General features: G+C 48.2%; 3 protein-coding genes, 1 long non-coding RNA gene and 1 pseudogene across 5 annotated transcripts; 3 read left to right on the forward strand and 2 right to left on the reverse strand.

Moving 5' to 3' along the window:
• Nucleotides 1-19,806: 19,806 nt before the first annotated feature.
• On the reverse strand, nt 19,807-20,598 carry LOC140377273 (MORN repeat-containing protein 3 pseudogene; annotated as a pseudogene).
• A 21,663-nt stretch (nt 20,599-42,261) lies between these two features.
• Nucleotides 42,262-43,432, forward strand: LOC140378152 (uncharacterized). The gene is made up of 3 exons (XR_011930150.1): nt 42,262-42,351; nt 42,427-42,485; nt 43,373-43,432. It is a non-coding gene; the product is annotated as an uncharacterized lncRNA (long non-coding RNA).
• Nucleotides 43,433-49,310: 5,878 nt separating this feature from the next.
• Nucleotides 49,311-75,190, forward strand: LOC140378150 (uncharacterized). The gene is made up of 3 exons (XM_072463856.1): nt 49,311-49,405; nt 70,264-74,545; nt 74,619-75,190. Exon 2 carries the CDS (start codon nt 70,305-70,307, stop codon nt 74,523-74,525), a length of 4,221 nt encoding a protein of 1,406 aa, XP_072319957.1. The 5' UTR covers nt 49,311-49,405; nt 70,264-70,304; the 3' UTR covers nt 74,526-74,545; nt 74,619-75,190.
• Nucleotides 75,191-77,109: 1,919 nt separating this feature from the next.
• gpank1 (G patch domain and ankyrin repeats 1) lies at nt 77,110-80,350 on the forward strand. Of its 2 annotated transcripts, XM_072463857.1 has the most exons (5): nt 77,110-77,173; nt 78,085-78,718; nt 78,808-78,949; nt 79,206-79,278; nt 79,897-80,350. In XM_072463857.1, exons 2-5 carry the CDS (start codon nt 78,170-78,172, stop codon nt 80,348-80,350), a joined length of 1,218 nt encoding a protein of 405 aa, XP_072319958.1. In that variant the 5' UTR covers nt 77,110-77,173; nt 78,085-78,169. The 2 variants fall into 2 exon arrangements, with proteins under 2 accessions (XP_072319958.1, XP_072319959.1); XM_072463858.1 differs by lacking the exon at nt 77,110-77,173 and having other exon boundaries at nt 77,422-78,718.
• Nucleotides 80,351-82,473: 2,123 nt separating this feature from the next.
• LOC140378031 (cytochrome P450 3A56-like) lies at nt 82,474-101,657 on the reverse strand. The gene is made up of 11 exons (XM_072463661.1): nt 101,482-101,657; nt 101,324-101,423; nt 93,837-93,862; nt 92,960-93,161; nt 92,803-92,878; nt 88,963-89,123; nt 85,760-85,798; nt 85,020-85,051; nt 83,881-84,039; nt 83,323-83,485; nt 82,474-82,591 (listed from the first exon to the last, which is right to left on the reverse strand). Exons 1-11 carry the CDS (start codon nt 101,655-101,657, stop codon nt 82,508-82,510), a joined length of 1,218 nt encoding a protein of 405 aa, XP_072319762.1. The 3' UTR covers nt 82,474-82,507.
• Nucleotides 101,658-112,409: the final 10,752 nt, after the last annotated feature.

Below are 112,409 nucleotides of genomic sequence, written 5' to 3' on the forward strand. Positions count from 1 at the left end.
TAAAAATGCACCTCGCTCAAGCAAATACAGTCAAAAAGGACTTTAAATTTGATGTTAAATGTACACTTATTTAACTTCTTTTCACTCAACTAAAGAAGTCCATGAGATAAAGCTCCGAGCGCGTCTGTCACGGCCGCGCCCCCGAGAACACGCTGCTTTTTACACGGGCCTGAAAATCCCATTAGGATTATGGACGGTTAATTGAAACCCTTTTCAGATGATTTATAATTGCTCCATTTGATCCTCTCACATTATATTCATTATGATTATCTCCTCCTGCGCCCTCTATAACGAGTCGTTCCACTGACCCTTTTCACTCACACTTATCTGCCGCAAAAGGACTTCATTCGTCTTATCTAACGGGTCATTTAGGCTGAAACTGGAGCGGCTCTTTCATGAGAACGCCGTTGTGAAAAAGTGTGCTGCATTATTTCAATATCGTCATTCAGATACGTGTGTGTGATGTTCGGAGTCTGGGCTTTTGCTGCGTCCTGCAGATGAACGTGAAGCGGACGTGAAGCGGACGTGAAGTGGAATCAGTCCCAAAAACTCATCTGAGAACGTCATGCGCAGACACGGACACTCGGGACACTGTGACTTTCTGAATTCTGATTTGTTTGTCTTTTTCGCTGCAGATTTTCTGAATCTGAATTCAGAACGATATCTACACTTGATTATTCACATGCCATTTTAGAAGGAGATGGAGTTGTTTTTTAAATGTAATAAAGTAAAAGAAAAGAGAATGAGCCCAGATCCTGTGGGATTTTCAGATACAGACTCACAGAATGGTAATGGCGAGCCAACCAGGGACTGTGGTGATGATTAAAAAGCAGAGGAAAGAGAATGTGGTTGACATGGCGACAGCAAGTGACGGCAACATCAGGAAAAAGCTGCACGAGAAACTGGAGGAACACCAAGGACTCTGACTCTCACCCAAGAGTCATGGGGGGGTCTGTGATAGTGAGGGGGGTCTGTGATAGTGAGGGGGGGTCTGTTATTGTAAGGGGGGTCTGTGATAGTGAGGGGGGTCTGTGATAGTGTGATAAAATGTAAATATATGATTATATTTGTGTGTTAAAAGTCATCTGCATCATTAGCCTGAGTGGAGGGAAAGGCATGTATTGCTAATGACAGGTGTGAAGATGTTGTAAGAGCAGCTGTGAGGAATGTTCCTCCCATATGGTCCCTGGGGACCAGATGGGTAGAACATTCACCAAGGCTTTTATCTCTAAAGACAATACCAAAGACAGTCGTAAAAGACAAGTGCCTTGATGTGAAGCTGACCAATGAGAAATGTGACCCGCCTTTTTATGTGTGATTTTAATAAAATGACTTGTAAGAGGGAGGAACGCTGAGAGTGAATTTGGAAAGTGGTTCAGGTTGCTTACAACAGCTTGACTCGGCTAAGCCTTCCTCTTCCTTGCAAGCCACACAAAAGACTGATGTTTCTGTGTCGTTTAATATTCTAAGTTGAATTATGTTCTCTGACTGTAAAGGAATAGCATTGATTCATGTGTAATTTCTTGACAGATAGTGAGGGGGGGTCTGTGATAGTGAGGGGGTCTGTGATAGTGAGGGGGTCTGTGATAGTGAGGGGGTCTGTGATAGTGAGGGGGGTCTGTGATAGTGAGGGGGGTCTGTGATAGTGAGGGTGAAGTCTGCGATAGTGAGGGGGGTCTGCGATAGTGAGGGGGGGTCTGTGATAGTGAGGGGGGGTCTGTGATAGTGAGGGGGTCTGTGATAGTGAGGGGGTCTGTGATAGTGAGGGGGGTCTGTGATAGTGAGGGGGAAGTCTGCGATAGTGAGGGGGAAGTCTGCGATAGTGAGGGGGGGTCTGTGATAGTGAGGGGGGGTCTGTGATAGTGAGGGGGGGTCTGTGATAGTGAGGGGGTCTGTGATAGTGAGGGGGGTCTGTGATAGTGAGGGGGTCTGTGATAGTGAGGGGGGGTCTGTGATAGTGAGGGGGAGTCTGTGATAGTGAGGGGGGTCTGTGATAGTGAGGGGGGGTCTGTGATAGTGAGGGGGGCTGTGATAGTGAGGGGGGGTCTGTGATAGTGAGGGGGAGTCTGTGATAGTGAGGGGGGTCTGTGATAGTGAGGGGGGCTGTGATAGTGAGGGGGGTCTGTGATAGTGAGGGGGGGTCTGTGATAGTGAGGGGGTGTCTGTGATAGTGAGGGGGGGTCTGTGATAGTGAGGGGGGGTCTGTGATAGTGAGGGGGGGTCTGTGATAGTGAGGGGGTCTGTGATAGTGAGGGGGGTCTGTGATAGTGAGGGGGTCTGTGATAGTGAGGGGGGGTCTGTGATAGTGAGGGGGAGTCTGTGATAGTGAGGGGGGTCTGTGATAGTGAGGGGGGGTCTGTGATAGTGAGGGGGGCTGTGATAGTGAGGGGGGGTCTGTGATAGTGAGGGGGAGTCTGTGATAGTGAGGGGGGTCTGTGATAGTGAGGGGGGCTGTGATAGTGAGGGGGGTCTGTGATAGTGAGGGGGGGTCTGTGATAGTGAGGGGGTGTCTGTGATAGTGAGGGGGGGTCTGTGATAGTGAGGGGGGGTCTGTGATAGTGAGGGGGGGTCTGTGATAGTGAGGGGGGTCTGTGATAGTGAGGGGGTCTGTGATAGTGAGGGGGGTCTGTGATAGTGAGGGGGGTCTGTGATAGTGAGGGGGGTCTGTGATAGTGAGGGGGGTCTGTGATAGTGAGGGGGTGTCTGTGATAGTGAGGGGGGTCTGTGATAGTGAGGGGGTGTCTGTGATAGTGAGGGGGGTCTGTGATAGTGAGGGGGTCTGTGATAGTGAGGGGGGCTGTGATAGTGAGGGGGGGTCTGTGATAGTGAGGGGGGTCTGTGATAGTGAGGGGGGTCTGTGATAGTGAGGGGGGTCTGTGATAGTGAGGGGGGGTCTGTGATAGTGAGGGGGGGTCTTGGGGGGCGTGGCTTCCCTGAAGTCCACTGTCCTCTGGGCGTTGAGCTCCAGCTTGTTTCCGCTGTGAACACTTCATCCAATTAAAATTCACATTTACACTGTAATTATTGCACAGCGACAATAATGACTTTCCTTTCTTGCTGTTTACGCCGGCGTCTGTCTCGTACGTTTAGTTCTCTCCAGTTCAAACTATGCCCAGAGTCAACGTCTCCGACTGGATCTACATTAATTTAGCCATAAAGAAATCCGACGACTTGTTTCCTTCCCCCACGTTATCGTTGAACCGCAGGCGGCGGCGGCTCCGGGACCGCCTTTAATTACGTTCCATTGTGTGGTTTAGTCTTCATTGTCCAGGTTCAGAGAGATAGAATTGCATTACGATGACAAGACGGCGGGGGCCCCGCGGAGCCCGCGGCGGGGACGATTCACACGCCGCTGGGGCGAAGGCGATCCATCGACCAACTGTTTCCGACGCTACGCGGGAAGATCGGACCCGGTACGAGGGCTCGGGACGTCGCCGCGGCAACAGGGGAAACTCTGACAGGACAGAAACGTGATGGAACGACAGAGGAGGAGAGTTGGGTTTTTTAAGTCGTTTGTGCCCGAGTCAAGAGCAACACGACTTCAGAACAATATTGTGAAGTAGAAGCACAGAAAAGGCCAAGAAATTAGACTTAAAATAACTTAAAATAACATTATTTTGTTGTATTTTTCCTTCAAAACATATTCATTATCTGTTCTTGTGTTATAAATGTGGATTCATTCTTTAAAATACTTCTTCTTACATGTTGCTTAAGCGTTTTATTCTTTAGTCAGTGAGGTAAAAATGGTAATTACTTTGTCCTGTCGAGTCTTTTTTTTTATATATATATTGTTTCGAACACGCCTTGTATATTGTTTCTGTTTTCTTCAAATACTCTATACTCTTCTTGTTTCAGCAGTATAACAGTTATTCCAACACGTTTTACACTTGTTTTCAGCTTCTTGCTTCACTCAAATCCGTTGAGTCTTTATGTTTCTTGCCATGTGCATTTCCACAGTTTTCCACAGTTTTTACCGTATTTTCCGGAAAATTATAATAAACCAAATAATAGAGAAGAAAAAACATGTTTAAGTCACACTGGAGAATGAGTCGCATTTTTTGGGGAAATGTATTTGACGAAATCCACAGACATTTCCTCTTGAAATGCAATTTAAAATAATAACAGATGAGAGAACATGGTGAATAGGTGTACGTATGCTAACGCTAACACCTTCAGCTACATGACGTATGCTAACGCTAACACCTTCAGCTACATGACGTATGCTAACATAATGTAATAATGTTCAGATTTAACCGACTCAGTGTCAGAGAAAACGATTGTCTGGGTCTATTTTCTGTTCAAAGTCTTGATTGGTGATTGAGTAAACCGTGTTGGTCGTGTTTCTCCAGCGTTATCATCGTCGCCTCCTCTGGGAATCCTCTTTTTTATTCATTTTTTTTATTTGTATTCATTTATGTCAGGACGATGTGGTCGTACAGTTCCGCTCGGAGCCAGAGCGCGCAGCTGGTTTGGCTTTTCCCGAGACACGAAGCGCTCAAAACATTATAACAGCGCGACCTTTAAACTCACAAGTACAATCTTTCACATTTTAGGCATTTCCTCATTCAATAAGTTGTGCTGTGAGTATTGTTTGAGTCGTCTTTATTCCCCTCCGTCGCCATGGCCACCACGCCGCTGCCTCTACTGAGCTCTGCCATTTCATTTTGTCAAACTGTGACAGACACGTGGGACTCGGCGGCGTAAAAGAATCTGCCGCTGGTGAAGTGCGGCTCTTTGTTGTGATGTTGTGATGTTTACTGTGACACAGAAGTCACTCTTTTTACATCAACATCGCCATTTAAAAGGTCCAAAATACAACACAATGACCCACGGATTCTTAATAAAGAAGACAAAAGTGAAGGAGGCGAGTCACAGACAAAACCAGAATACATACAGGCACTATTAGCATAAAAGATAAAACAAGAATCAAAGCTGATTCGGCTCTTTGGATCTCAGCTCTCGTTTCTTTAAGTTCATTAATATCAACTCAGTGTCACTCCACTCACCAGGGGGCGCTGCAGTCACCAGGGGGCGCTGCAGTCACCAGGGGGGGCTGCAGTCACCAGGGGGGGCTGCAGCAATGAGTGCACATGCTCTATTAACTGTCATTGAATGTCTCTCTCTCTCTCTCTCTGCCTCTCTCTCTCTCTCTGCCTCTCTCTCTCTCTCTCTCTCTCTCTCTCTCACTGCCTCTCTCTCTCTCTCTGCCTCTCTCTCTCTCTCTGCCTCTCTCTCTCTCTCTCTCTCTCTCACTGCCTCTCTCTCTCTCTCTGCCTCTCTCTCTCTGCTTCTCTCTCTCTCTCCCTGTGGCAGGTGAAGTGTTCACTGCACTTAATAAAACGTTTCAATTCCCTGAGCGTAAAGTGGGAAATCCTAAAGATCACGTCAAGCGCTGATGTAAACTCCTCAGTAAAGACGGAACAGCAGCTGCAGAGCAGAGGGAGGGAAAAGAAAGACACAAGGATCTGTCTGCATGAACAGCAAGAGAAAAGAGAGACACAAGGATCTGTCTGTATGAACAGCAAGAGAAAAGAGAGACAAGGATCTGTCTGCATGAACAGCAAGAGAAAAGAGAGACACAAGGATCTGTCTGTATGAACAGCAAGAGAAAAGAGAGACACAAGGATCTGTCTGCATGAACAGCAAGAGAAAAGAGAGACACAAGGATCTGTCTGCATGAACAGCAAGAGAAAAGAGAGACACAAGGATCTGTCTGCATGAACAGCAAGAGAAAAGAGAGACACAAGGATCTGTCTGCATGAACAGCAAGAGAAAAGAGAGACACAAGGATCTGTCTGCATGAACAGCAAGAGAAAAGAGACACAGGATCTGTCTGTATGAACAGCAAGAGAAAAGAGAGACAAGGATCTGTCTGCATGAACAGCAAGAGAAAAGAGAGACACAAGGATCTGTCTGTATGAACAGCAAGAGAAAAGAGAGACAAGGATCTGTCTGTATGAACAGCAAGAGAAAAGAGAGACAAGGATCTGTCTGCATGAACAGCAAGAGAAAAGAGAGACACAAGGATCTGTCTGCATGAACAGCAAGAGAAAAGAGAGACACAAGGATCTGTCTGCATGAACAGCAAGAGAAAAGAGAGACACAAGGATCTGTCTGCATGAACAGCAAGAGAAAAGAGAGACACAAGGATCTGTCTGCATGAACAGCAAGAGAAAAGAGAGACACAAGGATCTGTCTGTATGAACAGCAAGAGAAAAGAGAGACACAAGGATCTGTCTGCATGAACAGCAAGAGAAAAGAGACACAGGATCTGTCTGTATGAACAGCAAGAGAAAAGAGAGACACAAGGATCTGTCTGCATGAACAGCAAGAGAAAAGAGACACAAGGATCTGTCTGTATGAACAGCAAGAGAAAAGAGAGACACAAGGATCTGTCTGCATGAACAGCAAGAGAAAAGAGACACACAAGGATCTGTCTGTATGAACAGCAAGAGAAAAGAGACACAAGGATCTGTCTGCATGAACAGCAAGAGAAAAGAGACACAAACCTGTTGTTGTTTTCATATGAGGAAATAAATATGTCTCACTCGTCCTCGTGTTTACTTCAGTTATTGACACTTTTAAATTGATGAAAAACAATAAAACAGTTTTTTAAACGTCTCCAGAAGCTTCATGTTTAGGGCGCCCCCTGCTGCTCATGCTGCTGCTGGTGCTGGTGCTGCTGCTGCTGCTGCTGCTGCTGCTGTGCAAAGTGGTGTAAAAGACCCAAAACATTTATATAGACCAGACTTGGCCCTCGGCCTGTTTTAATCTGCCCCCCTCAAGTTTTAAAAATAATTGTTAATATTTCCATCATTTTTATTGTTTTAGTGTTTGCACGTGTCCTTAAATATTATTAGATGAAACGAATGAAATAATAGGTCAAATAGTTTATATTTCACAGAAAAGTGCTTCTAAAGATCAGAATGTGCTACATTGAGGGGCCCTTGGCCACGTGCCTGGATTCGAATATGGCCCTTGGGGAAAAATAATTACCCGCCCCTGAAAAAGGCCTTATAAAAAGTATATTGGGCAAGTTTATCTGTAGAGCACAATTCATACACAAGGTAATAAAAAGTGCTTCACAACAAGAAAACAAATGCATTAAAACCACAAAGACATGAGAGAAATGACAAAACAGTTAAAGACATAAAAGAGAAGAGTGCAAAGACGATACTTTCAGTCACATGTTCTGACTCTGGCAATATGTCCTGGTTCTGGTCAGGACCCGAGCAGCAGCGTTCTGGATGTTCTGCAGCTGTTTTACAGCTCGAGTCTTATTACCCCAGAGTTCTAACTTGGTTTGTAGGTTTTAGAGCGAGACTCTGGAGGTGACGCTGACACTTTCTCTTTGTTTCTGTGACAAAGACCATGATTTCAGTCTCGTCTGAGTTCAGCTGGAGAAAGTTGTTTTGCCTCCACACACTGACTCTGGCACCAGCAGGAGGCCCTCTGGCACCAGCAGGAGGCCCTCTGGCACCAGCAGGAGGCCCTCTGGCACCAGCAGGAGGCCCTCTGGCACCAGCAGGAGGCCCTCTTGCACCAGCATGAGGCCCTCTGGCACCAGCAGGAGGCCTTCTGGCACCAGCAGGAGGCCCTCTGGCACCAGCAGGAGGCCCTCTTGCACCAGCATGAGGCCCTCTGGCACCAGCGAGAGGCCCTCTAGCACCAGCAGGAGGCCTTCTGGCACCAGCAGGAGGCCCTCTGACACCAGCAGGAGGCCCTCTGGCACCAGCAGGAGGCCCAGAGGCCCTCTGGCACCAGCAGGAGGTCCTCTGGCACCAGCAGGAGGCCCTCTGGCACCAGCAGGAGGCCGGTCCACACACTGATCTGTTGGATGCAGTGACAGAGTGAATCCACTGGTCCAGATTCACCTGCGACAGTGAAACATAGCTCTGACTTGTCTGATAGGACACATTTTCACTGTGTGTCATGTGACCTAACGGCAGCATGTGGAGGTGGAACAGAAGGGGTCCCAGGACTGACCCTTGGGGCACGCCACAGGTCAGGGGCATGTGGTCTGATTATAGTAAGTACATTGCAAGTTTGTATTACTGTTCAAAACAAGTTGTTATGGTATATATCCTCAAACCGAACAGTGACAAAACAGAGCTCCTCCTCATTGGCACCAAATCCACTCTCAATAAAACTGGTCCCTTTTCACTCAGCATCGACACCTCGACCATCACCCCCTCTACCCTGGTACGCAATCTCGGTGTCATCATGGACCCCACCCTCTCCTTCACTCCCCATGTCAGCCACATTGTCAAGACCTCATACTTCCACCTCCGCCGCATCGCCAAAATCCGACACTGCCTCACCCTCCCCGCTGCTGAATCCCTCATCCATGCCTTCATCTCCTCCCGCCTCGACTACTGCAACTCCCTCCTCACTGGCATCTCCTCCCATTCCCTCCACAGACTCCAAATGGTCCAAAACTCCGCTGCCCGCCTCCTCACCCACACCCGGTCCCGTGATCACATCACTCCCGTTCTCCGCTCTCTCCACTGGCTCCCCATCAAGCAGCGCATAAACTTTAAAATACTCCTCCTCACCTTCAAAGCTCTTCACCACCTTGCCCCCCCCTACCTGTCTGACCTCCTCATCCCCCACCGCCCCTCCTGAGCTCTCCGATCCTCCTCCTCTCTCACCCTGACTGCACCAACATCCCGACTCAAAACTTTTGGCGACAGAGCATTCTCCCGAACAGCACCCCGACTCTGGAACTCCCTCCCCCAACCTGTCCGCCACTCTCCCTCACTCACAACATTCAAATCCCGCCTCAAAACATACCTCTTCACCCAAGCCTATGACCTCCCCTACCCCTAGCCTCCTCTACCCCATTGCCTACTCTTCTACCCCCTGTTACAGCTCCATCTTTTTCTCTCTACTTCTTCTGTCTTGTTCATTTTATCTGTATATTAATGTGTACTGTACGTGTTGTCCCCCCTGTCTGTAAATAACCCCCCCCCCTTTTTTATTATGTTCAGCGTCTTTGGGTCGCTGAAAAGCGCTATATAAATAAAAGTTATTATTATTCTTATTATATTTTAAATTACCTTATTTTTTCTCAATATTCTTGTTTTGATTATCTCAAAAACAACTATTTTGATATTACCCATTTTTTCAAGATCTACTTGTTTACACTCAACTCTTTTGAGCACAGAACTTGTCAGTCTGACTGAGAGAGAAGCTCAAAGCATGTTAAGATTCTACAGAGAGAAGTTTGGAGGGGGACGGGGGGGGGCGAGTGGGACGGGGGGACGGGGGGGGCGAGGGGGACGGGGGGAACGGGGGGGAGGGGGACGGGGGGGCGAGGGGGACGGGGGGGGCGAGGGGGAGGAAAGTGTTTTTGGAATAACAATATCACATCAACAACTCCAGGCTACAAAGCTTCATTAAGCACAGGGGGAAACAGACGCTAAAATTGTGCATTAAATGTTGTGCTGTGACTGGCAGATGAGACGAGGAGATGTGTGTTTCTCTGCCAGCACAAAGTATGAGACATATTTCATATATTAGTGAATATTGATGGTGTTGTACAATTACTACATGACATTGTGCAGTGACAAAAACAACACTTTTAAAGCGCAGGTTAAAAAAGACCTGGTCATTAACCTAATAAACATAAAACAACAATAATTTACCTTTTAAATATACTTGTTCATTTATAAAGACAAAATATTAGATCATTTTATTCCAGACAGAGCGGTCACTCTGGCCACGCCCCCTTTCGCCCAGTGGTCTCTAGAGAATGTTGTGTAATAATATGTAAAAGAGACTTTGAATAAAATAATGATGAGGGAACACCATCATTACATGGTTAGAGTTATCATTTAATCTGACGCTCGACCCCCTACCCCCTGTCCCCGCCCACCACTCTGTACTTGTGATTATTAATAAACGTACATATAGGGATAAAAAATGTCACGTAGCTCTCTGTCAACAATAAAAACACATGGATATAGAGGCGGAGCTATGGGCTGAGACGCCACTTTGAAGAGGCGGGGCTATGGGCTGAGATGTCACTTTGAAGAGGCGGGGCTATGGGCTGAGACGCCACTTTGAAGAGGCGGGGCTATGGGTTGAGACGTCACTTTGAAGAGGCGGGGCTATGGGCTGAGACGTCACTTTGAAGAGGCGGGGCTATGGGCTGAGATGTCACTTTGAAGAGGCGGGGCTATGGGCTGAGACGCCACTTTGAAGAGGCGGGGCTATGGGTTGAGACGCCACTTTGAAGAGGCGGGGCTATGGGCTGAGACGTCACTTTGAAGAGGCGGGGCTATGGGCTGAGACGCCACTTTGAAGAGGCGGGGCTATGGGCTGAGACGTCACTTTGAAGAGGCGGGGCTATGGGCTGAGACGCCACTTTGAAGAGGCGGGGCTATGGGCTGAGACGTCACTTTGAAGAGGCGGGGCTATGGGCTGAGACGCCACTTTGAAGAGGCGGGGCTATGGGCTGAGACGTCACTTTGAAGAGGCGGGGCTATGGGCTGAGACGTCACTTTGAAGAGGCGGGGCTATGGGCTGAGACGTCACTTTGAAGAGGCGGGGCTATGGGCTGAGACGTCACTTTGAAGAGGCGGGGCTATGGGCTGAGACGTCACTTTGAAGAGGCGGGGCTATGGGCTGAGACGTCACTTTGAAGAGGCGGGGCTATGGGCTGAGACGTCACTTTGAAGAGGCGGGGCTATGGGCTGAGACGTCACTTTGAAGAGGCGGGGCTATGGGCTGAGAGGTCACTTTGAAGAGGCGGGGCTATGGGCTGAGACGCCACTTTGAAGAGGCGGGGCTATGGGCTGAGACGTCACTTTGAAGAGGCGGGGCTATGGGTTGAGACGCCACTTTGAAGAGGCGGGGCTATGGGCTGAGACGTCACTTTGAAGAGGCGGGGCTATGGGCTGAGACGCCACTTTGAAGAGGCGGGGCTATGGGCTGAGACGTCACTTTGAAGAGGCGGGGCTATGGGCTGAGACGCCACTTTGAAGAGGCGGGGCTATGGGCTGAGACGTCACTTTGAAGAGGCGGGGCTATGGGCTGAGACGCCACTTTGAAGAGGCGGGGCTATGGGCTGAGACGTCACTTTGAAGAGGCGGGGCTATGGGCTGAGACGTCACTTTGAAGAGGCGGGGCTATGGGCTGAGACGTCACTTTGAAGAGGCGGGGCTATGGGCTGAGACGTCACTTTGAAGAGGCGGGGCTATGGGCTGAGACGTCACTTTGAAGAGGCGGGGCTATGGGCTGAGACGTCACTTTGAAGAGGCGGGGCTATGGGCTGAGACGTCACTTTGAAGAGGCGGGGCTATGGGCTGAGACGTCACTTTGAAGAGGCGGGGCTATGGGCTGAGAGGTCACTTTGAAGAGGCGGGGCTATGGGCTGAGACGTCACTTTGAAGAGGCGGGGCTATGGGCTGAGACGCCACTTTGAAGAGGCGGGGCTATGGGCTGAGACGTCACTTTGAAGAGGCGGGGCTATGGGCTGAGACGCCACTTTGAAGAGGCGGGGCTATGGGCTGAGACGCCACTTTGAAGAGGCGGGGCTATGGGCTGAGACGTCACTTTGAAGAGGCGGGGCTATGGGCTGAGACGTCACTTTGAAGAGGCGGGGCTATGGGCTGAGACGCCACTTTGAAGAGGCGGGGCTATGGGCTGAGACGCCACTTTGAAGAGGCGGGGCTATGGGCTGAGACGTCACTTTGAAGAGGCGGGGCTATGGGCTGAGACGCCACTTTGAAGAGGCGGGGCTATGGGCTGAGACGCCACTTTGAAGAGGCGGGGCTATGGGCTGAGACGCCACTTTGAAGAGGCGGGGCTATGGGCTGAGACGCCACTTTGAAGAGGCGGGGCTATGGGCTGAGACGCCACTTTGAAGAGGCGGGGCTATGGGCTGAGACGTCACTTTGAAGAGGCGGGGCTATGGGCTGAGACGCCACTTTGAAGAGGCGGGGCGATGGGCTGAGACGTCACTTTGAAGAGGCGGGGCTATGGGCTGAGACGCCACTTTGAAGAGGCGGGGCTATGGGCTGAGACGCCACTTTGAAGAGGCGGGGCTATGGGCTGAGACGTCACTTTGAAGAGGCGGGGCTATGGGCTGAGACGTCACTTTGAAGAGGCGGGGCTATGGGCTGAGACGCCACTTTGAAGAGGCGGGGCTATGGGCTGAGACGTCACTTTGAAGAGGCGGGGCTATGGGCTGAGACGCCACTTTGAAGAGGCGGGGCTATGGGCTGAGACGTCACTTTGAAGAGGCGGGGCTATGGGCTGAGACGTCACTTTGAAGAGGCGGGGCTATGGGCTGAGACGTCACTTTGAAGAGGCGGGGCTATGGGCTGAGACGTCACTTTGAAGAGGCGGGGCTATGGGCTGAGACGTCACTTTGAAGAGGCGGGGCTATGGGCTGAGACGCCACTTTGAAGAGGCGGGGCTATGGGCTGAGACGTCACTTTGAAGAGGCGGGGCTATGGGCTGAGACGTCACTTTGAAGAGGCGGGGCTATGGGCTGAGACGTCACTTTGAAGAGGCGGGGCTATGGGCTGAGACGTCACTTTCAAGAGGCGGGGCTATGGGCTGAGACGTCACTTTGAAGAGGCGGGGCTATGGGCTGAGACGTCACTTTGAAGAGGCGGGGCTATGGGCTGAGACGTCACTTTGAAGAGGCGGGGCTATGGGCTGAGACGCCACTTTGAAGAGGCGGGGCTATGGGCTGAGACGTCACTTTGAAGAGGCGGGGCTATGGGCTGAGACGTCACTTTGAAGAGGCGGGGCTATGGGCTGAGACGTCACTTTGAAGAGGCGGGGCTATGGGCTGAGACGCCACTTTGAAGAGGCGGGGCTATGGGCTGAGACGCCACTTTGAAGAGGCGGGGCAAACTCCAGATTTATTCACAAAGAGTCAGCCTCGCATGCAGAATTATCCCACAGTAATGATCATTTATTCACCCTCAAATGAGTGGAAATAATTCATCTTTTATTTATTAAATGTAGAGTTTTGCATGTGTAAGTTTGGATTTGCGTTTATTGATCTTTTTGACATTCTGCACTCTCAAAACTCATTCGCAGGACAGCGCAGTGACCTGACTTGCGCTGCTCGCGACCCGCCGTTAGCGACACGCCGCTCACTTCTGCCGCTCACAACTCGCCGCTCACAATACGCCACAAGCGCTCACATCTGCTTTTTTCAAGAACAAATCAAAAATATCACGATCCTGCCGTGGACAGCAGCTGGATTATCACCGAGAGCAGCTCATCGCTGAACGTCCTCTGCAAACATGCGGGAGTTAATGATGATTCAACCGAGCGGCAGCATTTAAACGAAGAATACGACTGGTCCAAAGATGGATCCTTGTGGGACACCTGAGAAAATGGGGGCTTGTTTGGGGGTCATTTGAGATAGAACCACTTTTGGGAGTGCACCTCAGAGGCCACCGCAGTGTTCCACTGTCAAAGGTCGCGGTGAGGTCAAATAACACAGAGACTGCAGCGTTCTAAGTGTCGCGGGTGGAGAAGGTGTCATTTGTTGATCGGGCTTGTGGTCAGCATGGGCTCTCTGATTGGATCACGCAAATGCCGCACCCTGAGCTACAGTGTGTGACGTTAGCTCTAGCTCTGCAGCAAAATTGCCATCCACGATATGACCTTTTTATAAAGAGGCAATAAGTCATTCATATCTTCACTTTGGAACTAAAACATCTCATGAAAGAGATTATATTTTGAATATTTCACTATAAGGGCAGATGAAGAGTGAGACTTTGATGTTGAAACAAAAGCTGAGCTGAACGCCCTTTGCAGAGAGTGAAATGGGTGTGGTCCAAAGGGGAAGCACAGCGGGCGCTCGAGCATCTCAGAGGTGGGCGGAGTAACCTACAGAAGTGGGCGGAGCAACCAAAGTGCCTTTGTAAAGAACCAAGTGTGTATTTTTCTTTTTGATAAAACCTGTAAATGTAATTTATTTCATATTGTGTCCGTTTATACGAAGTAACAACAATCTTCCTGTTTGAGAGAGTACACTTTTATTTTGAAGAGCTGCTTCCTGTTTATCGTGAATTAGCTTGAATTAGCATGTTTTTTGTATCCGCTGCCCCGCTGAAGAGCACAAGGTCCGGTTTAAGTTCCAAGTGCAGCCGGCCGCAGCGTCGCGAGTTCGATTCCTGACTTTGACCATTTGCCGCATGTCGCCCCGCCTCTCTCAACCCCCATTTCACTCCGTACTTTCCTGTCAACAAAGCCTACGGGCACGACATCTTTAAAAAGACTGTGTCCAGACGATACAAGTGAATCTTTTAATGCATAATAGAAGAAAAAGTCAACTATGCGCTGCAAAAATCAGGGTAAGGCAAGGCAAGGCAAGGCAAGTTTATTTGTAGAGCACATTTCATACACAAGGCAATTCAAAGTGCTTCACAGCAGGAAAAATGCATTCAAATCACAAAGAAATTACAGAAACAGAAATACAATAAAATTAACTAAATTAAAAATTATCAATCCAACTGATTTTCTAAATTAATAAAATCACAAACAAAAGAGAAGAGTGCAAAGAAAAAATCCCTTCAGTCATATGCGCAGCTAAACAAAACTGTTTTTAGCTTAGATTTGAACATTGTCAGAGTTGAAGCCTGTCTCACATCTTCAGGAAGACTGTTCCAGATTTTAGCTGCATAAAACTGAAACGCAGATTCCCCATGTTTTGTCCTGACTCTGGGCACCAGCAGGAGGCCGGTCCCTGAGGTCCTCAGAGTCCGAGATGGTTCATATGGCACTAACATATCCAAGATGTACTTTGGTGCTAGGCCATGGAGAGACTTGTACACAAGCAGAGCTGCTTTAAAGTCTCTTCTCTGAGCCACAGGGGGCAGTGCAGAGACCTGAGAACAGGACTAATGTGATCATACTTCCTGGTTCTAGTCAGGACCCGAGCAGCAGCGTTCTGGATGTACTGCAGCTGTTTTACAACTCGTTTGGAGAGGCCAGTGAGCGGCCGTTACAGTAGTCTAATCTACTGGAGACAAACGCATGGATAAGTCTCTCTAAATCTGGTTTTGACACTATATTTTTGATTTTGGCAATGTTTTTTAGATGGTAAAAAGCTGCTGATGTTATTGATTTGACGTGGCTATTAAAGTTCAAGTCTGAGTCCATTATTACCCCCAGATTTCTAATTTGGTTTGTAGGTTTTAGAGCGAGACTCTGGAGGTGACCGCTAACACTTTCTCTTTGTTTCTGTGGGCCAAAAACGATTATTTCAGTCTTGTCTGAGTTCAGCTGGAGAAAGTTGTTTTGCATCCACAAACTGATCTGTTGGATGCAGTGACAGAGTGAATCTACTGGTCCATAGTCTGCATAATTGTGATAGGACACATTTTCACTGCGTATCAACTGACCTAACGGCAGCATGTAGAGGTTGAACAGAAGGGGACCCAGGACTGACCCTTGGGGCACTCCACAGGTCAGGGTCATGTGGTCTGAGACACAGCTACCAATTTCAACAAAGTACTTCCTGTCTTCCAGATAGGACCTTAACCAGTTTAGGGCAGTGCCAGTGAAGCCCACCCAGTCCTCTAGTCTCTGTAAAAGATCCCATGATCGACAGTGTCAAAAGCAGCACTCAGATCTAACAGAATTAAGACTGAGGCTTTGCCTGTGTCAGTGTTCAGGCGGATGTCATTTGTCACCTTGACAAGAGCAGTCTCAGTGCTGTGATGAGGTCTAAAACCTGACTGAAAAACATCAAATGAGTTGTTTATTAAGAGGAAATCTGTGAGCTGTTGGTAAACAACCTTTTCAAGGACTTTGCCCAAAAATGGCAGATTAGAGATGGGCCGGTAATGACTCAGTACTGCGGCATCAAGACTGCTCTTCTTTAGGAGAGGCTTTATGACCGCAGTTTTCAAAGACATTGGGAATGTTCCAGATTGAAGCGACATGTTAACTATGTGAGTGAATGGTGCTAACAAACTGATCAGCACAGACTTTAGAAATCTGGTGGGTAACACATCAAGGCAGCATGTAGATGAAGTCAGACTGGTGATGATCTCATGGACAGTTTTGTCAGTTACTGGTGCAAAGTGAGTTAGCTCTAAGTGTCTTGGTGGTTTTAGGGTAATTTTTTGCATTGTGGGATTTATAGCATTTTTAATGCCCTGAACTTTGTCATTAAAGAATAATGCAAACTCATTACACTTGGATGTGGAAATGAGTTCTAACGGCAGCTGAGCTGGAGGGTTTGTTAATCTGTTTACTGTGGCAAACAGGACACGCGAGTTGTTACTGCAGCTTCCAATTATTTCAGAAAAATATCTTTCCCTAGTTCTACATAAGATTAGGTTGTACATGTTCAGCTTTTCTTTGTAAATCTCTTTTTGAACCTGGAGCTTTGACTTGCGCCATTTCCGTTCGGCCCTGGGGCACTCCCTTTTCTGTGCCCTGACCGAATCATCATTTCTCCACGGCGCCTTCTGCTTATTTTTAACCATTTTAGCCTTTATAGGGGCGATGGTGTCCAGAACATTCAAAAAACTAGATGTAACAGAGTTCAACAAATCATTTACATTAGAACATGAGACATTTTCAAAGTTTATCATTTCCATAAACAGTGCACCTGTGCCATCACTTATGTGTCTCCTCTGAACAACTGCAGGACCAACCGGAGGTTGGGGAGAAACAGACAGGTCAAAGAAGACACAGAAATGATCAGACAGAGCAACATCGATCACATTAACATTTGAAATATTTACCCCCTTTGTAATTATGAGATCTAGAGTGTGTCCTTTGCTGTGGGTGGGGCCTCTCACATGCTGAGTAAGACTGAAGGTTTCAAGGACAGCATCAAGCTCTTTAGCGTTTCTGTCACAAACATTATCAACATGCACGTTGAAATCACCTGTAATGACCAAACCATCAAAGTCTGTGCATATGACTGAAAGCATCTCAGTAAAATCATCAATAAAACTTTGGCAGTGCTGGGGAGGCTTGTATAAAACAATGAAGAGAATAGATGGAGACCGTTTTAGCTCCATTTTAAAGGATACATAGAGATGCACAGTGCTGACCTCTGCTGGCAGCTTTGTGAATACTATCACTCTGTAGTATGACACACGTACTCCAGTGTACTGCGGTGTACCCACTAATTACTCCGGCCTTCACAGAGCTGTAAACAACCCGTCATAAAACCACTCCTCCTCCTCCGTCCTTGTCCTTTATTTGCGCAGCTGCAAATCCCACACTTACCTCTCTCTGCTCTGCCACAAATTCAATTTATTCCGCTCATATTTCTCGATCATCTGGTCTCGTACGCGGCTCTCTTTCCGTTCGGAGCTCTCTGGAGGAGCAGGATGTGACGGCGCTGTATTTTAACATGTCCGCTCCCTGTAGCGCGTGTGACAAACCCGTAATTAAACTGATCTTAATTGTTACTCAGCAAAGCGAGACGCACGCTTGAGCTTTGTAAATTCCTGTAATTTCAAACAGCATTAACTTAACGTACAGTTCTGGGGGTTGGTAAAGCTGTCTCGGTAGTTTTGAATGTGGTTTAATGGCTTTTTGTCCATTGCAGGACTTTTTTGTTGATTTTGTGGATTCCATTTGACTCCTTTTTGTCACAAAATGAGATATTATATGAAGTAAATGTCCACGAGGTCCAGTTTGAGAACATTTCCACAAGTCGAGGTCACGATTCTGCCACATTCACATTTATATGATGAAATACATTATTATATTTCACCATAAAGAGTATAATAATAGGAATAGTTATTTTTCCAATTAATCAGTTAAGTATATTCTATATCAATTAGTCTAACAGGTCATTTTCAGTGTTTTATTGCTCTTGCGACTCTGACTTTCCTCTGCACGACGCAGCGATGTGATTGGCCGATTAGCAGAACATTAGCCAAAAAGAGCGTTGCCAAGACAACTCTCTGATCGGTGCTGCTCTTCTTTCTCGCACCGCGCTGTGATCCGACGCACGGCGATGCGCGGGCGGCGGTCTTGTGTTTCCGCGGTTCATTTGAACTTCTGAATTCAGGCGCGTCTTAATTCACTTCCTCTCCAGGCTCGTTTCTACATGAACATGAGTCCGATTGTAGTAACATTTTCATCTTATTGATCCATCTTTGTCCCTGTGAAGGTTGAATAATGTGTGAAGTGTCTATCGTCGCCCCCTACTGTCCCTGGACGGAAAACCATCCTTTCAATACATCGACCCAAAGATAACTCTCCTGAGAAACCCTGGACCTGTTTTATATTTGGCAAAGTAAAATGTAAAGAATCCTCACTCCCGCACCGCGACATCTGCACACTTAACGAACGAACGAGCAGTTGACATTTTTTGACCGTTTAAATGATCATTGGACAAAGTCGAGAGTGTTATTTACTCTCAAGTCAAATCTAATCCAACTTTATTTCTATAGCACATTTTACCAACAGTCTCCAAAGTAAAATATGTTAAAAATAAATAAAAAATAATACATTTAAACAAGACTTAAAAGCATTAACTGAAGGTGCAGTCGACTGCGGTTTTGAGTCTCTCAATTTGACGTCAGAAATGCTCAGAACGCGTCTGTTGAAGACTTAAAACAGAATATCACTCGAACTCTGACATCGCAAATGTGGGAAGGTTTAAACCGGGTGTTTTTGTGAGGCTTCGAGTCAAAGGAGAAAGGTTTTCTTCTGTTATCAGGCCTGTCATTTCATCAGATTTAACGCTCGACAGGTTCAGTTCTCTGAACACATTATAAGAGTCTAAGATACAATTAAGAATCATGTCCTCTTAAGACTGTAATCCATCCTGAGAACTGTCTTTATTCTTTCAGTTCAGTTCAACTCTACAAAAACTGCAGAAAGCTAATGGTACTTCCATGTACTTCTTCTTCTTCTTTGGTGTTTTATGGCGGTTAGTGTTACATTACCGTCACCTACTGTAGTTGTACGTCTCAGACTTTAGACTTTATCCTTCAGAAGCACAGGTACTTCGACTGTGACTGTGGTAAAACCACTCTGTTCTCCGGAGCCTTTTGCCTGGAGCCAGTAATGCTGATGCCTCCATGTGTGTTACGGTTATTTTTGGTGTTATTGTCTCTTCAGCTGATGGTTGTGCTGCTCACTTCAGACATGTTCTATGGAGCTGACTCTGGCTGGGACCAGGTCAGGGCAAATCTGACGAGACGTTTGTTTCTCCTTTGTGATTTTGGAGGAACTCATAGGAACACCGAGTATCATAAAGAGAGATTGGGAATTGGATGAGTCGCAGCAGAAGTCTTAGCTAAGATATCTTTTTCGTGGATCGTTTTATGTTGAACTTCGCAGTCAGCTGTACTTGCTCCAGAAGCACATTGTCCTTCTCAGTCTGCTCCTTCCTTTGCTCCAACCTCTTCATTTCCTCCTCATGATGCAACTGTTTGCCAGTGGACCATCGTGTCCTTGTAGGAGAAAGCTTTTATCTTGTTTATTCTGTCCTTGTTCCTGCTGCTTTTCCCGTTTCAGCTTTTGTTCAGCTCTTGTCACGCTCCTGTCTCTCTCTCTGACTCTTGTTCTCTAATCTGAGCTAGTTTGTGTGCAGCTTTGTCTTTAGGCATTTGCAAACACTGAAACCTTTCTTTTTTTGGCACAATGTGTGATATAAAGTATTTAAACACCCTTTTTTCCCAAATAGTGGTATGAAATCTTCACTGTAGCTGCGTTTCCACCGTGAGAGACGGAATCAAACAAAACAATCATCCAAAGCGATTTACAGATTGTTATTATTGTCAGATTCTGTCTCTGGCGGTGGAAACGCACCTACGATGAAGACTACAGACCCTCACTTATATATCATATTTAGTCTTCAAATCTGACACGCATGTTTCTCTCTTCCATCTGATCGTCCATCTCTTCCTGCAGATCAGAATCTTCCATTTTAATCCCCTCTGTCCAGACTTTGTGCATATCCACGAGCTGAGCCTGAGGAATCTGGTATTTCGGAGGTTGCGGCGCATCGTTTCGGCCATAATCGATTATTGTCCCGCACATCACGTTTCCGTCCAGCCAGTACCCCTCGTAAAGCTGCCCTTTGGCGGAGTAGAACAACTTCCCGTAGCCGTTCTTCTTCCCAGCCGTCCACAAACCTTCGAACCAGTTTCCGTTTTCACATCGAAACACGCCTTTGCCGTCGCACTTCCCCTCCCACCACTCGCCCTCGTAGACGTCGCCGTTGGAATAGGACATCTTCCCCCAACCCCAGCGCTTATCGTCCCTCCACTCTCCCTCGTAAACCGACGAACAATAGTAAAAGAAAGTACCAAAGCCGTTCTTCATTCCCTTTTTCCAACTCCCACAGTATTTTTTGGAATACTGATTGGTTTGTGGATTTAGAATGCTGAAGGTGCCGTGTCCGTCCCGCCGTCCCCATTTCCATTCTCCTTCGTACATGCCTCCAGACTTCCTGCAGACGTACGTTCCCCAGCCGTGCTTCTTGTTGTCTTTCCATTCCCCTTTATATTCCAATCCAGTGGGGAAATAAATCGTGTGCCTCGGTCCACATTTTTGGGATATTTTCTCCCGTATTGACGACACGGTCTGTTTTTTGACGGCGTGTCGTAAATATTTCTTGTATCTGTCCATCCATGGAGTGAAACTTTCCTCCAGCTGGTACGCCAGGCTGTTTTGAGTTAACTTTTGTGCCATGTTTATCTCTGTAAAGCTTCTTCTTCTTCTTCTTTGGTGTTTTAGGGCGGTCGGTATCCAAGTGTTACATTACTGCCAGACTTTGGTCCTTAGACTTTATCCAATAGACTCCATTCTTCAGTTCTTCTTCTCTGAATGTGGTGGTGGTGGTTGTTGTTGTTGTTGTTGTTGTTGTTGTTGTTGTTTTATGGCGGTTGGCATCCAATTGTTGCATTACCGCCAGACTTTATTCCTCAGACTTCTCACGACACACATATATTTACACAGCTTGATGATGTCACAATTCAAAAACTGTTATGTCATAGCCATGCTGTGATGTCATAGCCATGGTAACTATGGTAACCATGTCTTGTACGTCTTCAAAGCTCCACACCACACCATCAAAAAGAAAGAAAGAAAGAGAGAGAGAAAGAGAGAGAGATCAGCGGTCTGGTAACCATGTCATAGCCATGGTAACTATGGTAACCATGTCATAGCCATGGTAACTATGGTAACCATGTCATAGCCATGGTAACTATGGTAACCATGTCATAGCCATGGTACCCTAGCCAAAGCGAAGTGAGAGAAGCCAGCGTTGCTCACAGCCAAGGTGAAGCTCCCAAGGGTGAAGCCTCCAAGGGTGAAGCAGGATCATCACTAAAGCTACAAAAAGGCCCTGAGTGGGCTGGGATAGAAAACGCAAAAAGAATAAAGTCTTCTCTTCTTCTTCTTTGGTGTTTTATGGCGGCTGGTATCCAAGTGTTACATTACCGCCAGACTTTCTTCTTTGTACGTCTTAGACTTTAGACTTTGTTCTTTAGACTTTATTCCAGAGCTGACTCTTCTTCTTATCCAAGTGTTATATTACCACCACATACTGTAGTTCTACATCTTATTCTTTAGACTCCCCCCTGCCCCCAACCATTGTTCCTCACACAGATCTTCAATGTGTCATTGTTCCTCACACAGATCTTCAATGTGTCATTGTTCCGCACACAGATCTTCAGCGTGTCATTGTTCCTCACACAGATCTTCAGTGTGTCATTGTTCCTCACACAGATCTTCAATGTGTCATTGTTCCTCACACAGATCTTCAATGTGTCATTGTTCCTCACACAGATCTTCAGTGTGTCATTGTTCCTCACACAGATCTTCAATGTGTCATTGTTCCTCACACAGATCTTCAATGTGTCATTGTTCCTCACACAGATCTTCAGTGTGTCATTGTTCCTCACACAGATCTTCAGTGTGTCATTGTTCCTCACACAGATCTTCAGTGTGTCATTGTTCCTCACACAGATCTTCAGTGTGTCATTGTTCCTCACACAGATCTTCAGTGTGTCATTGTTCCTCACACAGATCTTCAGTGTGTCATTGTTCCTCACACAGATCTTCAGCGTGTCATTGTTCCTCACACAGATCTTCAGTGTGTCATTGTTCCTCACACAGATCTTCAGCGTGTCATTGTTCCTCACACAGATCTTGACCCTTCTCAAACACACGGACATCTCCTCCATGACCATGGGATTCGTCTTTCACCCGTGCAGGAAATAGGAGGCTCTATCGACCAAGCCTCGTGCAAATCAAGAGTTTAAAAAGTACACATGATGTATTGTGTTTCTATGCATTAAAAGTGCTTTATATGTAAAGTGTATAATGTTTAAGAGCGTCATAGCAACCAACGAGAAACGTGTGAAAAAGCATTATTCAGCAGTACAAGTACACAACACATACATGCCTGATTATGGGGGGTTTGGGGTCCATTAAGGAGACTTATAGATGTTATTTGATGTCATCTGGTGCATTTTAGAATACGATGAATACATAATTAACACAACACTATCCAAAAGTTCAAACTGTAGACAAAGCTGAGCAAAGAGCAACTTCTCCATGGCAACCGAAGTGTTTCTGCTTCAAAGAATGTGCAGCGTAACATTCGGCTTTATAATAATCATATATGGGCCTCAGGGACAAACCGCTGCTTTTACGTCCCACGACCAGCAGGTGGCACTAAACAAAAAAATAATCACCAAGCAGTATTTCTCATGCTTATTATGGTGTTAAAGTGACAATAAGAATGTCATACTCTTCTTTGTTCAGACCTGAATGTCGGCTTTGAACAAACCAAACCACAAATTCTTGAATATGTGGGACAAATTCAGGAATAAATCAAACGAACTGAACAAAATCAATACGTTTATTTTTCTGAAAGACAAAAGTTTGTATTGTAGAAACACTATTTTGATGGATTTGTCCGCATTTTTACCAATCTTTTCCAATTGAACAGTAAACAACATTCAATTCATGAACACAACATAAATCTGATAAACACGAGACAAATGCCACAGTTCAAACTATATTAACTAAACTGTAAGCATTATTAGTTGTTTGTTTACGTGTTTGTTTGCTTCGCACTTTGAGCTTTTTGCACATCTCTTTCCAATGTAAAATGAACTAAACTAACTCCAGCGACGCGACCGACGAGGGGGAAACAACACCGGGTTCACAGGTGAGTGGACAGGAAGTCGGCGCCGGCAAACAGGAAGTGGCTGTAACGAGGCGATTGGGCGCAGCCGGTGATTCAATGGAGTCTTGGCTGCAGCATGGTAAACTTCACTTTCCTCTGTCCAAACGGGAAGTCACGTCTCTTTGGTGTTTTGTCGTGTTCGTTTAGTCGACTTGGTGCAGAAAGTAATCGATGATGACTGAGAAGTGTGAGAGCGAGGTGAGATTTTAGTGGAATGATCCAAACTAGATGGAAATAGCGACGATGAAGTAAAAAAAGGCGTTCAGGGCCAGATTTACTAAGCATGTGCCATTATTATTTTATTTTTATCTTTTATTGTTCGTGGTGGTGCTACACTTTATTTATCATCAGAATTCATATTATTTACCATGGGGTTTGTCGTTAGCGCTTCCCTGATGTGAATGAGTTTACAGCGTGAGCAGAGGCTGTGCAAATGTGCCATAAATGAAAAATATCATTTTTTTAATATTTGTTAAATATTTTTTTGTGTATTTATTTTTTAGTTCGTCTCACTAAAAAGCAAAATGTATATGAGAAAACAAAAAACTGAACTGATGTATTGAAGATGAATAAAGTTGTTCACGAGTGGCAGCAGAGGTCATCGTCAGGACAACAACTTTATTTAAAAATGTACAAACACACGACAATGCGGTTATTTAAGCGTCGCAGGGACAAGTATGTTTAACTCCTTCAGATGGTGTGTGTTTCCCTCCGGCTCAGTGGATCTGCTGTGCGGGAGATCTGCTGACCGTGGAGTCGTGTCTTCTGTGTTTTGTGTTTGACCTGGACGGTCTTGGCTTGTCTTTGACCTGGACGGTCTGGACTCGTCTTTGACCTGGACGGTCTTGACTCGTCTTTTGACCTGGACGGTCTTGACTCGTCTTTGACCTGGACGGTCTTGACTCGTCTTTTGACCTGGACGGTCTTGACTCGTCTTTGACCTGGACGGTCTGGACTCGTCTTTGACCTGGACGGTCTGGACTCGTCTTTGACCTGGACGGTCTTGGCTCGTCTTTGACCTGGACGGTCTTGACTCGTCTTTGACCTGGACGGTCTGGACTCGTCTTTGACCTGGACGGTCTGGACTCGTCTTTGACCTGGACGGTCTTGACTCGTCTTTGACCTGGACGGTCTGGACTCGTCTTTGACCTGGACGGTCTGGACTCGTCTTTGACCTGGACGGTCTGGACTCGTCTTTGACCTGGACGGTCTGGGCTCGTCTTTGACCTGGACGGTCTGGGCTCGTCTTTGACCTGGACGGTCTGGGCTCGTCTTTGACCTGGACGGTCTGGACTCGTCTTTGACCTGGACGGTCTGGACTCGTCTTTGACCTGGACGGTCTGGACTCGTCTTTGACCTGGACGGTCTTGGCTCGTCTTTGACCTGGACGATCTTGGCTCGTCTTTGACCTGGACGGTCTTGGCTCGTCTTTGACCTGGACGGTCTTGACTCGTCTTTGACCTGGACGGTCTTGACTCGTCTTTGACCTGGACGGTCTTGACTCGTCTTTGACCTGGACGGTCTGGACTCGTCTTTGACCTGGACGGTCTGGACTCGTCTTTGACCTGGACGGTCTGGACTCGTCTTTGACCTGGACGGTCTGGACTCGTCTTTGACCTGGACGGTCTGGGCTCGTCTTTGACCTGGACGGTCTGGGCTCGTCTTTGACCTGGACGGTCTGGGCTCGTCTTTGACCTGGACGGTCTGGGCTCGTTTTTGACCTGGACGGTCTGGGCTCGTCTTTGACCTGGACGGTCTGGGCTCGTTTTTGACCTGGACGGTCTGGGCTCGTCTTTGACCTGGACGGTCTGGGCTCGTCTTTGACCTGGACGGTCTGGGCTCGTCTTTGACCTGGACGGTCTTGGCCGCCGTCGTGGACAGAACAGTGTGTTTTGTGTTTGCAGTTCAGGCTGAAGGTGTTGATGTTCATGGAGAAGAGGGACAGATTGGGGCTGGTGTCCATGCTCCAGGGGGAAGGTCTGGGACACGGGACCCTGACGCTCCTGCACCAGCTGGTCACCACGGTAACGATGTGGGGTGGGGGGCCTCACGCCTGCTGTACGCCGGCTCGGAATACTTTTTTTTTATAGTTTGTGTGAAAAGCGATCCAGACGCGACCGAACGTGACGATCTGATTTATGTCGTGACACTGGCCTTAGAATGTACGAATCAGAAAAGATTATTCTCACTGTCAATGAACAAAATTCAAAAACAAAAGAACTTGTCCTGGTGATTCTGTGCAACACAAACAATAAAACAATAAGTCATAACAATAAGCTATCAGATAAAAAAAATAGAATAACATACAGGTCCTGCAGAGATGGAGGTCTGCAGCCGATCACCTTCCAGCAGAGGGCGCTGTAGTCTGTTTGAGATGAGATACTCCCGTCCCTAATGCAAATAATGTACTGTACATTTAGAAAGAGATACAAATAACACTAAACCAAAATAAAAGTTCAAGAATATTTGCATTTAGCAGGACTTTTTTCTTTCAGTCAATATTTCTATTTTCCAGTGTATTTCATGTGCAAATCTCTATAGATCTCTATAGATCTCTATAGATCTCTCAAAGGCCCTGACATGGTTGTCCTGGTTACAGGAGCTGTCTTCAGACCGGTTTTCCCGTGTCCAGCTGGTGGTCAGAACTTTGGAGAAACTCTGTGAGAATGACAAAGATCTGCAGACGCTGCTGCACTCAGGACTCGCCTCCAAAGTAACAATTACACAACATAATTATAGTACTATAGTACTCGAAACAAATATCTCCACTTGAGCCAAAACGACATGTTCCTCACCATTGGCCGTGATAAGAACTGTCCAATAGGACACTGAGTTATATGAAGGAGGCACTTTTACTGCTTCAGACTTTGGACAACCCACAAACTAAAGCTTTTATTTAATCTCTTTAGTTTGACTGTGGGAGTGTCAGTGTGGACTCTGGGGAGCGATGAACAGATCACTCTGAATACAACTGTTTAATGACAAGGGAAAAATGCTTAAAAGCTCCTTTTGATAAACCACAATAAAGACACAGACTTCTGTTAAGGCTTTTCAAAGTCTTTGTTTTTGAAATTAGATTTTAAAAATCTGTTTAATAAATAAGCCTATGTTAGTTAATGTATCAAATATTCATTCTTTTCATAAACGTTTATCACATTTAGCGAGTCTGTCGGGCTCGTAGCTCTGGGACAATCACAGCAGAACTAGATCTATAACTTTGCTCTTCTCATGTCTCAGTATTTTGTCCTTCGTAGGTCCACGATGTTCCTCCTGTTTTTACTGTCCTCTGTCTCAGACGATGTTGAACAAAAACACATTCTGCCCTGATCTCCGTGGGGCCTGCACCGTGGGGCCTGCACCGTGGGGCCTGCACCGTGGGGCCTGCACCGTGGGGCCTGCACCGTGGGGCCTGCACCGTGGGGCCTGCACCGTGGGGCCTGCACCGACGGAACACGATCCGTCAATCTTTACTTTTCCATTTTGAAACGAACACTTTATTTTATGGCTCAAAAATAAAGGTGAACTAAATAAACCAGGCGCTGAGGCTGTATTTCAGTACTTGTTTTTTTCCAATTAACAAATTGAAAAAAAGAACATCGGGGGAAAAAAAGTTTTTAATTTATCTTGTGAATCAATAGTTTTTTTTTTTTGCTGTTTTTATTTTGAAATATAAAATCCATTGAACGAATTGCATACAAATTCACGTTTTCTTGCATCGCCGCTGTCTTTGCCTGCGTGGACATGAGGCCATAGCTGCGTTTGAGTTTAGCCACGTCGTGACAACCAATCGGGTTAAACCGGGAGCTCCACCGTCAATCGACACCAATCGGATCTGCGCAGGTCTGACTCATCCCGAACGCGCCCAGTGACCGCAAACGTCATCCACACAGTCACTGGATCAAAGACGGTCACCACATATGGACCGGCACCATCCCACTCCTGCCTCCAGTGCCCAAGCCCCGCCTCTTTACGCTAGCGTCGTGAAGGTAGCAGAGTCCCGACCTGGAACCACCCCACGGCCGTGGCTCCTGTCACCGCCAAGATTGGGGTCAAAATAGCCTTTGCTGACCTGGCGAGAGTCATGCGAGTCAGTCACTTCTGTTACGGTTCAACACTTGTATCTGGGGGAAAACGCCACACTATACGAGCGTTTTCAAAGTGTGACCATCTTGTGTCCCGCAGCTCCTCTGGTGGTACGAGTCGGTGTTTGAGAAGTTGACCTGTGACCTCTCCCACAGCCCCGCCCTCAGGAACTTGATTATGGCCTTCTTTGACTACTTCCTGGTGAGGAGTATTCCAATAATTACTTATACTTTGGAAATTATGTCTGACATTTTGTGGTTTGAGTTCTTGACATTTCTTTTTTTTGTAACACAAACTGTGTCCGACGTCTGTGCTGCTGTCGTTGTTCAGACCCTTGTGTGATTGTCGTTTCAGGAGCTGGCCAAACCCTCCGTCCCAGGTGAGAACTTGTCTGTCGCCAAGTTTGGTTCACATTGGAGCGGATTGGAATGCTCTTACTAAGTGAACCACAGACACTTGACTTTTGCATGTTCTGCATGTGTTTAGCTGCACAAAGGATTTGACCCATAAGTGACCGTCACAGCGGCCACTTTATTATACAGTGTTTTAAACGCCTCGTAACACAAATGATGCTCCAGCGTGAAACACTCTCTGATCTTAGATTGTTTGTGTTGAGCTGAAACGTTGGTCACCTAGAGACGTCCAGAGCTCGTTCACCCTGTGTCCGGCTCCTGAAGGATCCAGACTCTAAAGCAGGGGTGTCAAACTCATTTGGACGCTCAAGCTGGGTCGCGGGCCGAACATAACGTAAATCATAAAACTATTAAAATTATGAGAAATAAAGGGCTTTATATAGCCTACGCTGTTTTGAAGCAATTACTGGATCGATAAAAAAAAATGACAAAACGTTTGTTCTCATAAACTGAAATGTATTTAGAAAAACAATAAATAAATTTGAAATGTTCGGCGGGCCGGATTAAAACGTCTGGCGGGCCAGAGTTTGACACTTATGCTCTAAAGCTTCTGTTTGTTATTTCAAACAAGTCTTAAGAAGCTGAGCTTCACGACTACTGCCCAGAGCAACTGTAACTGGGACAGCACTGAGGCCCCTGAGAGCCCTGCCGGTGTCTGAGGGACTCGGAGCCTGAATGTGTCTGATACTTCACAGCGTCGCTGAAAACAAGTACTTTAAGAATAACTTGGAGTCCATAAAGATGTTCTAAAAAGCTTTAAGTTATTCTTTTTTGACACTCTGCCTCATATATGCGTGGATAGAGGGGTTATCATTTATGATTTACAAACAGACGCTCCGCTCTGAGATAACCCCCCCCGCTCTGAGATAACCCCCCCCGCTCTGAGATAACCCCCCCCCCGCTCTGAGATGCCCCCCTGCACTGAGATGCCACCCCACTTATGGGCTTTACATGTAAAGCCCATAAGTGTAGGCTATATTGGGGCATTTGGATGAATCAAATTAAAATCCACCAGATTAAAGAAATTATCTGATTTGTGCAAATTTTCAAGAGGTGCATTACTTCAATTTATTCCTACATTTGTCGTTAAAGTCTGAAGGGGCCTGTGCCCCAGTCCAGCTGGATGTCAGGTGACGTCCCTGCTCTGGATCTGGGGCCCAGGGCCAGTCCAAATGTGGCTCGAGTGCTGTTTTTGTAATAGTGATAATGTGGACGTCCTTGGTCTGAATTGGTGTTGTTTTCAGTGAGCCAGCTGCGTGTGATCCTCATGTATCTGTGCCGCACGGCTCTGGACCCCACAGTCGGCTTCAGCCTCCGCCTAGAGGTAAGTTCATGACTTTATTGCTCCATAGCAACCATACAAACTGCACATCATCAGAAACCTGTCACTCACTGCACTTTCACCCACACAAAAGGCACGTATTTCTAAAAAAAAAAAAAAAGTGCATAACCAACGCAAGTTAAGCTTTTCACAATAAATTGTTTGCACGCATGACTTGCTGTTGTCTGTCGGCATTTATCCTGCAGAGGGCGCACTATACGCAGGTTGTGCAGTTTGATGTGTTTCTCTTAGTATTTGTCGAAATGTTAGCAGGTTGTTTAAACTGTAGATATGTTTTAAGACCAACAGAAGGTGCCGTGAATCATAGTTTGCCAATTTGCATAAGAATTGGGTGTAAACTGTTAAGTCCAGGTTAAATCCTTCATAAGTAGGTTTACTTTAAGTAAAGGAAGAACATGAGCGCTGCCCTGCTGTGCAAGCTTGATAGCATTTATGCTAGTCTGGGCGCTAATCGCTAACGGTAATCTACACAAAACACACTCTGGTGTTTCCCATGTCGGGTTGAGTGATGGTCAGTTGCCCTTGAATATGCAGTAACTCCTGGAATGTCCCGCGCTTATGGAACACGGTGGAAGGGTCTTTAGGCCGTAACTCAAGTAGTTTCTAACACACAATATTGGAAAAAAGTTTTGAGCAAATACACTTTGATAAAAGGGCAAAGAGCAGGTAATATCTCGTACATGAGGACGTCCCTGAAGAGGTCTGAGGACTGGGATTGGCCCAACTTCATCTGAACCTTTTCAAGCGCAGCCCTTTTGTTCCAGGCCATGCGCACGTTCAACAGCAGCCTGGAGTACTGCAGCCCCGAGCAGAGGAGAGCGCTGCAGGCGCATCACGACATCAAGTGTATTCTGTAAGTCTGGACGGCGGGTGGCAGAAGACGCAGCTCACTTCATGAATTTAACACTGACCCCAGGTTTTTTAAACCTATAATTATAATAATAATAATTTGAGTGCACTATGTGGTGTCTTTAAATGCAAAATCAATTTGAATTTTTTTTATTTTTTTTTTTAAACATAATTAACAAAAACCTGAAAATGAAGATCCCGCGCTTGGTGTTAAATGGTGTGGTGCAGATTCTGAAACAGTTTTAGATCAATATTGCTGTTTATAGCAACCAAATGTTTATAGTAACAAAATGTAAAATAAATTAAATTCTATGTCACTTTACCAGAAGTACAAGAAAAAAAACCTAATGTCTCAAGACCACACATTTAAGAGGCTATAACTCCAGATCTTTTCTCCCCCATCCATTTATTTTCATTCATTTTCTACCTCTTGCACACCCTGGACAGGGGCTCGTCGCCGGGTTACCATAGAGACAGAGACTCACAGACGAACATTCACTCTCATTCATTCACTCGGGTCGATTTACCTAAAACATACGTGTCTTTGGACGGTGGGAGGAAGCCCGGGGTACCCGCGGTAACACGGGTAGAACATGCAGACTCCACCCAGAGAGATGTGACGCTGGTCTGGCCCGGGAATCCAACCCGTGACCTCATTGGGAGGCGAGAGTGCTAACCAAGCTCAGTATTTATAGATGCGAGCCATAAACCAGGGCAACAAATCTGCAAACGATCTTAAACGGCAAAATTCCATCGTAGAATTCCGATCCGTCTCAGCTCGATTTTAAACTCTTTAGATTGTGGCGTAAGAAGCGGCATATTAAAATGAGATGATAAAGATCAGCACACGCTCCTCAGACAATGGACCACTCCAGTTTTTGCTCCTGTGAGAGAGGAACACTTGCCAAAAACAGAGCGCTAAATGAGTGGACGGAGACAAAAGGGAAGACTACGGGCAAATGGGAAAGCACTTTTCTTGAACCTGATGGCGGGGCCTCATTCCTCATCACTGACACTAACGTTTCAGTTCGTTCTAAAACCTTTCCTTTTGACCTTTTTGTTTTGGGCAGGTCTGAGATGGCCGCGGCCCTCTTCACAGCTGGAGGCAAGTTTTCTTCTCCGTTCATTCCTCAACTTGATGCGCCAAAGGATTTTATACCAAATTGACTCGTTTGATCTTTGAACATTGTTCCCTCATCAAAAACATACCTGGAGTTTTATTTGTGCGTCGTTCAGGCTTGTTTGATGTTTGGTGTACATATAGAAGTCTCTCCCCTCTGAGCCGCAAAAAACACTCCTTAGATCTTCTGAGTTGTTCATAAATAAGAAAAAGACCCTCGTTCTGAGCGTTTCTGCTGTTCGTTTAACTCGCGTTCGTTACAAAGTTTCTGCATGAACAAGCTAGGTTTATCTCTCCTGTGTAAGTCCTTCTGCAGCCAGTAGAGGGAGCTCCAACTGAATTACAGACATGGGAAACGCCTGACGGATGAATGTGGGTTTTTAGTCAACTCATTTTTAAAGCTACTAAAACGGATAAGTCTAAACTATGGCCTGGGGGCCAAATGCGGCCCTCTGTTCAATTCTTGTTGAACTTCAGGCCGCCTCAGGGTAAAAATGACCATAAATACCACTGTATACCTTTTTTTTATTTTATTTTTTTTAACCAAAACCACAAAGCAGAACCGGGCTAGACCAGAGGGAACACAAGATAAGTAAAGAACAAATGTATAAAATAAGGGAGCGGCGTCAAAGAAAAAAAGCTCTATGCGTGCTTTTTAGAGATGCATTTGAATTCAGTTGTAAAGATCATGATTTGACGGTAGTAAAGCTCAGAACGAGTCCGCCAATGATTTATGGATCGAGAAAATGGCACACACCGGAAAATGTTGTGTTTTTGTCACTCTGAGGGAGATTCATCAATCCAGGAGCCACTAAACGAGTGTGAATGAAGCTAAATGCCACTCCAGGCGCGTTTATGACGAGGGAACAATGTTAGAAGCTGTAGTTTCCACGTAACCTTGAAGCTGTGTGCAGACTATGAGCTGCAGGCCTCCCTCACAGAGACCCTGTGCCGCCTCACGCTCAAAGGGGACCGTCCCACCAGAGCCAGGCAGTGGTTCGTCGAAGAGCTCAGCCACTCCTTCACAGCCATTCGCAACTCCTGCTTCGAGGCGGTGAGTGCGGGGAGGACTCGAGTATACGGTATATCTGTACTTTCTGCGCAGTACCGGGTCTGAAATCGGATCATATGGGGGCGTCAATAAAACTCTCCTGACTTCGCTGAATTGTATCCGAACTTATTTTACCTCAGATTCACAGACCTCAGAGCTTCAGTTACTGACGCTGAAGAAGGCCACGCCGTTTCTCAATCCCTCTTTTTGTTCCTCTTAAGCCGCCGTGTTTGTTTGGACACGAGCCGACCGTGTGTTTCTCCGAGTGGTTAATCCGCCTGTCAATCACGCACTTTTGAAATTGTGAGAAAGGATACGATTACGGACCCCAGTCAATGTTTTGAACTGCGACCGGACGGGGCTGTTCGGACCATGATCGGGGGCTGTTCGGACCATGATCGGGGGCTGTTCGGACCATGATCGGGGGCTGTTCGGACCATGATCGGGGGCTGTTCGGACCATGATCGGGGGCTGTTCGGACCATGATCGGGGGCTGTTCGGACCATGATCGGGGGCTGTTCGGACCATGATCGGGGGCTGTTCGGACCATGATCGGGGGCTGTTCGGACCATGATCGGGGGCTGTTCGGACCATGATCGGGGGCTGTTCGGACCATGATCGGGGGCTGTTCGGACCATGATCGGGGGCTGTTCGGACCATGATCGGGGGCTGTTCGGACCATGATCGGGGGCTTTTCGGACTATGATCGGGGGCTGTTCGGACCATGATCGGGGGCCGTTCGGACATGCGGGGCCAGAGGGAGTTACGGGCCGACCACAGAAAGGGCCCTAACCTCGGAGACCACAGTTTTATACAGTTGGATGAGGTCCGCGAGGCAACGTGGGGTCAGTCCATTCAAACCTTTAAAATCAACTTTGTTTTGCTTCCAGTAAAGAGGCTGTAGAATGTTGGACAGTTCCTCTTACAATTCATTTGTAGCTTCCTCAAATACTTTACTTGAGTGACTTCATGCACTACTTTGTACATCTGCTTGAGCATCCGTTTGAAGTGACCGTACTCTTCCCACCCGTGTACGTTTGTCTCACGTCATGTTTCCCTACTCCAGGACTGCAGGCGCTTCCTGAACGTCCTCAACTGTAGCCATGACGACAAGCGGAGGTCAGGAGAGGGCCGTAATGGGCGCGGTGTCCACGGCGGATGTGTAATGAGCCTGTGTTCTCTTTGACAGGGTTCACTCGTTTCCCTGTCTGGAGGCCTTCCTCGACTTCACACAGGTAACACGCCTTCTCTGTCTGTGCAGCCCGAGTGCTTAGCAACCGGAACACTGAGCACCAACATTAGAATGTATTTTGTAACATATTCCCCGATGTGATCCAATCAGAGTACTGTATTCTGAGTGCTTTGAATACTTTCATGTGGATTTGCTTCATATTTTAGTTTGAAAATGTTTGTTGCACCGTTTTGGTCCGTGTACGAAGTATCATTTTTGCTTGATGAAATTGAGGATGGAAATACCTGTCGGGTAGTCATTAATCAACTTGGAGATTCAAACTTTGATAAAGGAAGCTGCCTGACATAAACAAAGATCACTTACCTTTGAAATCAATCGTGTGTCTTTAAGGCCTTAACACACATGCCCGTTGTATGTGATGTGGTAAGATCACGTTTACAGCGCAGCCCCGTAACTGTGCCAGTCCTCCAGAGACGGACGTAACCCTGCGTCACTGGCATTGAGAGGTTTCGCACGTCTTTCGTTCTGCCACTGGTCAGACTTTATAACAAACACTGCTAGCCCTGAACACGTGCAATACTGACTTAACGGATAAGTCTAAACTATGGCCATGTGCAATACTGTCATATTCATGTGCAATTACTGTCGTACTCGCATGCAATAATGTCATTCATGTGCATATAACTGATGAAAATAGTGTTTATTTTACCATTATTATCTTGTCTTGCGCTGTTTTTATTTTCTTATTTTCTTTATTTTTCCCCTCCATTCCTTATTAAGAAATGAGAGGTTTTGTCTCTAGTTTTTGTTTATAAGAGTTTTGTTTTTAAGAGTTCTTCTATTAAGAGAGTCATAAGTTATCTGTCCTTTTCCTCTGTATCTACTGTATCTATCTGAATGGTTATTACAATTCAGCACGGCCGCAGTGGACGCAGACTCTTGTAGGTCTTCTGCAGAGAGACCTGAAGACACTGGATGGATAAGATAAGATAAGATATTCCTTTATTGTCCCACATGGGGAAATTTCATTGGTGCAACGCAGGTAGATACAGAGGTAGATACAGAAGAACAGATCACTTATAGGAAGTCTGAAAAACACTTTCAGTAGAAGATATAAATAAATAAAAACTCCCATAGACAAATAAATGAATAAATACCATTGCATGCGATCACGACGGTAATTGCACATGAATATGTGTCACGACAGCACATAGACTGCACATGAATCTCAAAGTAATTGGACATGAATTGGATGGATAACTGTTGGAGACAATAAGTCTGTAGGCTGTGTGTGTAAGCGAAGTCACAGGGCTCTTTTAATAAGACTTTTCTGCCTGAAAGGTTACTGACAAAAGTTTTAACGATCCCCTTTTACAAACTAAAATCCAAGGAAAGAAAATTGGGACATAACACTTTCAACTTTGTTTTTTAGTTGAATCGGCCTCAAGACGACGATCTGGGCGAGTTCTGGATTGACTTCAACTTGGGTTCAGAATGTGTCAGCTTCTTTCTGGACGATCCCAACAAAGAGACGGTTTGATCGCTTTCAGTTGTTTTCAGTCATTTTCCTTCCTGATAAAGGACACGCCTGCAGGTATTTGAAGTGTGCATGTGTTCTTTGACCCAGAGTTCTCTGTGGGAGTCCATCCATGTGCTGAGAACTGAAGTCAACCGCTACAGTCTCACAGGTCCGAACTATGACACGCCTTCAGACACGTGCAGCTCTGTTTAGTCCTGCTTTAGCTGAGTGTGACCCATCTTTGCGAAGCTTAGAAACTGCACTATGTTTTTTTTTTTGTCAACTCATTACACTTTGGATGTTATTGATCAGAAAAATGGCGCCGCGCTAAAGCTGAGGAGCGAGTTGGGGTCAGAAATGAATGAGAATGGGTTCATCTTGAAGAGAAGGAATCCAGTGCTCTATCGTGGGAAAATTGTTGCTCTTGAAAAAAATTGTAACCCAACCGAGCAATACATACTTTTAAAACAGCATTACCCTGACTGCATACTTTATGCAAAGAAAAGAAAGCTTTCCAACAGTATAAAGCATGTTGTAGCTTAAAAAACATTTCCATTAAATGGAATGGGAACAGAACCTCAAAGTGGGCCTTAACAGGTTTTAAAGTGCAAATGGAAGATATGTTTTTCTTATCAGAATTACTTTTATTCATCCCAAAGAGATATTTTTGTTACATCTTGGCAGACGGAGAGGACCCTTGAAACAACCTGGTGCAGTTCACTTGAAGGCGTAATGGAAGATTTTTTGCCGATTTGAGAACTCAAGCGGAAGTGCGCATGTGCACTCCCCCCGCGCACTCTCCCCGTGTGGACGCACAAAAAAGCCTTGGTGCTACACGTGCGTTTATTAGCGCGACGGATCGCATCGCATCTCTCGTCTCCATAGATTTCCGTCTCTTCTGAGCTTGAACTGACTTTCTCTGTTTCAATTTTGTCCCGTACACTGAGGAAACTATATTATGACAGATCCATGCACTTAGACACAGGGAAACATGCTGCTCTCCTGGGGACGAGCCGACGAGGCTGCAGGTGAGCGAGAGGCTCTGCAGGTGAGCGAGAGGCTCTGCAGGTGAGCGAGAGGCTCTGCAGGTGAGCGAGAGGTCCGTTCTATGATTGATACGTGGCAGAACTAATTGGCCGTCCACGCCACGAGGAAATGAGACTCAGATTTGGCACTAAAAAAATAATCCATTACGCCGTTAAGACCACTTCAGGCTGTATCGAAACAAGTCCTAGGATAGGGACAAGTAAGGTACACTAAAATGATTAAACAAATTAGCTGCATTTCTGTTCTATAAATAGTCACCAGAAGTAAACCAGGACTAACAGTGTTCACTTTGACGACAGCGCTATTTTCCGAGGAGGACGCAATAACATCAGACGCCCTTAAAGTACAAGAAGTGCATCTGAATCTATTTAGAAATGGTGTTTTTGTCGCAGAAATGAGCGGCGTGTCAGTACTGACCATGGACCTCATAAAGCCCCTTCTGCAGGAGAACTTCCAAGGTCAAAGGTTGAAGATCAAGTTTGAGGCGGAGCTCCACTCGGAACTCGGCCGCATCGTTTGTGGAGTCTTTAAGGTGAGCGCGTTCCCCCGATACTGTTACTCACTCAAAGGTTTTGACGTGTTTATTTCACCGAACGACTTCTTCTCCGGCAGAAGCCCTTGGTGCCGGTGTCCTCTATGCGAACATACCACAAAAAGAGACTTCCGAAGAAATTAAAAGGTTTGTCCATCGTATACATTCATCTTAACGCAGAACAGAGCCGCTCATTAGTTACAGTACAGCTTCTTTAAACATTCTCTCCTCGATAACCTTCTTTTCCAGTCCTGCCACTGTCCTCTCCCAGCAGCGGGGAAGATTGTGTGGTCAAGGTAGTGATTTACGACTTTGAGCCAAGAACATTTAGTGACGTTTGTTTTGATGATTTGTGTTGTGTAGATGCCGGAGAGAAGTCGAGCGGAAATCTTGTTTGATCAGATCCAACACGCCACCCCAGTTCACAAGCACGGTGAGGCCAAAGGGTGGTGAGGCCAAAGGGTGGTGAGGCCAAAGGGTGGTGAGGCCAAAGGGTGGTGAGGCCAAAGGGTGGTGAGGCCAAAGGCCGGTGAGGCCAAAGGGTGGTGAGGCCAAAGGGTGGTGAGGCCAAAGGCCGGTGAGGCCAAAGGCCGGTGAGGCCGAGCGCTCCACCGTATTCAGTCCGACACGCAACAATTTAGTATTTGCTCCCATTTGTCTTTTTTTTAAATATTTGAAAAAAAATTCTAAAAGAGACTTCCAAATGTGTCCATCCTTAAAATGAAGTACAAATGTGATTATTTTCTATTTGTTCATTATTATGTCAGTCCACGTGTTGAATTTTTGCTCCCATTTTTCATGAGCTGAACTCAAAGATAACTTCCATAAACACAACACCTTTTGTCCACACATTCATCAAAATCTGTTTCACTGAGCAATTCATATTCATAATCCATCCCTCTTCACAGGTGTGGCATATTAAGATGCTGATAAGATGCATGAATATTGCACATCTGTGCCTTAGGCTGGCTACAAGAAAAGGACACTGAAATGTTGGTTTTTGCTTTATTGGGCGGGTCAGAAGGGGTCTGTCTGGTGTGACCTCTGAACTTACTGGATATTGGTAGGAACGGGAACACGTCGACCCAGAGCGTCTCAAACCTGCTCAATGGGCGACATGTCTGGTGCTGCCCATGTAAGAACTGTGATGTCTTCATCCTCCAGGACTTGTGGACAGATCTTTGGGCCTGTGCATTATCATGCAGGAACATGAGGTGATGGTTGTGGACGACTGGCACAATAGACATGTGACCCATGTGACCCATCGAGCCTGTTTGTGATGCTCTGGATCGACGTAAACGACGGCGTGTTCCAACTCCTGCAAATATCCAGATACTGACTGAAATGAGCTCATTAGCATCTTGATATGAAACACCCGCGAGGTGGGATGGATTATTAACATTTCTCAGTGAGACTTGGAGAGATTTGTGAACAGTATTGGAAAAAAATGGTCTTGTGTTTATAGAGAAGTTTAATATATTTTAGTTCAGTGTTTAAATAGTGTCTCCTTTAGGGTCCCTTTGGGAGGAGGGGCAGAGCTGCAGTTCTACATCCACTGTAATACAACCATCTTTATTGATTTTACATTTCAGCAAATAATTGCCTTTAATTTACATATTTTATCTTTAAAACAGGGAGTAACAGGGAGTATCCGAAAAAGGTCTTTCCGTGATTCTGGTAGGTTATTTTGATAATACTAATACTATGAATACTAAAAAAGCAGTTTTTACTGTTTTGTGCATTCTCCCCATTTTCTTTCTTTGTTTTTTGTACAGGTTACGTGTCAGACCACAAACGTGCCACTCCCAAGAGGGTGCACCCCTCCATAGAGGCTGTGAGGTCACCTGTTCAGCAGAAAGAAGAGGGGATTGTGGAGAAAAGAGTAGAGCTCGATGCCAGTGACGGTTCTGTTTTTGGAGAGCCTAATGCAGAGGAGGAAGTGGCTGAATCAAAGCGAGCTGAGTCTTTTTCAGAGGAAGAGCCATCACCGGGGGCAGATGTCGTGATGGAGGAAAATGTAGCAGTGGGGGCGGGGTCTATGGCAGAAGGGGCGGGGCCTGTGGAGGAGGGGGCAGAATCTCATGACGAGTCTATTGCCGAGGAGTCGTACCTTGCAGGAGAGGAGTCTGTGGCCAATGTGAATTTGGGTAAATAGGGTTCCCTTTAATTGCATGTTTAAGTCCAGTCTAATAAGCTGTCCACATTTCAGAGTGGTCTTCTGAAGGGGCGTCGCATTTGCCGGAACGGGTGGATCTACAGGTGACTAAGTGCGCCGAAACGTTAGTCTTTGAACAATCAGAGGAGCTGAGCGCGAACACTGACTTCATAGCCAGCCTTAAAAGTCAATTTGAGCAGCAGCTAAGAGTTAGTAAACTCATCCAAGTTCATACGCTGTCTTTCTGCTCCACAAACCTGACTCGTGATCGTTTCAGAGCCAGTGGCAGCGCGTCGAGGATCAATGGGCCGAAACCCACAAATGCATGTCGGAGTTGCTGGCGGCGTTTAAGGAGCACAGGTATGAGTGGAGCTACACGGACACCGACATTTACTTGGTCCATAGAAATGAAAAGACAGACAAAGCACCGGATTATTAAGCGCACCATCAGCTTTCTGTGTACCATGTGTACTGGTCCATACATAAAGCGCATAAGACAAACAGACGGATAAGTCAGAGTCAGTTGAACTTTATGAAACGCGTTCAACTCATTCAGATCAACATTGGTCAACATCAAAACACACTCTGCTATCGCTAACCAACACGTTAGCATATCCAAATCAATTCTCAGTCAAGATCACCTGAAACACGTAAAATACAAACACAGAACACACTCTGCTACCGCTAAAAGACACCTTAGCGTATTCAAAACAACTCCCAGCCTCGTTCAGTTGCAACACGTAAAATACAACACAATACACTCACTTTTTCAGTTCATTCCTCGTCCTCAAATCCTTCAAATGCCGTCAAAAAGTACATCCCGCACAGCTATGACCAGACGTCCCGATTTACTTGGAACAGCCCAGATTTTTTACGCGTGTGTGAGTCTGCTGGGGCGCATAATGGTAAAAGAAGCCAAAACGCCGATTGTGCTCCGTGCTAAAATCTCTTTGGTCATGTGATCCCGCATTTCGGATCCACGCGGCGGTTTCAGGCTTTTGAGAATGTTAGACTTTTTACGTGCCCCTTATAGTGCGGAAAACACGGTACATCATTCTCTTTGGACGCAAGTGAGGCCACGTACTAGAAAGGTGGTCACAACACTAATTGTTAGGTCAGTTCAAGCAGTGGTGTGGAGTCCAAACAAAGCTCCCTCTACTGGAAGAGCCAATCCTACAGAGCAAGATGCTACCATGAGCGCACAAGACATTGTTATTGTCTTGTTAAATCAAATAAATTTATTTTTGTAAGGCCCAAAATCACCACAACAGTTGCCTCTGAGGGCCACAGGGAGAAATGAATCAATAATGTCTGTGGTGGCGAGGGACGATGTCCCAGGGTCCTCTGTCCTTAGACTCTCCTTCTCGGCCAGGAAAAACTACAAAAAAAGCGTAGAAACCTGGAGGAGTTCCAGTGAAGGAGAGATCCGACTCTCACAGACGGACAGACGGACACGAGGAGACTGGAGCTGGACCCACTCTTCAGGCAGATGAGGGACCGTCTGAGTCGAACTGGACCCACTCTTCAGGCAGATGAGGGACCGTCGGAGGCGAACTGGACCCACTCTTCAGGCAGATGAGGGACCGTCGGAGGCGAACTGGACCCACTCTTCAGGCAGATAAGGGACCGACTGAGGCGAACTGGACCCACTCTTCAGGCAGATAAGGGACCGACTGAGTCGAACTGGACCCACTCTTCAGGTAGATGAGGGACCGTCTGAGTCGTCTTGTGGGGATTTGTGAGACTGACATTTGTCTAAGCTGCCTCGGGTTCATTTGTACATAGGACAAAAGTGCATTTGTATACTCCCTGCTCTACTGGCCCTAGTACTTAGTAAAGAAACAAACGTGTGTAGTAGGTGTACAGAGTAAGTACTTCTACTAGGGGGTTGCGCCACCTACTGGTCGCCTGTCCATGTGTCCCACTGTCACATGTCACCCCCCAGGTTTTGACGTCCCAGTGAAAAACAAAAGACAAACACCTCTAACACTTTTGGCCAAACACAGGCACCATTCAAACCAACAGGAGGCGCTATAAGTCTTGTCCTAACGTTTAAACATGAACGCCCATGCAACAGAGACAGTTACTGCCAAAGTTTAGGTTATCGTAGCACTGAAACTAGGCACTTTAAAAATAGTCGGCCATTACGCTGTTCACCGTTCCTGCAGCTAGCTCGTCCACCCATTTGACTCCAGATGAGGGGCCCTTAAGGCTACAATTTTACAGTTAAACAAAACGTTAACTTTTTCCAAGAACCATTTGAGGATAGCTACATCTAGCTACAATCAGCGCCTTATGACGTATCTTATGATACGTCATAAGGCGCTGGTACAGCTGGCAGCCCGGTGTAAACGCTCTCTCTTCTTTCTCACACTTATTGTGCTTTATCTCCTATATTTTGTAAATATAGTTAGTATATATTTTCTATTTTACTGTACGATAGGGACACGCGCTGGAATAGTTTTTTAATTCAACTGTTTTTGACTTTTTTCGGCTGGATTTGAGCGTTTTTCATTGCGTAAGTTGTGTTGTTGTGACGTGAGCTAGCTCCGAGCGAGCCCACCAGCCCCTCCCCGCGCCCTCCGGCCGCGCTAAAGTACGGCGTGTCGTCGGTACACGTTTATATACACGTTTATATGAAAGAGGAACTTCACGAACGATCGGGACACGCACTGGAATCGCTTTAAATTAACTTGTTTTGACTTTATTCGGCTGGATTGAGTGTTTTCGTCGTGTCGTTGCGATGTGTCTTGGCTCTGAGTCCCCCGGCTCCGGCCCCGCCCCCCGGCTCCGGCTCCGGCCCCGCCCCCCGGCTCCGGCCCCGCCCCCCGGCCGGCGCCGTACCGCGTTTCCACAAAGGAGGAACTCATGAAACTGCGGAGAACAGTCGTCTTACCCGGAGATCGTCACGTTATCCCGGCGCAATACTGACCTAACCTAATACTGATGTGCAATTCTGTCGTATGTGCAATTACTGTGAAATTCATGTGCAATCTATGTGCTGTCGTGACACATATTCATGTGCAATTACTGTCATGATCACATGCAATGGTATTTATGTATTTGTCTATGGGAGTTTTTATTTATTTATAGGAGATCTTCTACTGAAAGTGTTTTTCAGACTTCCTATAAGTGATCTGTTCTTCTGTATCTGCCTCTGTATCTACCTGCGTTGCACCAATGAAATTTCCCCATGTGGGACAATAAAGGAATATCTTATCTTATCTACTCTACATGGCCCAATAGACTACAACTCGCGCAGCGTTGACTGTTGAACTGATGGAACAAACAGGCTACCACTGGCGCAGTGGTCCATAGCAACCCGCCATGGACATACAGCCCTCTCGTCCCTGTCCTCTACTCACTGCAGCCTCGCATTTACAAGTTGAACAGATGAAATGATAGCACAATCCGACACAGTTCCTCAGGTTAGCAATATAATAAATAGTCACTTAATCTGAGTTCAAAATATAAAAGCGCAAAAACGGCAAACAAGCAACAGTTTTAAAATGAAAGCAGAATGAATACACAATGTGGATCAGCAGGCTACAGGTCCGTCACATAAAAGATAAGAACGTTTGTAACCACCTGTAAATGTGCTCAGTAGTCGACCCGATTATGTAACAAAAGAAGTCTCTATAGAAATCAAGGATCCTGCCGACAACGCCATAACAAATGTCACGGGGTGAGTTTTTATACCAGGGGCGGCGGCTAACCCATACTGTCACATTGGCGCAGCACATTAGCCTGGAACAATAGAACCCATTTTGACCGCAGTCGCTCACGGTCCTGCTTTTCCCCCCAGGGCGGTGCAGACGCAGATGCTCGAGGGCGCGGTCTGGGACTGGAAAGCTCTGGAGGAGTTCCACGCCGTCAACTCGGACATGACGGTAGGAAAGGGGCACTCGGGACCGGGCTCGTGGGCGTCACGTGACTAACGCGCCGTGCTCCTTGTCTGATTGCAGAGTTTTCTGAAGGCTGAAAACAAAAGGGTGATGTCCTTCTGTCGACCGCGCATCCTCAGGTTTGTACGTCATCCTTTCAGCGCCGTACGAGCCTGTTGGAATAAAGAATAGGGGGGGAATATGTGCTGAATGCAGGACCAGAGCGATGCGGCACAGGTTTTTGCTCTTGGGATTAAATGAACACGCAAAAAAGGGCCCTAAATTTGCACAAATCGAGGGGTCGAAAAGGCAATGTCTTAAATTGAGGTCAGATTTAGCCCTTGTAGAAGTGAGAGGCTTGACTTAGTGTTGTCCTGCTTCAAACTATGCATATATTTTAACCTTCTAGGAAAGATTAAGATGTTTTGTTTAAACTTTTACTTCTACTAAAGCTCCAAAATATGTATAATTCTTATGGGATTAAACTATTTCTCACTTCAATCTTTGCTCGAATCTTGAAAGACTTGTCACCCCAGTAAAAAAAAGTCAGAAGGCCATAATCAAAGATCCTGTACGACTTACCATTTAAAAAAAAGCATATCCTGGCTCTTATCTTGCTTGATCAAAGTCTTGTTGTAATTTGTAGTAATGTGTAGAAATTGGCCTGGGGGATGCACATCAGTGTTTTCATCAGAACTCACTCCCCACGACGTCGCAGCAGGGGGCGCACACGCACACACACACACACACACACACACCACTGAAGTGATGGAACACTGTCACTGAAGCAATGATGTCATCTGCACACACACACAAGGCCTGGCTTTTCCCGCGGCTTTCAGCAAATTGATTTACATATCAGACTTGCGGCAGGGATGACTCTCACTGCTCTGAATAACAAGTAGTGTGTGGGGGGGGGGGGGAAGTGGTCAAAACGCACACGCCATTTATTTTTTTTCAATTTGAGCTAACTGGTTTTGCACCTGGCTTGAACAAGTGGAGCTCTAATTGTGTTTTTAACCCGCAGGCTGAAGTCTGCGGAGACGGAGCGAGCGCGCGACAACGGCGGAAAGTAGCACTCTTCAAAGATGCTGTCACCGTCGGTGTTTGTTATTCTGAAGTCATTTCCTCCAATAACTGCAGCAGCCAAACCCGGCCAACAAAGAGAATGTACACTTTATTTATTTATTTTTGCTCTTGTGAGGTCATTTGTCCTCTGCATTTGACCCATCCTTCAATGCTGCTGGACTCACCCGTCAGGAGCAGTGGACCCGACCCGGGATCTTGAGCTCGTCGTGGTCCGGGATGTTGGGGGTGGATTTGGCAGAACGGGAGAACATCCGGTGTCTGCACAGAAAGGTCCTATCCCGCCAGCGAAATGTGTTGATAAATGAGTGTCTGTCACGTCTTTCTAAAGTTGTTCCGATACCCGTATTGGCAAAAGCTCCAATACTGCACATTCTTTAGACGTCTGCGAGTATTCAGAGCAATCACTGATCCAATACCTCGCTGTTTGAGGAGCTGTAGATGTGAGCACAAGCAGCCGCCGTTTACTGCTAGTGGCTAATGCTACGGCTAATGCCCAGAGCAGCTTAAAGGAAATATATTATGTTTTATCAGCCTTTAAACATTCTCTTGAGTACATTTAGTTTGGTATTTCATGTTTTGGAACTAAAAAAAAAAGGTTCATAACAAAAGTACATTTGGATTTCTGCTGTTTACCGTGGGACTTGCTGGGTGTTGGCGCCATCCATTGGCTGTAGGGGGAATAAATAATAAATTCAATAAAATATTTTCAATGCATGTTTAAAGCTGGCCTCTCACTTCCAGGTCTCAGCAGTTGTACTGATTGTGATTATACGAGAAAATTCACAGGAGTCTGGAGATTTATGGATTCTTCTCAGAGCCACGTCGCGGATCGAGAAAACGACAGTTACCGAGGAGATTCAGTACTGAAGTGATTTTGAAACTCTGAGGACTTTCTGACCAGGATTCATCAAACTAGTGTGAATGAAGCTAAATGAAAATTTTTAATGAGGGAACAATGTTAGAAACGGGTTTAATTTTTTTTTAAATCTGCATATGTCATGCTAGAGTTCTTTAAGTACAGACTGCAGAGGCTAAAAAAACATTCTATTGACAAAAGCATTAGCATTTGGAGTGGAAGCAGAATGTTGGTCAAATCACCTTTGGAGGCAGAAAATGTAAAAGTTAAAGTACTTAAAACAATCTTTCCCCACATCAGTTTCATTCATCGTTATTTTCTGAAGTCTATTTAAAGTTGTAATACTTTTATGTTGGAGCTGTTGACGTGAACTAATGCGAGTGATCATGACGTGACGGAAGAATCAAACACTTAGAATTCACAGTAAGTTTACGTTAATGAACCGTAAATATTTCACCGAACTTCAACAGAACAGACGCCAGGCCAACCTAAACTGTTACACCCGCAAGCGGCAATGCAGGGCCTTGAAACATGTGACCACACACACTTATGAAATCGACTTGAATTATAGTCCATAGGGCTTTTAAATTGGCTCATTTATTTAGATTTGTGAAGTAATACATTTTTTTTCGAGATAATGTGAGAACACTTTGGAATGAAATTTACAGAACTGCATTGTGGGATTCAGAAGTGATTCATCTGATGTTTTATGAAATACTTTTACGGGACTATTTTGTTGAGTAGCCTTAGTTCTTTAGCCACCTAACACTAAGAATGCTATACATTTCTTTAAAAAGTATCGGCAAAACACTACTTTTTATCGCGGTTCACGCAGAAATGATCAAATCACGTTCTGATTCGTAGAAAATCTACAAGAAAACATTTTACAGAAGTTTCTCAACAAATCTTCCCATTTAAAGTCAATCCTTGTGAGATATGGAACTTTAAACTGACGACGTGGGTTTGTCTGCTTCTATTTCACTCCATACATTTGGATAGACGTTGGGCACACACTCCCGCGCTAATCCTTGTAATAATGAATCCGAGTCGCGGGGAGTGATGAAGTATCCTCCTCAGTGTATGTGCGTGTCTGGAGTCACTTTGTGTGATTGACATTCTCATTAGCTCGGTGTCAATGGGGCTAACGGGGCGCTAAAGGCTAACAGATGCTGGAGGCTAAGCACACATACTAATTACCTTCAGGTTATTGAGTGATCCCGCGAGACTTGTCCGGGAGTGCGCGCAAGAGAAGCCGCCGCACAAAATATTCATAACTGACACTGACACTACGGCAGAATAAGCCCCTTTCCTTTTGTTTATCGGTCAGTTTGCTCTCTCGACATAAAAGCTTTCATGTGGAAAAAGCATTGCCCAATTTGCATTTAAAGGTGTTTTATGACTTCATTTCATCCACTTGCATCCATAGATTTCAAAGGCTGTTTTCTCCAAATGCATTTCCTCCCTCAGAGACACAAAGATCGGCCCTTAAACACACAAACGACACACAAACGACACCAAAAGGGAATCTTGGACTGAACAAGATTTTGACGGATCGTAAAGAAGGCTTTGTGGATATTCTAAGCTTGATTTATTAGTTTTAAGTCAAGTTTTATTTCTATTTTTTATTTGTTTTTATTTTTCTATTTTCTCTATTCCCTGTTAAGAATATGTGAGGTTCTGTACATAGGAGTTTTAGAGTGTTATTAAGAGTGTTATCTGTTCCTTTCTTCTATATCTACTTGCTATCTACTTTTTTCTCTGCAGAGTCCACACTTATTTCCCAAACTGCAGGAAGGTTGGAAAAAGTTGCATTAAAATAGTAACAAGTTGACAAGGACAAATAGCCACAGAACTTGTTGTTGCTAACGCTAATCGCTGTATCAAGTTGACGTTTCCTGATTTTTAACCCAGCCCGATTTGGAGGTTTTCTCTGCAGTCTCCACACTTGAGTCGAGCACATATTTAGAGATTTGTTTGACCATATTTACTCTTGGAATATAAACCGTTTTCCTGATAAATACATGCTCAAAAACTGTGAAAATTACACATTCGAGCTGTTGATCAAAGCTGAGTAAAGTAAGTCACTTAAGCGATAGAGTGCCCCCTGCTGCTCCAATGTATAAATACACTGTCAGAGAACACGCCCAAACGCCAGAGTTAACTTCAGATCGACGTTGCGAGGCGGGTTTTGAGACAGCAGGGGGCGACGACACACTTCAAACGCCCGGAAAATACATATTTAACTATCCCAGGGACTTGCAAAGACGTTTGATATTGTAAAAGTGTTTCTTTGTTCTACTTTAAGTTGTGTTGTTTATTCATTCTATCTCTAAGAATAAACATCATTAATAGGAAAAAAAATGATGTGACTATTTAAAGTGAACACTAGTTGTAGCCACAGCAGCGGAACACAATAAGTGTGGTTTGTTCTGTGTGTCGCTGTCGCCCTCCAGTGGTGCGTCTTGGTAACGACGAGCTGTGAACACACCACAGGCGTTTCAAGAGTGAACTCATGCTTTGGGTTGAATGTGTCAGTGTGTCAAACAATCATTGACTTCATGTGAAGGCAAACTATACGTTCTGGTCCAGGATCAAGCACCAGGACACTCTTTTGTTTCCCTCTTTTGCAACAGAACAGACGTCGGGGAGTAACTGAAATAACTGACGGGTCAACTCTATGACCTCTATATCTGTACGAGCAAACTCACAAATATACTCACGAAACGCCTTTTAGAGTGGGCCAAGTCTCTAAATAAATCAATGATGAATGAAGATAAAAAGAGTGAGTTCCAGATGATAATCACAGCAGCATGTTCAGACCTTTATGTAAATACTGCAAATACTGCAAATACTGTAAATACTGTAAATACACCTGGAGCAGAAGTTCACGTCAACACCAGAAAATAAAGACATTAAAACTTGAAACTGTTCACTTTAACCTGTAAATGTTGTTGTTTTAATATATTCCCTTTGACGAAAAAGCCTGAAAATATTGTTCCCGCCGCAGACGCAGTTCTACATTTCCGTAGGCTGCAGTACTTGTAATTTAGTAACATTTTTAGTCACGTAACTTTACTTTTACTCCATTTTTTTTTAAACACACACAGCTAATTACATATGCAAACATTTTAAAGCTAGTTCTTCTTCTTGTAGTTTTCTGGCGGGCGACAGCCAACGTTTAGGTGCATTTTCTGCCACGTTTCTACATCATCTTCTTCTTCAAATCCGCTTGAACAGTTCTATCTCCCTCAAACATGTAAATAACATCTTAAACTCCCCTTCTGTAAATGTCAGTATATCATTTAAACTCTGCTTCTTCACGTTGTACCTCCTGCAGCGCAAAAGGACGTGTTCCCCCGCGTCTGGCTCTGCCCCGCACTCACATTATGCTTGTCGGGTGAGAATACAGTTTTACTCAACCCGGCGCGTCCCGACCTTAATCTGCTCGACTCCTGCACGGGCTTTTCATCCTCCAGACCTTCGTTTGTGCCTCGTACAGGTGTCTCTGCCCTTCTGCCCTTCATCGCCACTGCCGCTCTGAAACAATTTGAGCTTTGATTATAGCTTTCACCTCGAATTTACTGCGGGTCATCTCCAAAACTCTCTCCTGCTTTAGAGCCTGCTCATCAGACACTCTCATTCCCATGAACTCTGTATAAAGTGTTCAATGTTTGTGGTTTGTATTGCACCGAACCACCAGGACAAGTTCCTGAAGGACAAGTTCCTGAAGGACAAGTTCCTGAAGGACAAGTCTGTGAATTTTTGTTCATCGATAAATGGCAATAAACACCTTTCTGATTCTGATTCTGATTCTTATTCATAAACCTCCTCATGAGCAGGGACCCGCATGAATCTGCTGACGGACAAGTTGAAACAAGAGTCGATATGCTTTGTAGACTTTCGTAGACCTTCGTGGAGCTTTGTAGAGCTTCTTAGACCTTTGTAGAGCTTTGTAGAGCTTCGTAGAACTTTGTAGACCTCTGTAGAGCTTCATAGAGCTTCGTAGAACTTTGTAGACCTTCGTAGAACTTTGTAGACCTTCGTAGAGCTTTGTAGACCTCTGTAGACCTTCGTAGAGCTTTGTTAACCTCTGTAGACCTTCGTAGAGCTTCATAGAGCTTCGTAGAGCTTCGTAGACCTTCGTAGAGCTTTGTAGAGCTTTGTAGACCTTCATAGAACTTTGTAGACCTCTGTAGACCTTTGTAGAGCTTTGTAGAGCTTTGTAGACCTTCGTAGAACTTTGTAGACCTTCGTAGAGCTTTGTAGACCTCTGTAGAGCTTCGTAGAGCTTCGTAGACCTTCGTAGAGCTTTGTAGACCTCTGTAGAGCTTCGTAGAGCTTCGTAGACCTTCGTAGAGCTTTGTAGACCTCTGTAGAGCTTTGTAGACCTTCGTAGAGCTTTGTAGACCTCTGTAGACCTTCGTAGAGCTTCATAGAGCTTCGTAGAGCCGGTCCGGGCGGCTCTGCCATGAAAAAGCATGAATAGTAGTTAATGATGCTGATGAGTCAGAACGCCTTTGAAACTGCCAGGATGGATGTTTAACTCTGGTGTGACGAACCCAGAACCCGTTTTCCCCGATGCCGGTTCTTTGGACATTCTCAGTCTGTGTGAACGTCGGCGTCGCCCGAGTGAATATTCTGAAGTCTGTCGTTCACAGCCAAAGCTAAACTCCTCCTCTACTTTTCATCTCACGTACGTCACAATCGACATGGACTGTAGGCAATAAGTGTAACTGCACCTGACACCGCATCATTTCTCCCCCGAATTCCCATCTCCATTTTACTTGATGTCTCTCCACTCTCTCGCTCCCTGTGGGTTTATTTCGCGCTGCATCATGACTTGTTTACGTCTCAAACCTAAAGGCCTCTCCACCTTTACCAGGGGAAGTCTTTAACGCTCCACAGAATAACCCCAGGGCCTCATGTAGTTGTTTATGGGGTTAGTTTGTTCAGTCCATAACGCGCACGCGCTCCTCCCGTCCGTGTGGCGGCGCTCGCGGGGCGGCGCACGGGGGGCGGGGCGCGGGCGGCAAACCGGAAGTGGAGCGTGTGTCTATGGCGCTGATGTGATGCCCGCGGAGTCCTGGCTGGATACACAACGCGTCTACGCTCGCGGTAAGACGACACGGGCGCGGCTTTCGTACGCGCGTTTCCCGCACGAGCCGCGCGTCTCCGTTGCGCCCGCGCGCGCCGCCTTCACGCGCCGCCGCCGCGCGTTACGTGCCGCGCGCGTCTCCTCCTCCGCCGCGCGCAGAGCCCCCCCCGACAGCCCTAACGTTTACCCCGTATGCGCGCGCGTTACTAGGGGACCGTGTTTAGGTTCCGCGCCGTGACGTTAAAGGCGGTGATGCGGCGTAGACGCGCGTGCCGGGCGCGTCTGCCGAGCCGGATGCACGGATCCAAACAGTGGGAAGTTCTGTCCAAAAGTGTTGTTGATGATCGTGAGATGTGGTGGACAAGGAGGCCCTCAGCTCCATCATCTCATCACCTCCATCATCTCCATCATCTCTATCGTCTCCATCATCTCTATCGTCTCCATCATCTCCATCATCTCTATCGTCTCCATCATCTCTATTGTCTCCATCATCTCCATCATCTCCATCATCTCTATCGTCTCCATTGTCTCCATCGTCTCCATCATCTCTATCGTCTCCATTGTCTCTATCGTCTCCATCATCTCCATCATCTCATCATCTCCATCTCCATCAGCTCCTTCCTCTCCTTCATCTCCATCATCTCTATCGTCTCCATCAGCTCCATCTTCTCATCATCTCCTTCATCTCCATCAGCTCCTTCATCTCCTTCATCTCCATCAGCTCCATCGTCTCTATCGTCTCCATCATCTCCTTCATCTCCTTCATCTCCATCAGCTCTATCGTCTCCATCATCTCCATCATCTCCATCAGCTCCATCGTCTCTATCGTCTCCATCATCTCTATCGTCTCCATTGTCTCTATTGTCTCCATCATCTCCATCATCTCCATCGTCTCCATCATCTCCATCGTCTCCATCGTCTCTATCGTCTCTATCGTCTCCATCATCTCCATCATCTCTATCGTCTCCATTGTCTCCATCGTCTCCATCATCTCCATCATCTCTATCGTCTCCATTGTCTCTATCGTCTCCATCATCTCCATCATCTCATCATCTCCATCTCCATCAGCTCCTTCCTCTCCTTCATCTCCATCATCTCTATCGTCTCCATCAGCTCCATCTTCTCATCATCTCCTTCATCTCCATCAGCTCCTTCATCTCCTTCATCTCCATCAGCTCCTTCATCTCCTTCATCTCCATCAGCTCCTTCATCTCCTTCATCTCCATCAGCTCTATCGTCTCCATCATCTCCTTCATCTCCTTCATCTCCATCAGCTCTATCGTCTCCATCATCTCCATCATCTCCATCAGCTCCATCGTCTCTATCGTCTCCATCATCTCTATCGTCTCCATTGTCTCTATTGTCTCCATCATCTCCATCATCTCCATCGTCTCCATCATCTCCATCGTCTCCATCATCTCTATCGTCTCCATCATCTCCATCATCTCATCATCTCCATCTCCATCAGCTCCTTCCTCTCCTTCATCTCCATCATCTCTATCGTCTCCATCAGCTCCATCTTCTCATCATCTCCTTCATCTCCATCAGCTCCTTCATCTCCTTCATCTCCATCAGCTCCTTCATCTCCTTCATCTCCATCAGCTCCATCGTCTCTATCGTCTCTATCGTCTCCATCATCTCCTTCATCTCCTTCATCTCCATCAGCTCCATCGTCTCTATCGTCTCCATCAGCTCCATCTTCTCATCATCTCCTTCATCTCCATCAGCTCCTTCATCTCCTTCATCTCCATCATCTCCTTCATCTCCTTCATCTCCATCAGCTCCATCAGCTCTATCGTCTCCATCATCTCCATCATCTCCATCAGCTCCATCGTCTCTATCGTCTCCATCATCTCCATCATCTCCATCATCTCCACGATTTCTATCAGCTCCATCATCTCTATCGTCTCTATCGTCTCTATCATCTCCATCGTCTCCATCATCTCTATCGTCTCTATCATCTCCACTATCTCTATCATCTCCACCAGCTCCATCATCATCTCCACAGTCTCAAAACACTCGTCCCGCGTGATCGCGAGACAGAACCGTTCAGAGCAGATTTTGAGCCTTGACAGTTGAGGAAAGACACAACATCCTGAGTGATTTGAAGAAACGTGTGTATTTCATCTCATAAAACCTTAAGGAGCCGTAACATCAACACAATCCGCACAGAAGGCCTGATTTGCTGATTTAAAAGCTTTAAAATGTCGGGTCAGCGGTGAATGTTGTTGGCCCAGCATTTAAATTGTGATCCATTTTGAATAGTGAGGTCCTGACCAAAGTGAGACTGGAACGTGACTAATCCGTGTTCATGTTGTAGAGACCTAAACTACAGCGGCGGGTTCTTTTGTAGAAGACACGTTGTGATTCGCTGGCCTACTGTCTAATCTGTGTTTTTATTGCTCTAAACATGTATAAATCCCAGTTTACTGCGAGCGGGCTTGCATGTCCACAAACCTGACTCGTACTCGGCCAGTGTGTTGTTCCTTGGCCAATCGTTTCCATGGAAGCGTGCAGGTGACTTGCCACCTCCAGTTACAAAGTTCCACATTGTCCCTTAATCGTAAACTTTGTGTTTGTGATTTGCTTTTTTTGTTGGTGGAATTGATGCCTGCAAAATGTTTTTACTACTTTTATTACGTGTTCTGGAAAGTGAATGAACTAGAAAAGTAAATAATAAACGTTATTCTCATGTTTTTTTTGTTTATGGCATAAATCTGTGTCGGTTGAAAGTTTTCTGCTCATTCGTGATAAAAAACATCAGTTGAAAAGGATTTTTTTTTTTAAGGGGCCCAGAATTGCCATGTGGGGCCCCTGACCATTCACAAAGACCTGTGTGAGTGTGTGTGGGAGTGAGTGTGGGAGTGAGTGTGGGAGTGGGTGGGTTGTTTTGCTGTGTGGGGTCAGGCGGTTGTGGGGGGGGTTGTTTTGCTGTGTGGGGTCAGGCGGTTGTGGGGGGGGGTTGTTTTGCTGTGTGGGGTCAGGCGGTTGTGTGGGGGGTTGTTTTGCTGTGTGGGGTCAGGCGGTTGTGGGGGGGGGTTGTTTTGCTGTGTGGGGTCAGGCGGTTGTGGGGGGGGTTGTTTTGCTGTGTGGGGTCAGGCGGTTGTGTGGGGGGTTGTTTTGCTGTGTGGGGTCAGGCGGTTGTGGGGGGGGGGTTGTTTTGCTGTGTGGGGTCAGGCAGTTGTGGGGGGGGGTTGTTTTGCTGTGTGGGGTCAGGCGGTTGTGGGGGGGGTTGTTTTGCTGTGTGGGGTCAGGCGGTTGTGGGGGTGGGTTGTTTTGCTGTGTGGGGTCAGGCGGTTGTGGGGGGGGTTGTTTTGCTGTGTGGGGTCAGGCGGTTGTGGGGGGGGTTGTTTTGCTGTGTGGGGTCAGGCGGTTGTGGGGGGGGGCGTTGTTTTGCTGTGTGGGGTCAGGCGGTTGTGGGGGTGGGTTGTTTTGCTGTGTGGGGTCAGGCGGTTGTGGGGGTGGGTTGTTTTGCTGTGTGGGGTCAGGCGGTTGTGTGGGGGGTTGTTTTGCTGTGTGGGGTCAGGCGGTTGTGGGGGGGGGTTGTTTTGCTGTGTGGGGTCAGGCGGTTGTGGGGGGGGTTGTTTTGCTGTGTGGGGTCAGGCGGTTGTGGGGGTGGATTGTTTTGCTGTGTGTTGACCATTCACAAAGACCTGTGTGAGTGAGTGTGTGGGTGGGGGGGGGTTGTTTTGCTGTGTGGGGTCAGGCGGTTGTGGGGGTGGGTTGTTTTGCTGTGTGGGGTCAGGCGGTTGTGGGGGGGGTTGTTTTGCTGTGTGGGGTCAGGCGGTTGTGGGGGGGGGGTTGTTTTGCTGTGTGGGGTCAGGCGGTTGTGGGGGGGGTTGTTTTGCTGTGTGGGGTCAGGCGGTTGTGGGGGGGGGGTGTTTTGCTGTGTGGGGTCAGGCGGTTGTGGGGGTGGGTTGTTTTGCTGTGTGGGGTCAGGCGGTTGTGGGGGGGGTTGTTTTGCTGTGTGGGGTCAGGCGGTTTTGGGGGGGGGGTGTTTTGCTGTGTGGGGTCAGGCGGTTGTGGGGGGGGGGGTTGTTTTGCTGTGTGGGTCAGGTGGTTGTGGGTGAGGTTGTTTTGCTGTGTGGTGTCAGGCGGTTGTGGGGGGGGGGTTGTTTTGCTGTGTGGGGTCAAGGGGTTGTGGGGGGGGTTGTTTTGCTGTGTGGGGTCAGGTGGTTGTGGGGGGGGGTTGTTTTGCTGTGTGGGGTCAGGTGGTTGTGGGTGGGGTTGTTTTGCTGTGTGGGGTCAGGCGGTTGTGGGGGGGGTTGTTTTGCTGTGTGGGGTCAGGCGGTTTTGGGGGGGGGTTGTTTTGCTGTGTGGGGTCAGGCGGTTGTGGGGGGGGTTGTTTTGCTGTGTGGGTCAGGTGGTTTTGGGGGTGGGTTGTTTTGCTGTGTGGGGTCAGGCGGTTGTGGGGGGGGTTGTTTTGCTGTGTGGGGTCAGGCGGTTGTGGGGGGGGTTGTTTTGCTGTGTGGGGTCAGGTGGTTGTGGGGGGGGTTGTTTTGCTGTGTGGGGTCAGGCGGTTGTGGGGGGGGGTGTTTTGCTGTGTGGGGTCAGGCGGTTGTGGGGGGGGTTGTTTTGCTGTGTGGGGTCAGGCGGTTGTGGGGGGGGTTGTTTTGCTGTGTGGGGTCAGGCGGTTGTGGGGGGGGGTTGTTTTGCTGTGTGGGGTCAGGTGGTTGTGGGGGGGGGTTGTTTTGCTGTGTGGGGTCAGGCGGTTGTGGGGGGGGTTGTTTTGCTGTGTGGGGTCAGGCGGTTGTGGGGGGGGGGTTGTTTTGCTGTGTGGGGTCAGGTGGTTGTGGGTGGGGTTGTTTTGCTGTGTGGGGTCAGGCGGTTGTGGGGGGGGGTTGTTTTGCTGTGTGGGGTCAGGCGGTTGTGGGGGGGGGTTGTTTTGCTGTGTGGGGTCAGGCGGTTTTGGGGGGGGTTGTTTTGCTGTGTGGGGTCAGGCGGTTGTGGGGGGGGGTTGTTTTGCTGTGTGGGGTCAAGGGGTTGTGGGGGGGGTTGTTTTGCTGTGTGGGGTCAGGCGGTTGTGGGGGGGGGGTTGTTTTGCTGTGTGGGGTCAGGTGGTTGTGGGTGGGGTTGTTTTGCTGTGTGGGGTCAGGCGGTTGTGGGGGGGGTTGTTTTGCTGTGTGGGGTCAGGCGGTTTTGGGGGGGGGGGTTGTTTTGCTGTGTGGGGTCAGGCGGTTGTGGGGGGGGGGTTGTTTTGCTGTGTGGGTCAGGTGGTTGTGGGGGTGGGTTGTTTTGCTGTGTGGGGTCAGGCGGTTGTGGGGGGGGTTGTTTTGCTGTGTGGGGTCAGGCGGTTGTGGGGGGGGTTGTTTTGCTGTGTGGGGTCAGGTGGTTGTGGGGGGGGTTGTTTTGCTGTGTGGGGTCAGGCGGTTGTGGGGGGGGTTGTTTTGCTGTGTGGGGTCAGGCGGTTGTGGGGGGGGGTTGTTTTGCTGTGTGGGGTCAGGTGGTTGTGGGTGGGGTTGTTTTGCTGTGTGGGGTCAGGCGGTTGTGGGGGGGGTTGTTTTGCTGTGTGGGGTCAGGCGGTTTTGGGGGGGGTTGTTTTGCTGTGTGGGGTCAGGCAGTTGTGGGGGGGGGGTTGTTTTGCTGTGTGGGTCAGGTGGTTGTGGGTGAGGTTGTTTTGCTGTGTGGGGTCAGGCGGTTGTGGGGGGGGTTGTTTTGCTGTGTGGGGTCAAGGGGTTGTGGGGGGGGTTGTTTTGCTGTGTGGGGTCAGGCGGTTGTGGGGGGGGGGGTTGTTTTGCTGTGGGGGGGGGTTGTTTTGCTGTGTGGGGTCAGGCGGTTGTGGGGGGGGTTGTTTTGCTGTGTGGGGTCAGGCGGTTCTGGGGGGGGTTGTTTTGCTGTGTGGGGTCAGGCGGTTGGGGGGGGGGTTGTTTTGCTGTGTGGGGTCAGGTGGTTGTGGGGGGGGTTGTTTTGCTGTGTGGGGTCAGGCGGTTGTGGGGGGGGGTGTTTTGCTGTGTGGGGTCAGGCGGTTGTGGGGGGGGTTGTTTTGCTGTGTGGGGTCAGGCGGTTGTGGGGGGGGTTGTTTTGCTGTGTGGGGTCAGGCGGTTGTGGGGGGGGGGTTGTTTTGCTGTGTGGGGTCAGGTGGTTGTGGGGGGGGGTTGTTTTGCTGTGTGGGGTCAGGCGGTTGTGGGGGGGGTTGTTTTGCTGTGTGGGGTCAGGCGGTTGTGGGGGGGGGTTGTTTTGCTGTGTGGGGTCAGGTGGTTGTGGGTGGGGTTGTTTTGCTGTGTGGGGTCAGGCGGTTGTGGGGGGGGGTTGTTTTGCTGTGTGGGGTCAGGCGGTTGTGGGGGGGGGTTGTTTTGCTGTGTGGGGTCAGGTGGTTGTGGGGGGGGGTTGTTTTGCTGTGTGGGGTCAGGCGGTTGTGGGGGGGGTTGTTTTGCTGTGTGGGGTCAGGCGGTTGTGGGGGGGGGGTTGTTTTGCTGTGTGGGGTCAGGTGGTTGTGGGTGGGGTTGTTTTGCTGTGTGGGGTCAGGCGGTTGTGGGGGGGGGTTGTTTTGCTGTGTGGGGTCAGGCGGTTGTGGGGGGGGGTTGTTTTGCTGTGTGGGGTCAGGCGGTTTTGGGGGGGGTTGTTTTGCTGTGTGGGGTCAGGCGGTTGTGGGGGGGGGGTTGTTTTGCTGTGTGGGGTCAAGGGGTTGTGGGGGGGGTTGTTTTGCTGTGTGGGGTCAGGCGGTTGTGGGGGGGGGGGGTTGTTTTGCTGTGTGGGGTCAGGTGGTTGTGGGTGGGGTTGTTTTGCTGTGTGGGGTCAGGCGGTTGTGGGGGGGGTTGTTTTGCTGTGTGGGGTCAGGCGGTTTTGGGGGGGGGGTTGTTTTGCTGTGTGGGGTCAGGCGGTTGTGGGGGGGGGGGTTGTTTTGCTGTGTGGGTCAGGTGGTTGTGGGGGTGGGTTGTTTTGCTGTGTGGGGTCAGGCGGTTGTGGGGGGGGTTGTTTTGCTGTGTGGGGTCAGGCGGTTGTGGGGGGGGTTGTTTTGCTGTGTGGGGTCAGGTGGTTGTGGGGGGGGTTGTTTTGCTGTGTGGGGTCAGGCGGTTGTGGGGGGGGTTGTTTTGCTGTGTGGGGTCAGGCGGTTGTGGGGGGGGGTTGTTTTGCTGTGTGGGGTCAGGTGGTTGTGGGTGGGGTTGTTTTGCTGTGTGGGGTCAGGCGGTTGTGGGGGGGGTTGTTTTGCTGTGTGGGGTCAGGCGGTTTTGGGGGGGGTTGTTTTGCTGTGTGGGGTCAGGCAGTTGTGGGGGGGGGTTGTTTTGCTGTGTGGGTCAGGTGGTTGTGGGTGAGGTTGTTTTGCTGTGTGGGGTCAGGCGGTTGTGGGGGGGGTTGTTTTGCTGTGTGGGGTCAAGGGGTTGTGGGGGGGGTTGTTTTGCTGTGTGGGGTCAGGCGGTTGTGGGGGGGGGGTTGTTTTGCTGTGGGGGGGGGGTTGTTTTGCTGTGTGGGGTCAGGCGGTTGTGGGGGGGGTTGTTTTGCTGTGTGGGGTCAGGCGGTTTTGGGGGGGGTTGTTTTGCTGTGTGGGGTCAGGCGGTTGGGGGGGGGGTTGTTTTGCTGTGTGGGGTCAGGCGGTTGTGGGGGGGGTTGTTTTGCTGTGGGGGGGGGGTTGTTTTGCTGTGTGGGGTCAGGCGGTTGTGGGGGGGGTTGTTTTGCTGTGTGGGGTCAGGCGGTTTTGGGGGGGTTGTTTTGCTGTGTGGGGTCAGGCGGTTGGGGGGGGGGTTGTTTTGCTGTGTGGGGTCAGGCGGTTGTGGGGGGGGTTGTTTTGCTGTGTGGGGTCAGGCGGTTGTGGGGGGGGTTGTTTTGCTGTGTGGGGTCAGGCGGTTGTGGGGGGGGGTTGTTTTGCTGTGTGGGGTCAGGCGGTTGGGGGGGGGGGTTGTTTTGCTGTGTGGGGTCAGGCGGTTGTGGGGGGGGTTGTTTTGTTGTGTGGGGTCAGGCGGTTGTGGGGGGGGGGTTGTTTTGCTGTGTGGGGTCAGGCGGTTGTGGGGGGGGGTTGTTTTGCTGTGTGGGGTCAGGCGGTTGTGGGGGGGGTTGTTTTGCTGTGTGGGGTCAGGCGGTTTTGGGGGGGGGTTGTTTTGCTGTGTGGGGTCAGGCGGTTGTGGGGGGGGTTGTTTTGCTGTGTGGGTCAGGTGGTTGTGGGGGTGGGTTGTTTTGCTGTGTGGGGTCAGGCGGTTGTGGGGGGGGTTGTTTTGCTGTGTGGGGTCAGGCGGTTGTGGGGGGGGTTGTTTTGCTGTGTGGGGTCAGGCGGTTGTGTGGGGGGTTGTTTTGCTGTGTGGGGTCAGGCGGTTGTGGGGGGGGGGTTGTTTTGCTGTGTGGGGTCAGGCAGTTGTGGGGGGGGTTGTTTTGCTGTGTGGGGTCAGGCGGTTGTGGGGGGGGCGTTGTTTTGCTGTGTGGGGTCAGGCGGTTGTGGGGGTGGGTTGTTTTGCTGTGTGGGGTCAGGCGGTTGTGGGGGTGGGTTGTTTTGCTGTGTGGGGTCAGGCGGTTGTGTGGGGGGTTGTTTTGCTGTGTGGGGTCAGGCGGTTGTGGGGGGGGGGTTGTTTTGCTGTGTGGGGTCAGGCGGTTGTGGGGGGGGTTGTTTTGCTGTGTGGGGTCAGGCCGTTGTGGGGGGGGGTTGTTTTGCTGTGTGGGGTCAGGCGGTTGTGGGGGTGGATTGTTTTGCTGTGTGTTGACCATTCACAAAGACCTGTGTGAGTGAGTGTGTGGGTGGGGGGGGGTTGTTTTGCTGTGTGGGGTCAGGCGGTTGTGGGGGTGGGTTGTTTTGCTGTGTGGGGTCAGGCGGTTGTGGGGGGGGTTGTTTTGCTGTGTGGGGTCAGGCGGTTGTGGGGGGGGGGGTTGTTTTGCTGTGTGGGGTCAGGCGGTTGTGAGGGGGGTTGTTTTGCTGTGTGGGGTCAGGCGGTTGTGGGGGGGGTTGTTTTGCTGTGTGGGGTCAGGTGGTTGTGGGGGGGGTTGTTTTGCTGTGTGGGGTCAGGCGGTTGTGGGGGGGGGGTTGTTTTGCTGTGTGGGGTCAGGCGGTTGTGGGGGGGGGGGTTGTTTTGCTGTGTGGGGTCAGGTGGTTGTGGGTGGGGTTGTTTTGCTGTGTGGGGTCAGGCGGTTGTGGGGGGGGTTGTTTTGCTGTGTGGGGTCAGGCGGTTTTGGGGGGGGTTGTTTTGCTGTGTGGGGTCAGGCAGTTGTGGGGGGGGGTTGTTTTGCTGTGTGGGTCAGGTGGTTGTGGGTGAGGTTGTTTTGCTGTGTGGGGTCAGGCGGTTGTGGGGGGGGTTGTTTTGCTGTGTGGGGTCAAGGGGTTGTGGGGGGGGTTGTTTTGCTGTGTGGGGTCAGGCGGTTGTGGGGGGGGTTGTTTTGCTGTGTGGGGTCAGGCGGTTTTGGGGGGGGTTGTTTTGCTGTGTGGGGTCAGGCGGTTGTGGGGGGGGGGGTTGTTTTGCTGTGTGGGGTCAGGCGGTTGTGGGGGGGGGGTTGTTTTGCTGTGTGGGGTCAGGCGGTTGTGGGGGGGGTTGTTTTGCTGTGTGGGGTCAGGCGGTTTTGGGGGGGGGGTTGTTTTGCTGTGTGGGGTCAGGCGGTTGGGGGGGGGGGTTGTTTTGCTGTGTGGGGTCAGGCGGTCGGGGGGGGGTTGTTTTGCTGTGTGGGGTCAGGCGGTTGTGGGGGGGGGTTGTTTTGCTGTGTGGGGTCAGGCGGTTGTGGGGGGGGGGTTGTTTTGCTGTGTGGGGTCAGGCGGTGGGGGGGGGGTTGTTTTGCTGTGTGGGGTCAGGCGGTTGTGGGGGGGGGGTTGTTTTGCTGTGTGGGGTCAGGCGGTTGTGGGGGGGGGGTTGTTTTGCTGTGTGGGGTCAGGCGGTTGTGGGGGGGGGTTGTTTTGCTGTGTGGGGTCAGGCGGTTGTGGGGGGGGGTTGTTTTGCTGTGTGGGGTCAGGCGGTTGTGTGGGGGGTTGTTTTGCTGTGTGGGGTCAGGCGGTTGTGGGGGGGGGTTGTTTTGCTGTGTGGGGTCAGGCGGTTGTGGGGGGGGGGGTTGTTTTGCTGTGTGGGGTCAGGCGGTTGTGGGGGGGGGTTGTTTTGCTGTGTGGGGTCAGGCGGTTGTGGGGGGGGGGTTGTTTTGCTGTGTGGGGTCAGGTGGTTGTGGGGGGGGTTGTTTTGCTGTGTGGGGTCAGGCGGTTGTGGGGGGGGGGTTGTTTTGCTGTGTGGGGTCAGGCGGTTGTGGGGGGGGGTTGTTTTGCTGTGTGGGGTCAGGTGGTTGTGGGTGGGGTTGTTTTGCTGTGTGGGGTCAGGCGGTTGTGGGGGGGGTTGTTTTGCTGTGTGGGGTCAGGCGGTTTTGGGGGGGGTTGTTTTGCTGTGTGGGGTCAGTTGTTGGGGGGGGGTTGTTTTGCTGTGTGGGTCAGGTGGTTGTGGGTGAGGTTGTTTTGCTGTGTGGGGTCAGGCGGTTGTGGGGGGGGTTGTTTTGCTGTGTGGGGTCAGGCGGTTGTGGGGGGGGGTTGTTTTGCTGTGTGGGGTCAGGCGGTTGTGGGGGGGGGGTTGTTTTGCTGTGTGGGGTCAGGCGGTTGTGGGGGGGGGTTGTTTTGCTGTGTGGGGTCAGGCGGTTGTGGGGGGGGGGTTGTTTTGCTGTGTTGGGTCAGGCGGTTGTGGGGGGGGTTGTTTTGCTGTTTGGGGTCAGGCGGTTGTGGGGGGGGTTGTTTTGCTGTGTGGGGTCAGGCGGTTGTGTGGGGGGTTGTTTTGCTGTGTGGGGTCAGGCGGTTGTGGGGGGGGGTTGTTTTGCTGTGTGGGGTCAGGCGGTTGTGGGGGGGGGGTTGTTTTGCTGTGTGGGGTCAGGCGGTTGTGGGGGGGGGGTTGTTTTGCTGTGTGGGGTCAGGCAGTTGTGCGGGGGGGTTGTTTTGCTGTGTGGGGTCAGGCGGTTGTGGGGGGGGGTTGTTTTGCTGTGTGGGGTCAGGTGGTTGTGGGTGGGGTTGTTTTGCTGTGTGGGGTCAGGCGGTTGTGGGGGGGGTTGTTTTGCTGTGTGGGGTCAGGCGGTTTTGGGGGGGGTTGTTTTGCTGTGTGGGTCAGGTGGTTGTGGGTGAGGTTGTTTTGCTGTGTGGGGTCAGGCGGTTGTGGGGGGGGTTGTTTTGCTGTGTGGGGTCAGGCGGTTGTGGGGGGGGGTTGTTTTGCTGTGTGGGGTCAGGCGGTTGTGGGGGGGGGTTGTTTTGCTGTGTGGGGTCAGGCGGTTGGGGGGGGGGGGTGTTTTGCTGTGTGGGGTCAGGCGGTTGTGGGGGGGGTTGTTTTGCTGTGTGGGGTCAGGCGGTTGTGGGGGGGGGTTGTTTTGCTGTGTGGGGTCAGGCGGTTGTGGGGGGGGGTTGTTTTGCTGTGTGGGGTCAGGCGGTTGTGGGGGGGGGGTTGTTTTGCTGTGTGGGGTCAGGCGGTTGTGTGGGGGGTTGTTTTGCTGTGTGGGGTCAGGCGGTTGTGGGGGGGGGGGTTGTTTTGCTGTGTGGGGTCAAGGGGTTGTGGGGGGGGTTGTTTTGCTGTGTGGGGTCAGGCGGTTGTGGGGGGGGGGTTGTTTTGCTGTGTGGGGTCAGGTGGTTGTGGGTGGGGTTGTTTTGCTGTGTGGGGTCAGGCGGTTGTGGGGGGGGTTGTTTTGCTGTGTGGGGTCAGGCGGTTTTGGGGGGGGGGTTGTTTTGCTGTGTGGGGTCAGGCGGTTGTGGGGGGGGGTTGTTTTGTTGTGGGGGTGGGTTGTTTTGCTGTGGGGTCAGGCGGTTGTGGGGGGGGTTGTTTTGCTGTGTGGGGTCAGGCGGTTGTGGGGGGGGTTGTTTTGCTGTGTGGGGTCAGGCGGTTGTGGGTGGGGTTGTTTTGCTGTGTGGGGTCAGGCGGTTGTGGGGGGGGTTGTTTTGCTGTGTGGGGTCAAGGGGTTGTGGGGGGGGTTGTTTTGCTGTGTGGGGTCAGGCGGTTGTGGGGGGGGGGTTGTTTTGCTGTGTGGGGTCAGGCGGTTGTGGGGGGGGGTTGTTTTGCTGTGTGGGGTCAGGCGGTTTTGGGGGGGGTTGTTTTGCTGTGTGGGGTCAGGCAGTTGTGGGGGGGGGTTGTTTTTCTGTGTGGGTCAGGTGGTTGTGGGTGAGGGTTGTTTTGCTGTGTGGGGTCAGGCGGTTGTGGGGGGGGTTGTTTTGCTGTGTGGGGTCAGGCGGTTGTGGGGGGGGGTTGTTTTGCTGTGTGGGGTCAGGCGGTTGTGGGGGGGGGTTGTTTTGCTGTGTGGGGTCAGGCGGTTGGGGGGGGGGTTGTTTTGCTGTGTGGGGTCAGGCGGTTGTGGGGGGGGGGTTGTTTTGCTGTGTTGGGTCAGGCGGTTGTGGGGGGGGGGTTGTTTTGCTGTGTGGGGTCAGGCGGTTGTGGGGGGGGGTTGTTTTGCTCTGTGGGGTCAGGCGGTTGTGTGGGGGGTTGTTTTGCTCTGTGGGGTCAGGCGGTTGTGTGGGGGGTTGTTTTGCTGTGTGGGGTCAGGCGGTTGTGGGGGGGGGGTGTTTTGCTGTGTGGGGTCAGGCGGTTGTGGGGGGGGTTGTTTTGCTGTGTGGGGTCAGGCGGTTGTGGGGGGGGGTTGTTTTGCTGTGTGGGGTCAGGCGGTTGGGGGGGGGGGGGTTGTTTTGCTGTGTGGGGTTAGGCGGTTGTGGGGGGGGTTGTTTTGCTGTGTGGGGTCAGGCGGTTGTGGGGGGGGGTTGTTTTGCTGTGTGGGGTCAGGCGGTTGTGGGGTTTTTTTTTTTTGCTGTGTGGGGTCAGGCGGTTGTGGGGGGGGGTTGTTTTGCTGTGTGGGGTCAGGCGGTTGTGGGGGGGGTTGTTTTGCTGTGTGGGGTCAGGCGGTTGTGGGGTTTTTTTTTTTTGCTGTGTGGGGTCAGGCGGTTGTGTGGGGGGTTGTTTTGCTGTGTGAGGTCAGGCGGTTGTGGGGGGGGGGTGTTTTGCTGGGGGGGGTCAAGGGGTTGTGGGGGGGGTTGTTTTGCTGTGTGGGGTCAGGCGGTTGTGGGGGGGGGGTTGTTTTGCTGTGTGGGGTCAGGTGGTTGTGGGTGGGGTTGTTTTGCTGTGTGGGGTCAGGCGGTTGTGGGGGGGGTTGTTTTGCTGTGTGGGGTCAGGCGGTTTTGGGGGGGGGGTTGTTTTGCTGTGTGGGGTCAGGCGGTTGTGGGGGGGGTTGTTTTGCTGTGTGGGTCAGGTGGTTGTGGGGGTGGGTTGTTTTGCTGTGTGGGGTCAGGAGGTTGTGGGGGGGGTTGTTTTGCTGTGTGGGGTCAGGCGGTTGTGGGGGGGGTTGTTTTGCTGTGTGGGGTCAGGCGGTTGTGGGGGGGGGTTGTTTTGCTGTGTGGGGTCAGGCGGTTGTGGGGGGGGGTTGTTTTGCTGTGTGGGGTCAGGCGGTTGTGGGGGGGGGGTTGTTTTGCTGTGTGGGGTCAGGCGGTTGTGGGGGGGGGGTTGTTTTGCTGTGTGGGGTCAGGCGGTTGTGGGGGGGGGTTGTTTTGCTGTGTGGGTCAGGTGGTTGTGGGTGAGGTTGTTTTGCTGTGTGGGGTCAGGCGGTTGTGGGGGGGGGTTGTTTTGCTGTGTGGGGTCAAGGGGTTGTGGGGGGGTTGTTTTGCTGTGTGGGGTCAGGCGGTTGTGGGGGGGGGTTGTTTTGCTGTGTGGGGTCAGGCGGTTGTGGGGGGGGGTTGTTTTGCTGTGTGGGGTCAGGCGGTTGTGGGGGGGGGTTGTTTTGCTGTGTGGGATCAGGCGGTTGGGGGGGGGGGTTGTTTTGCTGTGTGGGGTCAGGCGGTTGGGGGGGGGGTTGTTTTGCTGTGTGGGGTCAGGCGGTTGGGGGGGGGGGGTTGTTTTGCTGTGTGGGGTCAAGGGGTTGTGGGGGGGTTGTTTTGCTGTGTGGGGTCAGGCGGTTGTGGGGGGGGGTTGTTTTGCTGTGTGGGGTCAGGCGGTTGGGGGGGGGGGTTGTTTTGCTGTGTGGGGTCAGGCGGTTGGGGGGGGGGGTTGTTTTGCTGTGTGGGGTCAGGCGGTTGTGGGGGGGGGTTGTTTTGCTGTGGGGTCAGGCGGTTGGGGGGGGGGGGTTGTTTTGCTGTGTGGGGTCAGGCGGTTGTGGGGGGGGGGTTGTTTTGCTGTGTGGGGTCAGGCGGTTGGGGGGGGGGGTTGTTTTGCTGTGTGGGGTCAGGCGGTTGGGGGGGGGGTTGTTTTGCTGTGGGGTCAGGCGGTTGGGGGGGGGGGTTGTTTTGCTGTGTGGGGTCAGGCGGTTGTGGGGGGGGGTTGTTTTGCTGTGTGGGGTCAGGCGGTTGGGGGGGGGGGTTGTTTTGCTGTGTGGGGTCAGGCGGTTGGGGGGGGGGGGTTGTTTTGCTGTGTGGGGTCAGGCGGTTGTGGGGGGGGGTTGTTTTGCTGTGTGGGGTCAGGCGGTTGGGGGGGGGGGTTGTTTTGCTGTGGGGTCAGGCGGTTGTGGTACTTTTATTACGTGCTCTAGAAAGTGAATGAACGTAATGAAAGTAAATAATAAATGTTATCCACATGTTTTGTTTGTTTATGGTGTAGGATATGCAGATGTCCTCCCCCTGTTGCCATGGTGACAGGAATGCGGGGTAAGGTGTTATCAACGGTGTGGAGTTTTACGGCTCTCAAAAGCAGAGGACGTGATAGAGACGCTTTGAACTTTGAAAATAACTTTTCATCAAATGAGTCCTTCTGGATCACAGAGAGTAACGATCTCTCCAAGACAAACGCTGAAAGACTCTGCGGTTTTAGTAGTTTTAATAAACAATCATCAGATTGCAAAAATGTGTCCACCAGATGACTTTACATGTACATATTGTGTTATCGTGTTTGTCATTTTAACTGTTTCATAACTTGTTGTGTGGACAATTTTACCTTTCGTGTAACTCTTGTGGCCTAAAGCCAGACCTCGTCCCCTTATCAGCTCTGACCCCAGCGTGCATGCTGATTGGCTGAAGCCACGGCGCCAAAACCCCCGCAGGGTTGTAAGTCAGAAAGACCAAAGAGTTACAGCAGTTCCATTCGAGTTTCCTTCTAGAGACTTTCAGGCGAAAAACACAGCGTTAAGTTGCCCAAAAAGAGCCTGGCAAGTGTGAGCGCTCCGGTTGTAGAGGCCGATAGCGCAGACAGCTTTTGCGTGTCGCACCGCGCTGCGCATGCGCATCACAACAAAAAGCAGCATGGACGCGACCGCAACGTGAAGTCAACAGAACAGCAACGATTTGCCCGGCTACGACCACTTGCGTGAGTTTTATGATGCGGTTGGTGAGGATGGGAACTAACAATTCTGTGCAAACTTTGCCCAGCAAGTTTTCCCTCATGTTTTTGAGAATATAGGGGCTGAAAGCTGCTGCTGCTGCTAGTGTGGACTGGACAACACATGAGGAAGTCTGTGCCTTCAGTGTGAATGTAAATCCTGGGTAAAGGATTCAAAATTGGATATGAAGATGAAATCTGACACATATTTTCAGCATTAAACTCATAAAATAATTGCTGTCTGTGGTTGTATTTGGGCTTTGGAATAATTTAGAACAATTATTGCATAATATTGAAAAAAGGAACTGAACTAGTTCATTTTTGGAGCTGTGAACTTAGTTCAAATTTTGAATTATGAACTATGAACTGAACCAGTTCATGTAGAAAGTGAACTTTCCAAACACTGAAGAAACCTGTGCCCGTTTTTAATAACGTGATTGATGCTGCATCATGCAAAATCAAGCAAGGACCTTTGCAACTTTTCAAGTCCACAGCCTTTTAGACCAGCCACATCCGTGGAGCAGCACGACGGCCTTTTCATTTGGGAACGCCTCAGAGCCAAGGAGAACGCCTCAGAGCCAAGGAGAACGCCTCAGAGCCAAGGAGAACGCCTCAGAGACAAGGAGAACGCCTCAGAGACAAGGAGAACGCCACAGAGCCACGGAGAACGCCTTAGGGCCAAGGAGAACGCAGATCACAGAACCTGATCCAGTCCTTCTTTGGCCAGACATCATCAGAGCCGAGCTCCAGAGCAGCCCTGCTCTGGCCAGTGTGTGGACTGAGCTGCAGCGTGACCCCTGAGTGACCCCTGAGTGAAGCCTGGAGGCGACACGCTGGCTCTTGGACTCTGCGCAGGCTCTTGGACTCTGCGCAGGCTCTTGGACTCTGCGCAGGCTCTTGGACTCTGCGCAGGCTCTTGGACTCTGCGCAGGCTCTTGGACTCTGCGCAGGCTCTTGGACTCTGAGCAGGCCCGTCTCAGGATCACAGCTTCTGGTTCCATTCGTATAATGCACTTCACAGGCTGATAATATCATCTTAGACTTAACTCTAACACACACCTAGATAGATCTAGAACCATCATGTCTAGTGTTTTCCACCTGTAAACCGACTCATTTGCATATTCCTAATTCATATTTACCTGTTTAATTATTTGGTCATATCTTCATAACCCACATTTGGTTAAGTGTTCCTTCATATCCAGAAAAGGGGTCAATGTCACGGTTACGTTCTCAAACCTTTAGATCAACGAGCAAATTAGTTCCTAATTAATTAATTTAGATATCTGATTATAGTTGTTAAAAATGCCGATTATCCGGCTGGTGCCCAATTCTACTCTTAAAAATATGATTCAAACTTACCCACACTTATGCAGTGTCGTGTCATGTTTGAAGTCTTGAACAATTCTTTAATCAATATCAAACCTGAATGCCCCGCCTCCTTCACAAGTGGGAGGACATCCATAATCTTACAGTACCTGTACTAGTATGTTACCCTACAATGGCATAAATCTGTGTCTGTTGAACGTTTTCTGCTCATTCGTGATAAAAAACATCAGTGGAAAAGGATTTATTTTTTTCAGGGGGCCCAGAATTGCCATGTGGGGCCCCTGACCATTCACAAAGACCTGTGTGAGTGAGTGTGTGGGTGGGGGGGGTTGTTTTGCTGTGTGGGGTCAGGCGGTTGTGGGGGGGGGGTTGTTTTGCTGTGTGGGGTCAGGCGGTTGTGGGGGGGGGGTTGTTTTGCTGTGTGGGGTCAGGCGGTTGTGGGGGGGGGTTGTTTTGCTGTGTGGGGTCAGGCGGTTGTGGGGGGGGTTGTTTTGCTGTGTGGGGTCAGGCGGTTGTGGGGGGGGGTTGTTTTGCTGTGTGGGGTCAGGCGGTTGTGGGGGGGGTTGTTTTGCTGTGTGGGGTCAGGCGGTTGTGGGGGGGGGTGTTTTGCTGTGTGGGGTCAGGCGGTTGTGGGGGGGGTTGTTTTGCTGTGTGGGGTCAGGCGGTTGTGGGGGGGGTTGTTTTGCTGTGTGGGTCAGGTGGTTGTGGGGGGGGGGTTGTTTTGCTGTGTGGGGTCAGGCGGTTGTGGGGGGGGGTTGTTTTGCTGTGTCGGGTCAGGCGGTTGTGGGGGGGGGGTTGTTTTGCTGTGTGGGGTCAGGCGGTTGTGGGGGGGGTTGTTTTGCTGTGTGGGGTCAGGCGGTTGTGGGGGGGGGGTTGTTTTGCTGTGTGGGGTCAGGCGGTTGTGGGGGGGGTTGTTTTGCTGTGTGGGGTCAGGCGGTTGTGGGGGGGGGTTGTTTTGCTGTGTGGGGTCAGGTGGTTGTGGGTGGGGTTGTTTTGCTGTGTGGGGTCAGGCGGTTGTGGGGGGGGTTGTTTTGCTGTGTGGGGTCAGGCGGTTTTGGGGGGGGTTGTTTTGCTGTGTGGGGTCAGGCAGTTGTGGGGGGGGGTTGTTTTGCTGTGTGGGGTCAGGCGGTTGTGGGGGGGGGTTGTTTTGCTGTGTGGGGTCAGGCGGTTGTGGGGGGGGTTGTTTTGCTGTGTGGGGTCAGGCGGTTGTGGGGGGGGGTTGTTTTGCTGTGTGGGGTCAGGCGGTTGTGGGGGGGGTTGTTTTGCTGTGTGGGGTCAGGCGGTTGTGGGGGGGGGTGTTTTGCTGTGTGGGGTCAGGCGGTTGTGGGGGGGGTTGTTTTGCTGTGTGGGGTCAGGCGGTTGTGGGGGGGGTTGTTTTGCTGTGTGGGTCAGGTGGTTGTGGGGGGGGGTTGTTTTGCTGTGTGGGGTCAGGCGGTTGTGGGGGGGGGTTGTTTTGCTGTGTCGGGTCAGGCGGTTGTGGGGGGGGGGTTGTTTTGCTGTGTGGGGTCAGGCGGTTGTGGGGGGGGTTGTTTTGCTGTGTGGGGTCAGGCGGTTGTGGGGGGGGGGTTGTTTTGCTGTGTGGGGTCAGGCGGTTGTGGGGGGGGTTGTTTTGCTGTGTGGGGTCAGGCGGTTGTGGGGGGGGGTTGTTTTGCTGTGTGGGGTCAGGTGGTTGTGGGTGGGGTTGTTTTGCTGTGTGGGGTCAGGCGGTTGTGGGGGGGGTTGTTTTGCTCTGTGGGGTCAGGCGGTTTTGGGGGGGGTTGTTTTGCTGTGTGGGGTCAGGCAGTTGTGGGGGGGGGTTGTTTTGCTGTGTGGGTCAGGTGGTTGTGGGTGAGGTTGTTTTGCTGTGTGGGGTCAGGCGGTTGTGGGGGGGGTTGTTTTGCTGTGTGGGGTCAGGCGGTTGTGGGGGGGGGTTGTTTTGCTGTGTGGGGTCAGGCGGTTGTGGGGGGGGGTTGTTTTGCTGTGTGGGGTCAGGCGGTTGGGGGGGGGGTTGTTTTGCTGTGTGGGGTCAGGCGGTTGTGGGGGGGTTGTTTTGCTGTGTGGGGTCAGGCGGTTGTGGAGGGGGGTTGTTTTGCTGTGTGGGGTCAGGCGGTTGTGGGGGGGGTTGTTTTGCTGTGTGGGGTCAGGCGGTTGTGGGGGGGGGTTGTTTTGCTGTGTGGGGTCAGGCGGTTGTGGGGGGGGGGTTGTTTTGCTGTGTGGGGTCAGGCGGTTGTGGGGGGGGGTTGTTTTGCTGTGTGGGGTCAGGCGGTTGTGGGGGGGGTTGTTTTGCTGTGTGGGGTCAGGCGGTTGTGGGGGGGGGTTGTTTTGCTGTGTGGGGTCAGGCGGTTGTGGGGGGGGTTGTTTTGCTGTGTGGGGTCAGGCGGTTTTGGGGGGGGTTGTTTTGCTGTGTGGGGTCAGTTGTTGGGGGGGGGTTGTTTTGCTGTGTGGGGTCAGGCGGTTGTGGGGGGGGTTGTTTTGCTGTGTCGGGTCAGGCGGTTGTGGGGGGGGGGGTTGTTTTGCTGTGTGGGGTCAGGCGGTTGTGGGGGGGGGTTGTTTTGCTGTGTGGGGTCAGGCGGTTGTGGGGGGGGTTGTTTTGCTGTGTGGGGTCAGGCGGTTTTGGGGGGGGTTGTTTTGCTGTGTGGGGTCAGGCGGTTGTGGGGGGGGGGTTGTTTTGCTGTGTGGGGTCAGGCGGTTGTGGGGGGGGGTTGTTTTGCTGTGTGGGGTCAGGCGGTTGTGGGGGGGGGTTGTTTTGCTGTGTGGGGTCAGGCGGTTGTGGGGGGGGTTGTTTTGCTGTGTGGGGTCAGGCGGTTGTGGGGGGGGGGGTTGTTTTGCTGTGTGGGGTCAGGCGGTTGTGGAGGGGGGTGGGGTCAGGCGGTTGTGGGGGGGGTGGGATGTGGGACTGTTTTTAATGAAATGGAAAGCACGTTGAGTTTGTATGGAGTTGTATGTATGGAATGTGATTTTAAAAAAAAGCACATTCATTCAGACGAGTCATAACATGGACTTCCCGACATAAACGCAGTATAGGAGCGCTGTTATGGTTTTCTGGCTCGCGTGCGCCCCTTAGAGGCTGTGCGCCCCCTGGAGGCCGTGTGACCCTGTAACTGTGAGGACGTGTGACTATTACATGGTGTATAAGTCTAAACACACTATTACATGGTGTATAAGTCTAAACATACTATTACATGGTGTATAAGTCTAAACATACTATTACATGGTGTATAAGCCTAAACATACTATTACATGGTGTATAAGTCTAAACACACTATTACATGGTGTATAAGTCTAAACATACTATTACATGGTGTATAAGTCTAAACATACTATTACACGGTGTATAAGTCTAAACATACTATTACATGGTGTATAAGCCTAAACATACTATTACATGGTTTATAAGCCTAAACATACTATTACATGGTGTATAAGTCTAAACACCATCAAGATATTGAATATTATTTTGCTTCCCAAAACTTAATGGAATCATGGAAATGATAAATAAACAAAGACATTAGTCATTTAAATGTATTACCAGTGAGCACTGTAACATAATACACCATTTTATTCACTATTTTGTACAAAATGTACAGTTTTAGCTAATGGGTGAAGGCAGTATTATTATGCTGAAATTTGGACACATCAACTCTTCTTGTCCTTTTCTTCCACTGGACACAGCCTCGAAGTCAGGATCAGAGAAGATCAGAGTCAGCGCGACGCTCGCCGCGCTGACGCTCGCCGCGCTGACGCTCGCCGCGCTGACGCTCGCCGCGCCGACGCTCGCCGCGCTGACGCTTGACCGCGCCGACGCTCGCCGCGCCGACGCTTGACCGTGCCGACGCTCGCCGCGCCGACGCTCGCCGCGCCGACGCTCGCCGCGCCGACGCTCGCCGCGCCGATGCTCGCCGCGCTGACGCTCGACCGCGCTGACGCTCGCCGCGCTGACGCTCGCCCGCGCTGACAGCGCTGACGCTCGACCGCGCTGACGCTCGCCGCGCTGACGCTCGCCGCGGTGACGCTCGCCGCGGTGACGCTCGACCGCGCTGACGCTCGCCGCGCTGACGCTCGACCGCGCTGACGCTCGACCGCGCTGACGCTCGCCGCGCTGACGCTCGACCGCGCTGACGCTCGACCGCGCTGACGCTCGACGCGCTGACTCTCGACCGCGCGCGCTCGCCACACCGGGTTTTAGGGATGGTTTATTTTCCCCCCATGTCAATGGTATTTATTTATTTATTTGTCTATGGGAGTTTTTATTTATTTATAGGAGATCTTCTACTGAAAGTGTTTTTCAGACTTCCTATAAGTGATCTGTTCTTCTGTATCTACCTCTGTATCTACCTGCGTTGCACCAATGAAATTTCCCCATGTGGGACAATAAAGGAATATCTTATCTTATCTTATCTTATAAACCCATATTTTTTTTCTTTTGCTTGCAGGTGGTCTCCATTTGTAATCAGAAGCTCAACATTTCGTCACAATGACGGATACAGGCCAGGCCCGAGACGAGCTGGTTTCAATGCTCAACACAGAGGATCCACAAGAGATGATTGCAATGGGAGAGACGTGGGATGTCCAGGAGGAGCTGTGTCCACTGTATGAGGCAGAGAATATGCAAGAAGACCTATGTCCACTACGAGAAGCTGAAGAACGTACCAAGGAAGACCCATGTCCACTACGAGAGGCAGAAGAACGTACCCAGGAAGACCTGGATAATATGGCTGAAGCTGAATCCGAGAAGGACGTGATTCCAATGCGAGCACCAAGTCAAAATCAACCTTGTGTGAAAGACTTCAGAACGGAGGAGCATTCTAAAACCGACTTCTCCGTTGAGCCGATTCTAATTATTCGGTCTTCTCCTCCGAACTTCCTCTCCGCCCCGGGACACCCCTGTGTGCCCTGGGAAAGATGGCTTCGGTCTTTTGAAAACTACGTAGAACAAATGGGAGAGCGAAAGCTGACCGACTCCACTAAGTACGTCCTTCTCCAGAACTGTTTGGGGCAGGAGGGCCGGCGCGTCCTGGCGGCGTTGCTGCCGGGCGAAACGACGTACGCGGACGCCGTTTCGGCCCTCAGCGTTTACTTTTCCCCAGACCAAGCTTCACAAATGCACATGCTCGACTTCAATCAGAGGGCTCAAATGTCGGGGGAGTCGGCCGGCCAGTATATCTGCGCTCTAGATCAGCTGCTAAAACCGTCCAATTATCAGGAACTGTACGAACAGCTCCTCATCAAACAGCTGGTAGAGAAGACCAACAACCCGCGGCTCAGGCAGAGGTTGCTCTCCGAACCCACCCCTTACTCGTTAGCCAGGGCTCTGCAGATCAGCGCCGAGGTCGAGTCCGCAACCGTGCCCGAGGTGAACGTGTACATAGACGACGCGGAACCCCCCGCGAAAAGGAAGCGAGGCCGGCCTAGGAAGGGCGAGGTTCGGGATAAACCGCCTGCAAATGCGAAATCGCCGACCAAAGCCGCAGCAATAGCTAAAACCTCTCCCCCTGCTCAAAGAAAAAACAAACGAGCCGCTGCCTCAAAAACCGACTATTACTTCGACAGCGATGAACACTATTTCAGTGACGACGACTGTGCCGATGTTTCAGAGAACAGTTGCGGCAGTAGTCTACCGCCCGCCACGGCAAGAGTCAGAGAAATCAAAACCGAAGCCAGTGACGATGAACAGCTCCTAGACTTGCCGAAAAGAAGAACCAGCAAAGGTCCCTCCTGCCCGATCTGCGTCGACAGGCATTTCCGAGGCATCAACAAGCTGGTGCGACACATGCGCAGCCACACCCAGCAGAAGCCCTACAAGTGCCCGGTGTGCTCGGTCACCTTCAGCCAGACCTACCACCTCCTGCGGCACGTGAGGAAAAAGCACGACGGCGGCGAGCATGTCTGTTCCCTCTGCGGCGTCGCTCTGAGCAGCGCCACCGAGTTGCAGGACCACAAGAAACGCCACCCCCCCGAATCGGTGCCGTGTCCGCTCTGTCAGGAGGTCTGTCCAAGTCCGAGCGCGTTCGCCGCTCACATCAAGGCCCATTGCAAGACGCCACCGAGTCAGGAAGAGTTGGCGCAGTTGCCCAAAGTGAAAAGGCACAGGAAGAAGAAGCTAGATGGGAAGCAACCAAAATCAGGGGCGGGGGATTCTGGTGATTCGGGTAGCATTAGTAAGAGTGTTTCTCAAGGTGAAAATGCTCCAGACCTTTTAGATTACTTTAACCAAGAAGCTGTCGTGGCCGGCGCTGATACATTGACAGAAAAATTCTTATCGGAGCTTAGGTCAGAGGACAGTGAGGACGAAACGGAGGTACTTATTCAAACAGACGTTAAAAACCCTCATTGTCCCCAATGCCAGCGTTCTTTTCCCGGTTTGAACAAGCTGCTCCGGCACATGCAGACGCACTCCAAAGACAAGCCCTTCTCGTGCACCTTGTGTAGTTTGGCCTTTAGCCAAGGCTACCACATGACCAGGCACATGAAGGTGCAGCATGGCGCCAGCATGTTCGTCTGCCCCAAATGTGGCGAGGACCATGCCAATGCAACAGAGTTACAAAGGCACAAACGCATGCACCCTCCCGACCCCGTAGCTTGTCCCTACTGTGACAAGATAAGTCCAAACTATCACAAGTTCTTAGGACATTTTAGGCGTCATGGCCAGTGGAGCATGTCTGAGGAACACGCAGGTGAACTAAGCAAACTGCAGAGTGATGAGGGTGGGGACAGTGAAGAGGACCCTATGGGTAAATGGGAATTGGTAGGTCAGAACGTTGATGTAGACGGTGTGGGTGATCCAAGGTCTCTGGGTCAGACAGAAGAGGTTGTTGCACCTACAATTCTGAAAAGAAAGCGAGGAAGGCCAAGACTTGTGACTAGAAGCACAGCACAGACAGATGTTTCTCAAAGCAAACCTAACTTTAACGCAGAAGGGCCAGTCTCTTTAAACACCCATTTAGGTGAGATGAACGAGGGATCGAGACAGACTCAAGGGCAAAGTCATCTAGAGAAGCAGGTGGCAGGGGAATCGGACAGAGAATATTTTTATGGGAGTGATGAAGAGAATGAGAGTGAAAATGTCTCTGATAACAAGAAATCCAAATTGAATGTTCAGGAATCAAATCCAAATGAAACTAGCAATAAAAATGTGCCCAAACCCATTCCGAAAAGACATCGCTGTCCTCAGTGTAAGGACAGGTGGTTCAGGGGGCCAAACAAACTAGCCCGGCACATGAGGGTGCACACCAAGGAAAAGCCTTTCAAGTGCCCCATCTGTGACAAGGCCTTCAGCCAGTCTTATCACATGAAGCGCCACCATCGGGTCCAGCACAGCCAGGGCAGATACACCTGCACAGTGTGTGGGCAGAACCTCTCCAACTGGATCGAGTTTAAGAACCACAAGGGCCTTCACGAACCAGGGGTTGTGTGCTGTCCTTTCTGTGACAAACAGTTCAAGCACAAGTCTTTATATTTGACCCACATTAAAGTCCATAAGAACGGTGCGAGAAGAATCCCCGGGATTCAAAAGAGCTTTGCCTGCTCTGACTGTGGCAGTGTCTTTAAGCGAAAGAATCATTTGAAAAGACACATTTTACGGCACCGCAAAGAAACAAATGGAGAGTATTATACATGCAACACGTGTGAGCAGACCTTCGCCTTTCCAGAAGACCTGAAACGGCACATGAAGAAACATGAGAAGGAAAGAAATGGTATTTGTCCCATGTGCTCGGAGTCCTTTAGCAGCCCTGAAGAACTTCAGGCACATAAGGAAGAGGTGCATAACAAAACGTATCCATGTTCAGTGTGTGGCAAGAAGTTCAAGCTTGAGCATGCTCTGAAGAAGCACGAGGAAAGTCATGTAAATGGACAGTATTATTGTGTGAGATGCTCCAAGTTTTTTCAAAAACAATCCCACTACAAGAGGCATATGCAGGTGCACAGGAAAAGAGAGCGCATGTGTCCACATTGCCACACTGTCTTCATAAAACTGAACGCGTTTAAGGTCCACTTGCGCACTCACAGCATTGAAAGGCCCCATCAGTGTACCTGCTGTCCGGAGAGCTTCGAGCACAAAGAGGAGTTTGACTACCACTGTCTCAAACACAAGAAACTGAGGAAAGATCGGCCCTACTCGTGCACTCGCTGCGACTGGGCCTTTGCTACGCTGGCAGAGCTGGCAGAACACATGAACGGTCACAAAGGGGAGCAGCCGGCCAACTGCCCCGTCTGTGGAAGAAGTTTCCTGAACAAGAACAAACTGGAGAAGCACATGAGCATCCACGGTGGAGTGAGGCCTCACCTGTGCTCCATCTGTGGCAACGGCTTTCCCTCCGCCGCCAGCCTCAAGCTGCACGTCAACGTCCACACCGGCTTCAAGCCCTTCCAGTGCGACCAGTGCCCCAAGAGCTTCAGCACGAGCAGCAGTCTGAAGCTGCACGGCCGGCAGCACATGGCCGTGCGACCCAAGTTTGAGTGTCCCGACTGCGGGCGCACGTACGGCCGCAAGACGGAACTGAAAATGCACCAGCGATACCACACGGGGGACAAACCTCACGCCTGTACCTGCTGCAACAAGCGCTTCATCAGCAGAGACAAGCTGAACGTGCACATGCGCATCCACACGGGGGAGCGGCCGTACTCCTGCCCACACTGTGGACAGACCTTCTCTCAGACCGGGGACCGCAACAGACACATGAAGAAGTTCCACTAGCGCCGCAAGAACTGCTCACAGTGAGTCCTTATGTCCTTATGTCCATTTATCCCGTGTTACCCCTGGTCTTCTCTAATCCCTCTTATATTTTAGGGCATTTCAACGGTAGAGACAATCATCGGAAACACTAGAGCGAGAGCTGGACCGGAACCAACGAAACCATGGCAACGTTTTGTGTCTTTGCTCCGAGTGTAACGTACATTATGAAGAGTTACTGCAAGAAACATTCTCCGTGATGAACTGTCCCTTTGTTTGATCAAGTTTTAACACTTCGTCCTAATATGGTAATTGTTGTTGTCAGCAAATGTATTATTCTTTACATCGTTACAAAAGACCAATGCCAAATCAAATAGATTTTATTCAATTCAATTTATTTTTGTAACGCCCAAAATCACTGCGGTTGCCTCTGAGGGCGATTTCCTTCCATTTCATCAACGTCTACAATGCAGACGATGATCAAATAGAAGACAATCTTTACATCATCTGTCAGTCATCTGTCAATCATCCGTCAGTCATCTGTCAATCATTTGTCAGTCATCTGTCAGTCATCTGTCAGTATTCGTATAAGGTTGTACATACTTTGCTTCACATAGTACACGCATGTCAGATCAGGTATGTATTTAGTTTGCATGTTACTAATCACTTAGTCTTTCTCTCTTAAAGTGCACATTTATAATATTTGTTTAAAACGAGCCACGACAATAAATATTTTGGAAAAAACGTTTGTAATACTTTTATTTTGAGGTTTTAAATTTAGTTTTACTTGCCCGATTACTCAGCAATAACATAACCATGCTTCCTCTCTGCCCCTCCCACACGTCTTCTTCTCTGCCCCTCACACACGTCTTCCTCTGTGCCCCTCACACACGTCTTCTTCTGTGCCCCTCCCACGTCTTCCTCTCTGCCCCTCCCACACGTCTTTCTCTCTGCCCCTCCCACACGTCTTCCTCTGTGCCCCTCCCACGTCTTCCTCTGTGCCCCTCCCACACGTCTTCCTCTGTGCCCCTCCCACACGTCTTCCTCTGTGCCCCTCACACACTTCTTCTTCTGTGCCCCTCCCACACGTCTTCCTCTCTGCCCCTCACACACGTCTTCCTCTGTGCCCCTCACACACGTCTTCCTCTGTGCCCCTCCCACGTCTTCCTCTCTGCCCCTCCCACACGTCTGCCTCTCTGCCCCTCCCACACGTCTGCCTCTCTGCCCCTCCCACACGTCTGCCTCTGTGCCCCTCCCACACGTCTGCCTCTCTGCCCCTCCCACACGTCTGCCTCTCTGCCCCTCCCACACGTCTGCCTCTGTGCCCCTCCCACACGTCTGCCTCTCTGCCCCTCCCACACGTCTGCCTCTGTGCCCCTCCCACACGTCTGCCTCTGTGCCCCTCCCACACGTCTGCCTCTGTGCCCCTCCCACACGTCTGCCTCTGTGCCCCTCCCACACGTCTGCCTCTCTGCCCCTCCCACACGTCTGCCTCTGTGCCCCTCCCACACGTCTGCCTCTGTGCCCCTCCCACACGTCTGCCTCTGTGCCCCTCCCACACGTCTGCCTCTCTGCCCCTCCCACACGTCTGCCTCTCTGCCCCTCCCACACGTCTGCCTCTCTGCCCCTCCCACACGTCTGCCTCTCTGCCCCTCCCACACGTCTGCCTCTCTGCCCCTCCCACACGTCTGCCTCTGTGCCCCTCCCACACGTCTGCCTCTGTGCCCCTCCCACACGTCTGCCTCTGTGCCCCTCCCACACGTCTGCCTCTCTGCCCCTCCCACACGTCTGCCTCTCTGCCCCTCCCACACGTCTGCCTCTCTGCCCCTCCCACACGTCTGCCTCTCTGCCCCTCCCACACGTCTGCCTCTCTGCCCCTCCCACACGTCTGCCTCTCTGCCCCTCCCACGCCATAAACGCAGCGGTACGAGTCAGCTCTGCGCAGAAAGCAGTCTGTGTCGTGGTGGACCCGCAGAGGTAAAAGTGATAAACAGTGATGAGAAGTAACGTGAGCGTCTTCTCCTTGAAACTGTATTTACTGCAGTGAAGCACCAATCCTGCGCCGTCCCAGAGGCTCTCGAGGGGCCCCCAGAAAAAGTTTGAGAAGCTCTAGTTTAGGCCTATTTCGAATTAAAAACTACTTTTTATGGTAAAGTTACTCTCGAGTTGGCTGCTCTACTCACAGACTATTGTTCTATTTTCCATGTCTGTGAACATTTGTCCAGTAAAACTTAAAACATCTGGAATTTGCCTTTATCAAAAACGTATCTTTCACAATCTTCTGTCAAATAAACAATGTAAAATACAAATTCACTCTCACATCTGAGTGATTCTCAGTTGCCAAAACCGCCTGGGTTATTCGTATTTTGAAATATTCTAAGATTAATTACACTTTTGCAAATGAAATCACAACGTTACACTTCACTTTTCCCTCCAGTCCAGAGTCTACACGTTATAGTCTACGAACTTTTAAAGGATCCATCAAATTGACATAAATGAACTAATATAACAATGATTAATTATTATTATTATAACATTTGCTGCACTGAGCATGTTCCCAGTCGGTCCACCAGGAGGCAGTGCCGCTTGGACAAATCCTGCGTCATATCCGGTTCCTGCTTTCGCCATGCTAACAGATGCTAACCGATGCTAACGTCAACAAACCACTCTAGGTTCGTTCTCTATATTTGAGGAAACTAGAATATATTTTCCAGATTAATTCAAATTCTGTGGAGTTTTAGACACGATGTGACCGACATATTAAACCGTTAAACTGTTTACGTTTGTTTAAATGTATAAACCCAGAAGTGTGTGCTCAAGAAGAGGCTAGCCATAGCATACCACCGAAGCTAGCTCTTTGCTAATAGTTTGTAGTTTTTCGTTTCTTTTAAGACAGTTATCTATTACTTTTTTTAATGTTCTTTCATCTTTTACGTAGTTTTGCAGGTTTTAGTGTTAAACTTAACCCCTCACGTCACTCACACAAGGATGTTATTGTGTGATAGCATTTTGTGGCTAACTTATGTGGAACAAATGCACATCCTTTTTACAAGTTTGTGAACAAAAAGCTTCTAAATTGTGGAATGAAGTGATTTATTTAGAGAAACTGGGATTAACCTCAGAATATAACCAAATATGAGACATTAAATGTTTTTTGGCCAATAGACACTTTATCTACAGATAGTTTAGCACACATTTTACTATCAGTGGATAATTAAATAGTATATATATATTTTTTATGATTGTGATTGTATTCTGGCCTATACAGACTCTAACATACGGAAATACCTTTTTATAGCAAAGACAGTGGCATTATTTAACCAAAAGTATAAAAAACTTCTGATTTCCATAAAAAATACACTTTATACATATATATTCTCGATCTAGAACCCTTAATTCAACCTTTATTTGGTTAAATATGCATTAAAGTCTCAATGTTCATTAGAAATAACCAGTAGCTTCAGCCTTAAACGCAATCTGACATTTTTAAGCCGGCGAAGTCAAAATAGCTGCTTTTTTCTTATCAAGACAAAAGACAAAATGTATGTATATATAATATCATTATCAATATCTATAATGCCAGTTAACGATTGACGGCGCGTTACGATGGACTCTCTTCTGGAGCTTTGAGCGTCCCGTCGATCTTAACGCGCCCGCCTCGGCTCGCCATGGCCTCCGTCGGCTTCACCCGTGCCAGCGATCGGGACGTGTTCAGGATCGAAGCGCCCCACCCGGCCCGCCCGGCCCCCGCTGTCACCACGACGGGCAACGAGGCGAGGCGATTCTACGAGAACGTGGTGAGAGACGAGCGAGGGGACGTGGACGAGCGAGGGGACGTGGACGAGCGAGGGGACGTAGACGAGCGCCGCAGGAGGAAGAGGACGAAACCGACCGCCAGACGGGAACCGAGACGTGCGAGAGGAGGAGGCGGCGGCGCGAGAGGGGGGACGGCGGATGGAGGCGGTGCGAGAGGGGGGACGGCGGATGGAGGCGGTGCGAGAGGGGCGACGGCGGATGGAGGCGGTGCGAGAGGGGCGACGGCGGCAGCGGTAGACCTGGGTGTAAATGGCGTTCACGGGGCGAGAGGAGAAGGCGAAAGAGGGGATGAGGCGAGAATGGGAGAGCTGCGAGGCCTGCGACTGCTGCGCTGCGCCCACGAGGGGGACGCGGCGGCCCTCAAAGACCTGCTGACCAAGGGAGCGGACATAGACTTCCAGGTGAAGCGAAGTCTCCCAAGTCATTTTTGATTTTTTTAGACCGTAGAAACGACAAAATAAACAGCGTGTCGTTTCTTTCCCCCTCGCAGGACTCGTACTTGTGGACCGGCCTGATGTGCGCGAGCTGGGCGGGACACAGGGCGGCGGTCCGGCTCCTCCTGCAGCGGGGCGCGGCCTGGATCGGGGTGGTGGATCTGCAGGGCCGCGACGCCAGGGACCTCGCGCTGGAGGGTAACAGGCTCCTACACGACACACGCAAGTACTGGGCAACACGATATGGAAAAGTTTGAATCCAAAGACTTGCGCTCGGTTCAAGTTGAAACCGTGCGTAAGTGATGCTAAACTTAGAACATAAATATAGGTCGCAGATACTTTATCCTGTAACTTGTAAGTGTAAGATACAAATACGTGTTTTTCAGATTGCGTCGCTTTGATATGATGAAAACGTGCTACAAATACATGTTTTTTGTTTTCATCTTCTGTCCAGCGGGTCATAAAGGCGTGATGGAGGAACTGGACAGCTTTGGCAGAACACGGACGAAAGAAGAACCTGCAGAAAGGTCAGAGCTTCACTCCTTCTCTGCACATGCTCAGTTAGAGCTTCTCTCCTCTGCACATGCTCAGTTAGAGCTTCTCTTCTCCTCTGCACATGCTCAGTTAGAGCTTCTCTCCTCTGCACATACTCAGTTAGAGCTTCTCTCCTCTGCACATGCTCAGTTAGAGCTTCTCTCCTCTGCACATGCTCAGTTAGAGCTTCTCTCCTCTGCACATGCTCAGTTAGAGCTTCTGTTTGCTCTGGTTCTAAAGCTCATATTAGAGGGCGGAGCATGAACGGGCCTCTGAACACGACCACAGACTGAGCAGCTGCAGGAGAAGAAGAACCAAGCTTCCTGCAGTACTGCTCAGCGGCCTGTAGAGGCTTCAGCAGCAGAAGTGAGGGGAAAACAGGCTTATATAGGCTAATATTTAAATAAATATTTCTAACAAATTTAAATATAGTTGTGACACACGGTCATCTTAGATTTTTATTGGTCAAACACTGAGTTGGAGTCTAGTTGGTGCTTCTCGGGGTCAGAAGTGGAGACACTTCTGACCCGCACATATTGGATGGACACTTTATTGCCCTGCCCAGTATCGAATTGTAATCAGTTTCTTTTCTCCCCCTCTTTGCGTCGCAGCGCCCCCCGTCCTCTGCAGCGGTGCGACGTGTGCGGCACGTCCTACAGCGGCCCGCCCACCGCCCACCTCTCCTCCACCCTGCACCAGTTCAACCTGCGCCGCCCTCCGCTCGCGCCGCACTACTGCCTGCCCCCTTCCAGCGCCTGCTACCGCATGATGCTGCGCTGCGGGTGGGACCCGGCGAGCGGCCTGGGACCCGCGGGGGGCGGGGCGCGACAGCCGGTGCCCACGGTCCTCAAGCGCGACATGAAGGGGCTGGGCTACGGGCGCGGCAGGAGGGCCCGGGTGACGCACTTCAAGGCGATGGACGCTCAGGCCGTGCGGGCGGCGGGGGCGACGGCGAGCGGGGCAGAGCGTCGACTGGGACGAGGGGTGAGGAGAGAGGAGCAAAGGAGGCAAGAGCAGATGGACCAGACCTGGGAGAGGGACTTCAGGGCCTCCTTCTACATGTAGGACTAGAACGTAAGGACCTCCTTCTACATGTAGGACCAGAACATCAGGACCTCCTTCTGTCTGTAGGACCAGAACATCAGGACCTCCTTCTGTCTGTAGGACCAGAACATCAGGACCTCCTTCTGTCTGTAGGACCAGAACATCAGGACCTCCTTCTGTCTGTAGGACCAGAACATCAGGACCTCCTTCTGTCTGTAGGACCAGAACATCAGGACCTCCTTCTGTCTGTAGGACCAGAACATCAGGACCTCCTTCTACATGTAGGACCAGAACATCAGGACCTCCTTCTACCTGTAGGACCAGAACATCAGGACCTCCTTCTGTCTGTAGGACCAGAACATCAGGACCTCCTTCTACATGTAGGACCAGAACATCAGGACCTCCTTCTGTCTGTAGGACCAGAACATCAGGACCTCCTTCTGTCTGTAGGACCAGAACATCAGGACCTCCTTCTGTCTGTAGGACCAGAACATCAGGACCTCCTTCTGTCTGTAGGACCAGAACATCAGGACCTCCTTCTACATGTAGGACCAGAACATCAGGACCTCCTTCTGTCTGTAGGACCAGAACATCAGGACCTCCTTCTGTCTGTAGGACCAGAACATCAGGACCTCCTTCTGTCTGTAGGACCAGAACATCAGGACCTCCTTCTGTCTGTAGGACCAGAACATCAGGACCTCCTTCTGTCTGTAGGACCAGAACATCAGGACCTCCTTCTGTCTGTAGGACCAGAACATCAGGACCTGCTCAGAGGGCGAGAGGAGGGAGGAAATGCTCTCTGTGGACACCCGGCTTGGGCTCTTAAGAGTGAAAAGAACCACAAAGTGACTCCCCGTGTGACCCGCCCACGCGCTGACCTGTCTTACTTGTCTAAGGCGTGTCGAGGGACAGCAGAGGTTAAAGACTAGAGCCACGCCCGGCCCGGCCCGTCTCCTGGGCCGTTGTGCGCAGCGTTTCCCTCGTCGCCGCATTCATCTCGCCGTTTGAAGTCTTTCCAAAAACGAGGGCAATCGCCTCTTTGGGGTGGAATATAACGGCGGCGATTTCTCTGGCGTCCAGCCGCGCCCACAGAGACGACGCCCACAGAGACGACGCCCAACTTTGACCCGGTTTTTCCACAGATCCATTACGGGCAGTGTGCACCACGCCCACAAATCTGCAGTCGAAGACCTTTCGGAGCCGTTGATAAGTCATGTTTGCACTTTGACTGAGACGAGTCGTGTTGTTTTATGGCGTCCAAGTGTTGCGGGTTGTTTTGACGCTTTATTGAACCTGGTTTACAGCGCCCCCTGCAGGCCGGACCACTCATGGAACTAAAACACTGCTCAGATCAATATTTCCAGTTTAGCAAAAAATGTTTACAATTTTATCACAAAATAGCAAATTTTTTGCTTTATAATTTCACTTCCTGTTTGTAATTTATGACATCACAGTAGGAAATTACTCAGCAAACACTGGGCCAAAACTCATCTGATGTCACCATTTTTGTTATTACACAAATAAAAATACGAGAGCGACTTTATTTTGTTGAATTCATGTTTATAGAGTCAAAAAGTTATTTCTTTTGTGTAAATTCTGCATAAACTTTGACTGGAATGAGTGTCCCTGGTGTGATGTCACTTCCTTTTTCTCCACAAATACCTGCTCGTTTGATGTAAAACTATCATTTATATCATGTACACCAGGTATAAATACACCAAATAAAGTCAAAATTAGAAAATTGTTAGAACCTGTCACTTTATTTGTTTCTCTGATCGGCCCTTGATTCTTGGCCCTTTTGTGAATCGATCTCCAGGTCCGGGTCCCAAGTCCTCGGGCAGCGTCACGGCTCCTGGAAGTGACTTCAAGGAATCACAAGTCGTTTACCTTTGAGCTGATAAGATATGAGTAAAATCCTCCACAGCAGCGCTCATTTATACTTTGTGTGTCATATAGTACATAGTAGTAATTGACTGATATTTATTAAAATTTCAACAACCAAAGTGTGAAAATTTGGAATAAAATGGTAAAATATCAGCGTTAATATTTCTCTTTAGTGAAATATTTTACTTCATAATCGGTCCACAATAATTCACTTTGTTTTGACTATTTCAGAGTTAATAATAATCAGTGAGTTTGGGAGATTTTAAGGTGGAGGACGTGACGGTGCTTATTGCCTTATATGGCCGAGCGCTGCTGGATCCGTAATCTGATTGGCCGCACAGTTCCCATGAGGCCCTGAGGGTTCATCTCCAGAGGGATCTGAGGACAAAGACACAGAAAGGCATGAGAACTCATTTTAAACCACAAAGTTCCTGCAGGAGAATGTAAAGAGGACCATAATGCACTTTGGTTCATAAAGGAAATAATAACGTCTGGATATAATGCTAAACTATTGTAAAACCTTAAATTGTTAAAAACTAGCATCAGAATTAGATACTTTTTGCATAAGTAGGACAAAAGGGATCTGGAGACGGCTTTCGTGTCCGTCGTGTGTCCTTTGGGGGAGTATGGCCCTTTGCTCAGGGCTGTCCGGCCCCTGTATGACGAACAGGAGCTGTGATCATTGCTGGCAGTAAGAGCTGTTCCCAGGGCGTTCCTCAGGGCGGCCCTTTGTCACCGGTTCTGTTCATTGTTTTGAGGGACAGAACTTCTGGGCGTCAGGGAGTGTCCCACCAGGAAGAGGCCCTGAGGATGACCCAGGACACGCTGGAGGGACCGACTCTCTCGGCTAGCCTGGGACCGCCTCCGGATCTCCCCGGAGGAAGTGTCTGGGGTGAGGGAAGTCTGGGAGTCCCTACTTAGACGGCTGCCCCCGCGACCCCGCCCGGATAAACGGGAGAAGATGGATGGACAGATTAAAAATGACAGATGTATGTTTTGTGTATTTAATGTACAAAAAAACATTCTCATTTTGGAATCACCTTTGTAAAACATTTTAAAACTAAAGGAAGGAAAGACAATGACTGTTGAGAAAGTGAAGCGCCCGTCACCTCCGTCTCCTCACAGACGCTGAAGCTGTAGCGGCGCAGAACGTCCACCAGGGCCAGTTTGACGGCGGCCTGGGCGAAGCGCATGCCCACGCAGTTCCGGGGGCCCACGCCAAACGGCATGTACGAGTAGGGCCGGATCTTCTGCCTGTTTTCTTTACTAAATCTGAAATCAGGTGAGAAGTATCTTCAAGGTGTTGCAGCGTTTTTCATTCATCAAAAACAAACCTCCTGGACACTACTTTCACTAACGAGAGTTTTTACGATGTTATAAAGGTCCAAAACTTATCGTTGGACCTGTAGAGCGTCTCTATGAGTTTCAGAGCGACAATTAACAATTCCAAACCAAACATTCTTTCTTTTGAACTTCTGAGATTTACTGCGTTTGAACCGTATGTATATTTGTTCGGAGACGGGGCTGAACTTCTCGGTCCGTCTCGTGGATCGCTCCAGTCGTGACGCCGATGGGAACCATCAACTCGACAAATCGGCAACAAATACGACTCTAAACTCTGAACGGTCCAACGGAAAAGTAAAAAAAACATAAAAAGGGAGGTGTACCTCTCGGGCCTGAACTCTTGGGGCTCGGGCCACAGCTCCGGGTCGCGGTGCAGGGCGTAGAAGGGCACCATCACGACCATGTTTTTAGGGATGGTGATGCCCTTGATGCTGACCGTTTCCTTGGCAACGCGGTCCGTGCGAGCGATGGGCGGGTACAGCCTTGGGACGAAAGCACAGCACAAACGCGGGCAATTTACCGAGCTTTTCTTTCGACTTGAAACGGACGACGAGAAAAAGGGATCGATCGGGAACAAATGGCTCCGTTTTTCACGAAAATTGACGCGTAAAAAAGTGCCGTTTTTAAGTCCATAACCTGTTGCAAGCATTTCTGCCGTTCGTCATAACCGCGCGCTCGCATTAGCACGTGGGAGCGAGCTAGCTTAGGTTTTGTTTCCCCCGCGGTAAACCCCTCCGGTCGTCAGGATTCTGTCTACTGGCAGTAAACTCCCGAACCGGTAGAAAGTAGCCTGTGCTTATGAATATACGTTGGAACTCAACCGAAGAACTCCTCGATCGACTAAAAACGTGCCGCGTCGATCGACTGGGCGGCTAAAGAAGTGACACTGTAAATGTTGTGTGGGACTGGCATTCGGTGTTCCAAAGCCCGACTCTTGAACACATTAACTGTTCCTAATCCTGACACGTGCCCTTAACCCGAGAGTGAAACAATATATTGCGAAAAATACGAACGAAGACCTTGCACGAAAGGCCAAACCTCGAGGGAAATCACAGTCTCGGGAGTGTGGAACGAGCTCGCCGAACAATCACGCGCCGCTATTTAGGACGCTGGCGGCAGAGAAGAACAACTACTTATACCAGAAAACTGTAATTATGTGTAAAAAGGAAGATTAAACTCATGATTCACTCCCACATGTTCAGCCAACTCCCTCCATCAAGTCCTTATAATCTAAATGAATAAATTGGTCGACTGATACAACTTCGACCGATTAATCGACTAAAACACCCAATAAGTGCATTCTTTTAACTTCTAAAACATGAGACGCCACAGTAAAGGTTCAAGAGCAGCTTTGTGTAACATGCGTCTGTTATAGCTCACGAAACACATTTAAATAAAGGTTTTGGCGCATTTCTGTTGCTGTTCACATCGTTTACGGACAATGGCCCCGCACCACACTTACCTCAGACTCTCGTTCAACACGCAGTCCAAATACTGCATCAGACACACACACACACACACACACACACTAAAGGGGAGTCAGACGTGCGTTGGACCTGAACCTGCTGTTTTCTCGTCTGGATGTTTTTGGGTTCGATACAAATCCTATAAATGGTTTGCAGATGACCTCATAAATGGACCTCGAGCCGTTTCTGCTGATGCTTTCAATCTGAATTGTCTTGCGTTACTAAAGGTGTTCCTCAAGGCTCTGTCCTTGGACCACTGTTATTTACAATCTATATAAACTCAATGGAGCATAATCTACGCACAGTTCATCCACTCGTGTGCGGATGATGTGACTCCGTTGTCACTTTTCCCATTGGGTTTTCCCTCTTTAAATAAAACAAATGAAATGACCTTCAGCCAGGGCCGGCCCAGCCTATAAGCGAACTAAGCAGCCGCGTAGGGCCCCGAGGCGTTAATAGGGCCCCCAATCTGGCAACCCGTCGTATGCGAAGTGCAAGCGCAGCGTGCGCCACTAGTGCAGTAGCGATGCTGGCGCGGCAGCGCACACAGCGGTAACATATAACGCACAAACCGCATTTATTTGTAATGACAATCTGGCAACCAAGACACCAAACCTGCGCTGATTGGTCAACTTCATTGTGCGCGAGCAGAAGAGCAAAACATAAACACAACAGTACGTGGTCCTCATGTCCAGAAGAATATATCCCCCCGATGCCGAAAAACGAAAGAAGAAACTTCTCGACGATGTAAAGAAACTGCAAACTCAACAACACTCTGCAGGTATTGAACTTCTCTTACAAAGAGACGGTTAATGCTGCTGTTTGAAACAACACGATTCTGTCACGTTAGTTCGCTCAGGCTGGAGGCGACGAGAGCTCTGCCCCGCGCACAATAATATGTCTGAATGAAAGATAATAAACTTAACATTTACACCAGCCCGGGAGTGTGAGCTGCAGGTGAGGCCGGTGAGGGGCGTCCATGGCCCGGGTCACTAAGAGGCGGAGATCCGGACGAGCGCCGTCTCGTCCAGAACCTCTGACGTGAGACTTTGGAGTAAACAGTGTAGGGCCCTGTCCTGTCCCGGGCCCCTGTCCCGGGCCCCTGTCCCGGGCCCCTGTGCAGCCTGAGTCAGAGATGAGCGGTTTGAGTTTGCGTCCCTCTCTCTCACATCACCATGTGTGAGATCAATCGTGACTCGTGTATGTTTTACTTGGACTTCTTAACGTGGAATGAGAGGAATGTAAAGGTTTATGCACGTAAGGTCCATCAGCCAATCACATCACAGCATTGTTTCACGCAGGAGTCCAGTGTGTGATGTTCTGATCAGAACAAACATTTATATTGTAATTCACTTTTAATAGAGCAATAAAACATTTCAATGTATTTAAAAAGCATCATTAGACTATTTGTTATAAATTATAATAAATTGATAGTGAAAAATAACCAGACATATTATGATTACGTCTGTTATAGAATAATACTATATATTTTCATACAAAAGTGGCAAAGTTGCAGAAACACAGTCTCTTCACTATAGCTAGGTTTGGACCTTCACTTCTCGTTCTGTTCATTCTCTGGGAATAATATGTTTGCACTGTTTTATCAGTGTTAATTGTTAATCAAGCAATGCTTATGCCATTTGTTTAATTTAATATAACTTGTTTTGTCACTTTAGCAAGAAGGAACAGTTGGGAGCTGTAAAAGATAAATTAGTAAGGATAACTATTAATTTTACATTTTCAGTTAAAATGAATCAATTTGATCATAATTATTTTTCATAGCCAATATTGTATTGAGTAATTAAGTACACTAATGTATTAATAACTGGCTTTAGTCATTTTCTCCTGGCACAGTTTCATCACATCATCATTTTATAGCATTACAACCTCAACATTTTACTCTTACTTTAGCCGGCTGGACCACATTAAAATGCACCAGAAGACCCAAAAAAGGTCTGAAAATCTCTGGGGGAGGGCCCCCAGACCCCCCCCTGTTCATTAATTTAAACTGCTAATGTGGCTATAGACCCTTAACGCCCACAAATACGCCCAAAAACATATCTGGGACGTGTGTTATTTGTACAGGGAGTAGAGGTGATGTCAGCGGAATACCAAGTTGCATTGTGGGATTTAAGTTATCAATATTTGAGCTTGTGAGGTGTTGAGAATAAACTAACTGGCAAACAGATGCCCTGGAGTTTTGGTGAACTTTGTTTGCGTTGAAGAAAGTTCCCATATGTGAATTGTTTACTGACAATGGCAATAAAACTGATTCTGATGACGTGGTGAGGGGCCCCCAAAAATGTTTTCGCTTAGGGCCCCCTGAAGGCTTGGGCCGGCCCTGCCTTCAGCTTTGAGTTCTAACATGTGGTCCCGCCCCCAGAACAAAGTGCACAAAAGAGAAATTCCTGTAAATCTGGTGTAATTTAGATGAATAAATAAAGGTAATAATAATAATAATAATAACTTTTATTTATATAGCGCTTTTCAGTGACCCAAAGACGCTGAACATAATAAAAAAGGGGGGGGTATTTACAGACAGGGGGGGACAACACGTACAGAACACATTAATATATAGATAAAATGAACAAGACAGAAGAAGTAGAGAGAAAAAGATGGGGATGTAACAGGGGGTAGAAGTGTAGGCAATGGGGTAGAGGAGGCTAGGGGTAGGGGAGGTCATAGGCTTGGGTGAAGAGGTATGTTTTTAGGCGGGATTTGAATGTTGTGAGTGAGGGAGAGTGGCGGACAGGTTGGGGGAGGGAGTTCCAGAGTCGGGGTGCTGTTCAGGAGAATGCTCTGTCGCCAAAAGTTTTGAGTCGGGATGTTGGTGCAGTCAGGGTGAGAGAGGAGGAGGATCGGAGAGCTCGGGTGGGGCGGTGGGGGATGAGGAGGTCAGACAGGTAGGGGGGGGCAAGGTGGTGAAGAGCTTTGAAGGTGAGGAGGAGTATTTTAAAGTTTATGCGCTGCTTGATGGGGAGCCAATGGAGAGAGCGGAGAACGGGAGTGATGTGATCACGGGACCGGGTGTGGGTGAGGAGGCGGGCAGCGGAGTTTTGGTAGAAACATACAGTCAAAAAATGAGGCCATTATCTTTCATCCATTTGCACAGGCTGCTGATGGTTTGTGTTCAAATCTCACTGAATCCTAAAACTTACCCTGGCCTCACTCTTCTTCTGAAATATGGCGCGAAACATGTCGAGCTTTGTCGTGACGCAGCTTCACACGATTCTACAAATCTAACCACGTGAATATGAGTCGGATCGTCAAAAGATAAAGTGACTAAAAGCTTGGACTGTGCAGAATAATAAAGTGTTAAATGTTCCAACAGCTACATGTTCCCGCTTTAGCCCTGGTGCAGTTTGAGTGAAGTAAACTGCTCGTCTCCATGGTAATAGTGTTGCTTTGCCTGGAATGTTCCACAGTGGCATTAAAGCTCAGTTTTGCCCTGGTACAGTTTTAAAAGCAGCTCTTCGGGTGCAAATGGAGAATGCTGTGCGCTGTCTGCACCTAATTATGAAGCGTTTTTTATTGGCCACGTGCCAGGAAGTAACACTGGTGCGCTGTTAGCATGCTAAGTGTTGTTAGCATAGCATGACGCATTAACACATTCTTTAGGAGGCAGTAAAGTGTTGAAATGAACAAATTCTGTTTTTGACGCGTTTTAAGATGGTAAAACTCGTTAAACCGATCCATCTCCATGGAGACAAGTAGGTGACATTAGGTCATTTAACGCCATATTGTGCAACATTCCAGGCAGAGCGATAGCATCACCATGGAGACACGTTACATCATAGTTCACCTGTAAATACCTCCTGCTTTAGCCTAATCTATTCTCTTTACTCTCAGTTTAGACCCGTTTGTCTCTGATTTTATCCTCGATTTATCCCGTTTTTGTCTGCGTTTCTGTCAAAAAACTGTGACATTGTATTTGTTTACGTCGTTTGGGAACGTGTCGTTGATCTCGTCCTGCAGGCGGCTCATGGCGGCCGGGTTCAGGGCGAGGTTGTAGGCCACAAAGGTCAGAGTGGAGGCGCTGGTGTCGAAGCCGCCCACCACGAACATGACCAGCTGACACAGGAGCTCGTGGTCGCTCAGCACTGGAAGAACAAGCAGCACGTTTACTCTTGAGCGCTGCACGCGCACATCACCGCAAAAGGATGGAAATGTACCTCCGCTTTCTTTTTTTTACTTTTTTGTCGTTAATGCCACGCCCTTATTTTCCACTTTTATTCCTGTTTATACCTGATGTTTGTGTTTTTGTTCTGTTGTTTTTGTTATGTTCTAAAAATATATATATATATATATATATATATATATATATATATATATATATATATTTTAATTTAAATTATTATTATTGTTGTTTTCTGTTGCTTTTATTGTTCCATTTAAAAAATAAATAAAAAAAATTATACTTTTTTTAATTATCATTTTTATTTTTAGAACATAGCACAACAAAAAACAACCCAATAATAATAATAGTAAAAATAATCTTAATGTGTATTTTTATTATTGTTTTTTTCCTGTTGTTTTTTGTTCTGTTTTATATTCTAAAATATTTGTTTGTTTTTTGTTCTAAAAATTATAATATTAATAATAATTCAAAAATCAAAAAGAATAGTGTATAATAATCAAGTATTGGCTTAGACTTTGTTGAAAAACCTGTATCAACATTTGTCATGAGTCGGTGATTTCTTTTTTATTATTTGACTTTTTTCTAGTTTAGATTTATTTGGCTGGTTTAAGACTTTGGTATTCAGAGAACCAAAGTCGTAAATCTGCGTCAAGAGCATCTCTAACCACCACGGACGGTCACTAACGGACCTTTGTGGTCACTAACGGTCACTAACGGACCTTTGTGGTCACTAACGGTCACTAACGGACCTTTGTGGCTGAAACAGTATATTCATTTCAATGTAGAGAAGCTGCTCTGTCACTCGCTGTTCAACATCTACAGGAGCTAAACACAGACATTACGAGTCGTATTGTTCCAAAGGGAAACGCCCAGATCTGTGTAAATATACGAGAAGTGTAACGTATGTGCTAAATGCTAGCGCGATGCTAGCGCCGCCTGCTGTATTTTAAAATCAGCAGAACCGTTTCTGGGATAATGCCGCGTCAATAACCTTTAAGACTCAAGTGTGACTCCAGTTGAATTATTTGTGCTTCAAATACAGACAATTTGACAGAAAACGTCTTAAAAGTGGGAAAAAGTAGCAGTTTCCATTCACTCACCTGTATCCACCAATAGTATGAAGAGAATAAGACACGCCCCCGGTGTCCTGACGCTGGCTTTGATAGACGTCGTTTTTGGATTAAATCAAACGGATCAAGAAATTCCTCTCATTTTTGACAACATGGATTTTTTTTATTTGTAACTCTTTGTAATGTTTAACCTAGCGTCACTTTCAGCCTGCGCTAGCTCCGCTCCGGCCGCCATCTTTGATTCATCGTTCAGGTCTGATTATAGCCTGGTTTCTCCGGTCAGAACAATCTTGTTTCATATACACATACACATGTTACACATGTTACACATGCACATGTTACACATGCACATGTTACACATGCACATGTTACACATGTTACACATGCACATGTTACACATGCACATGTTACACATGCACATGTTACACATGTTACACATGCACATGTTACACATGCACATGTTACACATGTTACACATGCACATGTTACACATGTTACACATGCACATGTTACACATGTTACACATGCACATGTTACACATGTTACACATGCACATGTTACACATGTTACACATGCACATGTTACACATGCACATGTTACACATGTTACACATGCACATGTTACACATGCACATGTTACACATGTTACACATGCACATGTTACACATGCACATGTTACACATGTTACACATGCACATGTTACACATGCACATGTTACACATGTTACACATGCACATGTTACACATGCACATGTTACACATGTTACACATGCACATGTTACACATGCACATGTTACACATGTTACACATGCACATGTTACACATGCACATGTTACACATGCACATGTTACACATGTTACACATGCACATGTTACACATGCACATGTTACACATGCACATACACATGTTACACATGCACATACACATGTTACACATACACATGTTACACATACACATGTTACACATGTTACACATACACATACCACACATACACACGTTACACATACACACGTTACACGTTACACATACACATACACATACACATACACATGTTACACATACACATCTTGTCAAGGTGACAAATGACATCCGCCTGAACACTGACACGGGCAAAGCCTCAGTCTTAATTCTGTTAGATCTGAGTGCTGCTTTTGACACCGTCGATCATGGGATCCTCTTACAGAGACTAGAGGACTGGGTGGGCATCACTGGCACTGCCCTAAACTGGTTAAGGTCCTATCTGGAAGACAGGAAGTACTTGTGTTGAAATTGGTAGCTGTGTCTCAGACCACATGACCCTGACCTGTGGAGTGCCCCAAGGGTCAGTCCTGGGTCCCCTTCTGTTCAACCTCTACATGCTGCCGTTAGGTCAGTTGATACGCAGTGAAAATGTGTCCTATCACAATGATGCAGACGAAAACTCTATGTTTCACTATCGGCAGGTGACTATGGACCAGTAGATTCACTCTGTCACTGCATCCAACAGATCAGTTTGTGGATGCAAAACAACTTTCTCCAGCTGAACTCAGACAAGACTGAAATAATCGTTTTTGGCCCACAGAAACAAAGAGAAAGTGTTAGCGGTCACCTCCAGAGTCTCGCTCTAAAACCTACAAACCAAGTTAGAACTCTGGGGGTAATAATGGACTCAGACACGTCAAATCAATAACATCAGCAGCTTTTTACAATCTAAAAAACGTTGCCAAAATCAAAAATATAGTGTCAAAACCAGATTTAGAGAGACTTATCCATGCGTTTGTCTCCAGTAGATTAGACTACTGTAACGGCCTGCTCACTGGTCTCTCCAAACGAGCTGTAAAACAGCTGCAGTACATCCAGAACGCTGCTGCTCGGGTCCTGACTAGAACCAGGAAGTATGATCACATTAGTCCTGTTCTCAGGTCTCTGCACTGGCTCCCTGTGGCTCAGAGAATAGACTTTAAAGCAGCTCTGCTTGTGTACAAGTCTCTCCATGGCCTAGCACCAAAGTACATCTTGGATATGTTAGTGCCATTTAACCATCTCGGACTCTGAGGACCTCAGGGACCGGCCTCCTGCTGGTGCCCAGAGTCAGGACAAAACATGGGGAATCTGCGTTTCAGTTTTATGCAGCTAAAATCTGGAACATTCTTCCTGAAGATGTGAGACAGGCTTCTACTCTGACAATGTTCAAATCTAAGCTAAAAACAGTTTTGTTTAGCTGCGCATATGACTGAAAGGATTTTTTCTTTGCACTCTTCTCTTTTGTTTGTGATTTTATTAGTTTAGACAATCAGTTGGATTGATAATTTTTAATTTAGTTAATTTTATTGTATTTCTGTAATTTCTTTGTGATTTGAATGCATTTTTCCTGCTGTGAAGCACTTTGAATTGCCTTGTGTATGAAATGTGCTCTACAAATAAACTTGCCTTGCCTTGCCTTACACATGCACATACACACGTTACACATACGTTACATATACACATACACACGTTACACATACACACGTTACACATACGTTACATATACACATACACACGTTACACATACACACAAACTACATATCTGAACTGGTGTAGTATGTTTGAAGCACCTTGTTGGTAGGTCTCTCCCTTGAGCTTGTGACCGGCCTGCACACGGGTCAGGTACTGCAGCAGGTCCGCACGGGTCTGAAAAGGCATCGTCACAGAGTCAGCTCGTCCACTATGTCATAATCGAGCGCGGTTTGACGTTACGTTGTCCTTTCCCACCTCGTCCGCGCAGTCATTTCGATCCCGTCTGATCTTCTCCACGATGCTTTTGAAGAAGGTGAAGGACTTCCTGGAGAAAAAGGCCACGCCCAGCCAGTCGTTGGCGTGCTGCATGAGCGCCTCTGAGGGGGTGTTGATCACGTCCATGTCCACGCTGAGGATGCAGCTGCCCATCACGTCCATGCTGTAGGACCCGAACACTCTGGAGGCCACACCCCCGGCAAGGTCAGGGTCAGGGTGAGGGTCAGGGTCAGGCGCCAACGTACGATCGAAGCGTACGACGGAATCCGACGAGCTCGTCATCGCGCCTGGCTACGAGGAACCTCAGCAGCTGTGAACCTCACCGCGCAGACACAGAGAGGCGGAGCCAACACCGCCTTTTAAACTTTAAAACGGTTTGAGAGAATCGAAGCCCGTAAGCATCTCGCGTGATAAAAAGCATCTCCGAAGTACCAAACACCAAAGGTTCCTCGTAGCCAGAAGTGAACACGTCGCACAAGTCGCACCAGCCAAAAAATGTATAATAGAGAAGAATGAAACATATATAAGTCGCATTATTGGGGAAATTTATCACTAAATCCACTGAATTCTTCTTCCTCTGTGTCACTTCTAAACAACTCCACAAACTCCAGAGGAAGAGGAAGTGCAGATTCTTCTTCTGCGTCGCTTAGAGTCTAGAGCGCCCTCTTGTGGTGGTCAGTGTGAAAATAACGAATAATGTCACATATAAGTCGCTCTGGAGTATAAGTCAAAACTACAAAAGGTGCGACTTATAGTCCAGAAAATACGGTACTTGTGCTCAATAAGTTGCCTTCATTTTCGACACTCACCCTTTGACACTGACCACTGCGTTCTGCTGACCCGAGCAGACACTCACCCTTTGACACTGACCACTGCGCTCTGCTGACCCGAGCAGACACTCACCCTTTGACACTGACCACTGCGCTCTGCTGACCCGAGCAGACACTCACCCTTTGACACTGACCACTGCGCTCTGCTGACCCGAGCAGACACTCACCCTTTGACACTGACCACTGCGTTCTGCTGACCCGAGCAGACACTCACCCTTTGACATTGACCACTGCGCTCTTCTGACCCGAGCAGACTCTCACCCTTTGACATTGACCACTGCGCTCTTCTGACCCGAGCAGACACTCACCCTTTGACACTGACCACTGCGTCACGCCCTACAAAACGCACCCTCATCACGCCTACAAACGCTCTCATCACGCCCTACGAACACTCTCGTCACCCCTACAAACGCTCTCATCACGCCCTACGAACCCGCTCTCGTCACGCCCTACAAACGCTCTCGTCACGCCCTACAAACGCTCTCATCACGCCCTACAAACGCTCTCGTCACGCCCTACGAACCCGCTCTCGTCACGCCCTACAAACGCTCTCGTCACGCCCTACGAACCCACTCTCATCACGCCCTACGAACGCACTCTCGTCACGCCCTACGAACCCACTCTCATCACGCCCTACGAACCCACTCTCATCACGCCCTACGAACCCACTCTCATCACGCCCTACGAACGCACTCTCATCACGCCCTACAAACGCTCTCTCATCACGCCCTACGAACGCTCTCATCACGCCCTACAAACTCTCCCGTCACGCCCTACGAACCCACTCTCATCACGCCCTACAGACGCACTCATCACGCCCTACGAACCCACTCTCATCACGCCCTACAGACGCACTCATCACGCCCTATGAACGCACTCTCATCACACCTACGAACGCACTCTCGTCACGCCCTACGAACCCACTCTCATCACGCCCTATGAACGCTCTCTCATCACGCCCTACGAACCCACTCACGAACGCACTCTCATCACGTCCTACGAACGCACTCTCATCACGCCCTACGAACCCGCTCTCATCACGCCCTACAAACGCTCTCGTCACGCCCTACAAACCCACTCTCATCACGCTCTACGAACGCACTCTCATCACGCCCTACGAACCCACTCTCATCACGCCCTACGAACCCACTCTCATCACGCCCTACGAACGCACTCTCATCACGCCCTACAAACGCTCTCTCATCACGCCCTACAAGCGCTCTCATCACGCCCTACAAACTCTCCCGTCACGCCCTACGAACCCACTCTCATCACGCCCTACAGACGCACTCATCACGCCCTACGAACCCACTCTCATCACGCCCTACAGACGCACTCATCACGCCCTATGAACGCACTCTCATCACACCTACGAACGCACTCTCGTCACGCCCTACGAACCCACTCTCATCACGCCCTATGAACGCTCTCTCATCACGCCCTACAAACCCACTCTCATCACGCCCTACCAACGCTCTCTCATCACGCCCTACGAACCCACTCTCATCACGCCCTACGAACGCATTCTCATCACGTCCTACGAACGCACTCTCATCACGCCCTACGAACGCACTCTCATCACGCCCTACGAACGCTCTCTCATCACGCCCTACAAACGCACTCTCATCACGCCCTACAAACGCTCTCATCACGCCCTACGAACGCTCTCGTCACGCCCTACGAACGCTCTCTCATCACGCCCTACAAACGCACTCTCATCACGCCCTACAAACGCTCTCATCACGCCCTACGAACGCTCTCGTCACGCCCTACGAACGCACTCTCATCACGCCCTACGAACGCACTCTCATCACGCCCTACGAACGCACTCTCATCACGCCCTACGAACGCACTCTCATCACGCCCTACGAACCCACTCTCATCACGCCCTACGAACGCACTCTCATCACGCCCTACAAACGCTCTCATCACGCCCTACAAACGCTCTTGTCACGCCCTACAAACCCACTCTCATCACGCCCTACGAACCCACTCTCATCACGCCCTACGAACGCACTCTCATCACGCCCTACGAACCCACTCTCATCACGCCCTACGAACCCACTCTCATCACGCCCTACGAACGCACTCTCATCACGCTCTACAAACGCTCTCTCATCACGCCCTACAAACTCTCCGTCACGCCCTACGAACCCACTCTCATCACGCCCTACAGACGCACTCATCACGCCCTACGAACCCACTCTCATCACGCCCTCCAGACGCACTCATCACGCCCTACGAACGCACTCTCATCACGCCCTACGAACCCACTCTCATCACGCCCTACGAACCCACTCTCATCACGCCCTACGAACGCACTCTCATCACGCTCTACAAACGCTCTCTCATCACGCCCTACAAACTCTCCCGTCACGCCCTACGAACCCACTCTCATCACGCCCTACAGACGCACTCATCACGCCCTACGAACCCACTCTCATCACGCCCTACAGACGCACTCATCACGCCCTACGAACCCACTCTCATCACGCCCTATGAACGCTCTCTCATCACGCCCTACGAACCCACTCTCATTACGCCCTACGAACGCTCTCTCATCACGCCCTACGAACCCACTCTCATCACGCCCTACGAACGCACTCTCATCACGTCCTACAAACGCACTCTCATGACGCCCTACGAACGCACTCTCATCACGCCCTACGAACGCTCTCTCATCACGCCCTACAAACGCACTCTCATCACGCCCTACAAACGCTCTCATCACGCCCTACGAACGCTCTCGTCACGCCCTACGAACGCACTCTCATCACGCCCTACGAACGCACTCTCATCACGCCCTACGAATGCACTCTCATCACGCCCTACGAACCCACTCTCATCACGCCCTACGAACGCACTCTCATCACGCCCTACAAACGCACTCTCATCACGCCCTACGAACCCACTCTCATCACGCCCTACGAACGCACTCTCATCACGCCCTACAAACGCACTCTCATCACGCCCTACGAACGCACTCTCATCACGCCCTACGAACGCTCTCTCATCACGCCCTACAAACGCACTCTCATCACGCCCTACAAACGCTCTCATCACGCCCTACGAACGCTCTCATCACGCCCTACGAACCCACTCTCATCACGCCCTACAGACGCACTCATCACGCCCTACGAACCTACTCTCATCACGCCCTACAGACGCACTCATCACGCCCTATGAACGCACTCTCATCACACCTACGAACGCACTCTCGTCACGCCCTACGAACCCACTCTCATCACGCCCTATGAACGCTCTCTCATCACGCCCTACGAACCCACTCTTATCACGCCCTACCAACGCTCTCTCATCACGCCCTACGAACCCACTCTCATCACGCCCTACGAACGCATTCTCATCACGTCCTACGAACGCACTCTCATCACGCCCTACGAACGCACTCTCATCACGCCCTACGAACGCTCTCTCATCACGCCCTACAAACGCACTCTCATCACGCCCTACGAACGCACTCTCATCACGCCCTACAAACGCTCTCATCACGCCCTACGAACGCTCTCGTCACGCCCTACGAACGCACTCTCATCACGCCCTACGAACGCACTCTCATCACGCCCTACGAACGCACTCTCATCACGCCCTACGAACCCACTCTCATCACGCCCTACGAACGCACTCTCATCACGCCCTACGAACGCACTCTCATCACGCCCTACGAACCCACTCTCATCACGCCCTACGAACGCACTCTCATCACGCCCTACAAACGCTCTCATCACGCCCTACAAACGCTCTCGTCACGCCCTACAAACCCACTCTCATCACGCCCTACGAACGCACTCTCATCACGCCCTACGAACGCACTCTCATTGCGCTCTACAAACGCTCTCTCATCACGCCCTACAAACTCTCCCGTCACGCCCTACGAACCCACTCTCATCACGCCCTCCAGACGCACTCATCACGCCCTATGAACGCACTCTCATCACACCTACGAACGCTCTCTCATCACGCCCTACGAACCCACTCTCATCACGCCCTACAAACTCTCCCGTCACGCCCTACGAACCCACTCTCATCACGCCCTACAGACGCACTCATCACGCCCTACGAACCCACTCTCATCACGCCCTACAGACGCACTCATCACGCCCTACGAACCCACTCTCATCACGCCCTATGAACGCTCTCTCATCACGCCCTACGAACCCACTCTCATTACGCCCTACGAACGCTCTCTCATCACGCCCTACGAACGCTCTCTCATCACGCCCTACGAACCCACTCTCATCACGCCCTACGAACGCACTCTCATCACGTCCTACAAACGCACTCTCATCACGCCCTACGAACGCACTCTCATCACGCCCTACGAACGCTCTCTCATGACGCCCTACAAACGCACTCTCATCACGCCCTACAAACGCTCTCATCACGCCCTACGAACACTCTCGTCACGCCCTACGAACGCACTCTCATCACGCCCTACGAACGCACTCTCATCATGCCCTACGAATGCACTCTCATCACGCCCTACGAACCCACTCTCATCACGCCCTACAAACGCACTCTCATCACGCCCTACAAACGCACTCTCATCACGCCCTACGAACCCACTCTCATAACGCCCTACGAACGCACTCTCATCACGCCCTACAAACGCACTCTCATCACGCCCTACGAACGCACTCTCATCACGCCCTACGAACGCTCTCTCATCATGCCCTACAAACGCACTCTCATCACGCCCTACAAACGCTCTCATCACGCCCTACGAACGCTCTCATCACGCCCTACGAACCCACTCTCATCACGCCCTACGAACGCACTCTCATCACGCCCTACGAACGCACTCTCATCACGCCCTACGAACCCACTCTCATCACGCCCTACGAACGCACTCTCATCACGCCCTACAAACGCTCTCATCACGCCCTACAAACGCTCTCGTCACGCCCTACAAACCCACTCTCATCACGCCCTACGAACGCACTCTCATCACGCCCTACGAACGCACTCTCATTGCGCTCTACAAACGCTCTCTCATCACGCCCTACAAACTCTCCCGTCACGCCCTACGAACCCACTCTCATCACGCCCTCCAGACGCACTCATCACGCCCTATGAACGCACTCTCATCACACCTACGAACGCTCTCTCATCACGCCCTACGAACCCACTCTCATCACGCCCTACAAACTCTCCCGTCACGCCCTACGAACCCACTCTCATCACGCCCTACAGACGCACTCATCACGCCCTACGAACCCACTCTCATCACGCCCTACAGACGCACTCATCACGCCCTACGAACCCACTCTCATCACGCCCTATGAACGCTCTCTCATCACGCCCTACGAACCCACTCTCATTACGCCCTACGAACGCTCTCTCATCACGCCCTACGAACGCTCTCTCATCACGCCCTACGAACCCACTCTCATCACGCCCTACGAACGCACTCTCATCACGTCCTACAAACGCACTCTCATCACGCCCTACGAACGCACTCTCATCACGCCCTACGAACGCTCTCTCATGACGCCCTACAAACGCACTCTCATCACGCCCTACAAACGCTCTCATCACGCCCTACGAACACTCTCGTCACGCCCTACGAACGCACTCTCATCACGCCCTACGAACGCACTCTCATCATGCCCTACGAATGCACTCTCATCACGCCCTACGAACCCACTCTCATCACGCCCTACAAACGCACTCTCATCACGCCCTACAAACGCACTCTCATCACGCCCTACGAACCCACTCTCATAACGCCCTACGAACGCACTCTCATCACGCCCTACAAACGCACTCTCATCACGCCCTACGAACGCACTCTCATCACGCCCTACGAACGCTCTCTCATCATGCCCTACAAACGCACTCTCATCACGCCCTACAAACGCTCTCATCACGCCCTACGAACGCTCTCATCACGCCCTACGAACCCACTCTCATCACGCCCTACAGACGCACTCATCACGCCCTACGAACCCACTCTCATCACGCCCTACAGACGCACTCATCACGCCCTATGAACGCACTCTCATCACACCTACGAACGCACTCTCATCACGCCCTACGAACGAACTCTCATCACGCCCTACGAACGCTCTCTCATCACGCCCTACAAACGCACTCTCATCACGCCCTACGAACGCACTCTCATCACGCCCTACAAACGCTCTCATCACGCCCTACGAACGCTCTCGTCACGCCCTACGAACGCACTCTCATCACGCCCTACGAACGCACTCTCATCACGCCCTACGAACGCACTCTCATCACGCCCTACGAACCCACTCTCATCACGCCCTACGAACGCACTCTCATCACGCCCTACGAACGCACTCTCATCACGCCCTACGAACCCACTCTCATCACGCCCTACGAACGCACTCTCATCACGCCCTACAAACGCTCTCATCACGCCCTACAAACGCTCTCGTCACGCCCTACAAACCCACTCTCATCACGCCCTACGAACGCACTCTCATCACGCCCTACGAACCCACTCTCATCACGCCCTACGAACCCACTCTCATCACGCCCTACGAACGCACTCTCATCACGCTCTACAAACGCTCTCTCATCACGCCCTACAAACTCTCCCGTCACACCCTACGAACCCACTCTCATCACGCCCTACAGACGCACTCATCACGCCCTACGAACCCACTCTCATCACGCCCTCCAGACGCACTCATCACGCCCTATGAACGCACTCTCATCACACCTACGAACGCACTCTCGTCACGCCCTACGAACGCTCTCTCATCACGCCCTACGAACCCACTCTCATCACGCCCTACAAACTCTCCCGTCACGCCCTACGAACCCACTCTCATCACGCCCTACAGACGCACTCATCACGCCCTACGAACCCACTCTCATCACGCCCTACAGACGCACTCATCACGCCCTACGAACCCACTCTCATCACGCCCTACGAACGCACTCTCATTACGCCCTACGAACGCTCTCGTCACGCCCTATGAACGCTCTCTCATCACGCCCTACGAACCCACTCTCATTACGCCCTACGAACGCTCTCTCATCACGCCCTACGAACCCACTCTCATCACGCCCTACGAACGCACTCTCATCACGCCCTACGAACGCACTCTCATCACGCCCTACGAACGCACTCTCATCACGCCCTACGAACGCTCTCTCATCACGCCCTACAAACGCACTCTCATCACGCCCTACAAACGCTCTCATCACGCCCTACGAACGCTCTCATCACGCCCTACGAACCCACTCTCATCACGCCCTACAGACGCACTCATCACGCCCTACGAACCCACTCTCATCACGCCCTACAGACGCACTCATCACGCCCTATGAACGCACTCTCATCACACCTACGAACGCACTCTCAACACGCCCTATGAACGCTCTCATCACGCCCTACGAGAGGCCTACTGGCTCCACAAGAAAAAGTGGTCTAAATGGTTTATTTTTGATCATTTTTCATCTACGATCTTATAAGGCGCATTAAGAGAAACAAAATGGGTTAAAATAAAGAAAGTCTCACCCGGTGGTTGGTGAAGTGGGTGAAACAGTCCTTCACCAGGACGGTCTTCAGCATGTCCGGGTCCATCACGGCGAGCAGAGGCTGACGCAGCTCGTACACTCTGCACACATCCACACGCCGGAGAGGTCAGAGGTCGTTTCACCGAGAGCGGCGAGGACGTCTTCGGGGCGAGGACGTCTTCGGGGAGCGAGGACGTCTTCGCAGCGAGGACGTCTTCGGGGAGCGAGGACGTCTTCGGGGAGCGAGGACGTCTTCGCGGCGAGGACGTCTTCGGGGAGCGAGGACGTCTTCGGGGCGAGGACGTCTTCGCGATGAGGACGTCTTCACGTCGCATTTTCCACAGAATAAAAAACACACAAATTCCTGCTTTTGTGTCTTTTTGAAGTCTCGGTCGCACGTTTGTCATAAAACGTTTTCGCTCAGAGAAGATTTATTCTATCGACCGTCACAGAAATATGATAAATAATAATAATAATAATACATTGGTTGCGATTACGATGGAAACGGGAAACGCCTCAAAAATACAACTTTATTTGTCAGATTCCATTAAAAAAAGTGAAAATAGAGGTTGTGTTTTTCTCACCCCCAAACGTTGCCGTAGCGACGCGCGCACTCCTGGTTGGCGAGGAAGTAAACCTGAGGAAACACCACGCACTCGGGTCAGTTCTGACCTGCACCTGCCGTTTACACCTGCCGTTTACACCTGCCGCAAACGAGTCTTTAAAACCAAAGAAAAAGCAACAGTTTGGATATTTTTAGGGTAAAAACGTGAGTTTGATTATCTGTCACATCGATCTATTGTTTTATATAACAATAGAGCTTTCCAATGATGTCTCACTCATGTAGATCTGATAATATTTGAGTAAGTTGTGGTCATTTGAATGTATACAACTCTCAAACCCATTCACTGAGAAAACGGGGCTCAAAGTTTCTCACCGGAGTGAGCCCAGAGTCACAGGGGGGCTCATTTGCATCTTATTGAGATAAGCCCTCCCCCTGTCACACTGACACCACCTCCCCCTACAGCTAAAGACTCAAGAGGAGTGTTGTTATTGATGGTAACTGGACTTGAATCAGAATTAGAAGTTACTATATTAAAATGGAAATACTTGGATTACAAAAGGCCCTGAATAGAATCAAAGAATCACAATGAGAATAGGGTTCATTGCATTTGTCGATAAACATAATTCACAGGTGATTCACCATCAATGGTGCACTGAATGATTCAACACAAACAACAAAAGATAAGATAAGATAGCCTTTAATGTTACAACGCAGTAGATACAGGGGGAAAGGACAGTAACTTATAGGAAGTTTAAAAAACACTCTTAATAGAAGAACTCTTATAAACAGATGCCAGGGCCAGGTATACGAACTGCAACGAGTCCATGGCTTTGAATATATGAGATATGAGATAATAGATATGATATGTACACCACCAGAGTCCAATTACATCAGAGATCACATCCTCATCCTCTTCTTCGTCTGTGCACTCTTCTGTGCTGTGACTCTCGGCTCTTGGCATCAAAGCTGTAAACAAATAACAGGACATTTAAGAAATGGCTAACTATTTCACATAAAACACTCATTAACTATTTATTTTTTTTAACACAATGTGAGAGTTTCAATATAAATACCTGAAGTGCTGATAACTCTTGATCTTTGGAAGCACGACCCACACAACCCACGGGCCAACCCACGCCGAAAAATAACCCGATAACATGGTGATAACAGCAAGTAGTCACATTAAGCCCGTATTGCAGAGTGCACTGAAGCAACATGTTAGCTTAGCATTAGCTCCACCAGAGCAGACAAGTAAGATTCTGAAGTGATCACGAGACCGCCTTAAAACACAGCGTTAAAGCAATAATTTAGTAGTAAAGTAAAAGTGTACCTGAGTAAACAGTTCCGTTGCAATGTATTCCAGGAAATGTAAGCTCTGAAGACTGTGCTCTGCAGACGGTCTGGAGTAATGAGAGGAAAACATGGAGCACGTAGCTGGACATGCGGATCACAGCTGATTGGTGGAAAATGTAAACAATACGTTGGCTAGAAAAAGGTGACGCCCCCCAGGAGAGCAGGAAAAAGACCCCAAAACTCCACATTTTTAACAGCTTAATGTATACGTTTAAGACAACCAATAGTGTTATCTGAAGCACACAGGGGCTTATTCATAACTTCAACTAGCACATTCTGCAAAAAAACGAAAATCACAAATTTGGGGGAAAAAAAGTAAAATGCTGTTTTTCTCAGTTTCACCGAGGCCGACTTGGTCCGACAATTGCTGTGGCGAGTCACATATGACTCAAGTGGGAGTAAAAGTACTGCAATATATGACTCAAGTGGGAGTAAAAGTACTACAATATATGACTCAAGTGGGAGTAAAAGTACTGTAATATATGACTCAAGTGGGAGTAAAAGTACTACAATATATGACTCAAGTGGGAGTAAAAGTACTGTAATATATGACTCAAGTGGGAGTAAAAGTACTACAATATATGACTCAAGTGGGAGTAAAAGTACTGTAATATATGACTCAAGTGGGAGTAAAAGTACTACAATATATGACTCAAGTGGGAGTAAAAGTACTGTAATATATGACTCAAGTGGGAGTAAAAGTACTACAATATATGACTCAAGTGGGAGTAAAAGTACTGTAATATATGACTCAAGTGGGAGTAAAAGTACTACAATATATGACTCAAGTGGGAGTAAAAGTACTGTAATATATGACTCAAGTGGGAGTAAAAGTACTACAATATATGACTCAAGTGGGAGTAAAAGTACTGTAATATATGACTCAAGTGGGAGTAAAAGTACTACAATATATGACTCAAGTGGGAGTAAAAGTACTGTAATATATGACTCAAGTGGGAGTAAAAGTACTACAATATATGACTCAAGTGGGAGTAAAAGTACTGTAATATATGACTCAAGTGGGAGTAAAAGTACTACAATATATGACTCAAGTGGGAGTAAAAGTACAGCAATATATGACTCAAGTGGGAGTAAAAGTACAGCAATATATGACTCAAGTGGGAGTAAAAGTACTACAATATATGGCTCAAGTGGGAGTAAAAGTACTACAATATATGACTCAAGTGGGAGTAAAAGTACTGTAATATATGACTCAAGTGGGAGTAAAAGTACTACAATATATGACTCAAGTGGGAGTAAAAGTACTACAATATATGACTCAAGTGGGAGTAAAAGTACTGTAATATATGACTCAAGTGGGAGTAAAAGTACTACAATATATGACTCAAGTGGGAGTAAAAGTACTACAATATATGACTCAAGTGGGAGTAAAAGTACTGTAATATATGACTCAAGTGGGAGTAAAAGTATTGCAATATATGACTCAAGTGGGAGTAAAAGTACAGCAATATATGACTCAAGTGGGAGTAAAAGTACTACAATATATGGCTCAAGTGGGAGTAAAAGTACTACAATATATGACTCAAGTGGGAGTAAAAGTACTGTAATATATGACTCAAGTGGGAGTAAAAGTACTACAATATATGACTCAAGTGGGAGTAAAAGTACTGTAATATATGACTCAAGTGGGAGTAAAAGTACTACAATATATGACTCAAGTGGGAGTAAAAGTACTGTAATATATGACTCAAGTGGGAGTAAAAGTACTACAATATATGACTCAAGTGGGAGTAAAAGTACTGTAATATATGACTCAAGTGGGAGTAAAAGTATTGCAATATATGACTCAAGTGGGAGTAAAAGTACTACAATATATGACTCAAGTGGGAGTAAAAGTACTGTAATATATGACTCAAGTGGGAGTAAAAGTATTGCAATATATGACTCTAGTGGGAGTAAAAGTATTTCAATATATGACTCAAGTGGGTGTAAAAGTACAGCAATATATGACTCAAGTGGGAGTAAAAGTACTACAATATATGACTCAAGTGGGAGTAAAAGTACTACAATATATGACTCAAGTGGGAGTAAAAGTACTGTAATATATGACTCAAGTGGGAGTAAAAGTACTACAATATATGACTCAAGTGGGAGTAAAAGTACTGTAATATATGACTCAAGTGGGAGTAAAAGTACTACAATATATGACTCAAGTGGGAGTAAAAGTACTGTAATATATGACTCAAGTGGGAGTAAAAGTACTACAATATATGAATCAAGTGGGAGTAAAAGTACTACAATATATGACTCAAGTGGGAGTAAAAGTACTGTAATATATGACTCAAGTGGGAGTAAAAGTACTGTAATATATGACTCAAGTGGGAGTAAAAGTACTACAATATATGACTCAAGTGGGAGTAAAAGTACTACAATATATGACTCAAGTGGGAGTAAAAGTACTGTAATATATGACTCAAGTGGGAGTAAAAGTACTACAATATATGACTCAAGTGGGAGTAAAAGTACTGTAATATATGACTCAAGTGGGAGTAAAAGTACTACAATATATGACTCAAGTGGGAGTAAAAGTACTACAATATATGACTCAAGTGGGAGTAAAAGTACTGTAATATATGACTCAAGTGGGAGTAAAAGTACTACAATATATGACTCAAGTGGGAGTAAAAGTACTGTAATATATGACTCAAGTGGGAGTAAAAGTACTACAATATATGGCTCAAGTGGGAGTAAAAGTACTACAATATATGACTCAAGTGGGAGTAAAAGTACTGTAATATATGACTCAAGTGGGAGTAAAAGTACTACAATATATGACTCAAGTGGGAGTAAAAGTATTGCAATATATGACTCTAGTAGGAGTAAAAGTATTTCAATATATGACTCAAGTGGGAGTAAAAGTACAGCAATATATGACTCAAGTGGGAGTAAAAGTACTACAATATATGGCTCAAGTGGGAGTAAAAGTACTACAATATATGACTCAAGTGGGAGTAAAAGTACTACAATATATGACTCAAGTGGGAGTAAAAGTACTGTAATATATGACTCAAGTGGGAGTAAAAGTACTACAATATATGACTCAAGTGGGAGTAAAAGTACTGTAATATATGACTCAAGTGGGAGTAAAAGTACTACAATATATGACTCAAGTGGGAGTAAAAGTACTACAATATATGACTCAAGTGGGAGTAAAAATACTGTAATATATGACTCAAGTGGGAGTAAAAGTACTGCAATATATGACTCAAGTGGGAGTAAAAGTACTGTAATATATGACTCAAGTGGGAGTAAAAGTACTACAATATATGACTCAAGTGGGAGTAAAAGTACTGTAATATATGACTCAAGTGGGAGTAAAAGTACTACAATATATGACTCAAGTGGGAGTAAAAGTATTGCAATATATGACTCTAGTGGGAGTAAAAGTATTTCAATATATGACTCAAGTGGGAGTAAAAGTACAGCAATATATGACTCAAGTGGGAGTAAAAGTACTACAATATATGACTCAAGTGGGAGTAAAAGTACTGCAATATATGACTCAAGTGGGAGTAAAAGTACTGTAATATATGACTCTAGTGGGAGTAAAAGTACAGCAATATATGACTCAAGTGGGAGTAAAAGTACTACAATATATGACTCAAGTGGGAGTAAAAGTACTGTAATATATGACTCTAGTGGGAGTAAAAGTACAGCAATATATGACTCAAGTGGGAGTAAAAGTACTACAATATATGACTCAAGTGGGAGTAAAAGTACTACAATATATGACTCAAGTGGGAGTAAAAGTACTGCAATATATGACTCAAGTGGGAGTAAAAGTACTGTAATATATGACTCTAGTGGGAGTAAAAGTACTGCAATATATGACTCAAGTGGGAGTAAAAGTACTGCAATATATGACTCAGGTGGGAGTAAAAGTACTGTAATATATGACTCAAGTGGGAGTAAAAGTACAGCAATATATGACTCAAGTGGGAGTAAAAGTACTGTAATATATGACTCAAGTGGGAGTAAAAGTACAGCAATATATGACTCAAGTGGGAGTAAAAGTACAGCAATATATGACTCAAGTGGGAGTAAAAGTACTGTAATATATGACTCAAGTGGGAGTAAAAGTACTACAATATATGACTCAAGTGGGAGTAAAAGTACTACAATATATGACTCAAGTGGGAGTAAAAGTACTGTAATATATGACTCAAGTGGGAGTAAAAGTACTACAATATATGACTCAAGTGGGAGTAAAAGTATTGCAATATATGACTCTAGTGGGAGTAAAAGTATTTCAATATATGACTCAAGTGGGAGTAAAAGTACAGCAATATATGACTCAAGTGGGAGTAAAAGTACTACAATATATGACTCAAGTGGGAGTAAAAGTACTGCAATATATGACTCAAGTGGGAGTAAAAGTACTACAATATATGACTCAAGTGGGAGTAAAAGTACTGTAATATATGACTCAAGTGGGAGTAAAAGTACTACAATATATGACTCAAGTGGGAGTAAAAGTACTGTAATATATGACTCAAGTGGGAGTAAAAGTACTACAATATATGACTCAAGTGGGAGTAAAAGTACTGTAATATATGACTCAAGTGGGAGTAAAAGTACTACAATATATGACTCAAGTGGGAGTAAAAGTATTGCAATATATGACTCTAGTGGGAGTAAAAGTATTTCAATATATGACTCAAGTGGGAGTAAAAGTACAGCAATATATGACTCAAGTGGGAGTAAAAGTACTACAATATATGGCTCAAGTGGGAGTAAAAGTACTACAATATATGACTCAAGTGGGAGTAAAAGTACTGTAATATATGACTCAAGTGGGAGTAAAAGTACTACAATATATGACTCAAGTGGGAGTAAAAGTACTGTAATATATGACTCAAGTGGGAGTAAAAGTACTACAATATATGACTCAAGTGGGAGTAAAAGTATTGCAATATATGACTCTAGTGGGAGTAAAAGTATTTCAATATATGACTCAAGTGGGAGTAAAAGTACAGCAATATATGACTCAAGTGGGAGTAAAAGTACTACAATATATGGCTCAAGTGGGAGTAAAAGTACTACAATATATGACTCAAGTGGGAGTAAAAGTACTGTAATATATGACTCAAGTGGGAGTAAAAGTACTGTAATATATGACTCAAGTGGGAGTAAAAGTACTGTAATATATGACTCAAGTGGGAGTAAAAGTACTACAATATATGACTCAAGTGGGAGTAAAAGTACTGTAATATATGACTCAAGTGGGAGTAAAAGTACTACAATATATGACTCAAGTGGGAGTAAAAGTACTGTAATATATGACTCAAGTGGGAGTAAAAGTACTACAATATATGACTCAAGTGGGAGTAAAAGTATTGCAATATATGACTCTAGTGGGAGTAAAAGTATTTCAATATATGACTCAAGTGGGAGTAAAAGTACAGCAATATATGACTCAAGTGGGAGTAAAAGTACTACAATATATGGCTCAAGTGGGAGTAAAAGTACTACAATATATGACTCAAGTGGGAGTAAAAGTACTGTAATATATGACTCAAGTGGGAGTAAAAGTACTACAATATATGACTCAAGTGGGAGTAAAAGTACTACAATATATGACTCAAGTGGGAGTAAAAGTACTGTAATATATGACTCAAGTGGGAGTAAAAGTACTACAATATATGACTCAAGTGGGAGTAAAAGTACTACAATATATGACTCAAGTGGGAGTAAAAGTACTGTAATATATGACTCAAGTGGGAGTAAAAGTATTGCAATATATGACTCAAGTGGGAGTAAAAGTACAGCAATATATGACTCAAGTGGGAGTAAAAGTACTACAATATATGGCTCAAGTGGGAGTAAAAGTACTACAATATATGACTCAAGTGGGAGTAAAAGTACTGTAATATATGACTCAAGTGGGAGTAAAAGTACTACAATATATGACTCAAGTGGGAGTAAAAGTACTGTAATATATGACTCAAGTGGGAGTAAAAGTACTACAATATATGACTCAAGTGGGAGTAAAAGTACTGTAATATATGACTCAAGTGGGAGTAAAAGTACTACAATATATGACTCAAGTGGGAGTAAAAGTACTGTAATATATGACTCAAGTGGGAGTAAAAGTATTGCAATATATGACTCAAGTGGGAGTAAAAGTACTACAATATATGACTCAAGTGGGAGTAAAAGTACTGTAATATATGACTCAAGTGGGAGTAAAAGTACTACAATATATGACTCAAGTGGGAGTAAAAGTACTGTAATATATGACTCAAGTGGGAGTAAAAGTATTGCAATATATGACTCAAGTGGGAGTAAAAGTACTGTAATATATGACTCAAGTGGGAGTAAAAGTATTGCAATATATGACTCTAGTGGGAGTAAAAGTATTTCAATATATGACTCAAGTGGGAGTAAAAGTACAGCAATATATGACTCAAGTGGGAGTAAAAGTACTACAATATATGACTCAAGTGGGAGTAAAAGTACTACAATATATGACTCAAGTGGGAGTAAAAGTACTGTAATATATGACTCAAGTGGGAGTAAAAGTACTACAATATATGACTCAAGTGGGAGTAAAAGTACTGTAATATATGACTCAAGTGGGAGTAAAAGTACTACAATATATGACTCAAGTGGGAGTAAAAGTACTACAATATATGACTCAAGTGGGAGTAAAAGTACTGTAATATATGACTCAAGTGGGAGTAAAAGTACTGTAATATATGACTCAAGTGGGAGTAAAAGTACTACAATATATGACTCAAGTGGGAGTAAAAGTACTACAATATATGACTCAAGTGGGAGTAAAAGTACTGTAATATATGACTCAAGTGGGAGTAAAAGTACTACAATATATGACTCAAGTGGGAGTAAAAGTACTGTAATATATGACTCAAGTGGGAGTAAAAGTACTACAATATATGACTCAAGTGGGAGTAAAAGTACTACAATATATGACTCAAGTGGGAGTAAAAGTACTGTAATATATGACTCAAGTGGGAGTAAAAGTACTACAATATATGACTCAAGTGGGAGTAAAAGTACTGTAATATATGACTCAAGTGGGAGTAAAAGTACTACAATATATGGCTCAAGTGGGAGTAAAAGTACTACAATATATGACTCAAGTGGGAGTAAAAGTACTGTAATATATGACTCAAGTGGGAGTAAAAGTACTACAATATATGACTCAAGTGGGAGTAAAAGTATTGCAATATATGACTCTAGTGGGAGTAAAAGTATTTCAATATATGACTCAAGTGGGAGTAAAAGTACAGCAATATATGACTCAAGTGGGAGTAAAAGTACTACAATATATGGCTCAAGTGGGAGTAAAAGTACTACAATATATGACTCAAGTGGGAGTAAAAGTACTACAATATATGACTCAAGTGGGAGTAAAAGTACTGTAATATATGACTCAAGTGGGAGTAAAAGTACTACAATATATGACTCAAGTGGGAGTAAAAGTACTGTAATATATGACTCAAGTGGGAGTAAAAGTACTACAATATATGACTCAAGTGGGAGTAAAAATACTGTAATATATGACTCAAGTGGGAGTAAAAGTACTGCAATATATGACTCAAGTGGGAGTAAAAGTACTGTAATATATGACTCAAGTGGGAGTAAAAGTACTGTAATATATGACTCAAGTGGGAGTAAAAGTACTGTAATATATGACTCAAGTGGGAGTAAAAGTACTGTAATATATGACTCTAGTGGGAGTAAAAGTACAGCAATATATGACTCAAGTGGGAGTAAAAGTACTGCAATATATGACTCAAGTGGGAGTAAAAGTACTGTAATATATGACTCAAGTGGGAGTAAAAGTACTGTAATATATGACTCAAGTGGGAGTAAAAGTACTGCAATATATGACTCAAGTGGGAGTAAAAGTACTGTAATATATGACTCTAGTGGGAGTAAAAGTACAGCAATATATGACTCAAGTGGGAGTAAAAGTACTACAATATATGACTCAAGTGGGAGTAAAAGTACTGTAATATATGACTCTAGTGGGAGTAAAAGTACAGCAATATATGACTCAAGTGGGAGTAAAAGTACTACAATATATGACTCAAGTGGGAGTAAAAGTACTACAATATATGACTCAAGTGGGAGTAAAAGTACTGCAATATATGACTCAAGTGGGAGTAAAAGTACTGTAATATATGACTCTAGTGGGAGTAAAAGTACTGCAATATATGACTCAAGTGGGAGTAAAAGTACTGCAATATATGACTCAGGTGGGAGTAAAAGTACTGTAATATATGACTCAAGTGGGAGTAAAAGTACAGCAATATATGACTCAAGTGGGAGTAAAAGTACTGTAATATATGACTCAGGTGGGAGTAAAAGTACTGCAATATATGACTCAAGTGGGAGTAAAAGTACTGCAATATATGGCTCAAGTGGGAGTAAAAGTACTGCAATATATGACTCAAGTGGGAGTAAAAGTACTGTAATATATGACTCAAGTGGGAGTAAAAGTACTGCAATATATGGCTCAAGTGGGAGTAAAAGTACTACAATATATGACTCAAGTGGGAGTAAAAGTACTGCAATATATGACTCAAGTGGGAGTAAAAGTACTGTAATATATGACTCAAGTGGGAGTATAAGTACTGCAATATATGATTCAAGTGAGAGTAAAAGTACTGCAATATATGACTCAAGTGGGAGTAAAAGTACAGTTGTATTTGAAAAGTGAGTATTTGAGCCTGAGTCAGAGTCACGAGCTCTTGTTTTCACTCACTTTCCCCTTTGCTCCAGTCATTGTGCAATTTCCTGCCACAACAGGAGAGCAGAAGTCTTGTTTTACGGCTCTTTGGTCCAGAGGTCCTGCTCTGCCCTTCAGCCACACTGACTATCCCGCCGCTCAGTCCCGCTCAGGCCCGCTCAGGCCCGCTCAGGCCCGCTCAGTCCCGCTCAGGCCCGCTCAGGCCTGCTCAGACGCTCAGTGCCACTGATAGCCGCTTATCTCTGATTATGTCATGTCTGATATCGTCCTCTTGTTTCTACTTCTGTCATAAAATGTGGGAAGCTGATCCGACCAAAATACTATATATCAATATTAAGCCTGTATTGAAGTGTCATGTGGGCGGAGTCTGTGAGAGCTGATGCCACTGACTGAGGAGTTTGAACGAAAGAAAAGTTTTTTAAAAATTAA

The sequence above is a fragment of the Eucyclogobius newberryi genome, unplaced genomic scaffold, assembly GCF_026437365.1.
Source record: "Eucyclogobius newberryi isolate DKJ021-1_F unplaced genomic scaffold, fEucNew1.0.hap1 SCAF_4, whole genome shotgun sequence".
NCBI lineage: Eukaryota > Metazoa > Chordata > Actinopteri > Gobiiformes > Gobiidae > Eucyclogobius > Eucyclogobius newberryi.

Excerpts from the sequence above, each read along its gene's own strand:
- LOC140378150 (XM_072463856.1), top strand. The coding sequence starts at position 70,305 with ATGACGGATACAGGCCAGGCCCGAGACGAGCTGGTTTCAATGCTCAAC.
- gpank1 (XM_072463857.1), top strand. The coding sequence starts at position 78,170 with ATGGCCTCCGTCGGCTTCACCCGTGCCAGCGATCGGGACGTGTTCAGG. Across the intron at positions 78,719-78,807 it reads GAGCGGACATAGACTTCCAG|GACTCGTACTTGTGGACCGG; the intron begins GTGAAGCGAAGT and ends TCCCCCTCGCAG. Across the intron at positions 78,950-79,205 it reads CAGGGACCTCGCGCTGGAGG|CGGGTCATAAAGGCGTGATG; the intron begins GTAACAGGCTCC and ends TCTTCTGTCCAG.
- LOC140378031 (XM_072463661.1), bottom strand. The coding sequence starts at position 101,657 with ATGCGACGTGAAGACGTCCTCATCGCGAAGACGTCCTCGCCCCGAAGA. Across the intron at positions 93,863-101,323 it reads CCCACTTCACCAACCACCGG|CAGAGCGCAGTGGTCAGTGT; the intron begins GTGAGACTTTCT and ends TGCTCGGGTCAG. Across the intron at positions 85,052-85,759 it reads TTTCTTTACATCGTCGAGAA|TATTTGGACTGCGTGTTGAA; the intron begins GTTTCTTCTTTC and ends TGTCTGATGCAG.